Here is a 117,220-nt window from a genome sequence, read left to right as displayed (position 1 = left end):
TCTCTAGCCTCTCCTAGCCTCTCCTAGCCTCTCCCAGCCTCTCCCAGCCTCTCCCCCCCCTCCCCTCCTCTCCCTGGCTTCCCGCCCTCCCCTCAGGTATTTCTAGCCACGTCCATGCCCCCTCGGCTCCCCTCGGCTGCGCTCGGCTCCCCTCGGCCCCCCCTGCTGCACTCGGCTGCGCTCGGCTGCGCTCGGCTCCCCCCGGCCCGTGCTGCTCAGCGCGCCCGGCCGCGCTTCCTTTGCATAGCCCCGCCCCCCAGCGCCCCAGCGGCCACTCAGCTCTTGGGGCCAACCGGAGCGCCGCCCCCCGAGGGTGCGGCGGTGGCTCACCGGCTCGAGGCGCTCGCATACCCCTGACCTCGCGACGTGAAGAGAAACCTGAGGTCACGGGTTCGAGACGCAGCATGGGGGTGCAACGCCCTTCCTTTTGCACACCCATACTCTTGCTTACAATTCCTTCCTCTTTTCTTTCTGCTCTCTGGCGTGGGTTTTTTTGCGTTTTACTCCATTACGAGCAAGTCCCTTTCATCTGGTAGATCCTGGGGATCCTGGCTTCCTAGCAGAATCTTTCCTGTTGGCCCCTTAAGAGTTACTATCTTCAGAGACTTTACGACTGAAGCCTTCCAATTAACTTCCTCAGAAAAGAGATTAAACAAGGCATCATCCTTAAGAAGATGGATCCCAGTAACAAATCAAATACTGTTTCACCCGTGCTGCTCCTGGGAGCCAGGACCAGATGTTCCCTTCCAGGTTCAAGACCTTCCAGGTCTGGACGCGAGCTACTTTTCTAATTCCCTTTTGTAATTTCTTCAGTGACTTTCCTGTTGTCATCGATTTGAAGACAGCAGCTTGCATCATTTGGCTTTGTCCATAGGCACCTCCTCCTCGTGCTGGTAAGTAATCGAGGACCGTGAGACGTAGCATTATTGCAGCTCGCATCGCATCTGGGTGGCTTGATCAGCGAGCAAGTCAGGAACCTTGGCGGTTTGGTCGGTGACGGTTTCAAATACTGCCTGCCACCTTATGATTCGATTTAGGTTGCACATGCATCTTACCTGCCGAGCTCCTGCAACCACCTCCTTCGGCTTCCAAGCGGCTGGCCCATAACGTTGGGTGATTCTCTCTGGAGGCCGCTCATCTGTACCCCGTTTCTGGTTACTTCCGGAAGCTAGGGATGTATCTCCTGACCTCTTTTCTCTTTTAAGATCATCACGTCGTTGGATTTCCAATCCCTTACCTTCGAGTTCTGGTATCAGAAAGAATGGTGGCCTGAGAAGTCCAACATAACTAGTACCTGAGGATCTTAATGGGACACGGTGTCAAAGACCTTCCTGAAGTCCACGAAGACGATATCCACTGCTCTGCTTTCATCTGCCAGACTTGACATTTCATTACAGAAGTTTATCTGCATTCAGTCAGTCTCATTTCGCTTCATTTGGCAGATTGGTTTTTCGACAAGCAAATCCCAGATCTAAGCAAGCTGAAAGCAACAGTCCCCCTGTTCAGCATACTAGTTCTGTACTGACCTCGCGAGCCATAGGCATCCTGTTGAAGATATTCCATAACACAATTCCCACCACAACTTTGTCCCTGAGGTAGAAAACGACACCTTTGCCATAATCTTCTCCTTCCTCTGCAACGCGAGGCGTTGGTGAAGCACTCGGAGAAGTAGAAATTTCCGAAGCTTCTGCTTCGGTTTCACCTTCCGATCGGATACCTGTCCCTAATGTAAAGATGTCACGTCAAAGAACCAGTGCAGAAAAAGGCAGCAGCTCTCTACCTGCGGTGATAAAGGCAGGCTAAAGAGAAGGCTTCTCTAAGAGACTGAGGGGTGTTTTTCTTTGACTTGACGCCAGCAAAAGTTAGGATTCTTTAACACAATAACGAAGCAATCCTAACACAAAGCATAACGCTGACAACTCCTGGCTTCCGTCACCAAACACGCTGTAGACTCACCGAACGGTTTGGGTTGGAAGAGGCCTTCAAGATGGTTTGGGTTGGAAGAGGCCTTAATTCTGAACCCCTGCCACGGGCAAGGACACGAGATGCACTACATCAGGTTGCTCAAATTCCCATCCAGCCTGACCTTGAGCGCTTCCAGGGAGGGGGCATCCACAACTGCCTTGGACAACTTGGTCCCGTGCACTGAACTCGCCCCGTGCAGTATTGGCCAGGCTGAGCACAAACGGGGTGTGTGGAGGCTGCACCGTCCCCGCTTCATGCGGCTCGGAAAAGGTGCCTGCACAAACCAGCCTTTTTTGCCACAACTCTAACGTAATGCTGACTTGCGGAAAACAGACTCCACAGGCAGTAGGATTGTAAAGTGGGTATGTTTATTGGTTCGTAAGGTTTATTCAGCGCTGGGCAGCACGGGGGTAGGCCCACCAAAATCGTGCCTGCCTGACGGGGCAACTTGCCCTGGTTCTATGCAGCAAAGAGGTACACGTGCACAAAGTTTCCCAACGCGCCTATACACGTTCATAACCTAGCTCCGCTTCGTATTAAAATGAGCTCCAAGGAGTCATTTCCATGAGCTCCTCCTGGCTGCACTTGCGCACTGTCTCCTCTCCTGGTGGTGGTCTTCGGGGGGTCGTGGGGACGAAGGCCGATAACTCCTCGTCATCACCACCAGCTGACCCCCCCAGCTGCTCCTCGGCTCTTGCCCAAACCACAGGGTCGGTCTCAGCTGCTTTTTTGAGACCGGTTCCCCGGTTTTGTCAGGAAACGTCCTCTGTGAGGGGCCCCGAGACTCCTCGTTTCGGTTCATTTGCACAGCAGCAAGCAAAGACACTCAGCACCATCTATTTTCTAACGCCATGAAGCGAGCCCCCATTCTTCCCTTCCCGGCTTTACCAATCCCGATTGTTTCCTGTAGAGCTCACGAAGGCGATGGAGCAAGCCCCCCCTCTCCTAGCCTCTCCTAGCCTCTCCTAGCCTCTCCTAGCCTCTCCTAGCCTCTCCCAGCCTCTCCCAGCCTCTCCCCCCCCCTCCCCTCCTCTCCCTGGCTTCCCGCCCTCCCCTCAGGTATTTCTAGCCACGTCCATGCCCCCTCGGCTCCCCTCGGCTGCGCTCGGCTCCCCTCGGCCCCCCCTGCTGCACTCGGCTGCGCTCGGCTGCGCTCGGCTCCCCCCGGCCCGTGCTGCTCAGCGCGCCCGGCCGCGCTTCATTTGCATAGCCCCGCCCCCCAGCGCCCCAGCGGCCACTCAGCTCTTGGGGCCAACCGGAGCGCCGCCCCCCGAGGGTGCGGCGGTGGCTCACCGGCTCGAGGCGCTCGCATACCCCTGACCTCGCGACGTGAAGAGAAACCTGAGGTCACGGGTTCGAGACGCAGCATGGGGGTGCAACGCCCTTCCTTTTGCACACCCATACTCTTGCTTACAATTCCTTCCTCTTTTCTTTCTGCTCTCTGGCGTGGGTTTTTTTGCGTTTTACTCCATTACGAGCAAGTCCCTTTCATCTGGTAGATCCTGGGGATCCTGGCTTCCTAGCAGAATCTTTCCTGTTGGCCCCTTAAGAGTTACTATCTTCAGAGACTTTACGACTGAAGCCTTCCAATTAACTTCCTCAGAAAAGAGATTAAACAAGGCATCATCCTTAAGAAGATGGATCCCAGTAACAAATCAAATACTGTTTCACCCGTGCTGCTCCTGGGAGCCAGGACCAGATGTTCCCTTCCAGGTTCAAGACCTTCCAGGTCTGGACGCGAGCTACTTTTCTAATTCCCTTTTGTAATTTCTTCAGTGACTTTCCTGTTGTCATCGATTTGAAGACAGCAGCTTGCATCATTTGGCTTTGTCCATAGGCACCTCCTCCTCGTGCTGGTAAGTAATCGAGGACCGTGAGACGTAGCATTATTGCAGCTCGCATCGCATCTGGGTGGCTTGATCAGCGAGCAAGTCAGGAACCTTGGCGGTTTGGTCGGTGACGGTTTCAAATACTGCCTGCCACCTTATGATTCGATTTAGGTTGCACATGCATCTTACCTGCCGAGCTCCTGCAACCACCTCCTTCGGCTTCCAAGCGGCTGGCCCATAACGTTGGGTGATTCTCTCTGGAGGCCGCTCATCTGTACCCCGTTTCTGGTTACTTCCGGAAGCTAGGGATGTATCTCCTGACCTCTTTTCTCTTTTAAGATCATCACGTCGTTGGATTTCCAATCCCTTACCTTCGAGTTCTGGTATCAGAAAGAATGGTGGCCTGAGAAGTCCAACATAACTAGTACCTGAGGATCTTAATGGGACACGGTGTCAAAGACCTTCCTGAAGTCCACGAAGACGATATCCACTGCTCTGCTTTCATCTGCCAGACTTGACATTTCATTACAGAAGTTTATCTGCATTCAGTCAGTCTCATTTCGCTTCATTTGGCAGATTGGTTTTTCGACAAGCAAATCCCAGATCTAAGCAAGCTGAAAGCAACAGTCCCCCTGTTCAGCATACTAGTTCTGTACTGACCTCGCGAGCCATAGGCATCCTGTTGAAGATATTCCATAACACAATTCCCACCACAACTTTGTCCCTGAGGTAGAAAACGACACCTTTGCCATAATCTTCTCCTTCCTCTGCAACGCGAGGCGTTGGTGAAGCACTCGGAGAAGTAGAAATTTCCGAAGCTTCTGCTTCGGTTTCACCTTCCGATCGGATACCTGTCCCTAATGTAAAGATGTCACGTCAAAGAACCAGTGCAGAAAAAGGCAGCAGCTCTCTACCTGCGGTGATAAAGGCAGGCTAAAGAGAAGGCTTCTCTAAGAGACTGAGGGGTGTTTTTCTTTGACTTGACGCCAGCAAAAGTTAGGATTCTTTAACACAATAACGAAGCAATCCTAACACAAAGCATAACGCTGACAACTCCTGGCTTCCGTCACCAAACACGCTGTAGACTCACCGAACGGTTTGGGTTGGAAGAGGCCTTCAAGATGGTTTGGGTTGGAAGAGGCCTTAATTCTGAACCCCTGCCACGGGCAAGGACACGAGATGCACTACATCAGGTTGCTCAAATTCCCATCCAGCCTGACCTTGAGCGCTTCCAGGGAGGGGGCATCCACAACTGCCTTGGACAACTTGGTCCCGTGCACTGAACTCGCCCCGTGCAGTATTGGCCAGGCTGAGCACAAACGGGGTGTGTGGAGGCTGCACCGTCCCCGCTTCATGCGGCTCGGAAAAGGTGCCTGCACAAACCAGCCTTTTTTGCCACAACTCTAACGTAATGCTGACTTGCGGAAAACAGACTCCACAGGCAGTAGGATTGTAAAGTGGGTATGTTTATTGGTTCGTAAGGTTTATTCAGCGCTGGGCAGCACGGGGGTAGGCCCACCAAAATCGTGCCTGCCTGACGGGGCAACTTGCCCTGGTTCTATGCAGCAAAGAGGTACACGTGCACAAAGTTTCCCAACGCGCCTATACACGTTCATAACCTAGCTCCGCTTCGTATTAAAATGAGCTCCAAGGAGTCATTTCCATGAGCTCCTCCTGGCTGCACTTGCGCACTGTCTCCTCTCCTGGTGGTGGTCTTCGGGGGGTCGTGGGGACGAAGGCCGATAACTCCTCGTCATCACCACCAGCTGACCCCCCCAGCTGCTCCTCGGCTCTTGCCCAAACCACAGGGTCGGTCTCAGCTGCTTTTTTGAGACCGGTTCCCCGGTTTTGTCAGGAAACGTCCTCTGTGAGGGGCCCCGAGACTCCTCGTTTCGGTTCATTTGCACAGCAGCAAGCAAAGACACTCAGCACCATCTATTTTCTAACGCCATGAAGCGAGCCCCCATTCTTCCCTTCCCGGCTTTACCAATCCCGATTGTTTCCTGTAGAGCTCACGAAGGCGATGGAGCAAGCCCCCCCTCTCCTAGCCTCTCCTAGCCTCTCCTAGCCTCTCCTAGCCTCTCCTAGCCTCTCCCAGCCTCTCCCAGCCTCTCCCCCCCCTCCCCTCCTCTCCCTGGCTTCCCGCCCTCCCCTCAGGTATTTCTAGCCACGTCCATGCCCCCTCGGCTCCCCTCGGCTGCGCTCGGCTCCCCTCGGCCCCCCCTGCTGCACTCGGCTGCGCTCGGCTGCGCTCGGCTCCCCCCGGCCCGTGCTGCTCAGCGCGCCCGGCCGCGCTTCATCTGCATAGCCCCGCCCCCCAGCGCCCCAGCGGCCACTCAGCTCTTGGGGCCAACCGGAGCGCCGCCCCCCGAGGGTGCGGCGGTGGCTCACCGGCTCGAGGCGCTCGCATACCCCTGACCTCGCGACGTGAAGAGAAACCTGAGGTCACGGGTTCGAGACGCAGCATGGGGGTGCAACGCCCTTCCTTTTGCACACCCATACTCTTGCTTACAATTCCTTCCTCTTTTCTTTCTGCTCTCTGGCGTGGGTTTTTTTGCGTTTTACTCCATTACGAGCAAGTCCCTTTCATCTGGTAGATCCTGGGGATCCTGGCTTCCTAGCAGAATCTTTCCTGTTGGCCCCTTAAGAGTTACTATCTTCAGAGACTTTACGACTGAAGCCTTCCAATTAACTTCCTCAGAAAAGAGATTAAACAAGGCATCATCCTTAAGAAGATGGATCCCAGTAACAAATCAAATACTGTTTCACCCGTGCTGCTCCTGGGAGCCAGGACCAGATGTTCCCTTCCAGGTTCAAGACCTTCCAGGTCTGGACGCGAGCTACTTTTCTAATTCCCTTTTGTAATTTCTTCAGTGACTTTCCTGTTGTCATCGATTTGAAGACAGCAGCTTGCATCATTTGGCTTTGTCCATAGGCACCTCCTCCTCGTGCTGGTAAGTAATCGAGGACCGTGAGACGTAGCATTATTGCAGCTCGCATCGCATCTGGGTGGCTTGATCAGCGAGCAAGTCAGGAACCTTGGCGGTTTGGTCGGTGACGGTTTCAAATACTGCCTGCCACCTTATGATTCGATTTAGGTTGCACATGCATCTTACCTGCCGAGCTCCTGCAACCACCTCCTTCGGCTTCCAAGCGGCTGGCCCATAACGTTGGGTGATTCTCTCTGGAGGCCGCTCATCTGTACCCCGTTTCTGGTTACTTCCGGAAGCTAGGGATGTATCTCCTGACCTCTTTTCTCTTTTAAGATCATCACGTCGTTGGATTTCCAATCCCTTACCTTCGAGTTCTGGTATCAGAAAGAATGGTGGCCTGAGAAGTCCAACATAACTAGTACCTGAGGATCTTAATGGGACACGGTGTCAAAGACCTTCCTGAAGTCCACGAAGACGATATCCACTGCTCTGCTTTCATCTGCCAGACTTGACATTTCATTACAGAAGTTTATCTGCATTCAGTCAGTCTCATTTCGCTTCATTTGGCAGATTGGTTTTTCGACAAGCAAATCCCAGATCTAAGCAAGCTGAAAGCAACAGTCCCCCTGTTCAGCATACTAGTTCTGTACTGACCTCGCGAGCCATAGGCATCCTGTTGAAGATATTCCATAACACAATTCCCACCACAACTTTGTCCCTGAGGTAGAAAACGACACCTTTGCCATAATCTTCTCCTTCCTCTGCAACGCGAGGCGTTGGTGAAGCACTCGGAGAAGTAGAAATTTCCGAAGCTTCTGCTTCGGTTTCACCTTCCGATCGGATACCTGTCCCTAATGTAAAGATGTCACGTCAAAGAACCAGTGCAGAAAAAGGCAGCAGCTCTCTACCTGCGGTGATAAAGGCAGGCTAAAGAGAAGGCTTCTCTAAGAGACTGAGGGGTGTTTTTCTTTGACTTGACGCCAGCAAAAGTTAGGATTCTTTAACACAATAACGAAGCAATCCTAACACAAAGCATAACGCTGACAACTCCTGGCTTCCGTCACCAAACACGCTGTAGACTCACCGAACGGTTTGGGTTGGAAGAGGCCTTCAAGATGGTTTGGGTTGGAAGAGGCCTTAATTCTGAACCCCTGCCACGGGCAAGGACACGAGATGCACTACATCAGGTTGCTCAAATTCCCATCCAGCCTGACCTTGAGCGCTTCCAGGGAGGGGGCATCCACAACTGCCTTGGACAACTTGGTCCCGTGCACTGAACTCGCCCCGTGCAGTATTGGCCAGGCTGAGCACAAACGGGGTGTGTGGAGGCTGCACCGTCCCCGCTTCATGCGGCTCGGAAAAGGTGCCTGCACAAACCAGCCTTTTTTGCCACAACTCTAACGTAATGCTGACTTGCGGAAAACAGACTCCACAGGCAGTAGGATTGTAAAGTGGGTATGTTTATTGGTTCGTAAGGTTTATTCAGCGCTGGGCAGCACGGGGGTAGGCCCACCAAAATCGTGCCTGCCTGACGGGGCAACTTGCCCTGGTTCTATGCAGCAAAGAGGTACACGTGCACAAAGTTTCCCAACGCGCCTATACACGTTCATAACCTAGCTCCGCTTCGTATTAAAATGAGCTCCAAGGAGTCATTTCCATGAGCTCCTCCTGGCTGCACTTGCGCACTGTCTCCTCTCCTGGTGGTGGTCTTCGGGGGGTCGTGGGGACGAAGGCCGATAACTCCTCGTCATCACCACCAGCTGACCCCCCCAGCTGCTCCTCGGCTCTTGCCCAAACCACAGGGTCGGTCTCAGCTGCTTTTTTGAGACCGGTTCCCCGGTTTTGTCAGGAAACGTCCTCTGTGAGGGGCCCCGAGACTCCTCGTTTCGGTTCATTTGCACAGCAGCAAGCAAAGACACTCAGCACCATCTATTTTCTAACGCCATGAAGCGAGCCCCCATTCTTCCCTTCCCGGCTTTACCAATCCCGATTGTTTCCTGTAGAGCTCACGAAGGCGATGGAGCAAGCCCCCCCTCTCCTAGCCTCTCCTAGCCTCTCCTAGCCTCTCCTAGCCTCTCCTAGCCTCTCCTAGCCTCTCCCAGCCTCTCCCCCCCCTCCCCTCCTCTCCCTGGCTTCCCGCCCTCCCCTCAGGTATTTCTAGCCACGTCCATGCCCCCTCGGCTCCCCTCGGCTCCCCTCGGCTGCGCTCGGCTCCCCTCGGCCCCCCCTGCTGCACTCGGCTGCGCTCGGCTGCGCTCGGCTCCCCCCGGCCCGTGCTGCTCAGCGCGCCCGGCCGCGCTTCATTTGCATAGCCCCGCCCCCCAGCGCCCCAGCGGCCACTCAGCTCTTGGGGCCAACCGGAGCGCCGCCCCCCGAGGGTGCGGCGGTGGCTCACCGGCTCGAGGCGCTCGCATACCCCTGACCTCGCGACGTGAAGAGAAACCTGAGGTCACGGGTTCGAGACGCAGCATGGGGGTGCAACGCCCTTCCTTTTGCACACCCATACTCTTGCTTACAATTCCTTCCTCTTTTCTTTCTGCTCTCTGGCGTGGGTTTTTTTGCGTTTTACTCCATTACGAGCAAGTCCCTTTCATCTGGTAGATCCTGGGGATCCTGGCTTCCTAGCAGAATCTTTCCTGTTGGCCCCTTAAGAGTTACTATCTTCAGAGACTTTACGACTGAAGCCTTCCAATTAACTTCCTCAGAAAAGAGATTAAACAAGGCATCATCCTTAAGAAGATGGATCCCAGTAACAAATCAAATACTGTTTCACCCGTGCTGCTCCTGGGAGCCAGGACCAGATGTTCCCTTCCAGGTTCAAGACCTTCCAGGTCTGGACGCGAGCTACTTTTCTAATTCCCTTTTGTAATTTCTTCAGTGACTTTCCTGTTGTCATCGATTTGAAGACAGCAGCTTGCATCATTTGGCTTTGTCCATAGGCACCTCCTCCTCGTGCTGGTAAGTAATCGAGGACCGTGAGACGTAGCATTATTGCAGCTCGCATCGCATCTGGGTGGCTTGATCAGCGAGCAAGTCAGGAACCTTGGCGGTTTGGTCGGTGACGGTTTCAAATACTGCCTGCCACCTTATGATTCGATTTAGGTTGCACATGCATCTTACCTGCCGAGCTCCTGCAACCACCTCCTTCGGCTTCCAAGCGGCTGGCCCATAACGTTGGGTGATTCTCTCTGGAGGCCGCTCATCTGTACCCCGTTTCTGGTTACTTCCGGAAGCTAGGGATGTATCTCCTGACCTCTTTTCTCTTTTAAGATCATCACGTCGTTGGATTTCCAATCCCTTACCTTCGAGTTCTGGTATCAGAAAGAATGGTGGCCTGAGAAGTCCAACATAACTAGTACCTGAGGATCTTAATGGGACACGGTGTCAAAGACCTTCCTGAAGTCCACGAAGACGATATCCACTGCTCTGCTTTCATCTGCCAGACTTGACATTTCATTACAGAAGTTTATCTGCATTCAGTCAGTCTCATTTCGCTTCATTTGGCAGATTGGTTTTTCGACAAGCAAATCCCAGATCTAAGCAAGCTGAAAGCAACAGTCCCCCTGTTCAGCATACTAGTCCTGTACTGACCTCGCGAGCCATAGGCATCCTGTTGAAGATATTCCATAACACAATTCCCACCACAACTTTGTCCCTGAGGTAGAAAACGACACCTTTGCCATAATCTTCTCCTTCCTCTGCAACGCGAGGCGTTGGTGAAGCACTCGGAGAAGTAGAAATTTCCGAAGCTTCTGCTTCGGTTTCACCTTCCGATCGGATACCTGTCCCTAATGTAAAGATGTCACGTCAAAGAACCAGTGCAGAAAAAGGCAGCAGCTCTCTACCTGCGGTGATAAAGGCAGGCTAAAGAGAAGGCTTCTCTAAGAGACTGAGGGGTGTTTTTCTTTGACTTGACGCCAGCAAAAGTTAGGATTCTTTAACACAATAACGAAGCAATCCTAACACAAAGCATAACGCTGACAACTCCTGGCTTCCGTCACCAAACACGCTGTAGACTCACCGAACGGTTTGGGTTGGAAGAGGCCTTCAAGATGGTTTGGGTTGGAAGAGGCCTTAATTCTGAACCCCTGCCACGGGCAAGGACACGAGATGCACTACATCAGGTTGCTCAAATTCCCATCCAGCCTGACCTTGAGCGCTTCCAGGGAGGGGGCATCCACAACTGCCTTGGACAACTTGGTCCCGTGCACTGAACTCGCCCCGTGCAGTATTGGCCAGGCTGAGCACAAACGGGGTGTGTGGAGGCTGCACCGTCCCCGCTTCATGCGGCTCGGAAAAGGTGCCTGCACAAACCAGCCTTTTTTGCCACAACTCTAACGTAATGCTGACTTGCGGAAAACAGACTCCACAGGCAGTAGGATTGTAAAGTGGGTATGTTTATTGGTTCGTAAGGTTTATTCAGCGCTGGGCAGCACGGGGGTAGGCCCACCAAAATCGTGCCTGCCTGACGGGGCAACTTGCCCTGGTTCTATGCAGCAAAGAGGTACACGTGCACAAAGTTTCCCAACGCGCCTATACACGTTCATAACCTAGCTCCGCTTCGTATTAAAATGAGCTCCAAGGAGTCATTTCCATGAGCTCCTCCTGGCTGCACTTGCGCACTGTCTCCTCTCCTGGTGGTGGTCTTCGGGGGGGTCGTGGGGACGAAGGCCGATAACTCCTCGTCATCACCACCAGCTGACCCCCCCAGCTGCTCCTCGGCTCTTGCCCAAACCACAGGGTCGGTCTCAGCTGCTTTTTTGAGACCGGTTCCCCGGTTTTGTCAGGAAACGTCCTCTGTGAGGGGCCCCGAGACTCCTCGTTTCGGTTCATTTGCACAGCAGCAAGCAAAGACACTCAGCACCATCTATTTTCTAACGCCATGAAGCGAGCCCCCATTCTTCCCTTCCCGGCTTTACCAATCCCGATTGTTTCCTGTAGAGCTCACGAAGGCGATGGAGCAAGCCCCCCCTCTCCTAGCCTCTCCTAGCCTCTCCTAGCCTCTCCTAGCCTCTCCTAGCCTCTCCCAGCCTCTCCCAGCCTCTCCCCCCCTCCCCTCCTCTCCCTGGCTTCCCGCCCTCCCCTCAGGTATTTCTAGCCACGTCCATGCCCCCTCGGCTCCCCTCGGCTGCGCTCGGCTCCCCTCGGCCCCCCCTGCTGCACTCGGCTGCGCTCGGCTGCGCTCGGCTCCCCCCGGCCCGTGCTGCTCAGCGCGCCCGGCCGCGCTTCATCTGCATAGCCCCGCCCCCCAGCGCCCCAGCGGCCACTCAGCTCTTGGGGCCAACCGGAGCGCCGCCCCCCGAGGGTGCGGCGGTGGCTCACCGGCTCGAGGCGCTCGCATACCCCTGACCTCGCGACGTGAAGAGAAACCTGAGGTCACGGGTTCGAGACGCAGCATGGGGGTGCAACGCCCTTCCTTTTGCACACCCATACTCTTGCTTACAATTCCTTCCTCTTTTCTTTCTGCTCTCTGGCGTGGGTTTTTTTGCGTTTTACTCCATTACGAGCAAGTCCCTTTCATCTGGTAGATCCTGGGGATCCTGGCTTCCTAGCAGAATCTTTCCTGTTGGCCCCTTAAGAGTTACTATCTTCAGAGACTTTACGACTGAAGCCTTCCAATTAACTTCCTCAGAAAAGAGATTAAACAAGGCATCATCCTTAAGAAGATGGATCCCAGTAACAAATCAAATACTGTTTCACCCGTGCTGCTCCTGGGAGCCAGGACCAGATGTTCCCTTCCAGGTTCAAGACCTTCCAGGTCTGGACGCGAGCTACTTTTCTAATTCCCTTTTGTAATTTCTTCAGTGACTTTCCTGTTGTCATCGATTTGAAGACAGCAGCTTGCATCATTTGGCTTTGTCCATAGGCACCTCCTCCTCGTGCTGGTAAGTAATCGAGGACCGTGAGACGTAGCATTATTGCAGCTCGCATCGCATCTGGGTGGCTTGATCAGCGAGCAAGTCAGGAACCTTGGCGGTTTGGTCGGTGACGGTTTCAAATACTGCCTGCCACCTTATGATTCGATTTAGGTTGCACATGCATCTTACCTGCCGAGCTCCTGCAACCACCTCCTTCGGCTTCCAAGCGGCTGGCCCATAACGTTGGGTGATTCTCTCTGGAGGCCGCTCATCTGTACCCCGTTTCTGGTTACTTCCGGAAGCTAGGGATGTATCTCCTGACCTCTTTTCTCTTTTAAGATCATCACGTCGTTGGATTTCCAATCCCTTACCTTCGAGTTCTGGTATCAGAAAGAATGGTGGCCCTGAGAAGTCCAACATAACTAGTACCTGAGGATCTTAATGGGACACGGTGTCAAAGACCTTCCTGAAGTCCACGAAGACGATATCCACTGCTCTGCTTTCATCTGCCAGACTTGACATTTCATTACAGAAGTTTATCTGCATTCAGTCAGTCTCATTTCGCTTCATTTGGCAGATTGGTTTTTCGACAAGCAAATCCCAGATCTAAGCAAGCTGAAAGCAACAGTCCCCCTGTTCAGCATACTAGTTCTGTACTGACCTCGCGAGCCATAGGCATCCTGTTGAAGATATTCCATAACACAATTCCCACCACAACTTTGTCCCTGAGGTAGAAAACGACACCTTTGCCATAATCTTCTCCTTCCTCTGCAACGCGAGGCGTTGGTGAAGCACTCGGAGAAGTAGAAATTTCCGAAGCTTCTGCTTCGGTTTCACCTTCCGATCGGATACCTGTCCCTAATGTAAAGATGTCACGTCAAAGAACCAGTGCAGAAAAAGGCAGCAGCTCTCTACCTGCGGTGATAAAGGCAGGCTAAAGAGAAGGCTTCTCTAAGAGACTGAGGGGTGTTTTTCTTTGACTTGACGCCAGCAAAAGTTAGGATTCTTTAACACAATAACGAAGCAATCCTAACACAAAGCATAACGCTGACAACTCCTGGCTTCCGTCACCAAACACGCTGTAGACTCACCGAACGGTTTGGGTTGGAAGAGGCCTTCAAGATGGTTTGGGTTGGAAGAGGCCTTAATTCTGAACCCCTGCCACGGGCAAGGACACGAGATGCACTACATCAGGTTGCTCAAATTCCCATCCAGCCTGACCTTGAGCGCTTCCAGGGAGGGGGCATCCACAACTGCCTTGGACAACTTGGTCCCGTGCACTGAACTCGCCCCGTGCAGTATTGGCCAGGCTGAGCACAAACGGGGTGTGTGGAGGCTGCACCGTCCCCGCTTCATGCGGCTCGGAAAAGGTGCCTGCACAAACCAGCCTTTTTTGCCACAACTCTAACGTAATGCTGACTTGCGGAAAACAGACTCCACAGGCAGTAGGATTGTAAAGTGGGTATGTTTATTGGTTCGTAAGGTTTATTCAGCGCTGGGCAGCACGGGGGTAGGCCCACCAAAATCGTGCCTGCCTGACGGGGCAACTTGCCCTGGTTCTATGCAGCAAAGAGGTACACGTGCACAAAGTTTCCCAACGCGCCTATACACGTTCATAACCTAGCTCCGCTTCGTATTAAAATGAGCTCCAAGGAGTCATTTCCATGAGCTCCTCCTGGCTGCACTTGCGCACTGTCTCCTCTCCTGGTGGTGGTCTTCGGGGGGTCGTGGGGACGAAGGCCGATAACTCCTCGTCATCACCACCAGCTGACCCCCCCAGCTGCTCCTCGGCTCTTGCCCAAACCACAGGGTCGGTCTCAGCTGCTTTTTTGAGACCGGTTCCCCGGTTTTGTCAGGAAACGTCCTCTGTGAGGGGCCCCGAGACTCCTCGTTTCGGTTCATTTGCACAGCAGCAAGCAAAGACACTCAGCACCATCTATTTTCTAACGCCATGAAGCGAGCCCCCATTCTTCCCTTCCCGGCTTTACCAATCCCGATTGTTTCCTGTAGAGCTCACGAAGGCGATGGAGCAAGCCCCCCCTCTCCTAGCCTCTGCTAGCCTCTGCTAGCCTCTGCTAGCCTCTGCTAGCCTCTCCTAGCCTCTCCTAGCCTCTCCCAGCCTCTCCCAGCCTCTCCCCCCCCTCCCCTCCTCTCCCTGGCTTCCCGCCCTCCCCTCAGGTATTTCTAGCCACGTCCATGCCCCCTCGGCTCCCCTCGGCTGCGCTCGGCTCCCCTCGGCCCCCCCTGCTGCACTCGGCTGCGCTCGGCTGCGCTCGGCTCCCCCCGGCCCGTGCTGCTCAGCGCGCCCGGCCGCGCTTCATTTGCATAGCCCCGCCCCCCAGCGCCCCAGCGGCCACTCAGCTCTTGGGGCCAACCGGAGCGCCGCCCCCCGAGGGTGCGGCGGTGGCTCACCGGCTCGAGGCGCTCGCATACCCCTGACCTCGCGACGTGAAGAGAAACCTGAGGTCACGGGTTCGAGACGCAGCATGGGGGTGCAACGCCCTTCCTTTTGCACACCCATACTCTTGCTTACAATTCCTTCCTCTTTTCTTTCTGCTCTCTGGCGTGGGTTTTTTTGCGTTTTACTCCATTACGAGCAAGTCCCTTTCATCTGGTAGATCCTGGGGATCCTGGCTTCCTAGCAGAATCTTTCCTGTTGGCCCCTTAAGAGTTACTATCTTCAGAGACTTTACGACTGAAGCCTTCCAATTAACTTCCTCAGAAAAGAGATTAAACAAGGCATCATCCTTAAGAAGATGGATCCCAGTAACAAATCAAATACTGTTTCACCCGTGCTGCTCCTGGGAGCCAGGACCAGATGTTCCCTTCCAGGTTCAAGACCTTCCAGGTCTGGACGCGAGCTACTTTTCTAATTCCCTTTTGTAATTTCTTCAGTGACTTTCCTGTTGTCATCGATTTGAAGACAGCAGCTTGCATCATTTGGCTTTGTCCATAGGCACCTCCTCCTCGTGCTGGTAAGTAATCGAGGACCGTGAGACGTAGCATTATTGCAGCTCGCATCGCATCTGGGTGGCTTGATCAGCGAGCAAGTCAGGAACCTTGGCGGTTTGGTCGGTGACGGTTTCAAATACTGCCTGCCACCTTATGATTCGATTTAGGTTGCACATGCATCTTACCTGCCGAGCTCCTGCAACCACCTCCTTCGGCTTCCAAGCGGCTGGCCCATAACGTTGGGTGATTCTCTCTGGAGGCCGCTCATCTGTACCCCGTTTCTGGTTACTTCCGGAAGCTAGGGATGTATCTCCTGACCTCTTTTCTCTTTTAAGATCATCACGTCGTTGGATTTCCAATCCCTTACCTTCGAGTTCTGGTATCAGAAAGAATGGTGGCCCGAGAAGTCCAACATAACTAGTACCTGAGGATCTTAATGGGACACGGTGTCAAAGACCTTCCTGAAGTCCACGAAGACGATATCCACTGCTCTGCTTTCATCTGCCAGACTTGACATTTCATTACAGAAGTTTATCTGCATTCAGTCAGTCTCATTTCGCTTCATTTGGCAGATTGGTTTTTCGACAAGCAAATCCCAGATCTAAGCAAGCTGAAAGCAACAGTCCCCCTGTTCAGCATACTAGTTCTGTACTGACCTCGCGAGCCATAGGCATCCTGTTGAAGATATTCCATAACACAATTCCCACCACAACTTTGTCCCTGAGGTAGAAAACGACACCTTTGCCATAATCTTCTCCTTCCTCTGCAACGCGAGGCGTTGGTGAAGCACTCGGAGAAGTAGAAATTTCCGAAGCTTCTGCTTCGGTTTCACCTTCCGATCGGATACCTGTCCCTAATGTAAAGATGTCACGTCAAAGAACCAGTGCAGAAAAAGGCAGCAGCTCTCTACCTGCGGTGATAAAGGCAGGCTAAAGAGAAGGCTTCTCTAAGAGACTGAGGGGTGTTTTTCTTTGACTTGACGCCAGCAAAAGTTAGGATTCTTTAACACAATAACGAAGCAATCCTAACACAAAGCATAACGCTGACAACTCCTGGCTTCCGTCACCAAACACGCTGTAGACTCACCGAACGGTTTGGGTTGGAAGAGGCCTTCAAGATGGTTTGGGTTGGAAGAGGCCTTAATTCTGAACCCCTGCCACGGGCAAGGACACGAGATGCACTACATCAGGTTGCTCAAATTCCCATCCAGCCTGACCTTGAGCGCTTCCAGGGAGGGGGCATCCACAACTGCCTTGGACAACTTGGTCCCGTGCACTGAACTCGCCCCGTGCAGTATTGGCCAGGCTGAGCACAAACGGGGTGTGTGGAGGCTGCACCGTCCCCGCTTCATGCGGCTCGGAAAAGGTGCCTGCACAAACCAGCCTTTTTTGCCACAACTCTAACGTAATGCTGACTTGCGGAAAACAGACTCCACAGGCAGTAGGATTGTAAAGTGGGTATGTTTATTGGTTCGTAAGGTTTATTCAGCGCTGGGCAGCACGGGGGTAGGCCCACCAAAATCGTGCCTGCCTGACGGGGCAACTTGCCCTGGTTCTATGCAGCAAAGAGGTACACGTGCACAAAGTTTCCCAACGCGCCTATACACGTTCATAACCTAGCTCCGCTTCGTATTAAAATGAGCTCCAAGGAGTCATTTCCATGAGCTCCTCCTGGCTGCACTTGCGCACTGTCTCCTCTCCTGGTGGTGGTCTTCGGGGGGTCGTGGGGACGAAGGCCGATAACTCCTCGTCATCACCACCAGCTGACCCCCCCAGCTGCTCCTCGGCTCTTGCCCAAACCACAGGGTCGGTCTCAGCTGCTTTTTTGAGACCGGTTCCCCGGTTTTGTCAGGAAACGTCCTCTGTGAGGGGCCCCGAGACTCCTCGTTTCGGTTCATTTGCACAGCAGCAAGCAAAGACACTCAGCACCATCTATTTTCTAACGCCATGAAGCGAGCCCCCATTCTTCCCTTCCCGGCTTTACCAATCCCGATTGTTTCCTGTAGAGCTCACGAAGGCGATGGAGCAAGCCCCCCCTCTCCTAGCCTCTGCTAGCCTCTGCTAGCCTCTGCTAGCCTCTGCTAGCCTCTCCTAGCCTCTCCTAGCCTCTCCTAGCCTCTCCCAGCCTCTCCCAGCCTCTCCCCCCCCTCCCCTCCTCTCCCTGGCTTCCCGCCCTCCCCTCAGGTATTTCTAGCCACGTCCATGCCCCCTCGGCTCCCCTCGGCTGCGCTCGGCTCCCCTCGGCCCCCCCTGCTGCACTCGGCTGCGCTCGGCTGCGCTCGGCTCCCCCCGGCCCGTGCTGCTCAGCGCGCCCGGCCGCGCTTCATCTGCATAGCCCCGCCCCCCAGCGCCCCAGCGGCCACTCAGCTCTTGGGGCCAACCGGAGCGCCGCCCCCCGAGGGTGCGGCGGTGGCTCACCGGCTCGAGGCGCTCGCATACCCCTGACCTCGCGACGTGAAGAGAAACCTGAGGTCACGGGTTCGAGACGCAGCATGGGGGTGCAACGCCCTTCCTTTTGCACACCCATACTCTTGCTTACAATTCCTTCCTCTTTTCTTTCTGCTCTCTGGCGTGGGTTTTTTTGCGTTTTACTCCATTACGAGCAAGTCCCTTTCATCTGGTAGATCCTGGGGATCCTGGCTTCCTAGCAGAATCTTTCCTGTTGGCCCCTTAAGAGTTACTATCTTCAGAGACTTTACGACTGAAGCCTTCCAATTAACTTCCTCAGAAAAGAGATTAAACAAGGCATCATCCTTAAGAAGATGGATCCCAGTAACAAATCAAATACTGTTTCACCCGTGCTGCTCCTGGGAGCCAGGACCAGATGTTCCCTTCCAGGTTCAAGACCTTCCAGGTCTGGACGCGAGCTACTTTTCTAATTCCCTTTTGTAATTTCTTCAGTGACTTTCCTGTTGTCATCGATTTGAAGACAGCAGCTTGCATCATTTGGCTTTGTCCATAGGCACCTCCTCCTCGTGCTGGTAAGTAATCGAGGACCGTGAGACGTAGCATTATTGCAGCTCGCATCGCATCTGGGTGGCTTGATCAGCGAGCAAGTCAGGAACCTTGGCGGTTTGGTCGGTGACGGTTTCAAATACTGCCTGCCACCTTATGATTCGATTTAGGTTGCACATGCATCTTACCTGCCGAGCTCCTGCAACCACCTCCTTCGGCTTCCAAGCGGCTGGCCCATAACGTTGGGTGATTCTCTCTGGAGGCCGCTCATCTGTACCCCGTTTCTGGTTACTTCCGGAAGCTAGGGATGTATCTCCTGACCTCTTTTCTCTTTTAAGATCATCACGTCGTTGGATTTCCAATCCCTTACCTTCGAGTTCTGGTATCAGAAAGAATGGTGGCCCGAGAAGTCCAACATAACTAGTACCTGAGGATCTTAATGGGACACGGTGTCAAAGACCTTCCTGAAGTCCACGAAGACGATATCCACTGCTCTGCTTTCATCTGCCAGACTTGACATTTCATTACAGAAGTTTATCTGCATTCAGTCAGTCTCATTTCGCTTCATTTGGCAGATTGGTTTTTCGACAAGCAAATCCCAGATCTAAGCAAGCTGAAAGCAACAGTCCCCCTGTTCAGCATACTAGTTCTGTACTGACCTCGCGAGCCATAGGCATCCTGTTGAAGATATTCCATAACACAATTCCCACCACAACTTTGTCCCTGAGGTAGAAAACGACACCTTTGCCATAATCTTCTCCTTCCTCTGCAACGCGAGGCGTTGGTGAAGCACTCGGAGAAGTGGAAATTTCCGAAGCTTCTGCTTCGGTTTCACCTTCCGATCGGATACCTGTCCCTAATGTAAAGATGTCACGTCAAAGAACCAGTGCAGAAAAAGGCAGCAGCTCTCTACCTGCGGTGATAAAGGCAGGCTAAAGAGAAGGCTTCTCTAAGAGACTGAGGGGTGTTTTTCTTTGACTTGACGCCAGCAAAAGTTAGGATTCTTTAACACAATAACGAAGCAATCCTAACACAAAGCATAACGCTGACAACTCCTGGCTTCCGTCACCAAACACGCTGTAGACTCACCGAACGGTTTGGGTTGGAAGAGGCCTTCAAGATGGTTTGGGTTGGAAGAGGCCTTAATTCTGAACCCCTGCCACGGGCAAGGACACGAGATGCACTACATCAGGTTGCTCAAATTCCCATCCAGCCTGACCTTGAGCGCTTCCAGGGAGGGGGCATCCACAACTGCCTTGGACAACTTGGTCCCGTGCACTGAACTCGCCCCGTGCAGTATTGGCCAGGCTGAGCACAAACGGGGTGTGTGGAGGCTGCACCGTCCCCGCTTCATGCGGCTCGGAAAAGGTGCCTGCACAAACCAGCCTTTTTTGCCACAACTCTAACGTAATGCTGACTTGCGGAAAACAGACTCCACAGGCAGTAGGATTGTAAAGTGGGTATGTTTATTGGTTCGTAAGGTTTATTCAGCGCTGGGCAGCACGGGGGTAGGCCCACCAAAATCGTGCCTGCCTGACGGGGCAACTTGCCCTGGTTCTATGCAGCAAAGAGGTACACGTGCACAAAGTTTCCCAACGCGCCTATACACGTTCATAACCTAGCTCCGCTTCGTATTAAAATGAGCTCCAAGGAGTCATTTCCATGAGCTCCTCCTGGCTGCACTTGCGCACTGTCTCCTCTCCTGGTGGTGGTCTTCGGGGGGTCGTGGGGACGAAGGCCGATAACTCCTCGTCATCACCACCAGCTGACCCCCCCAGCTGCTCCTCGGCTCTTGCCCAAACCACAGGGTCGGTCTCAGCTGCTTTTTTGAGACCGGTTCCCCGGTTTTGTCAGGAAACGTCCTCTGTGAGGGGCCCCGAGACTCCTCGTTTCGGTTCATTTGCACAGCAGCAAGCAAAGACACTCAGCACCATCTATTTTCTAACGCCATGAAGCGAGCCCCCATTCTTCCCTTCCCGGCTTTACCAATCCCGATTGTTTCCTGTAGAGCTCACGAAGGCGATGGAGCAAGCCCCCCCTCTCCTAGCCTCTCCTAGCCTCTCCTAGCCTCTCCCAGCCTCTCCCAGCCTCTCCCCCCCCTCCCCTCCTCTCCCTGGCTTCCCGCCCTCCCCTCAGGTATTTCTAGCCACGTCCATGCCCCCTCGGCTCCCCTCGGCTGCGCTCGGCTCCCCTCGGCCCCCCCTGCTGCACTCGGCTGCGCTCGGCTGCGCTCGGCTCCCCCCGGCCCGTGCTGCTCAGCGCGCCCGGCCGCGCTTCATTTGCATAGCCCCGCCCCCCAGCGCCCCAGCGGCCACTCAGCTCTTGGGGCCAACCGGAGCGCCGCCCCCCGAGGGTGCGGCGGTGGCTCACCGGCTCGAGGCGCTCGCATACCCCTGACCTCGCGACGTGAAGAGAAACCTGAGGTCACGGGTTCGAGACGCAGCATGGGGGTGCAACGCCCTTCCTTTTGCACACCCATACTCTTGCTTACAATTCCTTCCTCTTTTCTTTCTGCTCTCTGGCGTGGGTTTTTTTGCGTTTTACTCCATTACGAGCAAGTCCCTTTCATCTGGTAGATCCTGGGGATCCTGGCTTCCTAGCAGAATCTTTCCTGTTGGCCCCTTAAGAGTTACTATCTTCAGAGACTTTACGACTGAAGCCTTCCAATTAACTTCCTCAGAAAAGAGATTAAACAAGGCATCATCCTTAAGAAGATGGATCCCAGTAACAAATCAAATACTGTTTCACCCGTGCTGCTCCTGGGAGCCAGGACCAGATGTTCCCTTCCAGGTTCAAGACCTTCCAGGTCTGGACGCGAGCTACTTTTCTAATTCCCTTTTGTAATTTCTTCAGTGACTTTCCTGTTGTCATCGATTTGAAGACAGCAGCTTGCATCATTTGGCTTTGTCCATAGGCACCTCCTCCTCGTGCTGGTAAGTAATCGAGGACCGTGAGACGTAGCATTATTGCAGCTCGCATCGCATCTGGGTGGCTTGATCAGCGAGCAAGTCAGGAACCTTGGCGGTTTGGTCGGTGACGGTTTCAAATACTGCCTGCCACCTTATGATTCGATTTAGGTTGCACATGTATCTTACCTGCCGAGCTCCTGCAACCACCTCCTTCGGCTTCCAAGCGGCTGGCCCATAACGTTGGGTGATTCTCTCTGGAGGCCGCTCATCTGTACCCCGTTTCTGGTTACTTCCGGAAGCTAGGGATGTATCTCCTGACCTCTTTTCTCTTTTAAGATCATCACGTCGTTGGATTTCCAATCCCTTACCTTCGAGTTCTGGTATCAGAAAGAATGGTGGCCTGAGAAGTCCAACATAACTAGTACCTTTGGAAGTAAGAGGAAGTGCTCTGCAAGCTTGACCCCCATGTAACTGTTATTTTAATGCATCAGCTCTCTTAGGGAATAAATCAGCTCAGTTATTTTTATCTGGTGCCTAGCAATAACACGTGTTCCCAGAACCCATAGGATGAAATGTCTTGGCACGATGATTTTACCAGGTATTGCTGCATCTCCAGTCCCCATTTTCAGAAGAGCAATTGATCTCTTAATTGCTATTGGCAATATTGGTAAGGTTTGTTGAGGACCAGTACTCCTCCAACATCACTATGCACCCAGATTGATTTATGCAGTTCCACTGTTGACAATAAATGGTGGCTTCTGGATTGCTGCTTCTTCTGTTAATCACTGAAGCTGTATTGGAAGTCCAGTTACGTGAGCTGTGTCCTAGGAATGCACTGTCAGCCTGATTACTCTTTATGCAATAAATGCTTTTTCCTGGATAACCTATTGCCCAAGGTGGCACATCAGGGTTGTCTCATGGCTCTGTTTTATTCACTTGCAATTTGCTTTGGTTGCTAACCAACCAGCTACTTAGGTGCCAAGAGAATGGAGAGCCATGGCCACATATTTTCCCCTTGTGGCCCTCTGCATACCCAGCAGTTAGTGAGGTTCTACACCTGACTTATTCTTGTCGGCTAAGGCACAGCATCAATTGTGGGACTCTTCGGGCAGTGAGTTGTCTGGTAAGTTGCTCTGAGTGCCAACGAAAAAGACAACACTCACTAAGATCACGTATGCCAACGTTTTCCCAAGTAGTCAGTATCTTTTTCCAGACAAGAACTACCCACCTCCACAGGAATGTGACTTCTCCTATTTACAGAATCAATTTGCCAGTTTCCCTCCAAAACCCATAGTTTGGACAATTTATTTCACCCCCTACTTCCAAACTGACCCAACATTGCATCCCACAATTTGGACAATCAGTTATTTGGACTGGCCCTTCTGTTGGATACTCAGTCCTTGTTAGCATTTCGAAGTAACAGGTCAGCTCTGTGCACCTTGATTTACACAGGATTATACCAAAATCAAGTAAGCAGATTATTCAAAAGACCAATACTCTCTCCTGAGGACACTAATTCAGTACAGGACAGTTCATTTGCCCAGCCAAACCCTGGCTGATACGAGCCAGGATGCCGTTGGCCTTCTCTGCCACCTGGGCACACTGCTGGCTCACGGTCAGGTGCGTATCAATTAACACCCCCAGGTCCTTTTCCTCTGCACAGCTTTCCAGCCACTCTGCCCCAAGCCTATAGCATTGCATGGGGTTGTTGTGGCTAAAGTGCAGGACCCAGCACTTAGCCATGTTGAACCTCATCCCATTCGCCTCTGCCCATCAACCTGACCTGTCCAGATCCCTCTGCAGGGCCTTCCTACCCTCCATCAGACCAACACTTCCCTCCCAACCTGGTTTCAGCTGCAAACTTTGCTCGTGGTTTGCTTGATCCCACCGTGTCACTGATAAAGATATTAAGCAGTACTGGTCCCAGGACTGGTGGAAATCATCTCCAGCTACACTCTGAAATGCTACCTCTCTGGCTCCACTCCCCTGTATGGTGCTGTAACCCATCTCTGCATCTCTTTTAACCTTTCAGGAACAGCTGAGATCTCAGTTTTATCAGAGAGCACCCCAACTCCCACACGGCAGCACGGGAGCTAACATGCTCCTGCTAGCACACCCTGGGTCTGGCATCACCAGTGAATGGTTCTCCCCACCCCCTCCAACCTGTTTTCTCCAAACCTGCACCGGTGTCCCTCTTCCAGCAGTCTCATAACAACTCCCAAGAGCACAGCCCTCCCCAAAGTTAGCCAGCAGTACTGAAAGATCTCCAGCCAGAACATGCTGCAAGAAAACAGGCACTTCTGCAGGCTTCTTTGTTGTTGGTAAGCGGGAAAAGCTTAGAGAGGCACACAGCACGCTCCCCTTTCAAAACCAGTAATGAACATGTGCAGGAAGAAGACATTTAAGTTACAAGAATCTGATTTTATTGGTGCAAACATTAGAATTCTAGGTGATGGGAAATATTAACAAGTGCTCAGAGCAAGTTCTCCAAGATGAAGGGGTACACACAGTCAGCAAGAACCTGCTGCCCTACTCCTATTGCAGCAATTAAATTCTGGAGCTCAGTCTTCGTGGATGTTGAAAAGCTTTGCTACTTCATTGAGATCAGCATGCTCCTCCCCATCTTTGATGATCTGGAAGAAGGAAGCTTGCATTAAAACCTGTATATGCTATAAAAAAAAAACAGCACTGCAAGCCCTACACAGTCACCCAGCCAATGCCACACATTTTAGATCCTCTCTAAAAGCCTCCTGGTGACAATATATTGTCTGTGACAATAACTGGAGAGTGATCTCCCTGTCCTTATCTTAACCCTTGAGCCATTTTTTCATTACATTTTCTCCCCCTCTCCCTTTGAGGAGGGGGAGTGAGAGAGCAGCTGTGTTGGAGTTTGGCTGCCCAGTAGGATAAAACCACCACCACCACATGACAACAGTATTTACTACAGCCAAATTGAAATGTAGCAATATCTGTCTACAACACAGACTTCACCAGCTTCTTTGTGAAGATCTTAATGGGACACGGTGTCAAAGACCTTCCTGAAGTCCACGAAGACGATATCCACTGCTCTGCTTTCATCTGCCAGACTTGACATTTCATTACAGAAGTTTATCTGCATTCAGTCAGTCTCATTTCGCTTCATTTGGCAGATTGGTTTTTTGACAAGCAAATCCCAGATCTAAGCAAGCTGAAAGCAACAGTCCCCCTGTTCAGCATACTAGTCCTGTACTAACCTTGCGAGCTATAGGCATCCTGTTGAAGATATTCCATAACACAATTCCCACCACAACTTTGTCCCTGAGGTAGAAAACGACACCTTTGCCATAATCTTCTCCTTCCTTTGGAACGCGAGGCGTTGGTGAAGCACTTGGAGAAGTGGGAACTTCTGAAGCTTCTGCTTCGGTTTCACTTTCCGATCGGATACCTGTCCCTAATGTAAAGATGTCACGTCAAAGAACCAGTGCAGAAAAAGGCAGCAGCTCTCTACCTGCGGTGATAAAGGCAGGCTAAAGAGAAGGCTTCTCTAAGAGACTGAGGGGTGTTTTTCTTTGACTTGACGCCAGCAAAAGTTAGGATTCTTTAACACAATAACGAAGCAATCCTAACACAAAGCATAACGCTGACAACTCCTGGCTTCCGTCACCAAACACGCTGTAGACTCACCGAACGGTTTGGGTTGGAAGAGGCCTTCAAGATGGTTTGGGTTGGAAGAGGCCTTAATTCTGAACCCCTGCCACGGGCAAGGACATGAGATGCACTACATCAGGTTGCTCAAATTCCCATCCAGCCTGACCTTGAGCGCTTCCAGGGAGAGGGCATCCACAACTGCCTTGGACAACTCTGTCCAGGTATCTAGCCATCATTGTAAGTAATTTATTCGTTCTATCATCTAAATCTACTCTCTCCTAGTTTAAAACTGTTACTTCTTTTTGTATCACTACACACCCTGGTAAAGAATCTCTTCCCCATCTTTCTTGTAGTCCCCCTTTAAGTAGCTTTCTGGGCTGCAGGCACACATTGCTAGCTCATGCCAAGTATTTCATCCACCAATACCCCCCTAAGTCCTTCTCCACATGGTTGCTCTCAATCCATGCATCACCCTATCTGTACTGATGTTTGGGATTGCCCCAACCCTTACAGGATCTTAGATTGGGACCTTGAACAGTCTCCTTCTTGCAGACTGTATATGCAAAATAAATATGCTTAGATTTGCACAATTTCTTTTGTGCGTATCCTGATAAGTTTATTTCTGTGGAGGAAATTAATCTTGACTGGGAAAATAAAGTGTTTAATCTGGTAAATTAGTTACATGATGTGGTCTTGATGAACACTGTTTTAATCATGTTTTAACATTAAAACCAGCATTCAAAGCTTGGTCTAGAAAAGAAGCTTACAGACGATGTGTCTTAGAGTGCTCTGCCATGAGATCAGACTGACTGTTGCCACTACACAGAACAAGACACAAAAACCTGCATGCACACAAACAGCTCCCAAGGAAGGCTGTACACCTACCTGATTGCTCCGTTGCAGATTTTGGTGTGTCCTTTGCTGTTGCTTTAGCAAAAACCCCTACTGTTGGTAAAGTACTGTCAACAAGTCCAATGGCTTCATACCCTACATCAGGGCCCAGATCGCTCCTAGGAATGAACCAAAAAAAAAAAAAAAAGTCATTTATAGGATTAGCATTACAAATGTAGGGCAAGTCTAACCCAAGCCCTAATGACAGTGTCATGCAGGAGGGATCATGGCACACACACTGACTAACACCACCTCTGATGCACATGTAGTGCGTTTATGTGGCAAGGTTTTGGTATGGGGTGGAGGGCATATGGGAGGCTTCTGTGAGAAGAATCCAGAAGCTGCCCAATGTTAGATAAGGGCCCCGCCGCTGGCCAGAGCTGAGCCAATAAGAGATGTTGTTTGCACCTCTGTGAGAGCATATTTAAGAAAGGGGAAAAAACTGCTGAGGAACAGCAGCTGGGAGAGAGAGGAGTGAGGATGAACCCTGCAGACCCCACGGTCCGTGAAGGAGTGGGAGGTGCTCCAGGCACCGGAGCAGAAGTCCCCTGTGGCCTGTGGTGAGGACCATGGTGGAGCAGGCTGTGCCCCTGCAGCCCGTGGAGGAGACCACAGTGGAGCAGGTGGATGTGGCCTAGAGGAGGCTGCGACCTGTGGAGAACCCCTGCTGGAGCAGATTCCAGGCTGGACCTGTAGCCCATGGAAAAGAGCGCACGCAAGGCGTTTTTGGTTTCTTTCCTTTGTTTCTCACTTCTCTAGCTTGTTAGTAATAATAGATCTTCCCATCTTCCTACTGTTTTGCCTGTTATAATAATTGTTGAGCGATCCTTATGTCAACCCTTAATCCCTTTTCATTGTATTTTCTCCCTCTTTCTCTTCGAGGAGGGGGAGTGAGAGCGGCTGTGGTGGAGCTTGGCTGCCCACCTGAGTAAAACCACCACAGCATACATCAGTGTGAAAGAAGTAATCAAGATAGAGCAAATCTAAGGTCACCAGTTTCAGAAGAAACCAGCTTAGCGAATAAAAACTTAAAAACTACTCCTTTGGAGGAAATTTAACTAATTCCAAGAGCTGTGTATCTTGACCCTTTAGAAAAATTAAACATCTGACCTCAGGATATGGATATGAACACTGGTAGACAGTTACTTGCCTGTAATTACTAGTTGTACTAAATTGTAATTAGTCATAAGTACTTGCAGAAGTCTTCCGTGTTGCTTGCTAAGTACTAATGTCACTTGAGACAAGGTCAAGGCAGAAGCAAGTATTCCTCCAGGTTCTACTTAAGGCCATTTGACTAAGTTTCTGGCACGTTTGTTTTATAACCACTAGACTTAGCACCACAGACAATTATTTAGTGCATATTTGAGAGAGTGCATTTAAAGAAGATTGAAGAGAACTGCATGTTGCTTTAACACCTCCTTGAACTGGGCACCAGCTGAATTTGAATGTGCTTATAGTAGTCGATTCAGCCGTAGTTTGGGACTTAGTAAGCACAGTCTGTCAAAAGTGTTCCCAACTATGCTGAGGACAAAGATGCATTACACAAAACAATATGGGTATCTCTGTATGTGCATTTCTAAATTACTGGTCATAAATCTCAAATACAGACTGGGGAGAATGAAAGAAATACCAATAACATGCCAGCCAACCGTACAAGGAACCCAGCTCAGCTGTAGCTTCACTGCAGTCAGAAAACAGAACGTTTACAAGGCATATCTTGTCATAGCTCCTACAACATGGCCAAATAAAAAATACCAAAAGAAGAACTGAACATTACCAGAACATGGACTGATGCCAGTAGGGCTTTGCAGCTCCCGTCATGTTTTCTCCAGCTAGTCTTCCACTCACAACAGCATGATCGTGGTGCTCTACACGTCTCCTACCTAGTTTGATATCATAGAAGCAGGCAGCATCCCCAGCCTTAAAGAGAGATTCATTCAGTGAGGACTGAACACAGACATCAAAAACTCAAACTAATGCACAGAAGAAAAAAGGCATTGGGAGGAGAACCAACTCAAATAATGAACTGAGTTTTCCTAACAACCCAACTCAGACCTGCTCCCGCTCCCCATGGCGCAGAAGCTCCACCTTCTCAACATTTTTCACTGATCTTCAGAAAATTAAGACAGTATCAAGTACGCGTTTTTCAGAGGAGCCAGAGTCATGACTCCCACCAAAAAGACTCTAAATACTCCCATGAAACAGCGTAATTTGTGCTACATTTTAATTTACCCCAACTCCTCTTACATATTCAAAAATATTCAAAAATATGCATTTATTACCACAGTAACAAAACATGCTGTAGTGCATGAACAGGCTCCAAGGCTGCTGGCAGGGTATGCACTACAAGTGGCCTCACTAACTTGCTGTTATTCACTTAATTGAGGTACGTCAGACCCCACAATTCTGTGTGTTTTGACTGCATCAGCTTAACTAGCAGACAGAAAACTCCTCCACATACTCACCACCCAGATATTGGAGCGTGCCTGCAGCTCTGCATTGACCCGGAATCCTCCAAAGTCAGAATCTACCTCCAGACCAGCAGATTTCGCTAATTCCACATTAGGCTCCAGCCCTACTGCAGCCACAATGTGATCAGTCTCCACCTGTTTGAGAATTTATAATTACTATTCTAATTCTCTCAGTGGCCTCTCTGCAAACTTACTCACCCTTTGCATTTAAATTTACCTTTCGGCCATCTTTTAGTTTAATCACCAGTCGATTTCCAGAGACAGAGACAGACTTGACCACGGCGTTAGGCATAACATTAACACCCTCTGGAAACAAACGTAAGAAATGTAATTACTTGCTCAGCAATAGTCTTCACGTGAAGCAGATGTCCTTAGTGCAAACTAAGATGGAGGCAGTGCAAGAACCAGCTTAGGAACCGAGAGGGAGACTACCTTATCTTTACTGAAGCACAAGGAGAAAGAAATCCAGACAATAAGTCAGAAAGAGCTAATTAAATGACAGTTGAAAGTATATCTCATATGATGGCAAAGTCACATCCAGAAGAACTCCCTAAGACAGGTTCTCAGGCCATAAGGATATTTAATTACCTACTGTTCTGTTACAGCCAGACCCAGAGGTTCTACGAGGAAAGCTTCCACAAGGAGAAGAAAGTAAATTGGACCCATCAGTTACTGGGTCCTGTAGCTTGCAGCCCCAGTTTCCCTCCTTCCTCTGTCCCCACTCTACTGATCAATCCAGAGGAACAGATTCTGCAGTACATATAGGAAATGGGGAAAAAAAAGGTGTCTCAGATCTTACAGATCAATTTAACACTACACTAAAGGTGAATGCATAAGGCATGGGGCTACACAATCCTTCTCTCAAACTGATTCTAGGCCAACTAGATTAGGCTGTAAGAAGGAAAATTACATGAGGCTTAGAGCAACTCAGAACTTGCAAGCTGTATTGGCAGTAGGGATCACTCTCTGTAGTGATATTCCAGGTGTATCACTGGCATCACCATGCATATTTGTTTGTCCTTGCCAGACGAACAACTAAGAAGTGAGAGCCCTGGCAGCTCTGTGCTACCCAAACTGCTCAAGGGCAAGCCTGAAACACAACTTGTTCTGTTCTGCACTTGGGCCACCTTGCAACAGACCCAGTTTTCCTGAGACTCCACAGGCTGAACAAGCAGAGATCTGTGTTGTACAAAGAAGAGTTACACAATAGCCACTGATCTAAGCATCACAGCTCAGCCACTTGCAGAGGAGGAGCACTAAGACACAGCTTTACCTCTTCTGACTTTCTCTGTGGTCCAGTTGCTCAGATATTCAGGCAAGATTTTGCCCATATTGCCATTTTCTGGAAACAGCTGAATCACCTCCAGGCCTCTGGTTCGCGCTGAGAGGAAAGCAAAGAGCAGACTTCTTACATCTCATCAATAAAGAGCAGTAGCACAGATTTCAGGACACAAGCTTCACTTTGCTTTACACAAGGAGCTTGGCAGAGGTCTCCAAAACTGGGAGTTCTGGCCCCCACATTTTCCACAGGAATCAAAAAGTGACCATCCACTTTGTCACATACACCTGAAAACTCTAGGATAACAGACAGCAAACTTCAAAGTAAAATGCTTAACATCTCGGTTTCTTATTGAAATCCTGCAGAAATTAACAGTAAAAGTTTATTCAGAAAGCTGTTGGCATTTGACAATTGAAAAAAAAAAGTTCAGTTTGAAGTAATTTTATGATGCCTTTTAGTATGAGAGCACAAATATATTACTTTTTACAGGGTGGAATGACTTCGCGACATGCACTGGTCTGCAAAGCTTACAGAAAGCCCAATTTACAAAAACATTTGTAGTCAGGGTCTGCTTGACAGCTAATGAGAGAATTGAAAACCAGGCCAGCCCATATAGCCAACAAAAGGCACGTGCATTAAGGTTATTTCAGACAAATCACAAATCCGTGTGAAAATTCAGCAGCTGGGGAATGAAAAGGAAGCTTAAAATATCAGGCTGCTTGCACTCAGTGTCTGTCACTTCTGTAAAGGTGTCAGATAAAGCAAGCTGCCTGCAGAGGCACACTTACCTCTTCTTCCCAGAGCACAGGCCAGCTCACTACCAAGAAAGCCACCACCAATAACTGTGATGGATTTGACTTGTCTTGAAATCTTCTCCAGACTTTTGAAGTCCTCGACCTGAAAGATGTATTCCCATTTCAAATATCCTCAAATAGGAAAGGCAGCAGGGTAAATTCTTCAGTTTCTCCCTTTGAAATAAGAGTAGCCCTCTCCTCAGCTTAGAAAATGGAAGAAGCACATCTCCCTTGTTCCTCTATCATACAAAGAAAAACAACCTCTGGCTTCCCAGTCTTGGTGCAAACTTTTCCCTGTCCAGACAGCCTCAGATTCCTGAGTTTCCCCCCCCAGCTGTCAAGAGAAAATTAGAAGGAAATTTCCAGACACAAATGATCTGAAGTACACGCAGTATTGTAAGCACACCACAGATCACAACACAACTTTCCTGTGCCACAGTTGATCAAACCAAACCTGACAACAACTAGACCACAGTGCAAGTCCAGCACAGAGCAGCAAGATTCCATGGGGCTCATAGGTACCTTAAAGGAGGCTGTAGTGAGGTGGGAGTTGGTCGATTCTCCCACGTGCCTGGTGACAGGACGAGGGGGAATGGGCTAAAGTTGCGCCAGGGGAGGTTTAGGTTGGATATTAGGAAGAACTTCTTTAATGAAAGGGTTGTGAGGCATTGGAATGGGCTGCCCAGGGAAGTGGTGGAGTCACCATCCCTAGAGGTCTTTAAAAGCTGTTTCGATGTTGAACTTAGTGATATGGTTTAGTGGAGGACTTGTTAGTGTTAGGTCAGAGTTTGGACTCTGTGATCTTGGAGGTCTCTTCCAACCTAGACGATTCTGTAATTCTTATTATTGATTCATTCCCTGAACTAGACTGAGGAGAAACCTGTATATCTGTTCTAAACCCCACATTTTCAAGAAACGTGGAGCTTGTCAAGAAAAAGAATCTCTACTGTGAAAACAGAAGTCCACCAACCAACTTCTGTGTCTTTTATTCACTTTCTCCCAAGGCACAGGATGAAGGTGAAGAAATGCCATGAAGAAGACACATGCATTAGTTTATAAGCTCATCAGAAAACTACCCAAGCCAATCCCAGAGCTAACACAAACACTCGACTTCATACTCCACTAAAAATTCAACATATGAGAGCAATTTCTGTTCCGTTTCAGACTAAAGGCTGACCTCTTACCCATATGATGCAGAAATACGGCATACACTTATTCAGGAGCGGTGTCAGGCTGGAGCACTAACCTAACTTACACCATCTGATCATTGTCCTGAAGGCACACGATGCTTACAGTCCAAACTGACTTGCAGTCTTAGATGAAAATCATAGATCTAATACTGCTCATGTGTTTAAAAATGCTTGGAAGGTACAACAAAGCCATAGAGGAAAGAGACTAAAACCAACACCATAACACAGCTCTCAGGCCTGAGGTAAGGGCGAAGGTGGTGTCTGAGACTCTTAACTTGTTCACCCACCCAGAGAAAGGAATACACAGCAAACACACTCCTGTTTTTATCAGCTGAGGGAAGCTGCTGCCATGGCAAGGCTGTCCTAGACCCAAAGCAGAAGAGTGAACAAGCTGAAAATCATGGTAGTGGTTTTAATTTCTTCAACCTCACCACAGGACTAGCAGAGACTGGAGCTTACCTTTCGGAAGAGTGTCAGCCTTTGCTGGACATCTTTTCCTGCTCTTTCAATGGCGGGCAGATTCCTTGGGGAACCACCTGAAGGGGAGGGTATAAATAGAAAGATAGACTAGTGACTGCTGGCCCTGTCACTGTTTATCTAGTCAATGCAGAGCTAACTTCAGTCTGGACTGTGATTTTCAAGCTGTTACAGTATGTTCTATTCGCTGTTGTGCTCCGGGTTTTTACCATGAAAGATTTCCTGTGCAAGCAGCAGGTGACCCAAGTAACACAGAAGAAAAATAAATAGAAATCCAATGCTATACACTTCGTTCCACTAACTGGAGACAGTCAGTCCCACTCCATAGGGCTGCAGAACTGCTAGGGGTAGATGCTAGAGCAGTGTTCTGCCAAGGTAAAAGTTGGTTCTCCTTGCTACTGCCACAGGCAGGATTTGAAAGTGTTGAGCTATACAGGAGTTCCTTTACCCAGCTGCTGGGGAAGTCACCTTTTCCTCCTTTCCTACCGATTTTCAGAGTAAAACTTTGAACGTCCCAGAGAATCTGGCTCATGCAAGGCAAGTGAAAAACCCCATGGCACATTTGTTGGTCTGACTGTCCTTCATGTGACTGCTCGGCAAAGAGTTTGATACGCATGGCAGGAACTTCCTTGCCAAGTAAATGTCACTGAAATAAAAAGCCAGACACAACACAGAGTAAGGAGGAGATGAGAACAAAACACACACAAAAAAACCTTACCGGTGGCAATCAAACATTTATCATAGGATATCTGGGAACCATCACTGAGTTTCACCATGTTGCCTCTAACATCCATATGCACAACCTGCAAAATTAAACAAGCAGGAGAGCTCAGGCTTCCACCCACTGTAATTCCATCCATTTGAGTTAAAATTGCACAGACTACTGATTAGAAAACTTGTAACATTCCCCCACCTTTAAGTGGCTACTATTTTTCTACTGGGAGGCAGAAAGGGGAGGGCGGGACAGGCAGGGAAGGGAGAAGACTGGAAGGAGAAATTCAAAGAGCTTCTTTTGGCAGCAATAACAGATCGGGCCGATCTTCCCAGGATCTGAATCTAGAAGTGATTCAGCAGTAAGAAGACTGAAATCACTGAAGTCTTATTTTAGCAATATACAGAAAATTGAGGAGACAAATATAGTAGAAGCCTCACCATGAATTCTTTTTCACCTTTCTGCTGCCTCTGTACAATGCTCATGCTCATGTTATGATCCACAACTCAGATGACACTCTACTCTCTTTACCTCTCCTTCTAGTTGATACATAGCCTAGTTCCAATTTTGCCATACCTTGTTTGTAAACTGTATAAATTCTCATCCCATGCACATACTCCAATCTCATCCTTCCTGCTTCAACTTCCCTCAGATCACTACTATTTTTCATAGCTTTTCCTGCTTTCAAGCTTCACACATGCTGTTCTTAAGATTAGGGTAGTCCCAGATTCACTGTATAAATTTTTCACATTTTTCATATTCACCTTCTCAGCCAACCCCCCACAAGGGTTTACAGCTGTTACTTTTAAGCTTAGACCATGGGTTTTGCTTGGGAAGAGCTGTATGATGATAGAACAACAGCTAGTGATGCACTCACCTTCTTGCCACAGAGAACTGCTACTCCACCATTTTCTACAAAAGGCAGATCGCGAGCAGGCACATAGAATGACGGCGGCTGGAAATATATGCTGAAAAAAGCTCAATTATCAAATGAGTTCCAGTTTCTCTCTGACACCAGCTATCTGGAAATTACCAATGATATGAAGACAACTCTGTGCACCTGTAACAAGCTCCAGAATTTATTTATTTTTAAAAACTAGCAGCTTCACACTGTTAAGTTCATGTATTTACTTCAGTATGGGTTTATATCATAAATGTCACAAGGATCCAGTGGGATCCTAGGTTTCTTGAGCTCTGCTCTGAACTGTGAAGCTATACCCTCACCTATACCACTAACTTATTTCACAGGATTTCTCCCAGCAGCATATGATTAAGGGAATCACAGCAAGTTTCAAGTGATGTTTAGCACTAAGCTAACACAACGTACTAAGCAGCACATAACTGCCACCTCTGGAACATCTCAGCATCTCTGAGAAGCCCCTTTCCACATGCCTGCAGCCTCTTATTGTGGAGTCTCTTGGACTCCACAACTCAGATGGTCCAATGCAAAATATCACACAGGTTCTGCCCACAACATGCAACGATCTGTTCCTTCTTCAGTCACTCTACTGACAACGAACACATCCATGCACAACCCAGGACTCTCTTCATCACAGGGAAACATGAAGTCTACTCAGTGATCTGTTTAAACAGCATTGCTGCTGTGTTCCTCAGAGCTCTCCAGTAGCTCTCTCACAAGAACGCTTTTATCCTCATAAACACTTTCATAAACACTCTTCTTCATCTTTGCTAAGTGACATACCTCCTCTCCTTGCCATTCCACTGTTTGAATCGCAGAGTCTCCGTCACATTTGGATCATCTGAGAACCACAGTTCTTTGGAAAGGGGTGGACGCATGTAGGGCAATGCAGGATCTTCAGACACAATCAGCACCTTTAATTGGTCATTAAACTTGTCAGTTGAACTGATGCAGGCAATGCCAACACACACAAGGGCTCCGAAGCAAGCATGGTATTCAGCCATCCACCCAACTCTGCTCTAGAACAGGGCATCTCTTACCCGGGCACCAGGGTCACGAGCCCGAATGGACCGGGCAGCAGCAAAAGCAGCAGTTCCTCCACCGATTAGCAGGAAAGGAACATGAGATGGGACCTCAGGGTGAGCTTCTGGAGCTGCAGGTGACATATTAGACATTTTACTACAAATACAACATGAAAAACTGCCCAGCAGCAAAGAACAGAGTACACCACCAGACATCTTTCACATACAAATTTCCTTTGTCAGACTGCCCTTCAAATACTTTCTCCTCCCTTCCCTTCCAGCCCAATATAGTTCCCATGAACCATGCTGCTGCTTCACTAAAAGCAGGCTCCCCACATAACTCAAACTGGCATATTTTATCAAACAGTTTTTCTAAGCTAGATCTGCACAGCTGAGCTCAATGACTACTGAGAGTTTTAGAACAGGCCAGCAGCACAGCTTACATCATTTAGCTCATCTGTTATAAATCTACTTTTTTCTGGTTTAAGAGTTTGGGAGGAGTAAGAACGATCTACATAGCAAGTTTGAATACTAACATTTGGACAGCCTGTTAAATGCTTATCCAGCAGACTCTCAAAGAGTTTCATTTTACTAACTGATCTATTTAAGAATGCTGCTTATGTTTGCACAGCTCAGTGAAGAGGCTGCAAAGTCAAGACCCCCAAAGTTTGTTTCTGGCATTGAACATGCAATTTCAGAAGCTTCAGATATCATCAGGACATTCTCTGTAGAGTATACTCAGGATAATGAAAACATGCTCAGCCTCTACTTTGGCCAAATATTGTACTAGAAATCCAACAGTCAGGTTTTATAGTAAATCTGTTGAGTTAGCAAGAGAGACAGCCAAAAAAAGTATTCAGGAGAAAAGACCTCAGAATTCTACATGACAGGGTTGCCATTCAAATCAGGAACCAATGTCAAAATTATTTGGGAAATACAATCTGCTGAGTGTTTGATCTAGCTACATTTCCTCAGCACCTTTATGGACATAAATCAAGACCAAAACTCTGCACTGGACAATCAGTTTATAAGAAAACAAAATTCTCAAAACCATACCAGAAATCCTAAGGTATATTATACTTTAATTGCATTCCAAAAGGAGTCCAGCTTTTGAATTCCTACCAGAATACCTTTCCCCTCACACACAGGTACTGTTTCTAAACAACATGCAGTTAAATTGTATGTAGGAATAAGTCAAACATTACCATTAAGACCTCACCTGCTGAGCCCTGAGAAGCAGCACCTGTATGTGAAAAAAAAAAAAGTCGACACTGACTTAATGCAACAAAACACAATCTAACAAGGATAACTTTAGGAAGCTGCAGTTCAGAGCTGATTCAAGACCACGTTATTAACAGACTCATCACCATAAAGGGGCAGAGACTCCAGAAACATTGACTTACAGACCTCTGCTTCAACACCTAACCTCTCACTCTCTTTTCCAGCCTCAGCCCTGATAAACATGCTTTATCCTCTTCTTCAGACCAAAGCAATTAATTTGCTGTCCTGTTTCCAGGATAATATGTTGGTTTCATAACCAAGTGACATAGAACATGCTATTTTTTACGACCTGAAGCCACTCTTACTATGAAATACACCGTTCTTTGGCCCAACAGCTTAGACAGGGCCACACAGTCTGCCAGGCATCAAGAGCTTCACTAATTGTCAAGATTCCTCCATTTATACATGGCCCAAGCATGGTACTCCTTGCAGCCCCAGCCTACTATGCATGGAACAGGGACATGGCACAGCACTGAGGGTTTAGTGTTGGCAGACCATACTGTTCCCTTGGAATGTCTTTGCCAGACCAGGTAAGGGTGAAAACCCAAAGCAGGACCTTTTCTCCTTTCATCATGAAAGGTGTAAACTGCAGAAAGAAACCCCGAGAGACACACTACTTTTATCTGTAGGGATGTGTGTAAGGATACTTCATCTGTAACATAGAAGTTATGCATCAGGGGAAGCTAGCACCACATTCCATGCTGAGAAGACAAGTGAATTCACAAAAAAACAAAACAAAACAAAACAAAACAAAAAAAAAAACCAAACACAAAAAAACAGAATGCACTAAGAAGCATCAATGCTGTGAAGGCACAATTTATGCTAATCTGTGGTCTGAGAAGGGCTCTGTTCTATTTGTTTTAGGAGTCTCAAGTTAAGAGCTTATGGAAAATAAATCTAAACACAGAAATAACAAGCTAGTACCCACCAGGAGATGATGCATTTTCTTGGGATCGTGCTGTTATTGTTGTGACACGGCTGGTGAAACGCTCTTTGTTTTCTCTTAACGTTTTGTACACCTAGAGATAGACAAGAAAACACCTTGTACGTGTTACAGCATCAAGGCATCATTCGGCTTCCCGCACCTGTAAACTTCTGTTTTGGATTATTAAATGTTGAAAAGTTTATTGTAAGGCAACTTTTCCCTTAAGAACTACATTATTTCAGAACAATAAATCTGTAAAATTATTTGTCAATGTCCCTTGAAATTATTTGAGGCCAGGGAGCACAAGGATGGCTTAACTGAAGTAAATAACTAACTTGGTATGGCATTAAGGTACCCTCCCTCCACCCGCTCACCCAATAAAAACACATTTATTTAAGCATCTTACATAAGCTCCTGCCCCTGTGACTGTTCCTCCTACAATTAAGTAGAACAGTAGGTTGCTGCCAGCTTTGCCAGGAACACCTGAAGACATTAGTGATCTAGAAGGGTATCTTAGATGATGACACTGCAAAACTGTAGGTGAAGACAGGCAATGAGAGAAAAGAGAGGGAAAGTGCTGAGTATTAAGAAGAACTCTTGATTAAACAGATCCTGGGAGAAAGAGAGTATGTTTTCAGTTACCTTGTCTGTCAAAAATGAAACAAAAAAGAAAAAAAAAAAGAAACATTGGTGCTACAGGTAGAAGTACATATACTTACAGTTTTGGACTCAGAAGATAAAGACCTCTTAATTATTTAATTCATCTTTCATGTTCAAAACAAAAGGTCTGGCTCAGATGAAGCACTGATTTTCCAGTGTGGACTAGGGGAAGGAGCTGGGAACACACGTCTCTCAAGACTATCTAATAATGTTTCCCTTATTACAAGTAACAAAGATTTTACTTTTTTAGCTTTTAGCAGATGATGAGTGGAGTTTAAATTAAATGTGTATATATATATATATATAGTGACAGGTCACAGCTGCCCATGGTTTCTGGCCCTTCTCCAGAATTTTTACCCCAACCTTCTTTCCAGCTAGACAATAACCACAGATGTTCACACCACTAAAATGCTGTTCTATTTCACAAAGAAGCTTTTCACACTCAGAGGTGTATCTCCTCCTGAATGACAGAGCAAAGCTTCTTCTCCTTTCAAGTCCATCAAGAAATTTAATTGGCTTCTTAATCAGTTTTTCCTACAGCTGCTGTCTTCAGCTCAGGCAAGACTGCTGCTGCTACTCAGTATGAGTTGGCAGATGGAAGAAGCACAAAAGGACAATAAGGGCACATGAAGGAATATTTAATAGGAAAACATACTTTTCCTCCATGCACTGTTTTGAAATTCTATTTATTTCTCAGAAGTCTTCTGCATGGGGAAATTTCATTAGGAGAAAAATCACAACTCAAACCTTTTAAATAAATATGATCTTCAAAGAGGAAAAAATCTTAACAAAGATTTGTATAATGTAATCTTAGGGCCTGTCCCCTTCTAGGTAATGCTTTCACTCTTCAGCTGTTGGGGAATGTGTTTTACTCTCTAGGTTAGGCTGGAAAGGTTTACTCTTTTGAATCTTTGAGTCAGACATAAACGTGTGCTTCTCAACACTGTGTTGATTTGGTATACCTACACAAGCTAAACACTAAAGTTCTGAATTGAAATCTGTCAAATAAAGGTTTGTTTTGGTATTAGCAGCATATACCATCAAATTCTCACCGAACCATATGCTACTGTCACATACAAGACAACAGACAGAGCTGTAGTTGGTAAAAATGTGTGCCTTTATAATTAATAAAAACAAAAAAACACCACCACCACCACCAAAAAAGTAAGTTAATTTCCAGATAGTTCAGTTAGCTCCCCTCTATCAAGTTGACCAAAGGAAGAAATAGCTAGAAAGATAAAAAGCTAAGGAAAGTTAGCTGAAATACAACAAGCACTTGATAGGAGAGCATAGCTTTTTTCTATGAACTACCTTTCTACTTACATATACACCCGCTCCTAACGTTGACAAGCCCATAATAAGGGCAAAAACAGAACTACTGCCTTTGCCCCCAGGCACATCAGAGCTAGCCACTTGTCTGCTCATCTGTAGTCCTATGGGCACATTCCAGCGCTGCAACAAGTTGCCTAAGGAATACAATTTATTAGACAAAAACATAAAAAGATTGTCAATACAGAATTGTGTTTTAAAATTAGAGCCTAAGTCATTTCTGAAAAATAGTAAATAAGCTATTTGTTTGAAAAGCACAGTATCATGCCACCGCAGTGATTTATTCTATGCCAGAACAGCTACAAGACTGCTCCAGGCACCTGTGGATACCACAAATACAAGCAAGATCAAAAACTACTACAAGCCAATTAATAGCAAGACCATCTGCAGTGAAGATCCACGGACTACCTCCTGCTGAAGGAGCCTTCCAGCCACGTATCACTGGGAGAGTACATCAGAGATATGTGCGTACTATGCATTTGCTTTTCTTACTCCCTGCTCTTCTGTCAGGAGCAGGTGCTGGTCTAAAGAATCATTTTCTCATATTCAGCCAGAACTTGCTGCAGTTTGTACCCATTGCCTCTTGTCCTCTTGCTGGGCTCCACTGAAAAGAGTCTGGCCCATCCTCTTGACACCCTCCCTTTGGGTATTTGCACACACTTACAAGATCCCCTCTGTCTTCTCCAAGCTAAACAGGCCCAGCTCTCTCAGCCTCTCCTCGCATGAGAGATGCTCCAGTCCCCTCATCATCTTCATAGCCCTCCACTGGACTTGCTCCAGGAGCTCCCTGTCCCTTTGGTACTGGGGAGCCCAGAACTGGACACAGGACTCCAGGTGCAGCCTCACCAGGGCTGGATGGATGGGCAGGATCCCCTCCCTCGGCCTGCTCACAGCACTCCTCTGAATGCACCCAGGAGACTGATGGCCACGAGGGCATAGTGCTGGCTCACGGTTAACGTGCTGTCCACCAAGACTCCCAGGTCCTTCCCCGCAGGGCTGCTTTCCAGCAGGTCAGCTCCCAAGCTGTACAGGTGCAGGGGGTTATTCTGCTGCAGGACTCAGCACTTGCCTTTGTTCAACTCCATGAAGTTCCTTGCTGCCCAAGGCTTCAGCCTGCCCAGGTCTCTCTGGCTGGCAGCACAGCCCACACCGTATCGGACACTCCTCCCAGTTCTGTGTCATCTGCAAACCAGCTGAGGGCGCGCTCAGCTCCACCGTCCAGGTCATTGATGGATAAGCTGAACAGGACTGGGCCCAGTACGGCCCCGCTGGGGGACACCGCTGGCTGCAGGCCTCCAGCCAGACTGAGCGCTGCTGATCACAGCCCTCCGAGCTCTGCCCTGCAGCCACTGCTCCAACACCAAGACACTAACATAGCCACGTTAGGACAAGCAGTAGGTACGGTTATACCAACAAAAAGTCAATTTGCCACCAGTTTTCTGAGGAACTACCACCAGGAGGAGGCTTTTGCTGATAGCAAAGGCATCCCAAACGAAGGGCAGCAGCAAGGGCTGCCAATCCAAATGCAGCCCAGTAAACCTTACAAGCAAGACAACAAGCACATCTACTTGAACAGCCACATACCGTTTTATTTTAGGCTGAAGTATGAGATTAAACTTCAGTATTTCAATTAGACCTTTACCAGCGTCACAGCGACGGCTGAGCACTGCTTTAACACTGCCGGTCAGCTGTGCCCGGGCTTCTCTGCAGAACACGTTCCCCCTGACACAGAAAGCAACTTCTGCCTGCTTCAGTGCTCGTAACACACAAACCCGCTTCATTTCCTCGCATATATCAGCGAGACAGAGCTGATTTGGAAGCCGTGAGCATCCAAATGGATGTGAGTAAACCAACCCCAGCTACACTACGGCTTCCTGGAACAGTCCTTGGGAACTAATGCACCTCAGCAGCTCCCTTGGGGCACGCCAGCCCCGCAGGCGCCGCTCGCAGCTCCAGCACCACATTTATTTTATTTTATTTTTTTCCCTGACAGGGCTCGCAGCGCCCACCTCGCGCCGCTTCCCCTGCCGCAACCCTTTATCTTCCCAACGCCTCCCAGCGCGGCAGCACCGAGCAGCTCTCCCCTCCCACCCCACCTTCCCGGAGCAGCCCCCTCACGCCTCAGCTCCCCCCGCTCACCTGCGGCGGGGCCGAGGGGCCGCAGCGGCCGCCGCGCCCCGAGGGCTGCCAGGCGGCAGCACAACATGGCGCCCGCCGCCTCGCCGCCAGCCGGCCCCGAGCAGCCGCCCCGACCCCCGCCGCCCCCACGGCGCACGCGCGGCCGCCCGGCTCCCCATTGGCCGCCGCCGCCTCCCCCCCTTCCCGCGCGCCCGCTCCGCGCCGCCGCCGCCATGTTGCGGCCGCTCCGCCGCCGCCTCAGCGTCCCGCAGCCGCCGCTCCGCCGCTCCTCCTCCGCCTCCGCCTCAGGGCCCGGCCACCGCTGCCGCCCCCTGCTGCTGTCGACGCCCATCTTCTACGCCAACGGGCCTCCGCACCTCGGGCACCTCTACTCCGCGCTGCTGGCCGACGCGCTGCACCGCCAGCGAGGGCTTCGCGGCGCCGGGCCCGGCCGCTTCTCCACAGGTGAGCCCCGGCCCTAACCTCCCGCTGCTGGGCGCTGCCGGCTCCTCACGGGGCTCCCCTGAGGTGCCCGGTCGCCGCGGCTCCCCCCCCCCCGCCTCCGTGTGTGTCCCCTCACGGCCCTGTGGCGTTTCAGGTACCGACGAGCACGGGCTGAAGATCCAGCAGGCCGCGGCTGCGGCAGGGACGTCGCCCCCGGAGCTCTGCGCCCGCGTTTCGGCTCTGTTCCGCCAGGCCTTGACCCAGGCAGCGGTCTCCTTCACGGATTTCATCCGCACCAGCGAGCCCCGCCACCAGCGAGCCGTGTGTCACTTCTGGGGTGCCCTGCAGGAGCGTGGGGCGCTCTACAAAGGGTCTTACGAGGGCTGGTACTGCACTCCAGATGAGTGCTTCCTGCCCGAAAGCCAGCTCGCCGAGCGTACAGACAGCCAGGGGCGCACGTACAAGGTGTCTTTGGAGACTGGCCATGAGGTAACCATAGCGCATCTGCATAAGCACTGTGTAACTGTCTAGGAAAATCTGGGGACGTTTAGTGCTTCCTGTGGGCTTTGTAATTCATGTCAGTTGAGATTTGCCTATGCCTCAAAGAATGTCTCTTTGCTGTGTCTTATAGCTGTGTATGGCTGCATAAGGGAGAGATGCCAATGGGATTCTAAACCCCAAGTGAATTTTAAATTTCAGCCATGTGGCAGGCATGTGGATTCACCTACTGCTGAGTTTCACAGGCCATTGGCTTGGAAACAATGTTTTAAAGCGGTGATGAAAGATGTTAGATGTGAGGAAGGATAAAGCTGTTTATAACTGAGCTGTTTGTTGGGTGCCCAGATTTTCAGATGACCTAGTTAGTGAGGCAGTTTCATTTGGCCTCTAGATATTTTTAATTAGTCATGTGTCATTACACGGGGTTTGGGCCTAAATTAAACACAATAAGAGTACCTGCCTGTGGTCTAGTCTCACAATTGAATGGTGCAGCCAGGAGTATGGGACCTAGAGTGTCTCTGCCACTGCAATTTCTATAAGGTATCAGGAACATGATTTAATACAATTGTGGCCGATAATCATGCTTCAGAGCTAAGCGGAGGTTATGCTCCTCTGATATTTGTACTAGATTGGGGCACGTGAGCATTGGTTCACACAGAAAGGAGTATGTTATGAAATAATCTCATTAGGCACCTAATGTAGTTGGAGCCACGGAGAACGAGCTTTCAGGCAAATAAATCATTCCGTAGATCTAAAATACAGGCAGCAGGCTTCCACACCCTGAGAACAAGCTCCCTGATGATCTCTTCATAGGTACAGGGAGCTTCAAAGGGATGGAGCCAGGTTATTCCAGTGGTACGTGACAGGAGGGTGGGAGAGAATGGTCATAGGCTGAAACCAGAGGTTCAGACTGGGTCTAAGGAGAAGTTTTACCCCATGAGGACAGTAGAACAGGCTGCCCGGGAAGGTTCTGTGACCTCCATCCGTGGAGGTTTTCAGGATGCACAGGTGACTTCTGGAAGTAGGAGGCTGAACTACCCCGTGCTCCTCAGACCAGGGCTGGATGGAAGACGACAGGGAATATCAGCTCTGTGCACGGTGCTACTCCTAGGCAGTGCTGAGAGCTGATACCCCAGAGTTGAAGAAGCTTATGGAAAATGATAAAGAATTCAGAATTTAAAAAAAAAAAAAAAAAAAAAAAGTTTGTGTAACTTGTTTATGATTTATGCAGGGAATAATATGTCTTTCGGGGTAACCTTTTAATCAAGTAAGCAAAGGTAGTAGCAGCTACAGACTGAAATTAGATAAACTGAAGTGCAACATACCACTAAGTGTAATTACTCCTTAGTCTCTCAACTTGAGGGGTGGTGTGTTCTTTACTGGTCATATTGAGAGTGAGGCACTTTCTAGCTCAGCCAAAAATTGTTGGATTCAGTGCTAGAAAATTAAACTCTCCTGCATGATGCTGTCTTATTTTAGAGCCTTAGTCAGCTTTAAAAACTAAGAATCCTGACCTTCCCACAGATCTCTTGAGTATCTTTACACAATTCACTTGTATCTTAGGTACCCACAAAGTTGTCATTGTTTCAGTTATGTTACATAATTTAAATCTGTGAGAGAAGAGCTGTCAGTACTTAGACATAATTATAGGCTAAAGTTGGCAACTAAAATGCATTAAATCTTAAATGGAGGAAAAAGAGTAGAAGCACCTAGGAGAAAAGCAAGAGCACCCACCAGGAATGTTATTTTGTCTTTTTATGATTTTCTCCCGTAATCACAAAACTACATTTCTAAGAAAGTGCATTCTTGTCTCCGTTGTTCTTGCCTGATGACACACGAAGGCGGCTTGTAGAAAGGTATTCCTTCCCTGGGGGCATGAGGATCCTTCAAAGCAGAATCCCGGGTGCCTCAGTTCTTGGGTGTTGCTCTGGGGAACCTCGGAGGTGGTGTCTTTGGAGAGGAGGTCCCTCTAGGCATAGAACTATACCAGGGCTTTACGTGGTAGGGAGCACACCCAAACACAAAGGGAGCATGTGATAAAATCCCCGCTGAGAGTGCTGTGTGCAAATTTTAAAACCATTTGCAGTGCATTTGGACTCTAATTCTTTTCTCTCCTGTTTTTTCAGGTGCACTGGACCAAAGAGGAGAATTACATGTTCAGGCTCTCTGCATTCCGGGACCCATTGCAGAAGTGGCTCCGTGACAACCCCCGTGCCGTTTTTCCCGACCCTTTCTACCAGCGTGTGCTTCACTGGCTGGGAGACGACTTGCCAGACTTGTCTGTCTCTCGTGAGAGAAGCCGGTTGCAGTGGGGTATCCCTGTCCCCGGTGACTCCACGCAAACCATTTATGTGTGGGTAGATGCTTTGGTGAACTACCTGAGTGTCGTGGGCTACCCTGAGACACATGGCGAGTGGTGGCCCGCTGCGCACCACGTCGTGGGCAAGGACATCCTCAAGTTCCATGCTGTCTACTGGCCAGCGCTGCTGATGGCAGCAGGGCTGCCACCCCCCGAGCAAATTCTTGTGCACTCCCACTGGACTGTCCGTGGGCAGAAGATGTCCAAAAGCCTGGGCAACGTGATCGACCCTTCCGCTTGCATTGGACAGTACACGGTAGATGGATTTCGGTACTTCCTGCTAAGGCAGGGTGTACCCGAGCGGGATTGTGACTATTATGATGAGAAGGTTGTTAAGGTACTGAATTCAGAACTGGCAGATGCGCTTGGGGGACTTCTGAATCGGTCAACAGCCCTTAGCATTAACCCCAGCAACACTTACCCTTATTTCTCAGAGTCTTGTTTCCCAAAGATCTTGGATTACAGGGAGACAAAAGCCTTGGGTAGGGCTTCTGCTGAAGACTATGAGTTTGTGGTGTCTGTGGCTTCTCTGCCGCTGCAGGTGGCTAGCTATTTTGAAGATTTCCAGATCTACAAGGCTTTAGAATGCATTGCCCTGTGTGTAAGGCAGACCAATGGTTTCTTCCAGAGACACAGGCCTTGGAAACTCAACAGAAATCACCCTGCAGAGAAGCTGTGGCTTGACACCATCATCCACGTTACGCTGGAATGCTTGCGGGTCTTTGGGACTCTCCTGCAGCCAGTGATCCCATGCACTGCAGACAAGTTGCTTTCCAGGCTGGCTGTTGAGCCAGAAGAGAGAGGTCTCTCAAATTTGACGTTTCTTCCACGTTACAATGGGAAGCCATGTCCCTTTGAGGGGAGACAGCTTGGACCTGACACTGGCGTCTTATTTCACAGACTCGAGAAGTCAAGTCAGCATCAGATAGAGAACAAGAGGCTATAGTCTCTCACAAATAGCTTTTGTAAATAACAGCCTCCAGGAATGCCCAGAAAATGTGATCTTTATTGGAGCATGTCCCTCCCATCTCTTGGTGGTAAAGCAAATTAGATAAAACAAAACTGAGCAAGGCTGCGCTGCCCCCCTCTGGTCCTTTGTAGGTGATTGCCAGAGGCATCTGCCTGAACTGGTGTGGTTGTACGCAGCTGGGCAGCTGAGCTCCACCACAACTCTGCTCTCACTCCCCCTTCTCAAAGGGAAATGGGGAGGAAATATGAAAAGGGCTCAAGGGTTGAGATAAGGAGATGGAGATCACTCAACAATTATCGTCACAGGCAAAACAGACTCAGCAGAGGGAGAAACTAAAAACGCCTTCCTCCCATCCACCCTCTTCTACCTCCCCCCAAATGGCACAGGGGAATGGGAGCTGTGGTCAGTCCCGAACACTTTGTCTATGCCACTCTCTCAGTCGCTCACTTTGTAGAATCACAGAATGGCCCTAGTTGGAAGGGACCTGAAAGATCATCTAATTCCAACCTCCCTGCCACAGGCAGGGGTGCCACTCACCAGGTCAGGTACGCCAATGCCCCGTCCAGCCTGACCTTGAACACTTCCAGGGATGGAGCATCCACAGCTTCTCTGGGCAACCTGTTCCAGTGCCTCACTAACCTTACCGTGAAGAATTTCCTCTTAATGTCTAATCTGAATCTATCCCCTTTTAGTTTAAGACCATTCCCCCTTGTCCTATAATTACCTGCCTGAGTAAAGAGTCCTTATCCATCCTTTTTATAGGACCCTGCTGAGTACTGAAAGGCCTCAGTGAGGTCTTGGAGCATTCTCCAGGCTGAACATCCCCAGCTCTCAGCCTTTCTTCATAGAAGAGGTGCTCCAACCCTCTGATTATCTTTGTAGCCCTCTGGACTCACTCTAACAGGTCGACATCTTTCTTGTGCTGGGGACACCATGCCTGGATGCAGTACTCCAGGTGGGGCCTCACAAGGGCCTCCTCCAGGCCACATCCACCTGCTCCACCGGGGGCTCCTCCACGGGCAGCAGCGTGGAGATCTGCTCCATGTGGGACCCATGGGCTGTAGGGGGACAGCCTGCTCCACCAGGGACCTCTCCACAGGCCTCGGGAACTGCTGCTGTGTGCCTGGAGCGCCTCCTGCTGCATTCACCTTGGTATTTGCAGGGCTGTTTCTCACTCCTCTCTCCCAGCTGCTGTGGTGCAGCAGGTTTTTTTTTTTTTTTTTTTTTTTTTTTTTCCCTTTCTTAAATCTGCTGTCACAGGGGCACACACAATGTCACATATTTGCTTGGCTCTGGGCAGCGGTGAGTCCATTTGGAGGTGACTGGAACTGGCTCTTAGCTGACATGGGGCAGTTTCTGGAGTCTTCTCCCAAAGGTTACTCCTGCAGCCCCCCCACTACCAAAGCCTTGCCATGTAAATCTAGTACAACAGGGAAGCAGACACACTCAAACTACCTGTATCAACTGGGCTGACAGCTAGGGAGGTTTCTGGGGTAACACCTTGGGGGTACACCTAAGCAGTGCAGTTGGTAGCAGAGAATAAACTGAAGGCACTGCCTAGGGTTTGAATATTGCTGCTTTGTTTCCTGGTGTACTTTAAGGGAAATGAAAATGGGTTGAGGCAAAATGCTTACCCCTTAAAACAGGGCGTGCTATGTGCACTGCCTTGAGGTTCTGTTAGAGAGCCCTTTTTCCTACGCATATCTTTACAAGGCAAATAACCTGGGACGCAAATGGCAGGAATGCCAGACCTCCTGCAGGAGTAGAGATGGCAAATGACAGCTAGAAACAACCCTTTACCTTAAGACCCTAAGGCTATTGGCAGATATGACCACCTAGTCCAGAAAGGGGTTATTTGGTCATGATCTCCCATTCAGACTGATGCTGTTACAGAGCTGTGATGCACATTTCCAGTAGCCATGTGCTGCTGAGAGCAGGCCAGTGTTCAGACTGAATCTGTAGGAGGATTAGTGTCCCTGAGAAAGGGCTCTTTCTGTGGGCACTCTCGGCAATGACTGTCTCTGCTCACACAGGGAGCTGATGTCTTGGTGTCCCCTTGACTTTGCCCTAGAGGTTTTTGGCTAGGCCAGGACTGAAATGTCTGGAGGTAATCAGAAATTATTTCCTGACAACACCTCTGGGGTGTACTCCAACTGTTGAGTCCATCAGCTGAATTTCCTTTATGGGCCAAAACCTTCGATCAGCTGATGTCTGCGTGAAATCTGTCCCAGCTTTTGGCTCCTTCACTTCTCACCAAGTACCTCTGCTGCAGCAGACTCGTGTCCTGGGCCAATTTTACCAGGCTCTGACCTCTCCTGGAGGTGTCTGGGCTGCGTTATGAGACAGCAGGTGTACCCTCCCTCTCCCCTCAGAGCACCGTGGGTGTCTGCAGACAGATCAGGGCAGGGCAGGGCTGCTTCCCCCTCGCATTGCTCTTGTGTTTTATTTTTTTGCACAGAGCATCCCAGCGCAGGCAGAGGAAACCGTGCAGGACAGGGAAAAGCGAGAACCCGTCCACATCGCCTCACGGGCTCGCCTCACGGGCTCGCCTCACGGGCTCGCCTCACGGGCTCGCCTCACGGGCTCGCCTCACGGGCTCGCCTCACGGGCTCGCCTCACGGGCTCGCCTCACGGGCTCGCCTCACGGGCTCGCCTCACGGGCTCGCCTCACGGGCTCGCCTCACGGGCTCGCCTCACGGGCTCGCCTCACGGGCTCGCCTCACGGGCTCGCCTCACGGGCTCGCCTCACGGGCTCGCCTCACGGGCTCGCCTCACGGGCTCGCCTCACGGGCTCGCCTCACGGGCTCGCCTCACGGGCTCGCCTCACGGGCTCGCCTCACGGGCTCGCCTCACGGGCTCGCCTCACGGGCTCGCCTCACGGGCTCCGCTCGGCGTCCGTGACGCGGGGCGGAGCCACCTCAGCGCTGGTGCTCGGTGCCGCCGCTCGGTGCCGCCGCCCCCCGGCCGCACCGACCACCTGATCCCGCTCCGCCCGCCGCAGCCGCAGCCTTTGTGTGAGGAGCGGGGCTGCGCGGGGCGGCCCCATGAGGCGGTGAGGGATGGCGGCGGCGGCGGGCGGCGGCGGCGGGCGGCCGCCGGGCCCCGACTCGTCGCTGGAGCCCTACGTGCAGACCCGCATCTTCAAGATCATCGTGATCGGCGACTCCAACGTGGGCAAGACGTGCCTGACCTTCCGCTTCTGCGGGGGCACCTTCCCCGACAAGACCGAGGCCACCATCGGCGTGGACTTCCGCGAGAAGACGGTGGAGATCGAGGGCGAGCGCATCAAGGTGGGCCGCGGCGGCACCCGCACCCGCACCGCACCCGCAGCGCACCCGCAGCCGGGGCTGGCGGCGGCCCCGCTCCCTGTCACGGGGCCGAATCTGTGCCTGCCGGACACCCCTCGGGGCTCTCCCGTTCCCATTCCGTCCTGAGGGAGGGCCACGGGAAGGTTTTCCCTCCCCGCGCTGTGGAGACGTCCTCCCAACACGCCGCTGCTGTTAATAAATAGCCACGTTGCTTTTTTTTTTTGCTATTTATATGCTGTTTGCTTGAGTCTGCAGGGGGGCTGAAACAATAGCTCGGAGCGAGACGCTGCAAGCATCTGGCGTAACGGGGTCCTCACAGCGCCAGGCCGGCCCCGGCTTCAGAGGCTCGACCACAGCAGCAAAGGGGTGAAGCTGTAGGGAGCTGGAGGAAGGAACTGTGTGCAGAAACCAGAGCACAGCTCACACAGAAACCACGAGAGCATATGGCTGTAGGCTGGCTAGAGGCTTGCTGGAAAGCCAGGAGCTTGCACTAGCTGGTTGCAGCGGGCCTGACAGCTCTGATGTTAATGCACAGGAATGTTAGCAGGCAATCGGAGGATGCAGTTTCAAGGGAACTAAAATAGAACTAATTTGCTGTATGTACACCAGCAACAGTAAAGAAATGCATTAGCTCAGAGCTGAGGAGATCCGCAGATCAACGAGCAGTGGGTAGAAAACAGCTTGGGAAGCGCAGTTTGCAGCAGATCTTGGCTTACCTGGTTAGGTAGATCAGCACAAGCAGCAGTCTATGTGAAAGACTGACTTCTGGAAGAAGCCCATACTGCTATATTTTGCAGACAGATGGAGAATCAAAAGTTGAGGGGCCAATCACAGTGAATGTAGAGCTAATGTTGGATGATAAGAACTTTAATTGTGCTTTTAAACTGACCACGATTTTTTTCCTCTCTTTAAGACGAAAGGTGTTCATTTCCCCCCTGTGCCTTGCCCAGCTCCATCCAGTGCCCCCTGTCTGTGTTACAAGCTATAGTGCAGGCTGGCATGAAGCTGTCCTATGGCCACTAGCTTGGAAATATTGCCATGCTTTCTACCTTTGGATATTACTTCTGCTCCAGCAAACAGGACTGGGAGGCAGGGCAGCAAATTGCCCTTCTCCTAGGACCGTGCATCCAAATGGGGAGGTGGGATCAGTTCCTTTAAGTTGCACTTGTTCCCAGCAAGCACCTTGGGGACAAGAGGCCTGGGGCTCCTGCTGCTGCTCTGCCCAGAACTAAACAGCCTGGGATAAAGTGGCATGGAGATGAATGAGAGGTATCTCTGTTGCCAACATTTTTTCTCTCTGAAAGATTGTGGGGCAGGCACTGTCACAATTCAGGGTGGTTCAGGTAAATCACAGTAATTTAGAAATTGCCAGCTTGCAGCTTACAGAAGTTCTTACAGAAGAGCAAGGTGCAGGTTGGAAGGGACCTCTGGAAGCCATCTGGTCCAATCCCCCTGCTGAAGGAAGACCACCCAGAGCAGGCTGCCCAGCACCATGTCCAGGTGGCTGTTTAAGATCTCTAAGGAGGGAGACTCTGTAACCTCTCTGGGCAACCTGCTCCAGTGCTCTGTCACCCACACAGTAAAGAAGTGCTTCCTGAGGTTTAGAAGGAACTTCTGCTGTTGCTGGGCAATGCTGAAAGAGCCAGGCTGCTTCTTTGCACCCTCTGTCCAGGTATTTATACATATTGATAAGATTGATTTATCACATTTATATATATACATATTTATAACACTGGTGAGATGTGCCCTGGGCCTTCTCTTCTCCATGCTGAACAGCCCCAGCTCTCTTAGTTTCTGATACAAGAGCTGTTCCAACCTCTTTATCATTTTGAAGGCCCTTTTCATTTCCATGTCTCTCTTGCACTGGGGAACTCAGAACTGGACATGGTACTCCAGATGCCACCCCAACAGTGCTGAACAGAGGGGAAGGATCACTTTCCTCAACCTGCTGGTGATACTTTGCCTGGCACACCGTTATCCTTCTTTGTGGCAAGGGCACGCTGTTGGCTCATGTTCAAGCTGGTGTCCACCTGTACACCCAGGTCCTTTTCTTCAAGGCTGCTTCCCAGCTGGGCAGCCCCCAGCATGTCCTGGGGTTGTTCCTCCCCATGAACAGGACTCTGCACCTCTCCTTGCTGAACTTCAGAGGGTTCCTGTCAGCCCGTTTCTCCAGCCTGTCCAGATCCCTCTGGAGGGCAGCACAGCCCTCTGGTGAATCAGCCCCACGCCCCACTTTCGTGTTGTTTGCAAATTTACTGAGGGTGCAGTCTGCCTCCTCACCCAGACCGTTAACAGAAATGTTGAGCGGGAATGGACACGGTTTTGACTGCTGGGGTACTACGTTCATTACTGGCCTCCACCTACACTTTGTACCACCGACTGCTACCCTCCAGGCCTGGATGATCAGCCAGTGTTTGATCCACCCCACTGCTCATCCAGACAGACTTCATCAGCTTCTCTGTGAGTATCTTATGGCAGACAAGTGTTGAAAGCTTTTGTTGAAAGCGCACGTAGGCAATATCCACTGCTCTTACCTTGTCTAGCAATGCCTCTAGGCCTGTTTGCCTGACTACCTGTTCACTGGGATGCTTTTTTTTGAATATTAGCCAGCTTTCTTGGGCCCATCTTCTGTCTTTCCTTTTCAAAATTCATCATTGTGGTCTGAAATTTTGCCCTACTCCTTCCTCTTGGGATCCTGAGTTCCACCATCTCATGGTCAATGAGATGGCTTCGACCATGACAGCCCTTCCTTGTTGGTATGACGCCCAGCAGAGCACCTCCTCGTCTCCTCTGCCACTTGGGTCAGGAATTTGCCACCAACGCTCTCCAGGAACCTCAACAGCTCTTTAATCCTAACCCTTAAGTTCTCATTTGGCTCTTTATCCATCCCCAGGCAGAGCACCACGTGGGAACATTGCTCTTTTCTTTGCCCTGCCTCTTCTGTACTGTTGCAATTCTGTCGGGTTCTTTTTTATGGCATAGGGTTAGGTGGGCCAATGTCCTGATCTGGTGCAAAAATGTTTCTGAAAAGGGAAGCATTTTGTGGCATTTGTTTTGGTGGTGGGGATGATGGTGAAGTGCATTAGGAAGAGGAGGGCTGTCTGGCAAGGCGTTTCAGTCAGGTAAGTCATCACGCAGGGATTTTTCTCACTTAGAGCACACACAATTAAAGGGCACTGTCAATTCTTTTGAATATAATGGACCATTTGCAATGACTGAGAAATGGGATATGCCATGTAGAGCCTAGCCCTTGTCTGAGAGTATTGAAAATGAAGGAAAGTGCTGATGTGATCGCTCTTACTAGATGAGCTAGGCTTACTGTTTGAATTACACAAGCATACACACTGTCATACACAGCCTTGGACACTGCCAGCATATGCCCCCAAACCTGTAACTCATCCAACAACCCTGCTTCATTTAGATAAGAACTTGCCCCTCTCAGTGTGCTGGCCTTGCCCGTGTCCTGGAGATGGCTCAGTGCTGTTGCTCCATGATGCACTGTCAAAGGTGGAACAGCAGGAAGCCCTCCTGCTTTCCGCAGCAAGTTAAACACACCGACGTACTCGTGAAGCAGCAAGCCCTGCCTCAGGGTGGGCACTCGGTGCTCTGTGAGCCTCCTTTCCGTGCGTGCCTCAAGAACACTGTGCTTTGCTTCCTAGGTGCAAGTGTGGGACACGGCTGGCCAGGAGAGGTTTCGGAAGAGCATGGTAGAGCACTACTATCGCAACGTGCATGCCGTCGTCTTCGTTTACGACGTCACGAAGATGACTTCCTTCACCAACCTCAAGATGTGGATCGAGGAGTGCAACGGGCACGCGGTGCCCCCCCTCGTCCCCAAGGTGCTGGTGGGGAACAAGTGTGACTTGAAGGACCTGATCCAGGTGCCGTCCAGCATGGCCCTGAAGTTCGCTGACGCTCACAACATGCTGTTGTTCGAGACCTCAGCCAAGGACCCTAAGGAGAGCCAGAACGTGGAGTCCATCTTCATGTGCCTGGCCTGCCGGCTCAAGGCGCAGAAATCGCTGCTCTACCGCGATGTGGAGAGGCGGCCGGGCCGGGGGCACCGCCTGGAGCTGACGCGCGACGCCAACGGTAAAAACGCCTGCCCGTGCTGAGCCGGGCGGCCCCGCCGCTGCTACCAATAAAGTCTGTGAGGCTGCACTGCGCCCCGCCTCTTGCTTTGCGCGGCCCGGTACGGCCCGGTGCGGCCCGGCCCGGCCCGGCCCGGTGCGGCCCGGCCCGGTACGGCCCGGCCCGGCCCGCGGGAGCGCGCATGCGCGGGGGTGGGCGGGCTCCCGCGCCCCGCCGCCGCCATGAAGTAGGTTGTGGGGATGATGGCGGGGGGAGGGAGGGAGGAAAGGGGACACGGGGGTAAGGCCGGGTGCTCCCGGTGTTCCCCCGTGCTCACCGTGCCCTCGCCCCCAGCCCGCTGACGAAGGTGAAGCTGATCAACGAGCTGAACGCGCGGGAGGCGGAGCTGGGCGTGCAGGAGGCGGTGTCGTGGCACGCCGAGTACAAGGACAGCGCCTGGGTCTTCGTCGGTACGGGCGGCGGAGGGGGGAAAGAGGGGGGGGGGGGCGGCTGTGGCCGCTCTCAGATCCCGGTCCCGGTCCCCATCCCGGTCCCTGATCCTGATCCCGGTCCCGGTGCCCGTCCCGGTGCCGCAGCGCCGCTGCTCTCCCCGCAGGTGGGCTGCCCTACGAGCTGACGGAGGGGGATGTGATCTGCGTGTTCTCACAGTAAGTGCCTCGGCCCCGGCCCCACAGCGATGGGGCCGTGCCCGTGCGGCTGCTCGGGGTGCTCACGGTGTGTTTCAGGTACGGGGAGGTGGTGAACATCAATCTGGTGCGGGACAAGAAGACCGGGAAGTCCAAAGGCTTCTGCTTCCTGTGCTATGAAGACCAGAGGAGCACCATTCTCGCTGTCGACAACTTCAATGGAATCAAGGTGAGTGAAGCTGCCTGCGATGCGGCTGCTTTTACTCCTGACGAGTGGTTTGAGCTGGCCCTGCGGTTCTCTGGTGTCCCACAGGGCGCAGGGAGTGGGTCCATAGCTTTGCTAACTACGTGACTCCTGTTGCAGATCAAAGGAAGGACAATCCGAGTGGACCACGTGGCCAACTATCGGCCTCCCAAGGACTCCGATGATTTAGATGAGGTCACAAAAACTCTCCACGCAAAAGGCTGTGGAGTTAAAACACCGCCTCATTCGTCGTCTGATTCTTTGTCAGAAGATGATGATGTGCCAGCAAAAAAGCAAAAAGGTGAAACATGTTCCTGCCAGTCTTTACTGTGGATGGGTGGGACTGCATGGGTCTCCAGGGCCCTTAGCTCATGGAAGCAGCATTAGTGGGAACAGCAGGAATAGGTGTCTGAAATGGCTTCTGGCCTGAAGTGGCTTCTGGCTTCCAGGTTGAGCTGATTTGGCGTGGTGATGTTGGCGTGGGGTGGGGGTGTTGGTTATTCTGAAATCAGCCTGGTGCTTGCAGCGTGCAGAGGAAGCTTCTGTCACTCACCTGGACTGTCTCTGTGACAGGCAGTTATGTTATCTGGGTTTGAGACCTGTCTTTACTGCATCCTATTCCCCTATCAATACAGTAGTTCAGTACTGTGCTGCACAGATTGAGGACACGGGATGGGGCCTTAGCATGGGGGAGAGGGTGGTATAAGTCAGGTAGAGTCCTAGTTTGAGAAAAGTGGGTTGGAGGAAAGAAAATAAGCACGAAACCAAGGCTGGAGACAAGATGTTGCGCAGAGCTGAAGAGATGTGCAAAAATGAGAGAGGCAAAGGGGAGTGAAGAGGGAAGAGAATCATTGTCAACTATGGAAATTCTCCAGATCCAGTGACATTCTTGTTGTGTGTACATTGCTTAGAAAACAGAATTTACAGTAGATGCTAAGCGTTGCAAAAATTGCTCAAAATCATGAGAGCAACCTAGCTGGAGATAACACAAGGTGACAAATGTTAAAGAAGGACTTAGGGTGACTCACATTGGAGAAGAAAAGTGTCAGGTTTGGCAGTAGAATAGGATATCTGGGGGGGTAAAGAGACTGTGAAGTATGAAGCTTGGGCCAAGGGTGGGAGGAACTCAAAATGGGAGTGGAGTTGGAAAGATGCTGTGGTGCTAGGTAGCAGAGCTTGAGGAGCTGAGCTAATGCTTGCAAGACTGTCTACCCCTAAAGATGAATCTTTTGTTTCAGATAAAGAGAAGAGTAGACAAGAAAGGCAAAAGCAGAGCTCACAGTCTGTGAAGAGGGCAGCATCTGCTGAGGAGGCACATCCTAAAATCAAGATTAAAAAGGAGAAGGAGGATCCTGCTTATGACCGATATGCCAGTGGGAGTCATCAGTCCTGGAATGGGTCTGAGAGGAAACATGCGAGCAGGATGCAACGAGAAGAGGAAGAGCAGAGGCATCAGAGGCAGTCGGAGAGAAGAGGAGAAAAGAGCTCCCAGGAACACAGGGGACAAAACAGTTTGCGGGAAGAGAGAGAAGAGACTGGCAGGAAGAGTGAAAGGCACAGCAGCAGGCGAGAAGAGTCCGAGGGGACCAGATCCAGGGACCAGCGGGAGAGTAGCACCAGAGAGCCCCATTCCAGGCACAGGGAGCGGGGTTCCACTAGAGATTCCAGCCACTACTGAGCTCTCATGTGAGCACCCCTTAGGGCTATGGCTGCTCCCCCTGAGACAGCTGTGCTCCTTGAGCCTGGACAAAAACCTGTGCAGGGCTTCCTGACACCTCTGTGTGGATACCCCAGCTGGTGCTTTCGCCTCCCACAGCTTCGACTTTGTTTCTCATTTCACTTCTCGGACAGGGGTCTCCTTGCTGTCTGTGCTGGCAGGCACCCTGCAGAGCAAAGGTGGTTGCTGAGGGTGGCAGGGTGCTGCTCTCCAAACTGCCCGGCACCATCCTGGTGGGAGCATCCCCTGTGTCTGCAGTGAGAGGCTGCTGGGTGCCTGCAAGCCTGACACGCTGCCTGTGTGTCCTGGGTGCACCCAGCGCATCTTCCTCGTGTGATGAACCCCAAGAGACGTGCTGTTGAGTTAGGGTGCTTTATTTTTGTGTTTATTTTTTTAAACTCTTCTTAATAAAACTGATCGTTAACCAGAAGAGAGAACTGAAGCAGCACTCTCATTTCCCGGTGTGCTTTGTTTTTTTTGTCGTACTGTGTTCAGGATGGGGGAAGGGGGGGGGTGCACGGCGGGGCCGCGGCCTCAGCCCGGTGCCGCCAGGGGGCGCCGGCCGCCGGCTGCGCGCGCCGCCCGTGCCGGGGCGGTTCCCGGTTCCCGTTCCGTGCCCGTTCCCGTTCCCGTTCCCGTCGCTGCTCCCGTTCCCGTTCCGCTCTCGGCTCCGGTTCCGGCGGCGGGGCGGCCCGCGGCCATGCCATGTCCGCGCTGAGCTGGAAACCCTTCGTGTACGGCGGGCTCGCCTCCATCGTGGCCGAGTTCGGTGAGGAGGGGTTCGGTGGCGGGTACCGGTACCGATCCCGCTCCCGGTTCGCTGACGGGCGCTCTCCCCGCAGGCACCTTCCCCGTGGACCTGACCAAGACGCGGCTGCAGGTGCAGGGGCAGAGCGCCGACGCCCGGTTCCGCGAGGTGCGCTACCGGGGCATGTTCCATGCCCTGTTCCGCATCTGCCGCGAGGAGGGCGGCCGCGCCCTCTACTCGGGGTAAGCGGCGGGGCCCGGGGCCGGGGGACACCGGGAAGGGGGCGTGGGGGCGAGCATCGGGGTACCGGGGCCTCTGGCGGGTTGGGGCCGCGGGGGGGTCACCGGCGTGTGGGGCCTGCGAGGGCAGCGTGCACGGCCCAGAGTCGTCTGGGTGGGAAGGGACCTCCAAGATCACCCCGTGCAGCCTGACCTAGCGCTAACCAGGCCTCTGCTAAACCACATCACGCAGTTCTACATCTACACGGCTTTTAAAGACCTCCAGGGATGGGGACTCCACCACTTCCCTGGGCAGCCCATCCCAATGCCTCACAACCCTCTCAGTAAAGAATTTCTTCCTAATATCCAACCTAAACCTCCCCTGGCTCAACTTTAGCCCATTCCCCCTCGTCCTGTCACCAGGCACATGGGAGAACAGACCAACCCCCACCTCGCTACAGCCTGCTTTGAGGTACCTGTAGAGAGCGATAAGGTCGCCCCTGAGCCTCCTCTTCTCCAGGCTGAACAAGCCCAGCTCTCTCAGCCGCTCCTCGTAGGACTTGTTCTCCAGGCCCCTCACCAGCTTTGTCGCCCTTCTCTGGACTCTTTCAAGCACCTCGATGTCCTTCTTGTAGCGAGGGGCCCAAAACTGAACACAGTACTCAAGGTGCAGCCTCACCAGAGGGGACAATCACTTCCCTAGCCCTGCTGGCCACACTGCTTCTTGTACAAGCCAGGATGCTGTTGGCCTTCGTGGCCACCTGAGCACACTGCTGAATTCGGTTCAGCCGGGTCTCGTTTGTTCCCCTGCTCAGGATCGCCCCGGCGCTGCTGAGACAGGCGTCCTACGGCACCATCAAGATCGGCATTTACCAGAGCCTGAAGCGGCTGTTCGTGGATCGCCTGGAAGGTCGGTGTCGGTGCAGGCAGGTCTCTTCCCGCAGGAGGTGCAGCACAGAGCTGTGCGCTTTCTGCTCTGTGTGGTCTGGCTCCTTCCTTCCTCTGCCACCTTTCCCAGCTACAAATTGTCAAAGAAATTGAGTTGTTTTCATCTTCTGCTGCGCCTTTTATTTGTATAATAACAGCAAGGACAGCTTTCAACATAGATTTGAGCCTCACTGTGCTTGGCACTGCCCACAGTCGCAGAAATGACCCTTAAGCCAAACACCTGCCCCTCCAGACAGACCTTTACTTTCCCCAGCGTTTATCTCTGTTTTGTGGTTTCAGAGCCCCCCACCCCAAAACAAAAACAAAAACAAAACAAACAAACAAACAACAAAAAACAACAACAACAACCCACCCTCTTCCTGTGTATGGCTCTACACCCATACACAAGGCTGCACACCCCTCCTCACTCGCTGTTGCAGCGTTTCCAGTTGTGAGTACTGTTGTTTGAATATTTGTCTTCCTACAGGCCTGGGGCAGCCAGTGGCCTGGTCTCCGCTGGAAAGTGCGGTGGTCAGTACCAGCAAAGGGCCATACCTTCTTCCAACATAACTATCACTCTAATACTGGGCCTGGAAGTCTGAGATTATTTTTTTCCTTTTCTGGGACTAATTGCATCTAACTTTCTCTGCCTGGGTCACCTATTCTCTGTTTTCTCAAGGCAGCCACATATTCAGAGTGTGGCCAGCTGGTGCTCCAGGTTAAAAGTAATTTGTATCAGGTTGCCTTCAGAAATGTTTAGCTGCCCCACTTTGTCTACCTCTGTCTTGCCGTTCTCTACTGTGAGAAATGTGTCACTGGGCACTGAAATCAGATAATTGTTTAGAATTTTCATGTGTAGAGGCATTTTCCTTTTCTGCTCAGCTAGAATCATCAGTCAGACCTGCTTCTCTCTGACAGCGTGTTGCTGTTTCAGCTTCTACTTTTTACCTCTGGCAGCTGAGGCAGTTGTGGGGACAGCTCTGCCTTGATCTGATTACAAGTTGCCAGTTTCTGCTTGTGCAGCTTCACCATGTGATTTGAGAGCTTACCTTTTCTGTTCTTTCCAGAGCTTCTTGCTTGTTCAGTACAATCTATACACCTTCCCTTTAGACCTTCAGAATCTGACATTCTTTTCTTGGTTGCAGATGAAACGTTGTTAATCAATGTAATCTGTGGAGTGGTTTCAGGGGTGATCTCCTCTGCGCTTGCCAATCCAACAGATGTGCTGAAGGTAAGAAGTATATGTGGCCAGAGACAGCTTCCTTGTTTTGCTGTGTGCTCCTGCCTTCCAGTGAAGATGCATCTTTCCCAGCTGCGGTGACATGTTCTCTAAGCCACTACTGGCATTATTTTTGCTAATTTGGGCTTGTTGAGAATGGGAGTAGAAGCCCAGAGCCGATAAAAAAGAGTAAAAAAAAAAAAAAAAAAAAAAAAAGGCAGCTCCTAAAAATCAAGAAATCTGTAAATCTTTAAGGGGTCCAGGCTGTGTTACCTTAACTGGGAAAGGTGAGTGGGGTGGCAGCCAGCCATCAGAACTTCTCAGCTCCATTCCCTTTGATGACTGTGCTTAGCTTTGCTGATACAGTTCAGCCCTACCTGTTGTGTAGAGAGTCTGGAGAACTTTCCCATACTTCCCCCTTGTGTGGTTCAACCTTCTCGGGCTGCCTTCAGAAGGGAAAGACCATGCCTGTCACTCTGTGTTGCTTGAATTTTTCACTGCCCTTCCACCCTGTTGCTGTCCCTCTGCTTGCCTGCCCTCATCTGCTGCATGGTTTGCAGGGAGAGATTGTGTGGGTAGTGGGAGAGCAGTGTCTGCTGTAAGTTTCCCCATTATTCCTTACCACCAGGAAGTCGTTGAGCTGCTGTCCTTGTCCCCCTTGTAGCAGACACTGATGCTATCCCACTGACTTGTGCATTTCTTTCAGATTCGAATGCAGGCTCAAGGCAGTTTATTCCAGGGTGGCATGATTGGCAGCTTCATCGATATCTACCAGCAGGAGGGTACCCGAGGCCTCTGGAGGGTGAGCACCACCTGATGGATAGTTGTGTTGAGGTTATTCTGCTCTTTAGACAAACACGCAAGAGGGGAAAATAGAATAGAGAAGAAATGGAGCCCTCTTTGTTGCTGGTGTGTGCTGCAGACAGGTTGCAGTGCAGAGACAGGTCCAGTTCAAATTGGATTCCACTGATCAAGCTAGTCTTGTTTCTCTCTGGTTTGGGACAACCACTAGGTAGATCATGGCTCATAATTTGGCACACTGAAGAGTTGTTCCTGGTTCCAGTGTCTGGGAAGCTTTGTCATGATAACATGGGTTTCCCTGAATTACTTGGGTGATGTTAGAGTTCCTGTGAAATGGCCAAGCTCTGCATTGCTGCTGTGTTCTCTGTGACCTGGTACTCAGTGGAATTGTAGGTGCTTTTACCTGTTTCCTGAGGGGGTGGTTGCTAGGTTATTTCCCAGATGGAACATAGCACTTACCTAAGCTCATGCTTTTTCTTTCCAGTAATTGTTTTGTCAGTTCCCAGATCAATGTCCTGCCACTGACAACCTTTGTAATACACGATCATCTCCTAAATCAACAGTGCTAGCAAAGCAAAATCTAGTTGCTGGCATGTAGCAAGGAGGACCTGGTCCTGGGAGGACTCCATCTGGTTTTCTAAACAGCTGCTGGTTTTGTGGTGCAGGATCTCTTTTGATGTTGAATCCCCTGGGTACTGTTGAGTGAGGGAAGATGAGTAAATTGTAGCCTAATTCCTGTGTGTTAGTGGCTGAGAGGAGAGAAGCAACATCTGGTTAATCTAGCTGGAGTAAAACTGTCACGGTGCAGGATGGAAGAATCCTTCTTAGCTTTGGAGTTAATGCTGGGAGACAGGGAGCTGGTCCACCTCAAAAGCTACAGCTGTGAGACAGGGTGAGGAGGATTCCGGGTAGATTTTCAGAGAAAGGCTCCTGACAGGGGAGTGGGAAGAGATATTACACTAGCTGCAGGCCTTCTGGCAGCAAACTGTGCTTGTGACTGATGTTTGTGCCCTGCAGGGTGTCGTCCCAACAGCCCAGAGAGCTGCCATCGTGGTTGGGGTGGAACTGCCAGTCTATGACATTACCAAGAAGCACTTAATTCTGTCAGGCCTGATGGGCGATACAATCTTTGCCCACTTCGTGTGAGTATTTGCTGCAGCTGCTGGACTCTCCAGGCTTGGCAGGGTGTGTGGAGCAGAGGAGCAAGCTGGGATTTGGAGTGAGATCTGTTTGTAGAGCCAAGTGCTCTGGAGCTGCCAAGAACAAGCTCAATACTTCTGAGAGATCTGGTGTGTTGATTGGAGCAGCTCAGGATGCCCAGCAAGTGTCCCTAGAGAGATCTCCCCAGAGAAAGGAACCTAATGAACCCTTTTGGTGAAGTTACAGCTTGAATTTAGCTCACTGAAGACCAGACATGCTGTTGCTCCATGTCTCTGCACTGGTACAAACCGGGCAGGAGTTTTGGTTGTGTAGCAATCAGTTAAAAGAGCTGCTCCAGTCCTAGGTGCTCATCTCGGCAGACAATGTCAGCTTGCAGCCATTGCTGCAAGAGTTTTGTGAAACAGAAGTTTGCAAAACTGACCAAGAGAACGCCCTGGGCAACCTGACCTAGTTTTAAAGTCAGCCCTGCTCTAAACAAGGGGTGGATTAGAGACCTCCCAAAATCTTTCTTCACCTACATTTTCCTATTATTCTTCTAGTGGACACTTTAGCTGGAGGTGCTGCAGTGCTTCTGTTGGGTTTGCCTGCTGTGGGCTGAAGGTGACAAGCACTAGACCATATGTGCAGGGAGGAGACTAGCAGCTGCATGCTCCCTCTTGCTGTCTTTGGTCTTCCTCCCTCCTTCCCTGCCATGAAGAAATGTTTGCTCTGGGGAGAAGGATGTGCACTTCCAAGAGGCTGCCTTCAGGTCTGTGTCACCTTGTCAGCACGAAGAAACCCTTGCTGGACTGCAGAATGCAGACCTGGCAATGGGCTCTGACAGGGACTTAATCAGACGAAACTGAGCTTTTACTTTCCTTAGCTCTCTGGGGTCTCAGAGTGGTGTGATTCCTTTTTCTGGGTGGGAACAGAGAGTACAGCTAATGTTTATTGCTAAATACCCATCATAACATTCAGTGAAAGATATTCTTGTGCTTCTGTCACGGCCTTTCTGAGCCAGATTGGCCATACTCAGCTACTCCTCTCTGATGTTTTGGTGTATGTATAGTTCCAGTTTTACGTGTGGGCTGGCTGGGGCCATTGCTTCCAACCCTGTGGACGTGGTGCGGACACGGATGATGAACCAGCGAGCAATTGTGGGCAGCGTGGAGCTCTATAAGGGCACTCTGGATGGTCTCGTGAAGGTAAGGAGGTAACAGGTGGGCAAATTCCTGTTTTTTAGAAGCTGGCCAAATTCAAGCTGTTGAAATATGGGCTGGATGAGCAGACAGTGAGGTGGATCAAACACTGGCTGATCATCCAGGCCTGGAGGGTAGCAGTCGGTGGTACAAAGTGTAGGTGGAGGCCAGTACTGAGCGTAGTACCCCAGCGGTCAAAACCGTGTCCATTCCCATTCAACATTTTTGTTAATGGTCTGGGTGAGGAGGCAGACTGCACCCTCAGTAAATTTGCAAACAACACGAAAGTGGGGCGTGGGGCTGATTCACCAGAGGGCTGTGCTGCCCTCCAGAGGGATCTGGACAGGCTGGAGAAATGGGCTGACAGGAACCCTCTGAAGGTCAGCAAGGAGAGGTGCAGAGTCCTGTTCATGGGGAGGAACAACCCCAGGACATGCTGGGGGCTGCCCAGCTGGGGAGCAGCCTTGAAGAAAAGGACCTGGGTGTACAGGTGGACACCAGCTTGAACGTGTGCTCAGTGACAGGATAAGAGGCAATGGGCACAAACTGGAACAAAAGAGGTTCCTTCTAAACATCAGGAAGGAATTCCATACTGTGTGGGTGATGAAGCACTGGCATATGTTTTTCAGAGGTTTTGGAGTCTCCTTCCTTGGAGGTCTTGAGCAGCCATCAACCTTCTCTGGGTGGTCTTGCTTGAGCAGGAGGATTGGACCAGATGGCCTCCAGACATCCCTATCAGACTCAGCTGTTCTATGATTTCCTACAAGATACACCACTGTTCTGAGCAGTTAGATTGCACTGTGAGAGAACAGACTTGTCAGTGTTCTAAACCAGAAAAGGGTCTAGAGTCACTTTCCTGGGATCTCCTTTGCCAGCTTGAGCATTCTTCCAGCCTTACGGGAGAAAGCTTTGTTAGTGAATGCTGTGGTTTAACCCGGCAGGCAGCTAAGCACCACACAACCATTTGCTCACACCCCTCCACCACAGTGGGATGGGGGAGAGAATAGAGAGGGGAGGGAAAAAAGTAAAAACTTGTGGGTTGAGTAGTGTCTCATAACTGATAACTCCTCTCTCTTCGCAGACATGGAAGAGCGAGGGATTCTTTGCACTCTATAAAGGCTTCTGGCCAAACTGGCTTCGGCTCGGTCCCTGGAACATCATTGTATCCTTCAGTGTGCTGCTGGGAGGCCATGAACATGGACAGGCAGGGGAGGACAAGCTGTAAGTAGAAGTTCAGAGCAGACACGCTGACGGTGTACCTCTTTGTCTTCCTCGCAGTAGCCCAAAGTGAACTCCCTGTTCTGCTTGGACAGATGTAAACCGATGTGGCTGCAGATGGTTCAAGTGCCAAAAAATGCCACTGTTGGCGACTGCTACTTCTAAAAACTCTGTAGGTGGTTAGTGCAGGGACTGCCAGTGCAGCAGCGTGGATACTTTCCTGTAAAGTAAGTGCTCTCAAGTGTTTGGCTTTAAACTTTCCATTTGGCTTGAGCTGCTAGAGGTGCAGCAGTTTCTGGATTGGCTCCCATTTTTTGGGGAAAGCCTGGTGAATTTCTGCCCTTAGGACAGGTGCTGATCTGCTCTGCAGAATCAGCACTTCCGGATTGCTGTAATGGTCCTTCTGGCCCTCTGAAATTGTGTATACAGCTTATTTTAAAGAATTCAAAATTTAGGAAGTCCCAGTCTGGGGTTAGAGTCGCCTCCCATTCTCAGTGGTTTTGGCAAGCCTGACCCAGCTTGCTTCTGGGTCAGTCTCTTCCCTCTTGGTAGCTCTCCTGCAGCTCTCTTCCACCTCTACAGATCACTTTATGCTGCCTGGAAGAGGGACTTTCCCACGGGCTTTCTGTGCTGATCTACCTGCCTTGCCTTGTCAGGTACGGCCTGGTTATGAGGGAGGTTCAGTGCAGCTGCTATATATATATTTGTCTGTCCCAATTCCTTAACTTTCTCTTCAGTTTTTTATCACATATGAGCAGTTGAAGCGACTTCCGTTCTGAGAGCTGGCTGCATTCCGTGGGTGTCATCTTCAAGACTTGCAGCAGTATTTTGCTGCAGCCTTCCTCTTCATTTCACCATCCCCGTCTTTTGATGTGTTGGTACATGTGGGTCTGGACTCTCCCCCTCCCCCAAATGCATGGTCCCTGGAGCATGTTCTGGCTGAAGTATAACTGAGAGGCTGATTGCAGGTACTGCATGTTGTTTTTTTTCACACAGAAGCAAGTATTAACTGTGTACAAGTGTCTGGGCCTGAAGCAATATCTTCTGTGAAGATCTGTGCATTCCAGTGGCCTTTTGATGCAGCTGTGGTTAGTTGTTTGGCTCATGTGCATTGTTCTGCCGTGCCTGTGGGGTGAGGCTGGAGGCTGGAAAAGGGGTGCTGTCATGTTTTCTTGCAGATCTGTAACCTCATTAAATTATTTATTGACTGGATGGTATGAGTTTGTGTTTGTGCAGACTTACAGTAGGTATATTTTCCAGAGCAGATGGTGTGTCTGCCTTTGGGGAGAACATGAAGTATTTTTTTCTGCACGATGTGTATCTTTTTTTTCCCCCAAATATATATTTTTTTCTTATCAATTTTTACGTTTTGTTGTAATATAAAAGTTTCTAAAACACAGTTTGTTACTGTCAGGAAATTGTTACCTTAGTTTTGCAAAACCTCAGTCTCTCATAACCTTATTGTTTATATTATTTTAAAGCAAAGTAAATTGATTTAAAACTGAACTCAGATGCCCCACTTTAAGATGATGGTCTAACATTTCCAGTGTGAAGCAGAACATCAGGTTATTTTCATCATTCTCTTCTGTGTTGTTTTGTTTTGTTTTGTTTTGTTTTAATGCATATGTCTGTGAAAGCAAACAGCTTAGGTTTTCCTATTTCCTTCCTTCTTTATGGGGAAGCTTTAGTTTGGATGAAGGTCTCTTGTGACATACAGCAATGCTTCCTGTTCACGAGCGCTGTAAACCGCGATTTTCTGTGCAAATTGCATAAGGGATGTTCAGCCGAACTGAGGGAATTGTTTGCTGTGGTTTTGCAAAGACCTAGGTGTACTGTACTAGCTGAATGCATAAGGAATTTGACTCCAGTAAACTCCTGAACTTAAATCATGCCATGAACAGAGTAGCAGCCTGTAGGTATTCCTACAGGGCCACAGCTCCTTCTCGTAGGGCTGGGAGGATTGTTTTCAGAGTTAAACCACAAGATACCAGAGACTGGGAACAGTGGATTGAAAGAAATGGACAACATGCATATGCTTCACCTTGCTTTACTCTTCAAGAGAATTTCTAAACATTACAAGTAAATAAATAGTTACGTGATGGATGAATATGAGTCCATTTGAGAGATGTAATTTAACTTCAGTTCCATATATTCTTTCGGTTTTCTTTGGTGTTCCTGTATCTTCAGTTCTGGAGCAGTTTCTTCTGTGCAACTCCATGCTATATTGCTGTTGTTAATTTTTGGACTGCTCATGTGACAGTTCTTTGCTATCGGCTGTTGCTAACCTGTTTTGTTCTTCAGGCTGCCACAAGGAGCTCCTCAGAAATGCATAAAGAATGTATCCATGGCCACTTTGTTGTTTGTATTTTTCAATGCGAGGTGCTGATGAGAGGCTCTTCTTTCCCCCATCTTTGGATCAGCTTCCCCACATGGCTTTGGAGATGCTCCTTCCACTTGCTTGAGTGGTCCTCAGCCCCTTGACCCCCTCAACCCCCAGTTAGTCAAACGTGTTGATACAGATCCTACAATTGCCTCAGGAAGCAGGGGTACCTGAGCTACCAGGGCCACAGCTGCCCCCCTCTGTGTTGGCCATGTTCATGCCCTGAAGGCGTTACCATCTCTGCCTTCAGTGGCTGTGCCATTCTGCAGTGTGCCTGTGTGCTGAGGCATCTTCCTAGAGCATTCAAGGTCATAACAGGGGCAGTGGGTGGTGGTGGGCTGTGGGGGCTATTCTGCAGCAGAAATGTGAACTGGCACTATGGGAAGGAGGAATTGCTGCCTGTGGTACCTGCTGGGCCAGCTGTGGTCTCACAACTTGAGGTCTGTGCTGCTAAGTGATGGTCTCGTGAAAACACCTGCTGAGTCCTGAAATGGGGTGGAGGAGCCCCTGCGGAGCAGGCTTGCCCTCTCACCAGGAGTTATGTATGGGACAGAGCAAAGATACGTCCACAGGGAGGGGGCAGCTCTGGTTTCTGTTTGTGCTTTGTCCCCAAGCTGTCCTGCCACTTCTCTCTCTAACTTCCTGCCTGCCTTGATCCCACGCTGTGGAATTTGGACCTTCCCCCCATCAGGACTAAGGCACCCCAAATGTTTCTTTATATGAGACTCCCCAAGGTCCAGGCCCACAAAGGCTGGGCAGGGGTAACAAGGTGGCTCTGAAGCACTCCTGCCACCCTATTGTCCACGGAATTACAGCACCATGCTGGGGACTGGCTGCACCTCTCAGCTCAAACCTACTGTTACCTCTTCCCAAGTGTCTAGCCCTCCCTCTCTGGGGTGACCCCAAGGGCTCTGGGGAAGGTGATCAAGGAAAGAAGTAACCACCATCTATACAAGGTGTCAGGAGGGGTCCTGCAGCCTGGTGGGAGAGAGGCTGGGGAGAATAAATTCACCTGGACAGGAAAAAAGAGGAGGCTCTAAGGACACCAAAGTTCTTCCCCATGGCTTTTTGTGCTGTGCAGACCCAGGATCTTCACAGGCCCATGGTTCTGTTCACAGTGGCCTCAATTTATGTTTGCTGCATCCTTCCTCCCTGCTGCAGTATCTACAACCTGCCCTGTACCATGCTCTGCCCTTGGCTGTGTCCTGCCCTTGGTTCTACTCTCAGCCTGTCCCCGGCAGCCTGCTCTCCTCAGATTACTATTTGACAGAGGAAGTCTTTACCCTTCCCTGTTTCCTCGCAGCTTTATTTTTTCCAGCTCACGTGGCAGGAGAGGTGGCTTGCGGCCCTTTGTGTAAAGGGATCAGTATTGTTTCCTTGGCCTCACGGGAAGAGGCTGCCCTCGGTCTGGCACTGACCCTGCGGAAAGGAAGGCCTGTGAGCTGTGCCACCTCTGCATCCCGTGAGGGTTGTACAGTTGTTACTGCTTGTTCTCCTTCGTTAGCGCTTGGGTCAAAGCAGGGCATCGTCTCTGCTCAGGTCTTTGGTGCTTGGCTGGAGGTGCCCACCTCCTGATGTGCCATCACAGCAGCACTTCTGGACAGGGAGGAGCGACCAGGGTACGATCCTAGTGCCAGAGTGGACTGTGGCCTCTGAGCAGGTCTCACGGTCATGCTGCAGGAGATGTTAGGAAGGCCAGTGACAGCATGGGCAGCCCTGGGGCAGGAGATGCTGAAGAAACCTGTGCAGGGGCTGCTGTGCTGCCAGTGGGGCAGGGAGCCAGGGGAGCATGAGTGGGCTGTTTGTGAGAGCAGCGTCAGCCTGGCCTTGCTTGGGCTTCCTGCCCAGGTGCTCTCTGCTCACCCTCCTGCTCCAGGGTTGTCTGGAAACGTGGCTGAAGGGGAGGGACCTGTGTGGGCACAGCGGGTGCCGTGAGTGCACCAGTCCCTTCCAGCAGGCTGCTGCACAGCAGAGCTCTGCTCCTCGGCCCGCGACACCACTGCACCTGGTGCTCTCACGGCACTACCTGGAGAGTGAGGGGCTGCGCCCGCTGCTGCCTGCTTGCTGAGCTGTACGTACCAAGAAGTACCAGGTGAGGGATGCTCTAGGATCGTGGTGGAGACACACAACCTTCAGGCTGTGCCCCACAGTGGACAGATATGGCTAGCTCGGCACTGGGAACCATCCTGGCTGTTCTGGCCTCACTCATCATCACTGCCAATGTACTGGTGGCCATCGTCCTTCTTCGCCTTATCCAGAAGAGTGGCTACAAGGGACACTATTTTGTCCTTAATCTCGCTGTCGCAGATGCCATGGTTGGCTTCACGGTCATGGGTCTGGTCACGGATGAGTTTTCTGAGCCCTTTTATCCACCTCAGATCTTCTGTGTCCTGCGAATGGCTTTTGTGACTTTCTCTTCTGCTGCTTCTATCCTGTCCCTGACTCTGGTTGCGTGTGACAGGCACTTGGCAATCAGAAAGCCTTTCCACTATCTCCAGTTGGTCACGGGCTTGAGGGTTGGGGTGCAGCTGGTGGGGCTCTGGCTGCTTGCCACTATCATTGGCTTCCTCCCAGTGTTTGCCCCAGTCTTTCAGAGGATCTCTGCCCAGGAAAAGTGTTCCTTCTTTGGAGTCTTCCAACCCACCTACATGCTCACTGTCTCCTGCATCGGCTTCTTTCCAGCACTGTTTCTCTTCATTTACCTCTACTGTGACATGTTGAAAATTGCCTCTGTGCATGTGCAGCATATCCGTGAAGTAGAACATGTGGGGCTGGCAGGGAGCTGCCCCCCACCCCACACCACTAGCGACATGAAGGCCTTGCGCACTGTGGCTATCCTCATCGGGTGCTTCGCGCTGTCCTGGTTGCCATTCTTCATCGCCAGCATCGTGCAAACTGTGTGTACCAACTGCTTAACCTACAAAGTCATTGAGAGCTACCTCTGGCTTCTGGGACTGTGCAACTCCCTCCTGAACCCCCTGCTCTACTCCTGCTGGCAGAAGGATGTGCGGCTTCAGTTCTCCCAGCTAGCTGCCGGTATAAAGAGGAGGGTCCTCCTTCACTTGGGCAATCGCCACCGTTTCCCCGGCAGAGGCACCAAATCCCTTCCTACCGTGTCCTGCTTGCGGCTCCAGGACTGACGTGGTAAGGAGTAGCAATCACTGGCTTTCTGGGTTATCTCCTCCGCCACAACCATGAACTTGGGGTCTGCCAGCTGTGGAGGAGATCCTGGACAGGGTGGGACAGGACTGGATGCTAATTCCCAGACATCAGCATGGCCAGCATGGCTGGTTTTGCAGCAGCTCCAGGGCAGCCCAAATTGCAGGTGCACAGCGCGTGTTAAATTTTGCTTGGAGAGCACTCAGCAAGAACAGCCTCGTGTCTGCTGGGACCAAGCCCTTGGCACCTACTCCATAGGTTGAGATCCTTCACCTTTTGCTGTCTAGGTTCCCCAGTCCATACCTGGGGTCCTTCTGCACTCCCCTCTGCCTGCAGAGTCAGCTGTCAGGGTCAGGTCCCCCGGCAGCTGGGGCAGGGCTGCTCTCACTGTGTTGGCTTTGTCACCCTTGGCCAGATGCAGTAGAGACTGGGAGATGTGTGCACATCTGTCCAGGACCACATGTGCTCCCAATCACTGCCCTACTTAAATCAAACTCAAAATCCTACAGATGCAGTCAGGGCTGTCGCCCAAACCTGTCCCCTGACTGCAATCAATCCTGCATTTGGGGAGGTGGCAGGCTCATCCCTCCCCCAGGCTGCACCCACCCCAGGCAGAGGTGAGGGGTATGGGCCTGGGGTCTCTGCTGTGGTGCAGGGGATGCAGTCAGGGCTCTGCTGTTCTTCAGCAGCAGCTGTACCTGCACCAGAGCAAGTGCTGAACAACCCCAGGCACTGCATGCCTGGGAGAACTGCAGGGTAGCACAGGTTGTGCTGTCACTGTTTGGCTTGAGCTGTAAAGTGAGTTAATGAGTAACCACCTGAATGCTGAGCTTTAACAAAGGAGCAGGAAGAAGACCTTGGAGACAGGGAAAAACCTGTGCAGAAGGGCTGCTTTGTCCCACCAAGGCTGTAGGATTGGTAATGGGACTGCAAAGGTCCCTCTATACTGACGCACAAGGTGGGTGCACACAGCGTTTGTTCATGTTGTCTCACACTGTGGTGATGGCCAGACTGCTGGCCCTGCCAGAGGCTATGGTAACATTTAATTGCTTTTTGTTAAATCACATCCATTTAATCCACATAGTAATAATTTTTCCCTTAAAACTGGTTTCTTAGCTAAGAACTCACTCTTCATCTGAAGATGAGGATGCTATACATAAAATAGCAGCTGCTTCTACCTCTGTCACTTGCCCTTCTAATAGATATGAAGGCTCAAGGCCATATCCTGTATGCGTGCAGAACCTGCCTTGGTTCTGAGGCCATCCCCATACCAGAGGAAGAGAAAAAAATAAAAGTGCTCTATTAAAAACAAACAAAAATCAGTGGGCACTCTGGCACTCATCTCTCTGCCTGGGAAAGGCCTGAGACCAAACAGCATTAATCAGATCCTGTGCCTGGCTGTGTGTTAGGGGAAGAACCTGAGATAACGCTCATGTAGGATAGACCTGGCTCTGTGTCTGTGAACTGGTGCCTTGCAGGTGGATTTAGTGGGTGGAACCAGTCTGACTCAGTTCTGGGGATCAGTGCATCATCTGTTTGCATGATGTGTTTGCTGCGTGAACTCCAACAGCTGTTGCTTTGCAAAGCTGACCTGTCCTTGCTAAGCATCTGACGATGCTGAAGCCATCCTCTGCCTCCCTCACGCGTGCTTCACATGCGAATACCCACTGTGAATGGAGATGCTTTGCAAGCAGGCCTCTTGCTGCTTTCCAAGCTTGCTGACTGCTGCATCCACTGCTGTTCTGCTGCCCACAGCGGGCCCAGCCACAGACAGGGTTTGTGCCTGGCACAGATCTGGAATGGGTGGCTCTCACGCTGGGTGCCCAGCAGCAGTACCCCTGGATGTGTGGGCCTGCAGCCACCAGGGAGCCCCTGTCTGCTGCTGGGATTACAAGCTCTGACCACCTCCTCAGTGCCAGAAATGCCGTTGAGACCCAGGGTGGTGGCTGGATGGGGAGATAATGCCCTTCTGCTGATTGTGGGGCTGGAGAATGTAGTCATGCTGGAAACAGAGCATCTAGCAGAGGATCCCTCGCTGTGCCCTGGCACTGACCTGCCTGTCCTCCCTCTTCTTGTGCCTGGGCTGGAGGTGATGCTCTCAGGAGACACCTCAGGACCTGACGGGGCTGTTTGTGGTGTGGAACAGTGCCTGCCTCTGCACAACCATCCAGGTTGGAAGAGACGTCCAAGACTGCATAGCCCAACCTCTGCCCTAACACTACCAAGCCCTGCACTGAACCACATCGCTATCCCGTGTCCCAGAGAGCGCCCGTCCCCAGCTCTGCCTCATGGTGACCGGGCACCGAGCCCTGGGCGTGCGGGGAGGCCGCGGGGTGAGGGGGGCCCGGCCGTGCTGCCCCAGCACCATGGGGAAGGAGGCGAGGAGCGGCTGCCCTGCCCGCTGTCCCCCCGCCTGGATGAAGCCCGTGCCTGCGCTATAAACAAACAAACAAATAAATAAATAAATAAGTTTATTAAGTTTATAAGTTTATTAATTAATTCAGTGGAGAACGAGGAGGAGGAGGAGGAGGAGGAGGAAGAGGGGAGGTGCCTCCATCCCCGCCCCTCCCGTGGCGCAGCCGCCATGGGGCCGGGCCGGGTCCCTCAGAGCCGCCCGCGGATTCCGCCGCTATCCCGGCGTGCCGTGCGCGCGCGGCCCCTCCCCGCCCCCTAGCGACGCGGCAGCCAATGGGAGGCCTGGGAGAGCCGCGCGGAGGGGCCGCGGCGCGGATGTTCGCTGAGGGTGGCCGCGGCGGGGCCGGGAGAGGGCCGGGGCCGGGAGCGGGGCCGGGAGCGGGATCTGGATCAGGATCAGGATCAGGATCGGGATCCGGATCCGGATCCGGATCCGGATCGGGGCCGGGAGGTGAGTAAATGCGGTCAGGGCCGGGCCCGGAGCGCGGAGCCGTGTCCCTGGCGGCCGGCGGGCGGCCTGCGCTGCGTCCGGGCTCGAGTCGGGCCTCGGGAGGTTCCCGGAGGCAGCCGGGGGGGCTGTGGGGGGCTTTAGGCCCGTGGGCGGCCGCCGAGCGCTCGGTCTCGGCCGGTTCGGGCGCGGCTGCGGGGCGCAAACGCGTCCCCAGCGGCACGGGGCGCCCCGCCCCACGCAGCGCCAGGAGGCCGGCATGTACAGCTGTGTACATGTACACAGACGGCTGCACACGTGTTGATTTGGTGCTTTATGCATTATACTCCAGCTTTATGCTTCTATGCTTCTTGCTGTCTTATTTGTTTTACTCCTATTTTGGTACATACCTCGAGGTCCATCTATTAGCAGAATACACTCAGATCATGCTGCACATAAATGCTTTTGTTCTTTAATGCCGTGTTTCTTACACGAACACGTCAGTCCTTGGATAGATTGCTCGTTACTCCACACGCTTCAGTCATTTTTTATCTCCCCTGTACTTGTGCAGCTGCAGTAGGTGAGCACCACGTTTTCCTGACCTGCAGAGCGTTGCTGCACAGCAGTGCAATGACAGGTAAAATGCGAAGGCGACCTGAGGTAGCTGTTTGTCCAGTAAACCTGAACTCCTTCCCTGCTACTCCAGCTTTTCATCACTTATCAGGGAGTATAATAATAAGATGAGCATAATGACTTTAAACTAAAAGTGGATAGGTTCAGATTAGGTATGAGAAGAAAAAAATACTGTGATGGTGATGAAGCCCTGGCACAGGTTGTCCAGAGGAGCTGTGGGTGCCCCATCTCTGGCAGTGCCCAAGGCCAGGCTGGATGGGGACTGGAGCAACCTGGGCTGGGGGAAGGGGGTTGGAACTGGGTGATCTTTAAGGTCCCTTCCATCCCAAGCCATTCAGTGATTCTATCTCCTGCCGTCTCTGGAAGCTGAGGAGTTGTTTCCTCTGTTTCTTGTTATTACATTTGGGGCACTCCGTGATATCTAACTGCAAAGCTCTCTGTGTTAAGTTGTTGAAAGCTCCGTCTGAGCCACTGTAAGGTCAGGTTTCTTAGCTTAAGGTCATGTTTTTGGTATCAGTGACTTCAGCTCGTAGAAGGGGTGAAGTTCAATCTCCAAGTAATTTCAAAGATAAGGTGTTGCTAGAGAGGCATTCTGAATACCTTCCAAAGATGGTGTGAGATTTCTCACCTAATCCCCAACTTTTCTGCTGACATTCTTCCAGTGCCAACGTGTTCATCCCAAAGCAGTGTTCTCCTACAACACCCAGCTGCTCTGCTCTCAGCTGAGACTGCAGTTCTGGTCCTCGTGCTGGTGCTATAGCTGTCCCGTGGCCTCTGGTCTGCTTTTATCTCTCTGCGGATGCCTTGTTTGGGGAGCAGCAGCCATCCCTATAGGCCAGGTTTGTGCAGGATTTGTGATGCTCCTGGCTGCTGGCTCTGCTGGAAGCTGAGTGGCTGTTCTCCTGCAGAAGGGAAAGCTCTGGGGAGATGTTACAGCAGCCTTCCAGTACCTAACGGGGGGCTACAAGAAAGCTGGAGAGGCACTCTATCAAGGATTGTGGCAGCAGGACAAGAGGTTATGGCTTTAAACTAAAAGAGGGCAAGTGTAGGTTAGGTATAAGGAAGACATTCTATGCTGTGAGTGTGGTGAGGCACTGGAACAGGTTGCTCAGAGAAGCTGTGGATGCCCCATCCCTGGAGGTGCTCAGGGGCAGGCTGGATGGGGCTTTGGCAGCCTGGGTTGGTGGGAGGTGTCCCTGCACCCCCTGCAGCGGGTTGGGGCTGGCTGGTGTGTAAGGTCCCTTCCAACCCAAACTATTCTGAGTGTGAATTTTCCAGGGGAATTCACTCTCCTGCTCCACCCCAGTAGGTTGGTGTCAGAGGGTCAGTTATTCCTGCATCCCTTCACTTGTAGAAACACATTTCATCTGCTTGTGTGTATAATTCTGCAGAGGTGATAGAAATGTAAAACTGCTCTTGACAGGGATGAGTCTCTGAGCCTTTCACAGTGGCATTTTAGATCGTACAAGTGTGAGTTTGTGCGTTTGTGCAAAGGTGCACGTATTCATTTCCCGAAATACTGGGAGTGAGGTTGGCAGGGTGGCTTCTGGAGAGCTTTGTATCCCAGCTGGACGATGAGCTGTCTGGGATTAGGCGTGTTCCTCTCCGTGGGCTGCAGCTACACGCTGCACACCTCCGCTTCCAGAGTATGTCTGCACATTGCCTGGAAGTGCAGGTGTCAGCGTGGAACAACTTCTGGATGCTGTGTCACGGGAAAAGTGGTTTGGCAGAGCGATGTGGGCGTCCTAAAAATACTCCTTGCTGTGAAATATTTGGAAATTTGTCGTGGTGAAGCCATGTAAGCTTTGTGAGGACTGTTGAGGGCTTGCCACAGGGAAGCAAAGAACAGGCAATGCTGGATGTACATGTGTAGGTATGTCGTGTTTCCCTTTCTCTGTTTATAACAGGAAACAGAAAGCACGTCACACACAACTTGATCAAGTCTCCATGTTTTTGCTGCTGTGTTGGCAGTGGTTTGTGAATACGTGCCACTTGAAAACACTGCAGGTGGACCTTTAGTGTTACGAATGTTGTGTCTTTGGAGGCAAAGAAGAGACTAAGTCCTTACATCTCCTTTTTTACAATGCCCTGCTAGAATAAGCTTGCCTGAAGTTATTTCTTTTCCACTACAAGCTTCCAGAATCCAGAAGTGGGCTGTGTGCCTTTTATCTTCAAGGATTACCAGGACTTAATCTTTTGTGCAAAGGCAACTAACTTCAGGCATGCAGATGGGGTTCGTTTAGCTGCATGCCAGTGCCTAGAGCATTGATGTATGAAATCCCTCACGGATTCAGATTTATTACTGCTAATCAGTTCTCCAGCTGCTCTTTCACCTCCTTGCCCCACGCCCAAGAATCAGCCCATTGGTGTCAGTCACTGGAGACTGATGGTGACACATGCGGCTGCAGTTTGTAAACTGTCCTAACCTGTGCTCTTGATGCCTGAGCTGTCGTTGCCTGCTGGTGGGGAAGTGCAGCGCTGGTTTTACTGACCCACCTTCCTTTCGTGCTCAGTGGCTTTTGTGGGGCTGTACTAAGACAGGAGCCTTGTGTGGGAGCTGAACCATCCGCCTTTCAAACAAACAGATAAGCAAACTGGAAGGGGCAGGAGAACTGGCTGAAACACTGAAGTATTATCAATATCTTGCCATGTTCCTCGTGCAGTATGCAGGTACCGTGTGCGTTTCGTGGCATTCTCTTGAGTGTGCGTTTCTCTGAGGCTGTCTGGATGAGAGTCGTTAGAATAAAGGATTATGTGGAATTGACAGGAGTAACTATCAAAAGCATGTTGGTCTCTTCAGTGTGCTTAGGCAGCTTCTCTATCAAATGTGTGTCTGCTAAACTAATTGTTATAAAGCTCCAGCTGTTCACACAGGAGTACAGCAGAAAAGAGTGCACAACAGTAGATTTTAAACCTGGGAACTATTTCAGAAAGCAAATGTTTGGTGTTGAAATGTGACTTCAAAGCCTTGGTATCTTGATTCTCTCCTTTCCTTTTCTTGTTGTTTTCTTTTCTCTGTGTTTTCTAATTGGTTACTGTCGGTGTTCCGTACTTTTTCTTCCCAAATTTATTTCTTTAGACGTGAAAACAAGTAGTATGTAAGCAGACGGGAGTTTGTATTCTGCAGTTCTGTTTGTTTCTGGGTAAGAAAAGGGACCACTGCCCAGGTTGAGAAATACGTACTTCCAACATTTGCCAATGTTGGCAAAAGGTAGGTCCGTATTTATAGCAAAGCCTGCGTCAGCCCATTTCTGTTCTTCCTTCTTTATGCTGAGGCAAGTGGGAAGCTTGGTGAATGGTATAAACCATGTGGACTTTCTAAGTGTGTGATTAAAATGCTTTTAGGTATATGAAAGTGTCAGGGTACTTGTTACTACTTTTTTTTGAGTTACAGGGGATGGATTTGTGCACCTGCTTTTCGTTAACTAGTTGGATGTCAAGACATTGGAGCGCCTAAACGGTGGTAGCATGAGGTTGCTGCTAGGGCGTGCGCCCTGGGTGAACTGCTCTGCCTCTAAAGCAGTGCTAGGCTTGTGCACAGAGCTTGTGCTGTCATTTAATCAAATGTTAGCGAATCCAGCAGGTAAGATTTTTGCACAAATGTTAAGTGGAAGCCCCGTTGAGGTACTGTTTTAAGGAATACAGTTTTAAAGCACACCCAGCTGTGCGCAGTCGCGTTTTGGGTAGAATTGTTGCTGGCATTTCCAGCTGTCAGTAATAAGAATGATCTGTAAAACAATGCTTTTCAGTTCAAACGAAGTTGGTTCTCTCTTTTTTTGCTGGTCATTAAGACCAATGGCCAAGTTCTGTTAGCAGGAGCGACTGGTTGGAAAATGAAATCTTGTCGAGGGGCTGGCATGAGACCCAGTGAGGATAGATCATTCCGTTCATTTATGCCTGGAACATCATGATCTTCCCTATCTCTATTCAGGCTCCTTCTAAACGTGTGCTGGGAGAGCTGCAGCTTCCATCTGTGCATGTATTTGTGTCTGATGGGATACGGATCAGAGCTAAAGCTCAATGTTAGTTCACAGACAGTATAACAGGGAATTGTTCCTGAAAGTGGCTGCTGGGCATGGCATTCACCAGTTGTAGGGTGAAAATTTTGGTATAACGAGGTTTTCCCATAATGCGTAATTCCATTATGTGAGCAACAGAGAAATGGACTCCGAGGCACACTGAAAATCTTCTCCCTGGCTTGGTTTGTTCTGGGAACAGAACCCATGCTGCAGGAGCGCAGCGGCAATGTGCTCACTGTGCTGCTTCTGTTCTCAGTAATGCTGCCTCTGTTGCCTCTTGGCCTCTGCCTTTCTTCGTCTTGGGCAAGCAAGTGACAGCTTTCCCAAGCTGGAAACTTGGGAACTTCTCAATATTTAGCGTGTTGTAACAGCAATACTGTGGGCAGGGAGGCTGCAGTAGGACAAGGGAGATGATCGTCCCCCTGCACTCAGCCCTGGTGAGGTTGCACCTCGAGTGCTGCGTTCAGCTTTGGGCCCCTCAGTACCACAAGGACGCTGAGGTGCTGGAGTGTGTCCAGAGAAGGGCTACGAAGCTGGTGAAGGGTCTAGAGAACAAGTCGAGGAATGGTTGAGAGAACTGGGGCTGTGTAGTCTGGAGGAGTCTCAGGGGAGCCCGTATTGCTCTCTCCAACTGCCTCAGAGGAGGTAGGAGTGGGGCGTGGGGGTCAGTCTCTGCTCCAAAGCAACAAGTGATGGGATAAGAGGAAAAAGGTGCGCCAGGGGAGGTTTAGGTTGGATATTAGGAAAAAAAAAAATCTCAGAAAGGGTTGTGAAGAGCCGGGACAGGCTGCCCAGGGAAGTAGCTGAGTCACCATCCCTGGAGGTATTCAGAAGCCCTGTAGATATGGTGCACAGGGACGTGGTGCAGGGGTAGACTTGACAGAGCTAGAATAAAGCTTGGCTACGATGATCTTAGAGGCCTTTCCCAACCTCAGTGATTCTGTGACTCATCAGCTCCCGGCTTCTTCAGCTTCTGAATATTTCTGGCATGTGGGATTCTTGTTGGAGTCTATTGAAACAGGACAGTGGGCTTCTCTTCCAGAGCACTTGGACCATGTGGCAAGTAAGTTGTAAATGCAAAGGGTTAGCTTTCAAACCAAGGAAGTCCTTTCTTTCTATTTTCATCTTTTGAAGAGGTTTAGGCTATGCGGAAGAGCACATACAATGAGAAGGGCAGCTCCAAAACAGTTCTGACATTGAGAAATAATTTGTTTGGCATAAAGCAATTAACTGGAGTGAGTTTTACGACAAGAGTGCAAACTTACAGTAATATTTTCAGACACAAAGCATGATTTGAAGCCATAATGTTTTCGCTCTTTAAATCTTAGCTTCTAATTCACAGTAAGGAATCTTTGCTGCCTCAGCACTGCCTCAAAGTGCATCCTATGCCTGTGAAATACCAGTTGAAAAAAGGTTATAGAGAAGTCAGTCTCTTGTGCTGGAAATCTCTGAGCTATGTACTAGTTCTGGGTTTTATTCCTACTCTTGTCCCCTCGTTGTACTGGTATCGCTGTTTTATGATTGTTCTGTAAGACGTGTCAGCTGTTGTATGGCTTGAGGTTAAAAACAAACCAAAATCCTCCAGCGGGGGGAAAATGAGGATTTTAAACCTGACCTCTTCACTGATTTACTCCCAGTGTGGTCTCACAAATATTGCAGTGGCGTGACCTCAGCCATGGCTTGATGAGGCGGTGAATCTGGAGCTGAATTCCTGGTACCAGTGCCCCCTTAATCATGCCCTGTGGGGTTATCGCTGAGCATTAATCTGACACCATGAATTTGTGCTAGTGCAAAAAATGCTGCTGCATTCACGTCTGGGGATCATGTGTTGCATCTGTTACGGATCATATCAGATTATATTTAATGGGGAGCCCATAAATAATATTTTTTTTGGGAGTGGGCTATTCGTGTGATGTCTGGAGCAAGTCCATGGTCCGTTCTCCAAGGACCGTGGTGTCTCTGGTTGTCCTTATAATGCTTTTGTTGTGTTGTGCCCACGTTGCTCACAGCCAGCGCCTGGACCTTGATATTTGGAAATGTGTTTCGTTAGGTGATGCTGAGCTGGGTGCATCCTCATCTTTTAGACAGTCATTGAGTTCAAACTGAACTTCGTTTGCTTCCCCCTTCCTCCCAAAAAGCATACAAACAAAAAAACAAACAAAACCCACCTCCATTGAACTTGAATTCGTGTTACTGTTGCCTTTAGTCTCCCACCTACCCTTCGTACAGGGGTAGCCTGCTTGTGAAGGTGGGTTTAGGTCATTTTGTGAGCATGAGGTAGCCTGTGATAACCAGGGATGAGCGACCTCATTCCTAACATCTTCCAGTGGCATGGGATGGTGTTTTGTTTGCTTGTTTTGTGTCGTGTCTGTCTTCCCCCTTACAGAGACCACAGTGCTGTGGTGCCTGGTGCTAGCTGCTGGAGGCTTGCCCTTCACCAGGAGAGAGGGGTTTCATTCTGTCAGTTCCTGCCTTCCTCTCCTTCCCTGCTTCAGACCCTCTCTGCTTTGGCACGGGCTACTAAGGAGCTCTGAGCTCTCCCTGCTTCTCTGGCCACAGCTGTTGGAAGCTGCTTCCTGCCCGGTGGTATGAGTGAGCAGGTCAGTTTAGCTTCATATTGGTGTCTTATTCCATCTTCCAGTTTTGAGTGAATTCCCAAATTGTGAATCCCTTTGTCTTCACATTGGGAACACCGGAAAGTTCAGCCATCATCTGTGTCTGCCTGAGCATTTATGTGATGCTGTCTGGCAATGGCTAAGCAATAGCCTCAGTTGCTGTGGTCTTTTTAAACATCTGGCAGTTCTGCACTTGATCCAACTAAAACCTAGTGCTCAGGACTGAATGGGATACCTTGTTAGTGCCTTACAGCTTGGGTTTTAGAAAAATTGTTTAGGAGATGGTGCTGGGAACCTAATGCTGCCACAGGAGGTTTCCTCTTGGGGGGAGGGAAACCCCAATCTGTAGTATGATGGAAAAGACTGGGGTAATGCTTACGGTTGGTGTGGCGTACCTGGGGTGTTGTGTCCAGCTCTGCGAGGCACTTGTGGATGTAGTAGAGTGAGCCCAGTGAAAGGCCGTTAGATGGGATCGTAGATGTTAGTGAGATATGAGAACTGGGGTTGTTTAACCTGGAGAAGAGGCTTGGGGTGGGGAAGATATCTCTTATCTCTTGATAAAAAGGTAATATCTCATTTATCTCTTATCTCTTGATGAGAGAGGTAAATTTCACAGTTGCTCTTTTTATTTTCTATTTCTTTCCTGTGCACGGCCTCTCTATTTTTAACCTGCTGCATTCGTGATTTGTTTTCCTGAAGCCTTGTGACCTCCATGATATTTTGACTTTGGAGTATTGAAGAAACAGCATTGTAGGCATCTCGCATAGTCGTGCGTGACTATTGTTGGCTGCTGCCAGCTGAACAGTGCTTGTTTTCTTGGCTGCTTCTTGCATTCTCACCTTTCAGTAGCTAAGAGAAGAGCCCCCTTAGACTCTCTGTACCCACTCTCTTGTCTATTTACAGCCATACACAGCAACTGTATTTATTAGCAAGTTCTTGGAAGTGGAATCCTCTAGAATAGAAGTCACGGCGCTGCCTGCAGCTTGCAGTGTGTCCAGGGAAAGGTTCGTATAAATGAAGCTGTTGCCATGTTTCAGCCTATCAGTGCACTGAGGCAGCATAATTGTCATCTTTGATACTCTTGCAGTTTTGCTGGGTTCTCCCAGGAACATATGGCTTAGCAGAAATGCAGCTATTTTTATCACTTCATGTTAGTCCAGATTTTTTTTTCGCATTGCCTCTGTGTTCACGGTGAGTTTGCTGAGATGAAGATAAATAAAACTGAATATTTTAGTGTCCCTTCAGTCTTGCATCCCTGCAAGTGCTAGATGAAACAAAAGGTGGAACAATGAACTCAGAGCTCAGTTAAGGGCAGTATACCTCTCTAAAACTTGCTGTGATTGTTTACAAAATACTTTTGTACCTTTTTTATTTTTTTGAGAAAAAGGCCATGGTAAAGAGGCAGAAAGGGTTAGGGACACATTCTTTAGGCACATAAATGACACATAGTTGACCATCACATCATTTTTCCATAACAGATCTGTGGAGAGCGATAATTGAAGCTCAGAATTACTCTGGAATGGTTGTAATGCCTTGAACTAGGAAACACACTGCAAGCTGCAAAGCAATATTTCTTCAATCACCTTTGGTTCAAATTTGCATAATTAGCTTTTCTTCATGTATATAGTGGCTGGATGTGGTTTGTCTTTTTGTTCTGTTTCCTGATATCCCCTAGAGGGCTGTAGATGTTGCTGAGTTGATGAGGTATCCGTCCATACTGGAGGGTAGACGTCTTAGAAGTATGCACATAAATAACTGCATTGATGTTGGTGTCCTGTCCTGAACTGGGTGCTGTCCTGCTGTCCTCTGGATCTGGCGTTTGCGTGCTCCGGGTGTGCAGGTGGAAGCTTGAGTGGGCAGAGAAACTGAAGCAGAGCCCTCTGTATGTGCAGCCTGATCTGAAGTAGCTGGTTGCCTGTTGGGGCTGTGTGAGCACAGGTGGAGGACTTCAGCTGCGAGTCCCTGAAGCGCTTGGACATCTGTGGTGGATGGGGGGAAATGTACAAGCTGTCCCGCCAGCGAGCGTTTACTTTCCTTCTGGCAGCTTTTGTTCTGCTTGATCATATTACTCTTCCTTAACTGTTGCTTCTTCTTCACGTGTAGCGTGGTAAACACAGCATTGGGTATTTCTTGGGAAAGCCAGACTCAGCACTGAAATAACTTGTCCTGCCTGGAAACAGGGATGTTTGTGAGTGAGGAAAAACTCAAAACTTTCAGGAAGCACAACAAACATGGTGCTGAGTGATCAGCAAAGTAATTTTTAAGTAATATTCAGACTATTTGTTTCTTGGTATTTCAGAACGTGCTTTATGGCTAGAGAATATTTAAGAAGTTACCCTATTTTTAACACCTTATTCTGGTCTTTATGGGTCTGTTCGGGCCTTGACATCTCCTTCAGTTGGGAACCATCCTGGAAAGCTGGGTAGCGTCCTCCAAGGATCATGGCGTAACTCCGCTTGTAAGGTGGATGATGGGCAGCTCAGTCTAAAACTGGCATCGTGTGCTATCAGAGTTTGTGTTTACAGTAAATTTTGTGTGTGGATCTAAGCCTGCCACGGTTCCATACTATGTGCTGTGTCAAGCATGTCTTAAATAGCTGTACAGCTTTTGCTCAGTACCCTCTCACTGCAAAGTAGAAGAGGAGGCATCAGTTCCCCTGATGGAGCTTTTAGGGTGGAGTGGAGGTTAGAGCAAGGGAAGCAGATGGGAGTTTTCTGTGGCACAGAAGCAGGCGAAGGAGGTCTCAATTGTTCACACCATCTTAACTGTTCTGGTTTTATATCTTACGGGGCCTGTAGGGTACCAGTTGTATCTGGGACTGGGCATTATCTTTTATTACTGTGATCCCGAAGCATCACAAACCATAACAACTGTATCTGAATGTGTTTTTGTCTTTCAGGCTTAAACCATCTGTCCTTTGATTCTGCCAGCAACAGCAAATCTTTGCAGTTCAGCAGCACGAGTGGTGCACGGGTGTTGGAAAGCCCAACTGAGAATGGAAATGATCCGGGCAAGAAGAGGAAGAGAACAAACATTCCTCCAGGTGAGCTATGTAGCAGCTCAATATTTGGCAATGGACAAGACATCTGCTTAAGTGCAGACCAAAACCAGCTGCTGTGCTAAGACGTCAATGCAGAAATTGTTCTGCATTGGATAGACGGAAATAAAGTTGTGGTCTGGTGCTGTTTGCAGTCAGACCAGTGTTTGTGTTTCCATTCTTACATGGCTTTGAATCAGTCATCTTTAGTATTTCTGTGTAAAAATGAAAGCAGTTTTGTATTTTTTAAAAACCATTGTGGAATCACTATACCTGTCCCAATAGATTTTTTTTTTTTTTCTAATTCAACAATATCTCAGTATTAAAATCATGACTATAATGAAAAGTAGTAACTTAGAAGGCAGAACAGTCTGAATGAATGGAGACATTCATGGTTAAGAGAATGTAATAAAACCAAACTTGTTGAAGCTATTATTGTCTATTTAACACTTTCCCTTGTCTGTTTTGCCCTAAGACATCTCTTTTCAGCCAAAGTAAGGCTCCTTTTCCTTTTCAGAGTTATTAAAGAAGATAGCTTTCTCATCTTCTTGGAGACATTTTCTCCAATTGTAGAACAAGACATAGCTTTAATTTCAGTTTTGCAGTGCATAGTGTGATGTGTTATAAAATCATTACCTGCCTCTATTACCAAGAAGCTACGAACATCAGGAGTTCTTTGGAGGTGTGAGAGCCTGATTGTTCTGCTTTCGAGTTCAGTTAACATATTGATGGCATGTGAGTGTCTTTCACTCCAAATGTACCTTGCAGTTGCACACCTCTCCCAGGTGTGTTACATGCAGCAAGTGTGAGACCTGTCTAGCGTGACAAAAAGAGAACTGGAGGGAATTTGCTTTTTCCCTCTGAAAAGGAGGTGATGGCTTCCACTTTTGTGCTATCAAATATATCTCAGGTGAAGTGAGACTTTGGTCAATTTGCAAGTACAGGTAATGTAAATGTAGCCAGTAGGACTGTCCCCTGTCCAAAAGCAGTCCTAAAGGACTGGCTCAAGTGGGTAGCATCAGGAATTTTTGTTCTTTTCATTATATCTCTGGACCTTTTGCCTGTAAAGAAAGAAGGACTTCTGGGTGATGTGAAGACTGGAGGCCCTCTTGGACATAGTGATCACTAATTAATAGAGTTTTTGATCCTTGGAAAAGTGAGGAGGAGGCTTAGCAAAGCTGTCACCTTGGACTTCCAGAGGGCTGACTTTGGCCTCTTTAGGAGACTGGTTGGCAGAGGCCCTTCTTCTCGCAGATAACTAGTGACAGCACTAGAGGGGATGGCCTCAAGTTGCGCCAGGGGAGGTTCGGGTTGGAAATTTGGAGACATTTCTTCTCAGAAAGAGCAGTCAGGCATTGGAATGGGTTGCCCAGGGAGGTGATGGAGTCACTTTATTGGATGTGGAGGGAAACAGGGTGACAAGACATGAGGCAAAGGCTGAGGTACTTATTGCCTTCTTTGCCTCGGTCTTTAGCAGCAAGACCAGTTGTTCTCTGTGTACTCAGCCCCCTGAGCTGGTAGATAGGGACAGGGAGCAGAATAAAGTCCTCATAATCCATGAGGAAATGGTTAGTGAACTAGTACAATAAACTTTTCTGTGCAAACAGAAAGAAAAGCATTTTGTCTTGGTGGTGGTACGTGGAAGTAATCAGCTAAAGGCATGGTTGACCCCACTAAATCACTGCACATCTGAGTACTTAACATGAAGCCAGATATTTGTATAATGCTAATGGTTCCACCCGGTTCCCCAGGTAACTTTGCTAGATGTTGAGTAAATAACAGTGGAACTGCTGCTGCCAGAAACATTGTTCTCTGCTTCATTTCTCCTTTTAGAAGGGAAGATATGTCTTCAAATGGGAGTGGAAATATTCTCTGCTTGAGCAGACTGGCAATCTCCAAATTCAGTGCGATTATGGCAGTTTATGCCTGCTGAACATTTGTCCCTTCTTCATAAATTCTTATTTTTAATCAGTGTTCCTTCAAGGTCCCTTAGAGCTGTGCACTGTAACAGACAAAACATAATTTATGTGCTTTTGGAAGTCAGTTCTTCCATAGACTTGCTTCCCTGAAATGTCATCTACTTGATTTTTTTTTCAGTTGGCCCGTTTCTATATGTTAGGGTCAAATCTATTTTTGTATGCTGATACCTCACAGCCTTCTTGAGTAACATATGTCCAGCAGAAAATTTAAGATATGCACTGAGCTCTTCACCACCTTTTTTCTCTCAGCAGATAGTGGCAGAAATCTAAGCCTAGACTCCATTCCGATGGGTTTGCCAATGTCAGACCCAACTGCCTGGGCCACTGCGATGAACAATCTAGGGATGGCTCCCATGGGAATGACAGGACAGCCCCTCCTGCCTGGTACGTGAGTTATCCAGACTGTGTCCACCTTTTCGTTCAAACAAGTCTTTGGGAATAACCTGTTTCACTTTAGTTAATGTTTTTTATATGCAGTAGGCATTTAATGCATTTCAAACACAGCTTATAATGTCTACAAGTGATTTATTCAAAGGTCAGTGTTTTAAAACTGATGCTTTTATGTCTTTTTCTCCTGCTCATGTACATGTGCCAAGTAAAAGTCAGTAGAAGTCTGTACTGGGAGTGTATACAAGTTTGAGGCCAGTTTCCCATTCCCTGATGTAAGAATGGGGAAGGCTTTTGGTGTTCTGAGTAGTGTTCATCCTGATCCTTTTGAGAGAAGACTTTGGGATCAGGAGTTCTGCAGCCAGCACAAATGACTGAGAATGTTTTAGAAGGAGCACAATGTTTTTTCTGATCTGATTGCAAGAGCAGAATGCTCTGGTGAATGTGGATCAGTTCTCAAGCCTGATGATAGTTTGAGGTTTAGACCAGTCATATTTGTAGTATCTATATAAAAATAAAAAGAAGAGAGAGACAGTGGAAGCTTGAAATGCTGTGGACCATCTTTGTTTAAAGCCAGGAGAGATTAAAGTTTCAGGTGACAGTAAGCAAAAAAAATGGCTAAAAATGCTTAAGAACTTACTAGCTTAATACTGTTTCTACGGATGAAGTAAAGCACGTAGCTGGGAGATGCTTTGACAGGATTGCAGTATCTAAAATGAATATACAGCATCTTTCATGACATCCAGGTAAAGCCAGTCTTTGTATTAAAGGTTATCAGTTTTCACCAAACAAAACAGCACCTTCCAGGCCTGTTTCTGAACTTGTTAGACTCCTTGAAGACTTTTTTCCTCCTTTTTTATTTTTTCTTACAAATGGAGCCTGACTCTTCTGATTTTGCTTCTTAAGCCTCTCAGGTGCTGGTCTGTAGCCACAGGCTTAGCTTCTTAACAGGAAAAGCAGACCTCTAGGCAAGATGGCAAGTTGTCCAGCATTTGAATATTGCTGGTTGAGCAATAAACAGTGGGGGTCACCACAGATCCAAAGACCACAGGTTCTGTTTCCCTCTGTGTACACAATTTCTACCTTTCTTTACAGTGTGGTTATTCACTACCCCGCCAGTTCTTTTGCTTCTGATAATCCTATCAATTCACACTTTTTAGGAAGCTGTAGGTCTAGCTTAATCAGAGAAACACCCGTCCTAGATTTCTTCTCCTTCGGATTCCTCAGGCTCCTCTGCTACTGTGTTCCTCCATTAAGGATTTTCTCAGATTGGCATCAATGTCCATTACTGTCAACTGACCTTGAAGGAATAACAAATTACCAGGACAATAGGAGACTGCATGCTCACATTGGTATGAAAAAATTATGAAAAAATTAATTTAGATTAAAATTAATTTAGAGGCTTACAAAAGCAGTAGCAGCGAATTTACTTGTCTGTTCTGGATATGTGGCAGGTAGCCCAGAGTAGGGCTAGGAGGAAGAGCCACCGTCCTTGCCAAGGATGGTGAGCAGGTGGCTGAAGCACACCATGTTTTGCACCTTTTGCTGCCAGCTAGTGTGATTTCCCTGCAATAGCATTGTGAACCTTGCTTCCCAAAGACGGAAGACTTGGCTGTCATCAGTTCTGATGTTTAACGATACTTACACTCTATTCCTGTTTTTTTTTTCTTCGATCCGTGTCTATTTTCTGCTGGCCAGCAGTGAAATACTCTTGATCTCATAGGTGTACGTATGCCAAACTGTGCAGAGATGACAAGCAGGACCTTTAGATTCTAACACATGGGCATTTCAGCAGCCTGCATTTTGCAGCAGATCACTGCTGCTCCCTATCCCCCATCCTCCCTCCTGCCTCAGCAGTGTGAGCTGTGGCCATTCCTCCTCCTTGCAGATGCTTTTTATGGTTAGTAGTGGGCAAGGGCCAGATTCTCCCTGCTGATGTTTCGGAGTACAGCTCCAAGAAAATAATGAGTTTCTTTGCCATTTCAACAATGATTTCTGTGGGAAGATACCAAAGCTGTGTTTATCATAGCACAAGCTGTGAAGAAGTGATGGGCTGTGGGCGTGTGCCAAAATGGCATGGCTTCATCTGTGCTTCTTAGAGGGGTACCTCAGGACCTGCTCTGTTACCTGTACCATGGGCAGGGTGTGGTTGGGATAGGCAGTATTTGTGAGAATGGCTTAAAACTTCACAGCTGGGATTGAGTTTGCTGGCGTAGGTGTCACTTCTCTCCTTTTTGGCAACAAGCATCCCATTGTAAACCTTTGAAATCTGAAAGAAGTATTGCTACTCCAAGCCTGTGAGCCAAACCCCAGCACAAAGAACGCTTGCGTGGAGGATTGCAGTAGAAGAAGCAAATCCTACCCCACGATAGCAGACATACAGGTATGTCATTGATCATTCAGCCCCAGCCTAACCCTAGATCTCTGAAAGTCGTACCTTGCAATCTATTTCCTCTGTAAACTAATAACCAGTGTATGTTTCAGGGGAGTTGTGTGGCACCAGCATATGTGCTGATCCTTTTTTTAGACAAGTGAAAATACTGTTTAAAATAGCTGCAAACAGTGCTGTCTGCCTGGTCTTTTCAGCAGCATAATTTCTCAAATCTACATGGAAGTTTAAATACTAAAATTCTGTAACTTCAATGTCACACATTGCAAGCCAGGTATCACAGATTAGATACCTCATCGTTAAGTGATTGTGAATAAACCAGTGTATCTCATAAGGATAAAATTCACATGTATCTTTAAATGCATTTTTTCCACAACTGGCTTCAGGAAAATTTATTTTCCCTTCTCTGAAAAGTCTGTTTCATGGCAGAGGATTTGCTTCATGGCAGAGGATTTGGGGTTGTGCTATGACACTGTTCATGTGTGGTGTGAAATGGTGATGCTTGTACTGCGAACAAAACAATGTACATAAACTGTGTAGAAATGCAGCCCCAGATAAAATATTTTAAAATACAAAGGAAAATAAAATTCAGCTACCAAACTCAGACATCCCATTTGTACGCTAAAAGCTGTCTTGCATTCAGATTATTGTTCAGCCAAAGCTTTTTCTAAGTAGTATTTGCAAAGAGAAGAATACAAAGCTGCTTGCCTGCCTAATGGATACGAATAGAATCTGAAACGATGCCAGCTTAGGATCAAAGGAGAGTGCTGCCTTGCACCACTCAGTTCTGCCTATTTGTAATTTTCATCTGTGCCTGGCAAAACAAATCTTATCTGCCTACATCTGAAAAAAGCAGCCAGATTCAGAGGTTCCGTAGTGCTCAGGATAATATATTCGGTGGTAGTGTTTTGTGGTATTTTGGGGATTGCCTAGATCCTCAGAGTTTCTTCTGCTACAGAGAGAGGAATGCTGGTAGACAGTAGAGAAGATGATGTGCACCTGCAAGAGGAAATTATTCGTGAGATTTCAACCTGATAGTACCAGCTGGCCCTGGTGGTGTCAGTTGTCTTTACAGTTTAGCTGCTGACATTCTCAAACTCGTGAGCTTTCTTTCTAAGGAATTTATGTATATGGTTTCTATTTTTGTTGCATGCAAGTATTGCCTCCCCAGGATTCACAGCTTCAGAACAGATAAAATACCTCTTGTTTGATAATTCTCTTTAGCTTTAGTTAGCATTGGAAGTTAAATGTAAGAGCAAAGTCAGAATAAAATGCTACTTATTCAGATATAGTCAGAATACTAAATAAAGCCTAGAAACAAGTTAAGCAGAGTAAAATGTGTGTTACCATCGCAGGTTACACTTAATGGTAAAGTATTTCCTTAAATGCTCCTGTGCCTTTTACCCAGATTTCTTCTGGCACATTCTTAGCTGCTGAAATTCCTACACTTGTCTAGTGCACCATGTCACAAGCTGTCTGCACTACTTAGCTACTTAATAAAATTGAGCTGAGTTTGCTTTTACACTGTTTCCATACATCATAGATTTTTTTACATGGGCAATATAATACTTACTGGGAAAGGCTTTGATGCTAGATAAGAGATGGTATCTATGGAGTAGAAAGGGAAATAGTTTATTTAACTGAGAAAGTCTATTTGGCTGAGGCAATTGACATAGTTGTTTTTTTTTTATTTTTTCTAAGGGTATAAATGTAATTTTCTGCTGAATTATATGAATTATATCCCTCTGTGTTGTTGTTTATTCGGTTAATTTTCACTGATGCATGTGGGTGGAGTACTTAATTTGCTGTCTGAATGAACAATTGCTGTATAAGTCCAAAACTGACTCCCTAATTCTCTCCCCTGTTTAGATTTTGATCCTGCTCTTGGGATGATGACTGGAATCCCTCCAATCAACCCCATGATGCCAGGCTTGGGGATAGTCCCTCCTCCCATTCCTCCAGATATGCCTGCTGTGAAGGAGATCATTCACTGCAAAAGCTGCACTCTCTTCCCACCTAACCCACGTAAGTGTCTATTTATGTTTTATCTTCTTTCTGTCTGTATATGAATATGTGTGTATAAAAATATGTATATAAAAATGTGAGAATATGAGAGAAGAGCCCTTGCACTGCCTGGACGTAGCTGCTGTGGGGTGAGTCACCATGCTCAAAAGCATGATGCTGGAAAACAGGTGACAGAGCTGCAGGAAAAATCTGCTTTTGTCCTTGAGTGTTTGTAATTTCAATAAATAGTGTTTACAGTTCAGTTAGATTAATAAGGATTGGGATGGAAAATATTTCAGTCCCCAGAACTGGAAACTACACAGCTGAATAGTGGTGGGACATAAGTGCCAGCAGCAATATTAATACCTCTTGTCTGCTGGGGAAAGTGTTGCTTGGCCTTATCCCATGCTTGCAGCCATATGCCTCTGGGGGAGCGTTGCTGTTGCAATTTTTTTCTGCCACATGCTGGTGCACGTGCATTAGTGTGAAGACATGCTCATGTGCTCTGTCTCCCGATCCTGAAAAATCTAAATAACAGGTGATTTCTGATCTCAGTGGTTTTGTCTCACGGAATTAAAGGAATGTTTCCTCATTTTTTTAGGGTTCAGAAAAAAAGTCATTGATGCTAATGCTATGGTTGTTTTGCTTTCCACAACTATGTAGTGGCTGATTCAGAAAACAAAGCTCGTTTGACAAATAATGTTCAGTGTGGACTGCATGCTGCAGCAGAAACTCAAGAGCAGCCTTAACCAGAACTGCAGTTACCCAGCTGTGTTCCACATGAGCATGGTGGGAGCCTGAGATAGTGAGCTCTAGGTGGTGTTCTGCAGGAATCTGCCTTCTAATGCACAGTAGACCTTAAATCCCCATAATGCTTACCATCTGGGCTCTATTGGCTATCTTCCTCATCAGAAGAAAATGAGGAGCAGACTTCCCTTTTTTCCCCTGAGATTTATTACAGGGCTATCACGATTGTGGATTCCATCTGGATAACTTGAAATTGTTCTTGAACCTGACTGAACATCTAATGACAGCTTTCAGCACTTCTTAGTGGAGGCTACCATGTTGGCATGTACTATAATGGGTGTATCAGATTCCTCTTCCTATTAGTGTTGCTCCTGAGGAAGGAGCTTTCCTACCTGACTTCTTTCTGTGGTCCTTATTCTGTAGTGGGAATCAAAGAATGTTCCTGCTGGGAACATGTCATTCTCGTTTTCTGAGTTCTAACCTAAATCACATAGATAATTACATAAACATCACTTTTATAGGTGGTATCGATCTGTGTGTGCAGGTGTAGCTCGAGTAGGTAAGTGTGAAATGTGTACAGCTGCAGTACAGAGTTTATATGTAGTTTAGTTTTGCCAAATGATGGTGTGAAGCTAGTTCCTGGTCTGCTAATTAGTAATAAAGTGTTGTAGCCATGAGAATCTATTAGACCTTTTAAGAGTGCTAAGTCCAGCAGACAGCTGGGTGGTAACCTGGAGCTGGTCAGTATCCTGCCAAATACCACAGTGAGACCTGTTGCTGCTCTGGGGAGAGTGGGCTTACATTCTTTGCCAGAAAGCAACCTCAGAGACCATGTCTTCATGTAAAAATAAAATGCAGGTCTGCATCTTTCTGAGTGTTTTGGTGGCCTCTCTTTCTGGGGTCTAGGTTGCAATCTTACCTATTCAAACATTTTTCCTCTGCTAAAGCTAGTTATCACATGAGGGAGGATATCATAACGAGCAGACCACTTTCTTCAAGCTTCTGTAATTAATATTTCTTGAGTTTGGCTTGCATTCCTGCTTGTAGGCTTTATAATGCTTCCTTTTGTTGTATATGTAATGAAAAACACGAACTGTGCAAGCTGCTCTCAGAGTGCATCATGTACATCTTGCCATAATTTTGTATTGGGCCTACATCACATCTAAGCAACACTGTTGAGGCTGTTACATACTCAGGAGGGACCTTCTCAATACTGGGTACTCCTGTTAGACATGGAGCAAGGTTTGGTATGTTCCATGGAAGTGCACAGCACACTTGGACACCTAGGAGACTGGGAGGACAAGGCTGTACTTACAAAAGGCACACTGGGCAAATGTTCCTCAACACCTTAACTGTATTAATTACACCAGTGATCAGCTCTGTCTCCTCACTGGAAAGAACATATGAACTCCATGGGGATGTTTTATTCTCCTTTGATCTTTTTGACTGGTGCTGGGGCCTTGGTCACTCCTTGTTACGTGACCATCTGCAATACAATTAGTATTTGACTTGAAAAATCAGAAATATGTGACCTAAAGTGATTAACGTCGTCCATAGAGCACTGCTGAGCTGTGGCACTGCAGTGCTGTATTCTTACTCTGAGCAGACCAGTAGCAGTGGGAGGCTGTTGGCAGTTGAGCAAGGACATAGTTCTTGGCCAAATCAAGATTCAGGAATGCATCTCACGTTTGCAGGAGCCTGTACCTGCTGTCAGCAAAGTTCATGTCAAGATGTAACAGTTGCTTTTGAATCCTCCTTACTTGTAGCCAGCTTAGCAGGAGCAGAGGTTGCAGATCTACTACAGCATTATCAGTAGGATGCTGCTTGTACTGCTTCATTTATCACTTCACTAAACTGACTCTGATTTCAACAGGAAGGTGCTATTGCAGAGGGAGGGGGCAGGCCTTAGAAGTCTTAGTTTTCCCTTCAAAGAAAATAGGAAAAATGCTGAACACTCAGTAGTGTAGCCATTTTGATGTGCTTGCCATGAGACTGGATTTCCCACACAAGGTACTTATTTGCAAGATGTGTGAAATGAGTTAACAGCTTTTAATGGCCCCTTTGTCACCCTGTGGTTGGAATGGGGCACCTCCACTTGGTTCACGTTACTGGAGTTGACAGGAGCTGCACATGATCACGTTCTCTTTTTCTGCTTTCTGCGGTGGGTACCAACATATGGCAGAGCCTGGCGTGAGCCCTCATGTTAATGCAAGCAACTTGGCAGCAAGCACTCCTCCAGTCTTCCTGAGATTGCTGTGTGCCAGGTAGCCAGAGCTTTGCCTGCAAGCAGGGCTTTGCTTGCCTTGTTTTCAGAGAAGGTGCCAGATCCTGTGAGCTGTGCTTACTGCCAGGCCAGCAGCGAGTGAGAAGGACACCCAGTAAAGCATCAACAATAAATTTTCAAGTAGAAAAATAAACAAAAGTTATGAACTGGGAGAGAGAAGTATGAAGTGCAATCTCAGGCATACTTCTCCCCTGAGCCTGTGTAGCTCAGCCACAGTGTTGGGGCCCTGCAGAAGTCTGTGGGGCTGTTTCAGGTAGGAGGGCTTTGAAATTCTTGATTGGAAAGAGAGGAATTTACCTAGTCTTTTCAGAAAAATGATGTTCCCTGGAAATATGATGCTAACTATGTGGAGAAGATGCAGATTTTTTTTTAGCTGCATGTCACTATATAATTCACAAGAAGGTGCCACCAGATGGCACCCAAATCTGATGGGCTCCCAGGATTGAGAGTCTGTGATGTTCCCGTGCCCAGCATTTTAAGTAAAACTCTGGTAATGCCTAGTCTTGTGATATATCAATTAGTATACCATTCCCTCAAAACAAAGAACAAAAAAAAAAGAAAACTAATATCTAACTGTCCTGGAAACAGCTTTTTATTTGTAAGTAATGCAGAAAGTGGTGTTCAAGGATCATCCTACTGTGGAAGGATGAAAAGCTGACAGCTCCCTCACTGTCTGGGCAGTGCCTGTCTGTAAGAGACCACAGCAGGGTAATTAAGCACAGCACGGATTATCTTACCTATCCCAAGCATACCCGTCCCTTAGCACACTGGCCTCAGTCCAGTACCATACATGTTATTCAACCAATAGATCATCGAATGTTGTTCAAGGCTCTAGTCTTGCATCTCTGCATCCAGTGAAAGATACCTAAATAAAAATAATATCGGATTTGGGGATCACAGTGTGGGTAACTGAAGGTTGTTTCAAAACAATCCGCAGCGCTTTGCAAGGCTTTCCCTGACTGCAGAAATCCTGCCAGCACACTCTCAGGGCACAGACTTTACAGCCTGCAGTACAGCTTTAGAATCCTCTGTATATGTTTTCTACTTACTCTGTATGTTTGGACAGTCCCTGAAGCTGTGTTTGTGTAACACCTCCTGTGATAACTTTTTGAGGTCCTAGCTGCTGCTCAAGTTTTATGATAGGAACCAGTGAGCCTTAGGCAAAGTGTTTGGAGAGCTTCACACTCCTGAGATCGTTTGTTTGGAAACAGGATGGTAAATGTGTTTGCTCTTGTGGAGCACCTCAGCAATGCTTGTACAACTCTTTGTTAATCAAGTCAAATACAACTAATCATACATGTGCTAGTATGGTTTGCGAGTATTTGCTAATCATACATTTGAAGGAATCCAGGACCCCTGTTAGGGCACATGGGCAAATGAATAGAAAGTGTTCTGACAAACCTAACCTGGCCTCTTTTCTTTCTGTTTGTGTTTTCAGATCTGCCCCCTCCAGCAACAAGAGAGAGGCCCCCAGGCTGTAAGACGGTGTTTGTTGGAGGACTGCCAGAAAATGGGACTGAGCAGATCATTATGGAAGTGTTTGAACAGTGTGGAGAAGTCATAGCTATTCGGAAGAGTAAGAAGAATTTCTGTCATATCCGCTTTGCTGAGGAATTCATGGTGGACAAAGCACTTTATCTTTCTGGTAGGTGTATTTTTGTCTTATCCGGTTGGCTTTCTGGGCTGCAAGTGCACGTTGCCAGCTCATGTTGATCTTGTCAACCAACACCCCCAGGTTCTTCTCATCAGGGCTGCTCTCAATCCATTCTCCACCCAGCCTGTGTTTGGGCTTGGGATTGCCCAAATTTTTTTGGTTCACCTCCCTGTCTATCTAGCCCATATTTTAACAGCCTCTCTCTGAGAATCACCTCCAGAGTTCCACTTCCAGAGTCACTCTGTGCACTAAGCTCTTCAATAAACTCTTCTGTTCAGGGACTTGCTGGCCTTGTGGGAGTTGCAGGTGGGTCCTGCTAGGTTTATGGAGCCTGAGATACTGCCCTGTGCGAGCCACCTGTCTTACCTGAACGCTGTTGTCATCACCACCAGGCTATCGCATCAGGCTGGGCTCCAGCACTGACAAGAAGGACACTGGGCGCCTGCATGTGGATTTTGCACAGGCTCGGGATGACCTGTATGAGTGGGAATGTAAGCAGCGGATGCTGGCAAGAGAGGAGCGCCATCGTAGGAGGCTGGAAGAGGAACGCTTCTGTCCGCCCTCCCCGCCTCCTGTCGTCCATTACTCTGACCACGAGTGCAGCATCATTGCTGAGAAACTAAAAGGTAGGTGGTTCCGTGGGCATGCATGTGTCTGCACGGGTACTGAGGTAGGGAGTTGTATTCTCCAGTGGTATTCTTACTGAACTGAGGTGGTGGTGTAGTTTTGTAACTTTCCTCGTGCTTCACATTGTATGTTAAAAGTTTACACAAAGAACAGCTGGTGGTGATTACTTATAATATTAAGGAAATAGAAAATATAGGGGGAAAAATGCTGTTGGACTGTTATAGAGATGGATTTAAAAATCTCATCACTTATATTCTGGAAGAGGTGGCATAGACTTCCCTTTTTTGACCCTGTAACAGCTAATACAAGGATGTGTGCTGCTGGACTTTTTTTGTTTTAATATCAAGAATACATCTCTTTCTCCCCATCTGCAGTTGTGACAGCTGCCACATTTGTTGTGTATTTCTTTATCATCTACCCTCATCTAATTTACTGGCTCTATGATGATCCTGATTTTTTAGTGTTTAATATAAATTAATTAACTGCCTGGGCGGAAGTTTTTATTTGTTGGTCTTTACTAGAATATGAATTTTGGCAGTGAGACAGGATGGATAATACTTTTTTTTTTTTTGCTTTCCCAAGAAAGACCATTCAAACTGAGCCCTCAGGCTGCACACAAGCTGCTCAGTGTTGCCTGTGGCTTCTGAGTATAAACAGAAGATTCTTATAAGCCTTATTGCACCAGTGCGTCTCCTGTGCCTAGCTCTCAGCTCTGTGCCATGAGCTGCTCTCCCAGCTATCTCTTTTTCAGAATTGTCTTTTTGTAAAAACAAAGGTATATTTTACTACAATGGTTTCTTCCAAAATTTATTTATGTTAAAATGACTGGCCTAAGTCCCAAGACCTTTTATGAAGCCTAAACCAAATCTGTAGCCTGACTCTTCCAGTGAGAGAATATTTGCTGTCATGAAAGAATATGTCTAAATAGGCATATGGAGTTTTCCAGTAGGTTGTTAGCAGTTAATTTTCTCCTCTTTTTGTGCCTCGAAAGACAGTTTGCTGTCAGCTTGGTATTAGACTTGCATTCCTTTGTGTAGTCTTGTGTTTGGATAATACTGTGCTTTCAAGAATCCAGATTTGCCACTATAAGACGACCTTTGAAAGAGAGTAGTTCAGTGACATCAGGGCAAGGATCTGAAATCTATACAGGCAAACTTGCACTTCCATGGTCTAAAGATGTCCTTTCTTGCTGCAGATGACACAAAGTTCTCAGAAGCTGTACAGACCTTGCTAACCTGGATAGAGCGTGGAGAAGTGAACAGAAGGACTGCGAACAACTTCTACTCTATGATTCAGTCGGCCAACAGCCACATTCGCAGACTGGTAAATGAGAAGGCAGCTCATGAGAAGGAGATGGAAGAAGCTAAAGAGAAATTCAAACTTGCTCTCTCAGGGATTCTGGTTCAGTGTGAGTAGTATTTTTGCACTGAATGTTGGTTGTCTGTTGTTGTAGAGAAGACACTTAATTTCTAGAGTCTGGTGAGGTCATACTGAAAAAGTTCCAGGAAAAAGAAATGGCAATCCTTTTTACTCAGCTACAGTTAATTTATAAGCATATGTCATTAACTAATCAGAACTTTGTTGTGGAACTTTTCATTGACGTCAGAGTCCACATCCTGGGGGAGGAGAGCATGAATTCCTAATTTTTTTCCTCTTTTAATTATAGTCTATTAGAAATTCTATCATCTTTTCAACATTGCACTTCTGTATACAGACAAGGTAAGTTCCTGGTAATCTGATGCCTCAGCGAAATGTACAGGATTTATTCACCAAAGGTAGGATGCAGTAGAGTGTTCTCAACACTCTGTTCTCAGTCACAATGTAAGAAGTTAGTCTAAACGTGTTGCAGAGTAGAATTTTGAACCTGGGTCTTTCAAGTCCCAGTACTTTATTAAATCATGAAATCAAGGAAGAGTCATTGGGTCTGTTCCAGAATGTGATTTATAACAGTTCCTCAAATCACTCATTGCCTCTTACACATCCCTTCTTTAAGTAAGTCTGATTATTTTAAGAGTACTTTTTCCATAACTGTACTAAGTCTCCTTGAGCCCCTTGGCTAGCATATGAACAGTATTAATTTTGGTTTTATATTCAGTAATTTTGGCTGTTACTTATCTGACACTTGATTTTTATTTTATTTTTTTTTTTTAATTCTGTAAAAAATATGGGCATGTGGTCCAGAAGACAATACAGTAAGCACTGCACAGTAAGTAGTAATAGACAGCAGCATGCAACTCATCTCTACAAAACAGCTAGTGGTATCTGAGACACTTTCAGATTTATTAGTTAATCTAAATAGCAGAGAGATAATTTTATTTCATTAGAGTTATGCCTACTACAAGATTACATTTGTGGGGGGAAAAAAACAGCTAGGTGTGCTTTCTGCTGTTGGGTGAATTCTCATCCTAAGAGAGGCACTTCATATTTCCAAAATACCTCTGCAACTTTTTTAGAAAAATATTTTAGAAGGAAACCTAAGGAAACAAAATATTTTAGGAGGAAACCTAAGGAAACAAAAAAGTTGATGGCTGATGGATTGGATGCAGTGCTCAGGCTGGTGCAGTGTTCTTTAGGACTGGACCCCTTGGGCGAAAGAACATCCAAAGTGCTAGCTTTCACAGTTGTGAGAGGAAATGTTAGAGAGCGCATGCTACCTAGGTGTATCTGTTGCACTCACAAGCAGTGTTGCTCAGTGTGTTTGAGTGTTTTGTTTTTTTTCAGTGCAACATCTGCCTTCATTTTTTCCACTTGAGTGCAGATGAAGTTTTCCCAGTTGATCGTGGCCTGGTGAAGTCCATACTTTCCTTTCCAGGCACAGAGTCCTGAGCATGGCTTCAGCACAGTACAGTGTTATGACAAAAGGTTAGCCAAACCACCTGCCTGATTCCACTCTTTTACTCCTTTACTCCTTTGTTCGCCCTCTCTGGATGATATTCTGGCCTGATTTGACTGCTGATTTGATACTACAGTCGAGCAGATAGTGGCCGTGTACCATTCTGCCTCCAAACAAAAGGCTTGGGACCATTTCACGAAAGCTCAGCGTAAGAACATCAGCGTGTGGTGCAAACAAGCAGAGGTTGGTAATTTTCTATTGTGTTAGATTCTGCAGCCAGTCTCTTTCATGTCAGGATATTGATTTTATGTTTGCACAATGCTCACATGGGTAATGACGTCTTAATTCACAGTGTAAGATGGGAATTACTCAGTCGTCTCTTGTGTTGCAGGTAATAAATTTGCTCATTGTACTTCTGATACTAGAAGCAATATATTGATCTGTATGCCAATTGCAGTTGTGCACAATAATAATAAATATAGATCTGTTTTCTACTGTTTTTAATGTTAAAGCAAGAAGTATTTCTAGAGAGATACTAAAGAAAACAAGTATCATCACTGAGATCAGCTTTTTTCATGTTTTTCTTGAAAGATTTGAGAGATTGAAATAATTGCAGCTGGACAGTCTTGAAAACTCGAGGCAAGTTGTTCTCATATTCATATATTTATGTCATGCAGCAACATTGTTAGTGAAAAAAGGATTTAAAAATGGTGGCAAGGGTGGGGATAATGGAAGAAGGAATGTTATTCAAACTGCTGTTCCTGCAAGAGGAAGAATAGTCTTCAGTCCCTTATTTGATCTTCTGTGATTCAGATACAACATCAGAAAAAATAAACCTAAGATAAAGAAAGATTGTCTCTGCAAAGTGATGATTTTGTCAGATATTTTTCCTGGAGTCTGAGATGAAATATGTGCTGCCTTCTGTCACCTGTGTAGTAGGGATGTCCCGTTGCTTGGCTGCACCTGGCAGTGGAGCACATCTTGATGCTCTGTGTCCGGCCTGAGGAAGGCTGGAGGAGATTGTTATGCTCCTGGGAATGTGGAGGGCTTCCAAGAAGAACAGAAGAGCCCCATGGTAGGTTAGAGCTCTTCTTCCATAGAATCTCATTTTTGTGTTCCTTCCTAAGAAAGGTTAATGCTCAAAGTGGTAACCGAAGTGTTGTCACCTTGGGGTATGAATAGTTTTAAAAGAAAAAGCAAGAAGTTGTATTTTTCTTGCTCATTAACCTTTTTAAGTTGGATGAGGCTTGAATCAGTTTTTACTTCTGGCAGCACACAGATGTCTTCTAAGTGGCAGGAAAAAGCAAAGGACAACAAAACAAAAACCTGCTATGAAAATTACCTGCCTTTTAAAGTAACCCTGCTGTGTTTAGATAGTAATTTTTTATTCACTGTGAAAACGCCAGCAATTTAGAGATGATGTTGTCATTTATGTTTCGAAAATTTGGCAAAGCATATGCTTTCTCTTCTCAGCATAACCTTAAGATGATTTACAGCCCAGTTGGTTTCCAGTGTTCTCCAAACCGAGCTGAGAAGAATATCAGCCTGAATGCATGAGGTAGCGTCCTTGGCTGAGGGACTTGGGAATTGGATGTTTAGCACTATTGTCTAAGTGTTCCCATGACAGATGTGTAAATAGGTGATGGTGTCTTGTCTCCATACACTGCTGAGTAGTCAGGTTTGGGTGAGAAATCCTAGTCTGCTTGATGGCTTTGGATTTTCTTCTTTCTTTGTTTTGGTTTTGTTGCTTGGAAAACAAAGGTTGCTGACTGCTGGACCTCATTGCATGACTTCTCAGTGCCCTGTGCAGTCATTGGTGGATTTATCCTCTTGAGATGGGGATAGGAGAGGTAGTGGATGAAGAAGCGTTTGCCTGATGTTGCCCAATAATTCTCTGGAAGACCAGATGTTTTGACTGCCTGTTGTGGATCAGACTCAGTATTTCTAGCAGTATTTTCTCAATATTTCTAGTTTGTCTGTATAGATCAGGTAGAACTGAAAGTCTGGAGACACTTCATGACACCCACCCCGGTGCAGGCCGTGGTAAAAGATGTGCATTTTGAAGTGTTTGTTTATTCACAGTAAAAAGAACTCAAATATATAAGCAGTAAAATAGCAATTAAAGAGGAAGGATAGCTTTTTAACCACAGCTTCTTGTTCAGTTGGTCTTTCAGTGTGACGTTGAAATCCTGTTCTGCAATGTTGTGGTGTCTGTCGCAGAGGTCTCTTCTGGTGGAGCACCAAGCCAGAGAGCACATAAATTCTACTCAGATCCCAGGAGCATGTCAGTCTAGGCATGTAGCTTTCTGCAGGACACTTGTGCACTTTGGATCATGCTGATTGTTGTAGAACAGAACTCATATGTTGATTTCTTTCAGGCATTTGAAGGTTAGGCTGTACTAAAGTCCTCTGTGTGGTTAGAGCACCCCAGTGCTATGTAGAGTGTTCGGAGGGATATGGAAGGAACGACTTCCATCATCACTTCTTTACTGATAATGTTCAGAACAGGAAAGAAATGGCACACAAATATTTTAAATATTTTTTAAAATACTCCGTTTTTTGTATTAAAAAGCTACAGTATTAAATGAGTTTGCTGATCATGTTAGGTAGCTACAACTCCACAAGAACACCATAGTTACCAGCCATGACCTGTGATAGCTCCAGAGCTGTTCTGTAGCTTATCACCAGATCCTCATGAAGTCTTAAACCCGTCTAAGACCTGTGTGGATCTGCCTGGCCTTGTTTCAGCATAAAGCAAAACAGCTTTGATTAAACCACCTCTGAAAATGTTACTCTGTGTTTTCAGTCTTAACTGTATTAAGATCACATCTTTTTTTAACTAAGCCTGTAATAATGAGCGTCTAAGGGGAAAGCTTTTATTTTCTAAAGGACGATAATTTCTGTGAAAGATGTGTGTTTACTCTAGGGCATGTGAAAGAAGTAGATGAGTGTATACTTTCATATAGGACAGATTTTGCAGGGTTGCTTTGGTGAAATGGTGCTTAATCCAGCACTCTCAGGTGCAAGTGCAAAGCACTTGTGACATACATCATCCTTATTTTCTAGTGAAGTCAAATTTAATATTTAATAACCATTGATATTCCAATTTATATATAATATTACCAACAGAAGAAGTGCATCAAGTATCTGATTAAACCTCTCTACACATATCCCATCTGCGCATGCATAAATAAACGATAGATCTGAGCTAAGAACATGATTTGTCTGCCAAGCAGAAACATGATGAAGTTTTCTATTTGGGTTCTGTTTATTTCTGTTAGGAACATTCCTATGACTTCTAAGATTTGTCTTCCACACTACTCACGCACTGTGGGTAGTACAGAATTAGTGACACAATATCTTCTCTGTACATTCTCCTTACAAGACTATAACACTGTAGAAATTGTATACTAAAGGACAATTGTTTGGGGATGTGGACATATCCATCACCTTGCTGCTCTTCACTCATCATCATATGGGATGTTGGAGAATAAATTATGATAATTTTCAGTAAGGTCGAGCAATCATTTATTTATTTATGTGGATAGAGATCAGGAAATTCATAACAATGAGACTGATCAGTGGAAAAGACCAGAGCCTTTATTTGCTTGGAGGTTAAGCAGCAACTGTGTAACAATTCCTTGGTTATTAAAAGGAGTGTATTAAAGAATGTAGCTCACTGAACAGACTAAGTTTTTGTAGGAGAGAGGCTCTTTAAAAGGAAGTGCACTTAACCAACCTGTGTTTGAGCAATGGGATTGGGCTTGATTCTTTTCCCCTGCTTGGCACCAGGGAAACCACAGTTGCACTGCTCTGTCTGGCTTTGCCCCCCTCTCTTGTCTCCAGCCACCCATATGAGAAAGATGACAGTGAATCAGTGGCAGCCCAGCAGGTATCTGCCAGGATGTTAAAGGAGCTGGGCTTTTGTAACCTGGGGAAGAAGAAGCTGAAGGGCCACCACCAGCAGCTTTCCACTATTTAAAGTGGAATGGCCTGAAGCTGCAACAACGGACAGTTCAGGATGGATATCAGGAGACAGTTCTTCACCCAGAGGTGGTCGGGGACTGGGACAGGCTCCCCGGGGAAGTGAGTGGTCCTGGCACTGAGCCTGCTGGAGTTCATGAAGCATTTGGACAACACTTGATCTGGGATTGCAGGGAGCACTTCTTTGAACAGGGCAGGGATTAATTTAGATACTTTGGGAGGGACTGTTTACAGCATAAATCTTCCTGTGATTCTGTGTTTTTCTGATGTATTGAGTTCCTTATTACAAACTGAGAAAACAAGTTTATTCCAAAAAAGCCAGAAGTCATCTTTCACCGTAAAGATCTTTTAACATCAAACTTAAATTTGTTCTAGGCAAAGTTGACAAGTTGGTGGTAACTGTTTATCCAGAAGTCATTTGTGACGGTGGGGTAGGTATGTGCAGGCCGCCTTTCAGGATAGCTGCAACCTGAGAAAAATCTAAATATCTGTAGAGCTGGATAATATCCCACTTTGGTAAAAACAAAAAACAAACAAAAACAAACAAACAAACAAACAAAAACTGGTGATTGATCCTCCACAATGACTGTTTTCCTGGGAATTTTGCATCTGTGAACCTCCCCATGAGACTGCACTTCTGAGACTTCCTTTCCAAATCCCACTTAGTCAATCTTTTCTTAGCAGATGTAAAGGAGGAGCTAATGTTTTGTTTTATACCAAAAAAAAGATAGTTGGAGAGTCTTGATTCAGGTTATGCCTCCTCTTTGAGCCCTAGCACTTCTGTTTTGTGCTTGCCTGAGATTGCTTACCGTGACTGGGGTGGGAGTGCTCTCTCCATTTGGAGTGGTCTTTTGTTCCAAGGTAAGTTCTCCTAGTGCGAAGAAGCAGTGAGACCAGTGGTGAGGCCTCTTGCAGAGACACTTGCTACTAGGCTCAGCTTTCTTTCCCTTATCAGGGTCTTTTCTTGAAGGAAGGTGGACCCCTAATATGCATCTTCTTGCTACAGCTTTTGTTGGAATTAATCCTGTGGGTGATAGCATCAGAGGAAAGCCCAGGGCAGGCAGCAGGTGTTTTGGAACTGCAGCCAGCCCTGTCCCTCCTGCTTTAGTCTGCCTTGTTCTTACCCTCTTCCCAATTCAGTCTCCAGGGTATCCACACACCCAAACTGAAAGGATGTGCATTTCACCTGTTGGCTGAGCTTGGTTGAGGTGTGTTTGGTGCTAGCAAGCAGAGTTTTTGAAAGCTTCAGGCCGTTAGAGTAAAATCTGCAAAGAGCTGAACATTGATTTTATTTCAAAAGTAGGTCTTCTGTGTCTTTTCTCCTACAGCTGTTTCTGGGATGTGTAATCTGAGTGAAGTTTGGGTAAACTGACATCAGGTAGGGAGACTTGGCCAGCTGTGCTAGCCTCTAGTGAGTATTTTTGGCACCTCTGTTGTCTTGAATACTGGCCATCGCTTTCTGAATATCTCTTGTGCTGCCTTTGTGCAGGGGGGTAAGTCTGGCTAAGTATTTCCATGTATTGCCAACAGGGCAGTGTGGGTCTGTGCAGTTCTCTCCAGCCTGAGTAGGGGACAGAGCTGAGGGATGGGTGAGTTTGGCTGGCTCTGCCTGGACAAGGTGAAAGGCATGGAAAGGACCCGTGAGCAGGAGCTGGGGTCTCTCAGAGGACACTGTCGCAGTTCCTTTCTGATCCCTAAGGTGGAACAAGGCTGCGACAGAGGAGAGAGGATCTCAGCAACTGCAGGGGGAGTCACTGTGGTGCAGGCTGAGCCCTGGTAGTTGGCACAGATGCAGAAGGGGGAGAAGCTTCGAAGCTCACCAGGGTTGATATGAGTTAGGAGGTGGCTGGGCAGTGTCTGGCCTCTATCTGTGTACTTGCAATTCCCTCGTCTAACTGGCACGATCTCCATCTCAGGTAGGTTTTGTTGTAGCCACCCGGCTGTGTGGAGCAGGCACGCAGCACAGAGGAACAGAGTGAGGCAGTGCTGTGGATCACAGCTATGATCACACTGCAGCATGGCAAGGTTCATGGCACCGGGCACCGTGCAGGCCAGTGCTCAGGAAGGTGCAGAGTACGTTGTATGGCAGGAGAAAGAAATGCCAGGGAGGTGTGTCAGGTTGCATACTATGTATGTGAGGAGGGGATGTCACTAGTTGCAGGAGAGTTGTACAGATGTCAAGCAGGGCATGTGGGGAACAAAGTTCAGCAAGAAAGAACCCTGCAGACAAGGCAAGTTGCCTGCTCTGGGGTGAAGAATAGAAGGAAGATGGAGGAATCAGTAATGCCAGTAGTGCCGACAGATTGACTCATGCTAGACATCGTTCTAGATTTAGTAGTCAGTGCCAAAAATTTCTATCGTTTCCCTTTTCTTGTATCATGGAGTTGCAGTTTGCAGACTTAGATTTCAGCATTTCTGTATCCATCTGGTTGGTTCCTTATAATCTGTATTGAAAAAAACCTGCTTTCTGAACCTTAGGAAATCCGTAACATTCATAATGATGAACTAATGGGTATTCGAAGAGAGGAGGAAATGGAAATGTCTGATGAAGAAATAGAAGATCCATCAGAGATGAAAGAAACAGAAGAATCAGGTAAAATCACTTTTTGCAGCTCTTACGTAAAATACGTCTCTTCAGTGGAGTCTTTTATTAGCCCCACTCAGATCTGACTGTTTATCTGCTGCTGAGGTTTAAAATTTTGTGTACAGTCTAATACACGTTCTGCCTTGTATTAACCTTGTTAAACTTGTGTGTATTCATGCAAATTCTGAAGGACAAAGAAAAGGTCATAACACTGTGCCAGGACTTTAGAAGAAACTAAGAAACCTGCTGCAGACAAGCGTGGTACTGATGGACTTCAATATTTAAGCAGTGGGTTTTTTTAGCTATTTATGTTGGTATCAGATGCTTTACCTTGGCTATTACTGTTGTTCTTCCAAATCCCTGATGTCTTTTTGAATTTGCTGCTATATGTTCTGTTGTAGCAAACACTACAATCATAGATATAAAACATACAAAATGCTCTTCCTTTTGCATTTGAAGGTTATGTTATGAGAGAGAGCAGAGGGCTGTTTCTCCCAGCCAGCTGTTATTTTACATCATTTATCGTGGCTCCATTTGGTGCCTGGCTTCTCATTCATTCCTTTCACGTAGATTTTGCATTGTCGTAATGCTCGAAATACCTGTCACTTCTTGATTGTTTCTTGTCATATCCTACTTAGTTGAGGTGAAGCAGCAAGGTAACGGCTGCAGATATGTACGTGAAATATTAGAATATTTGATATTTTCTACTAAGGAGTTGTTCTTTGTCCAGAGCAGCTTCTTTCCTAAAGAGACATCAGGAACAGTGGTTGCGATAAATTTATTTTGTTTATTTGGGTTTGTAACTGGTAGCTGTGAGCCACAGAGCTGTCTACACACTGTGGGGAGAACACATCATGACTTCTTGTTCCCAACTCTGCTTTGTCCTCCAGCACTGGTGTCACAGGTGGAAGCCCTAAAAGAAGAAAATGACAGCCTGCGCTGGCAGCTGGATGCCTACCGGAATGAGGTGGAACTGCTGAAGCAGGAGCATGGCAAAGCAAGCAGGGATGAAGACACAACCAAAGAGCAGCAGCTGAAACTTCTCCAGCAGGCTCTGCAAGGAATGCAGCAGGTGGGCCTAGCTTTTTCTATAGCTGTGGCCTTGCTAGAAAGGCAAAGGGGCTGTCATGCAAAGCATGGGCACAAACAAAAGCATTTTGTTAATTTCAGTGGTAAATGAGAGCAACTTTCTGTCATTTCTGGTATTGCCAAAAAATAAAACAAAAATCTCAAAACAGTGATTCAATATGAGCTGATAAGAGTTGCATGAAAACAATTCATAGTTATGGATTCCTTGTGTGCTGTTTGCTTGACCACATTGTGACTTTTGAAATACTGAGTCTGTGCCTACCTTCCCTTGTAACCCTGTAAATCCTGCCTGCAAGCACGAACAACACGGGGAAATCCAAAGCTTGGTTTATTGCCATTTCTAAAGTTTACTGGATTTTCATTCTCTCAGAAACCGTAGGACGTGTTGTTCTTTGCTGTTTTCCTTATCTAAGTATCAAGTGTTTTGGGTCCCTATACACCTTAACAGTTTTGTCTCACGTATTAAGCCAGACAGATAACCAAAACACAGAGTTCAGCTAATAGTTCAGTTAAGCACGTTATTAAAATTAGAACTTGAAGAGATATTGTGAAGGTTGTGATTGTTTACTGGATGCACCTGTGGTAGGAACTAATTGCATTGGCATTTGTAACATTGGAGGTGGCAGAAGCTTTCTTTGGTCACTGTCAGCTATCCATGTGGGAGGAAATGGCAGGGGCTGCAGGACATAATAGATTTTCCTTTGTGCAAGTGTCAGGGAATTAAGGCTTCTCTAGGTACCACTGCCAGGATAAGTAATCATTCTGGAAGAGCACTCTGGAGGATCTACCCTGAGGAAAAAAGATGTTTGTTGTAAATATTAGCAAATAGTGTTTTATTACAAATAATTTTATATTTTTTTTTTTTTCTAGATGAGATAGTACTTTTCTGAGCTTGAAAGAAAGGATTAACTGAAATACCTATGTCTGTATCCTGGTTTGACCTTGGAAGGCTGCTAACCTAAAGACTTAGGCATATTAGTGTTTAATCTTCTCTCATCCTGGTGCCATGATCGTGCCCATCTCTGAAAGGCCCAGTGGTAGTAGCAGTTTTCTGAGAATCATTTTCTTCTAGCTCTGTTGGGGAATCAATCATTTTTTTTCCTCTGTTGCCCCTATCAGATTCTTGGTTTGTTCAGTAAGGTCTTTGTACTCATGTGCGTTCAATACAGACACATTCGAGACTACAAGTTTGTTCTCAGAGCAGACCATTGTATCCACAACCACAGCCTGGTTATCCTTGATAGGAAAATCATTCTGCTCATCTCTGAGATGCGGTTTGTGATTCACTACACCATCTTTCTTCTTAGCTTTGCGTGTCAAGGGAGTGCACGATGTGTTGTGGCAGCTGCTGCAAGCATGCTGAACTGCTGGACTGATGTCGAGTGTGGGAGCACTCATCACATTTTTCTGCTATGCTGAATTGTGCAAATAATAGCACAAATTTTATTAACAATCATGCTTTTTGTGTATGCTAATAAGCAAAGAAATTGCTTGGGTATAGAAAAGATTTCTTCTTTTTGTGTACCTAACCTTTTAATTGTTACAAATATGATCTGTCAGGTCTGCATGGAAGAGTGTTTATTCATTTTATATTCTTTAAATAATAGGAGGTGAAAGGCTATGAACTGTGTTTAACTTTTCTTTTCCAGCATCTTTTGAAAGTACAAGATGAATACAAAAAGAGAGAAGCTGAGCTAGAAAAAGTGAGAGAAGACAAACTAAAGATAGAAACATTGCTAGAAACCCTTAAGGAGCAGGTATGTGACTTCCCAGTCCTTCCTTATTCTCAGTAGTAAATGCAGTCCTTGGATTTCATGGCCTATGGCAGGTGCAGGGAAAAGCAGAGTGTAGGAGATGCCTAGACCTGGCTTAGAAGCAGTCTTTAGAAAGCTGGAAAAACTTTCTGCTTAATTGGAGGTTGCGTATTAGTAGTGAACTTGCTGATTGATCCATAAAATAGCGAGAGAATCAACAGAAGCAACTATATAAACAAAAGACTGACTTTCATTTTGTAGGGTACAGTGGTATTGTAGCTGAAATGTTTTTTTATGCAAACTAAATTTTAAAAGATAAGAAAAAAACCTCAATTATCAAACATCAATATTAGAGACATGTTTTGATCTGACCTTCATAAAACACCAATGAATTTAAAGTTTTTGTCAGTGTTATAATATTCTTATACTTGCTGCATTTATTCTGAACATAAATGCATACTGTTTATTCTCAGGTATGATCCATTCTGTATTTTGTGGGCCCACATGTGAATCTAACCTTTTTGGATCCTCTCCTCTGTAGCATGGACTCAATTATATGTGTACCTACAGAATAGATGAGAAACATTCCAAGGCACTTCTCGTTAAGGACCGTAGAGCCAAGTGCTAGGTCCTTCCTCTGAATTTCTATCTTTTGCCCCACCATTCGGTGCCATGAGCTAGGGAATATAATAAGTACTTGTCTTTCCATTAATTAAAACAGAGTTTGAATACCAGTAACCTTCAGTGCAGGAGCTTTGGTGACTTTTTGTATCAAAGAACAAAAATAACAGACTGTCATCAGTAATCTTTCCTTTTTCTTAAACTCTGTGTAGCAAAGCACAGTAGACGAAGAGGACAAGGAGAGAGATGCTATTGATGGCCAAGGGAATGTAAGTCTAAGTTTCTTTTCTGCTGCTTTAGTCAGAGTATTTTACTGAGGGAAGTAGTGACACCTCATTGTAAATTGAGCAATCGTTTAGCATTTGATTTCTTCTGAAGTGTACAAGCATAGTACATATGGACTGTCTATGTATGTACAAATGAAACAAGTTAAACTATCCATAGCAGCTTCTAGATGGAAGAGCAGTAGGTATTTCCAATGCTCTGGTGTAGAAATGGGCTTTTGTGTGCAAGGTAATTTTTTGCATTGTCTTTTCAACTAGTCTTTCCAAGAGAAAGGAGGCCATGCATTTTCAGTATGACATTACTGGCTGAATTACGGTTCCTATATCAATCGGAAGCTAGCTTTGTTTCCACAAAGTGCACACCATTACTTTCTCCTGCAGAAGCAAATTATAGCCTGTTTAGGCTAGGACTGCGCAGTTTCAGTTCTGTGTAATTCACAATTGCTCTAGAGTAAGAAGCTAATCAAATCCGAGGAGCCATTTAATTCTATCTTTGTTATTGGCTCATGTCCAGTTCATTTTACTAGTGACTGAAGGCTATTTCCAATTATAGCTGCCTGTATCTCTCAGACCACTGGAATTCAGGCTATAATTTAGGAATAAAAGTCAGTCATGCTTTTAGTGCAAAAAACAAGTATTTGCTTCATGTGTAGTCTTACATTTATTTGGGGGATAATAAATTATGCAAAATTCTGTTTGATTCCAGTACCACAAACTCAAGTCAAGGACAGTCTGATCCCAAATCCTTTGCATCCAATAGGCGCTTGCTTAATCATACTGCCACTGTTAAGGCATTTGAAAAATGAACATCTGTGTCTCAATTAGTCACTGCAAGACTTCCTTTCTAGTCTTTTTGTTTGACTGGTTGAGGAGTTTGTTTGTTTTTGTGTTTTTAAGGCTCTTGCAGAGTAGACATCATACCAGTGAAACAGGGACAATGAAAGTGCATGTTATGGCATCTTACTTTTACTTTATGGGCTTTAATCTAGTTTGGTAGCTCAGACATGCAGTTTCCAACAGCAAAATGAACATCAGTGTGTTTTGTTGGAAGCATTTTGCGGAATAAACAATAGATAAAGCAATGCAGTGACTCACAGAAACAGGAAGACAAAAATACAAACACCGTCAAGTCTTACTGAGCTGCTGTAAGAGTGTGTAAGAGTGACTGCTGTGCTGTCAGTGTTTGAAATGGGTCCTCTGTGTTTGTTTTTTTTCTTCAGGAGAGCAGTATGTCCAGAGTTTGTGCGTGCAGTCAGGAGAAGGAAGGTCCAGTTGAGAAGACACTGAACAATAGTCCTGTGAAATCTGAACGAGAAGCTCTTTTAGTTGGTAAGGCCTTTTGATGGACTTGGTGACAATGTTAGAGACCGGGACTGAATGGGAGTTGCTTCAAATGGCCTCACAGCTTCCGCTGGCCACCTTTTGTTCCTTGGGTTATGCCAGTAGAGGTGGGAGTTCTCACAGCCTTTAGTCTTGGTGGTGCTCAGGGTTTCACTTGGTGCATTGCTCACATGGAAATCTTGTGCCATGCACTTTTCAGTCACGACCACGGTTATTATTGAAAAATAACCTAATAACCTAACACTGCATGCTACAAATTTTCAACCAAAAGCCAGTAGCTGAAAAAAATTTTTGAAGCACTGAGTGGGAGGAAAAGAAGTTCTCTTCTTGATGGGACAAGATAGCTTCTTTCTTGTCACTCATCCTAGTTCTCTTTGGCCATCCCTCCACATATGATTTGAGAACAACAAAAAATCATTTACTGATATTCAGATGGGTCTGTTTGTGCCAGATCATGGTCTGATGTCTGCACAGAAAAAAAGGGGACTTTCAGGAAAAGATCATAGGCACTACCTTTTACTTCAGATGATGGTCAGAACTACAAGTTAGTATTTTGGATTTACAGTTCTGCCTGTGAGCTGGAAAAGAGTCTCTGTGGGACAGGTTACAAACTTGTGCTGCTCTGTTTAACTGAATGCTGCAGGACTTGTGAGATGGGACACACATATCACTGCTTGATCTCTCCATTTGCCTTTTCCTGCTCCTTGAAGTGATACATCTGGAGCACAGCTTTCCCTCTTCTTTAGCCTTGAATCCCCACATTTATGATAACCTCTTGCTGAATTTTGACAAGGATCATCATGGGGCACGTTACCATTACTCAACAGGCATTGAGAGCAGTGAGGTCTGTTTTAAGTGCTAACCAATTGCATCAATTAGCTGTTGTTTCCTTTGCAGCCTATGGGCCAAACTTCACTGTATTTAAAAGCAAAAATGCCTGATAAGATCCCTGTGTTCTGTACTAGCAGTGGCAGGGAGCTGGGGTTCCTAACTAACTCTTCTCAAGAGAATGATGTTTGTGGTGTTCCTTTTTTCCAGGAATAATTTCAACGTTTCTTCATGTGCACCCATTTGGAGCAAGCATAGAGTACATCTGTTCCTACCTGCAGCGCCTGGACAGCAAAGTAGGTGTACCAATGTCTCCATTTCCCCGAGCAAGCCTAGGCAGCACGTTTGTGTTCTGAGTGTGTAATTTCATTCCTGGGTATGATGCTGGTTGGGAGTGAGGACTGTAAGAGCTCGTGTCCATTACCTGGAATAATTTGTTGGAAGAGGACAAGGGTAGGGGGTGAATTTCTTCATAGCTTCTGGCTTAGCCCTTATAATTATCCCAGCTTAATGTTAACCTAAATACGGAGCTGAAGGTGATGTTATTGTTAATGTTTGTGTGTGATCCTGCTCGTAAGTCAAGAAAACCCTTTGACACTAAGTGTATTTTGCAACAGTGAATCCCATGTTTAAAATCTGCATCTGAAATGTATTTGTGTTTATTCTGTTTGTTTACTGCCTTTGTTTCCCTTATCCCTACGACTTCCAAGATAAAAGAGAAAATAACTTGCCCCGTTCATACTGTTCATTATACTGCTATGCCACTGTATATATTCTATCTAAATTGAACAGACTTAATGTCTTCGTGTCTCTGTGCAAAGTTTTTCCATGTTTCTGATCACGTGGCTCTTCATCAACCCTTTTCTGTCTCTATTTTGACACTAGAAGTGAAGTCATTTTTAGGAGGATGCTGTTCCTTAAATTCTGAGAGCATAAGGATTGAACCACAGCCCCTGGTACAGAGGTCTGTGCTAAGTGGAGGGATCAAGTTCTTGGTGCAGAGCTCAAAAATGGCAATAACAAGATGAGCACTTGTGCGTTTTCCTTAGTACAAGGAGAAGCTGCTCTTTCCTGCATTGTTTCTGTATATTGCTGGCTTCAGACTCCTTATCAGAGTAAATGGGTAGGGACTGACCTCCCCATTAAAGGGGTTGACCTGACCTCATGGCAGCCTGCAGCCTTCACGAGGAGAGCGGAAGGGCAGGCACTGAGCTCTGCTCTCTGGGGACAGCGACAGGACCCAAGGGAACAGCATGGAGCTGGGACGGGGAGGGTCAGGCTGGGGGTTAGGGAAAGGTTCTGCACCCAGAGGGTGGTCGGGCACTGAGACAGGCTGCCCAGGGACGTGGTCATGGCACCGAGGCTGCTGGAGTTCATGAAGTGTTTGGTCAACACTCTCAGACATAGGGTCTGATTTTTGGGTGGTCCTATGTGGGACCAGGAGTAAAACTCTGATTCTTGTGGGTCCCTTCCTGCTCAGGATATTCTGTTACTGCGTAAAAAGTTTTGAAGGTTCTTGCAAATTGCATCTTGCTATTCTACTCTACTGATATACTTTGATCGTCTTCCTTAAAGTGCTCCATGAACAGGATAGTTACCAACAGGGGAATCATCTCTTGTGCCTGGAACTTTCTCAGGCTGCTTTTGTTTATAACTTAGTGCTTAATTTTCCCCATTCTAAGAAAGAGATCAGGCTCACTCCATCCCTTTAATGACATACATAATAGTTCATCTTCTTGTGCAAGTTCTGAATTTGTCTGAGAGGCAAACAGCTACCTTTATTTTCCTTTGGAGCTCCTAAAGGAATGCTGCCATGTATTTCATCAGACTTCTGACATTTCCTGTTTGTGATTTAAAATGTAGGACAGTGCTTCACTTCATTGGAAATTTCTGCTTAGCAGAATTTCTGCTTAGCTTAGCAGAAAACTACAGTGAAAAGCGCATCCTTTAGTCTCTGCAATGCTCTCAGTCCTTTTTATTGCTTGCTGATGCTTGGGTAACCTGCTAACTTCAACAGGATTTGTGTGTGTGATCTCTTAGAAGGTCTTCCCATTTCTTCTTCAGGGTACATCTTAATGTTCTTGTCTTCATTACTGTGAAAGCTAGGTAGTAGTTGTGGTTTTTGTTTTTAAAGTCTACCTGGTTTTGGCTTGAGGTTGGGCAGGTCTAAAGAGAGCACCTCCCCACTTCTGGGCAACACCTGTTTTGTTTTTTTTGAAGCCGTCAGCAAGGAATAAAGGAATATCTTTCCCCTGTTCACTGCCTATCAGTCTCACCAAGTAAGCCACCAGGTTAGCAGACAGTGCAGAGGTTAAAAGGGCAGTTTGGAGCCTTGAAATAATCCCAACAGAACTTCTCCAATACTACAGTGAGCACTGCAAGTGCTGATGAATAAAATAGATGATGGCTATCTTGGGGTGTCTCCTATCTGCTCCATGTTTTAGGTTGAACTTCTTCTTTACCAAACCCACTGTCAGCCTGAGCTTGTGCTTTTTCTTTGTCTTAAAACTTTAAAACTGTCATTTCTACCTGATTGGAAAACAGAATGATGACAGAAGTGCACCTCCCAAACACAAACCCATCTTGCAAAGCAGGTGCTCTTGATCTTTATCACATGTCAAAGAGTTTTCATGCACTCGCACACTAATGAAGCCTTAAAAGTGAATATACATTCTGCTACTTCGTTTTCTCAGTGGTAAATGGTAGCCTGCCCTCTTGAAAATAAAGAACTTTTCGGCCTAGCTGAGTCCTACCTGAAAACTGTGATTCTTGCTGGCATACGGTGAAAACGACTGAGTCAAAAGAACTTCTTTGAGAGGGTCAGAGTCAAACATGACTTTGAAGGACGGTAGGAGAAATGACTCAAGATTATCTGTTGGAAAATCCAGTTATGCATTGTATTAGACAGCATGAAGTGGGATCAGACTTGACATTACAGAATTGTTGCACTGAAACCACTGTGTTGGAGGTGGAAATGAAGCAGCAGCAGGAGGCATTGCTGAAGTGTGTGGTCCATACACACCAAGCTTGAAGCACAGCCCCTGAAAACTGACAGTACTGCAACAGTAGGACTACAAACTATGCAAGCTCTAAAGGGAATTAAAACCAAAAACAGTTACTGCGGTAGATCAGCAGAATATGTAAAAAGATGTCACATTCCCTGCAGTCTTGGAAAATACCCACATTTTCATCCAAAAATGTATCCTAATGTTTCACCTATCCAACAGGAGGATGAGGTTATTGTGCAGAGGTAGTTCTGAACATGTGTCAGAGCAGTCTCAAACACACAACAGAAACAAACTTGAATTGTTATTAATACAATAAATAAATTTTTAATGGTTCTGCTGCAGTAAGAAAACAGGTGCAGGCAATTGGACATAAGGTGGACACAGCCTTTGCAGTTTTTATATATCCTGAAACTTGCAGCATTTTACAGGTTTTTTTTTACTTGCTGAACTTTAATTGTATCTAGTAAATGCCAGAACAGTCAAATTTGTTAATCAAAAGTCTCCATAAGTTCCCAATTTCCCCGATTTCTGTATGCACTAGCTGAGAACTCTTTCTCAAAGCAGTGGTAGGAGTATTTACTGTTCAGTTACATAAATGCTTGGGAGTTTTTAATCCATTATCTTGCATTTAACAGTGAAAAACACTGGACGTTCTTTTTACCCTTTATTTATTTTTTAGTATTATAGCTGCAGCCATCTCACCCTGAAGTGTGACAGTAGCACAACTCATGCCATCCCAAAGATGTCACCATTAGTATTTGGACAAGAGATCTAGGGAAATCCTAGATGTTCCTTAGCAATTAAATGTTCTTGAGTTCGATTGTAACCAGTCATTTCAGGGCTTCTGTAACCAAAAGTATCCTCTTTTTTTAGTGAAATTTTCCTTTTGTTTTCACAGATTTGCACCACCGAAGTGGAAGTTCTCATGACCAGACTTCAAACTACGTTCAAACAGGAGCTGAGTGGGGTTGGGGCCAGTTTAGAGAAAAAATGGAAGTTTTGTGGTTTTGATGGGTTGAAAACAACTTGAGCTTCAGTTGAACTGACTTAACACTGAAAGCAACAGCAGGATGTGTGTGTCAAGAAAACTTAGGATGCCTCTTACCTCTGTTTATGACGATTATCTTGCACGCATGGGATAATATATAAGTGAAATTTTAAGTCCAGAGAAGCTCTAGAAGAAACTTGAGCTGCTGGAGCTTCTTTGATCAGATATTTTGTTAAGAAGCAAAGTGCTGTTTGATACATTTTGTGTACAAAGTTCATCTGATATTTTTAAGCCCATTGTGTTGACCACATTTTTTGCCAATGTTGTATGTGCTGTGTGTGCCTAAATCTCTCATCCTGTACCTTCTTTTTACTGGTAGGAACAGCCATAGACTGTCCACTAAAGCACCAACAAAAAAAAAAATAACTTTCTGGTTTCTAGAACCACCCAGAGGGAAAAAAATGACATCTTTTTTAGACATTTATATGACAAAAAATGAGGTATGTTTAAACAGAAGACGACTTAGTTGGCTCAGAGTCGCTATGAGCCTAAGTCAGATCTTTTTCAATGCTCTTTTCTCTACTGAAGATTTAACTGTTAAGCTAATGTGAAGGCAGTGTCACTAGGAGTGTGATTATGGTGGTTTCTCTGAGGGTTTGTGCATTGCAGAACCAGTCTGTAAATAATTTTCGATGTAGGAGGTGTATTGAATTTTCTACTGATCTGGGTAGAACAAAGGGCCTACGTCAGACCTGTATTTTTCTAACAGCTTACCATCAAATTTCTCCATCTGCTTCGTTTTTGAGACTGAGCTTCAGAAGGTGCTAGAAAACAGCACAGACTTTTCTCCTCCTGAATCTTCCCCAAGGCTGTACCTCACATTCTCAGTAAACATCAGCCTCCCCAGCCCTCTGCAGAAGGTTGGTAAGATATAGGGTAAAATGCTTTAAAAAAAACAAACAAAAAATCTAAAACCAACCAAACAAACAAAACCGTACTCTGTCATCAGAGAGAGCTCTGGCAGTGGATGCCTCCTGGAGCTTTCGAACCTAGTGAGAGATCTGCATGTTGGCACAGGCAGCAGAAATGGGTGGAACAAACCTTTCTGTTGGGACCAGGCTTCCCATGGGGGGTGAGGGGGGAAACTATCTGCTCACTTTTGTTCCTGACACTGAAGGACTGCTACACTGGAAGCATATGAAAATCCTTTTTAATAACTCTATTTGTGTCACTACAGGTGAACATTGTATTTTTAAGGAATAAACATTTTTAATGTTCAAATCTTGGCTTTGTTGCTTTTTTTTTTTTCCTTCACCCAACTTGCATTGTCTGCTATAGGAAAGGGAGTGCTCCATCATTAAAATGAAAGGTTTGAGGCCAAGCCCTCTGAACATGGGGCTTCACTGTCCTTGCAGACATCTGCTCTTCAGCTTCTGCCCCATAGTATAGCTAGACGCCAGGCTTCTTGCTGTGCACATCCTGGTCTGCTCTTGAAAAGATCAAGAGTCACTTTTTGTCACCTACCAATCATCTGGACAGGGACAGCTTTAGGTGTGAGGAAAGCTCCCAGCTTCTGGAAAGTTTCAAGTGTTGACTTTCAGAGGTGCTGGGATTTGAATCCTGCTTCCCCTATGCTGAGCTAGGCTCTTGTCCTCAAAAAAAGCAGACCTTGCAGACTAGGCACAGCTGTAGTGACTAGGAGGCAGGGTAGAAGCCTGCTGCTGGTGGCTGAAGTAATCCAGGAGCAGAGAGATTTGGGGTCAAATCTGGGCTGACACAGAACTTGTTAGAGAACTCGAATCTGCATGCAGGACTTGGTTTCACCTACAGCAAAATTCAGGCAGGATGCCAGAGCTTGAACTGGTTACAGGATTTTAAAATGAAGAGTAACAAATGTGACAAAGGTCAGCACTTAATGCTTATATTGGGGGGCAAGTGAAAACTGCGGTCCAGAAAAGGGTGGCAGAAGGCAGGTTTAGGAACTGTCTGGGCAGCTAGATTCCACTGGAGCAAGAAGGTAAATCAACCCAAATTATGAGTACTTTTACAGCCTCTCCTGCCACTAATACTAGGAGTCCTGAAATAACCCTTGCTGGTGCAGCAATGGCGTAAATATTAATTTTAACTGTCTGTGCTTCTCAGTTACCAGTGACTAGTAAAGAGGATTTGAGCCAGCAGGAAGGTATGCAGATCTTTCCTGGACGATTTGCAGAAAAGGACTTTTAGGGTTTGTGTAATCTGTGAAGAAGAGTTCATGGCTGTGTAGACTCCTGCTTCTACATCAGCACTTGAGACCTCAGTCCTCAGCAACTGCAAATGTGGTTTTCCTATGGGTTCCATTTAGGCAGCTCCTGCTGCTTTCTGCAGTTCTGCCTTTTAATCCCTTAATTCTTTCTGGGAATTACTTTCTGTTACTTTTAATTTGGGGTTGTGATTAGAACTGGATTAGGTTATTTCTGGTGAACGCTTTTGGCAGGGTTGTAGCTATGATGCTACAAAGCATCATATGATGGTACAAAGCATCGCAGCTCCAACCACAGGCTGAGATCTGAGCAGTACATCATACCTCTATCGTCAGGAGCCTTTGGAAAAAAAAAAAAAAAAAGAAGAAGATGCACCCCCTGGGACTGGCACAAAAGTAGTGCATTGCATTGCATTGCACTGTATCAGCTGACGTCCTGCACTTAAGGACATTTATATTCTGTGGGATTCTTTTTCCTGTTACCATATCTACACCAAAAGCCTGTGGTGCTGATGGGGCTCTGTGTTTTCCAGCAGCGCAGTGCTTGTGCAGCCAGGTTTGGTGCAGCAGAGCACCAGTGCTCATAAAGACGAGACTCCACAAAGGGGCAAACAGCAGTCCAAGAGGGTTCTCGTGCAATGGATGCCTGTTTTGGAGGTAGCTGCAAGCTTGGCTGTGATTCAAAGAGTAACTGCTGCTAGGAGGGAAGCAGTTCAGCTGCTGGCAGCTGGTGCCCTGCCTGCTGTATCACAAGACGCCGAGCCCCGCTGGGCAGCTGGAAATGGCAGAGCCAGGTCCCAGATAAACAGGAGGCATCTAGTTTAAAAAGGAGCCTGAGGATAACCTAGGCATTCCTGGAGAAAGATGCTCTGGAGATACAAGAGCTGGTCTAGGACTGGGTGTGTGATCATGCGTTGACTTGTGAAGTTTCAATTTCAGGTCTCGCCGTGCACGCTTTGTGGCTTGTTGTAGGTAGGTAAGGTTCTCTGGGACCTGTAAGCACCACGTACAACACGTCGTACAAAACGCCAGCTGTGCACCTGTGCTGTCAGGCCCCTGAGCTCTGTAATGCCAAAGCTTTGCACAGGATTTTGGTGGCCCCTCAGGTCCCTCATGGGTACGGAGGGCAGCCACGTGCCTGGCCCAGCCTGCCCGTGCCAAGCGGCACTGAGAGACGTGGTCATTTCTAAGAGAAGGTGATGGACCAGGTCAGAGCATGGAGAACCAAGATAAAACCACAGACCAGCACCTAAGCAGCAAATTTCCCTTTCAGGTTTAATCTGCCAGAACAGCTACTGCTTTTGTGGCTGTCCTAGTTATTGACAGATAAGGGTAGGGAAAGCATGGGGACAGGGGATTGAGCAACGATCCTCTCTGCCAAGGAATAAACACTGTCAGGCGTGGGAAGTGCTGTTGCTTCCCATCTAACCCTGCCCTCTATCTCAACACAATGTTTCTGGCTCTCATTCCTCTTGGCAGAAAATTCATTTTCTCACCACCCTTCTCCTCCCCTTGGCTGCATTTAGATTTTCTTCCCCATCACTTCTCATCCTCACTGCATTCAGGGAAGGTTCCCTCACCCTTTGGAAGGGGCTGTGCAGGACACGGTGAAGACGTTGCTTTAAAATTCATCATCTCGAAGGAAAAGAAAGCGAGCCTGGGCTGTCACTGATCATGCTGTGAGAAGAAAATGAGAAAGGTAAATGCAAGTCCTTCCTTCCAGCTGGAAAGAGGGCAACTTTACTTCTGAAAATGGGGGAGAAAATGCAGCTCTCTGGGACTAGAAGGGGCAGCTAAGCTTAGCTTTTCCCATGAAATTGTTTAAATAAGACCTACTCCTAAAAATAAGCATGGAAAGTCATTGCAGAGAGGAAGTGCAATGTTAGCATTCCCAATGAAAAACTTTTTATTTCTGTTTTAGGATTAATCCAATTCCTTTTATGGCATCCACCTCTGAAAGAGGATTTGTAGTACTCTGGCTTTTCCCCAGCTGTGTATGAGCATTGGGTGTTCCCAATCTAGCTTGCTCCTGTGAGCACAAACATGAAGTAATTGAAAGAAGTAATGCCAGGTGTTTTGGCATTA

At 47.8% G+C, this 117,220-nt stretch overlaps 7 protein-coding genes across 9 annotated transcripts; 6 read left to right on the top strand and 1 right to left on the bottom strand.

The window, feature by feature from the left end:
* Nucleotides 1-23,800: 23,800 nt before the first annotated feature.
* AIFM1 (apoptosis inducing factor mitochondria associated 1) lies at nt 23,801-41,229 on the bottom strand. Of its 2 annotated transcripts, none has more exons than XM_032196151.1 (17): nt 41,117-41,229; nt 38,972-39,114; nt 36,992-37,082; nt 36,002-36,025; nt 34,801-34,913; nt 34,544-34,674; nt 33,719-33,809; nt 32,848-32,932; nt 32,112-32,188; nt 30,457-30,565; nt 29,663-29,770; nt 28,607-28,695; nt 28,384-28,524; nt 27,696-27,838; nt 25,913-26,037; nt 24,634-24,830; nt 23,801-24,033 (listed from the first exon to the last, which is right to left on the bottom strand). In XM_032196151.1, exons 1-17 carry the CDS (start codon nt 41,181-41,183, stop codon nt 23,962-23,964), a joined length of 1,806 nt encoding a protein of 601 aa, XP_032052042.1. In that variant the 5' UTR covers nt 41,184-41,229; the 3' UTR covers nt 23,801-23,961. The 2 variants fall into 2 exon arrangements, with proteins under 2 accessions (XP_032052042.1, XP_032052043.1); XM_032196152.1 differs by lacking the exon at nt 38,972-39,114 and adding an exon at nt 37,395-37,522.
* MARS2 (methionyl-tRNA synthetase 2, mitochondrial) lies at nt 41,182-45,578 on the top strand. The gene is made up of 4 exons (XM_032196404.1): nt 41,182-41,265; nt 41,368-41,560; nt 41,694-42,028; nt 44,164-45,578. Exons 1-4 carry the CDS (start codon nt 41,182-41,184, stop codon nt 45,340-45,342), a joined length of 1,791 nt encoding a protein of 596 aa, XP_032052295.1. The 3' UTR covers nt 45,343-45,578.
* A 2,771-nt stretch (nt 45,579-48,349) lies between these two features.
* Nucleotides 48,350-52,835, top strand: RAB33A (RAB33A, member RAS oncogene family). The gene is made up of 2 exons (XM_032196491.1): nt 48,350-48,656; nt 52,334-52,835. The coding sequence occupies exons 1-2, from the start codon at nt 48,426-48,428 to the stop codon at nt 52,787-52,789; spliced, it is 687 nt and encodes a 228-aa protein (XP_032052382.1). The 5' UTR covers nt 48,350-48,425; the 3' UTR covers nt 52,790-52,835.
* Nucleotides 52,836-52,980: 145 nt separating this feature from the next.
* On the top strand, nt 52,981-55,807 carry RBMX2 (RNA binding motif protein X-linked 2). Its single transcript, XM_032196490.1, has 6 exons — nt 52,981-52,992; nt 53,100-53,215; nt 53,362-53,413; nt 53,492-53,621; nt 53,757-53,937; nt 54,875-55,807. The coding sequence occupies exons 1-6, from the start codon at nt 52,988-52,990 to the stop codon at nt 55,312-55,314; spliced, it is 924 nt and encodes a 307-aa protein (XP_032052381.1). The 5' UTR covers nt 52,981-52,987; the 3' UTR covers nt 55,315-55,807.
* Nucleotides 55,808-55,984: 177 nt separating this feature from the next.
* SLC25A14 (solute carrier family 25 member 14) lies at nt 55,985-65,170 on the top strand. Its single transcript, XM_032196343.1, has 9 exons — nt 55,985-56,122; nt 56,196-56,343; nt 57,135-57,229; nt 58,392-58,477; nt 59,172-59,267; nt 60,284-60,408; nt 61,476-61,611; nt 62,687-62,767; nt 63,561-65,170. The coding sequence occupies exons 1-9, from the start codon at nt 56,059-56,061 to the stop codon at nt 63,600-63,602; spliced, it is 873 nt and encodes a 290-aa protein (XP_032052234.1). The 5' UTR covers nt 55,985-56,058; the 3' UTR covers nt 63,603-65,170.
* Nucleotides 65,171-67,362: 2,192 nt separating this feature from the next.
* GPR119 (G protein-coupled receptor 119) lies at nt 67,363-68,343 on the top strand. The gene has a single exon (XM_032196554.1). It carries the CDS (start codon nt 67,363-67,365, stop codon nt 68,341-68,343), a length of 981 nt encoding a protein of 326 aa, XP_032052445.1.
* Nucleotides 68,344-71,183: 2,840 nt separating this feature from the next.
* Nucleotides 71,184-114,174, top strand: ENOX2 (ecto-NOX disulfide-thiol exchanger 2). Of its 2 annotated transcripts, XM_032196223.1 has the most exons (15): nt 71,184-71,228; nt 81,371-81,514; nt 83,737-83,871; nt 88,133-88,288; nt 92,737-92,943; nt 93,345-93,578; nt 94,775-94,987; nt 96,549-96,655; nt 102,875-102,989; nt 103,871-104,052; nt 105,719-105,826; nt 106,657-106,713; nt 107,949-108,057; nt 109,108-109,193; nt 112,804-114,174. In XM_032196223.1, the coding sequence occupies exons 3-15, from the start codon at nt 83,775-83,777 to the stop codon at nt 112,933-112,935; spliced, it is 1,803 nt and encodes a 600-aa protein (XP_032052114.1). In that variant the 5' UTR covers nt 71,184-71,228; nt 81,371-81,514; nt 83,737-83,774; the 3' UTR covers nt 112,936-114,174. The 2 variants fall into 2 exon arrangements, with proteins under 2 accessions (XP_032052114.1, XP_032052113.1); XM_032196222.1 differs by lacking the exon at nt 71,184-71,228 and having other exon boundaries at nt 81,456-81,514; nt 83,740-83,871.
* Nucleotides 114,175-117,220: the final 3,046 nt, after the last annotated feature.

Source organism: Aythya fuligula, chromosome 13 (genome assembly GCF_009819795.1).
Source record: "Aythya fuligula isolate bAytFul2 chromosome 13, bAytFul2.pri, whole genome shotgun sequence".
Taxonomy (NCBI): domain Eukaryota; kingdom Metazoa; phylum Chordata; class Aves; order Anseriformes; family Anatidae; genus Aythya; species Aythya fuligula.
This window is presented reverse-complemented; position numbering and strand designations above follow the sequence as displayed.

Coding starts and splice junctions, on each gene's coding strand:
- MARS2 (XM_032196404.1), top strand. CDS start 41,182: ATGGCGCCCGCCGCCTCGCCGCCAGCCGGCCCCGAGCAGCCGCCCCGA. Junction 41,266..41,367: donor GGCGCACGCGCGGCCGCCCG/GCTCCCCATTGG, acceptor AGCGTCCCGCAG/CCGCCGCTCCGCCGCTCCTC. Junction 42,029..44,163: donor CTTTGGAGACTGGCCATGAG/GTAACCATAGCG, acceptor CTGTTTTTTCAG/GTGCACTGGACCAAAGAGGA.
- AIFM1 (XM_032196151.1), bottom strand. CDS start 41,183: ATGTTGTGCTGCCGCCTGGCAGCCCTCGGGGCGCGGCGGCCGCTGCGG. Junction 39,115..41,116: donor GCCCCTCGGCCCCGCCGCAG/GTGAGCGGGGGG, acceptor TGTATTCCTTAG/GCAACTTGTTGCAGCGCTGG. Junction 26,038..27,695: donor TGGCATCAGTCCATGTTCTG/GTAATGTTCAGT, acceptor GTTCATTCCTAG/GAGCGATCTGGGCCCTGATG.
- RAB33A (XM_032196491.1), top strand. CDS start 48,426: ATGGCGGCGGCGGCGGGCGGCGGCGGCGGGCGGCCGCCGGGCCCCGAC. Junction 48,657..52,333: donor TCGAGGGCGAGCGCATCAAG/GTGGGCCGCGGC, acceptor TTTGCTTCCTAG/GTGCAAGTGTGGGACACGGC.
- RBMX2 (XM_032196490.1), top strand. Junction 53,216..53,361: donor CAGCGCCTGGGTCTTCGTCG/GTACGGGCGGCG, acceptor CTCTCCCCGCAG/GTGGGCTGCCCTACGAGCTG. Junction 53,622..53,756: donor ACAACTTCAATGGAATCAAG/GTGAGTGAAGCT, acceptor CTCCTGTTGCAG/ATCAAAGGAAGGACAATCCG.
- SLC25A14 (XM_032196343.1), top strand. CDS start 56,059: ATGTCCGCGCTGAGCTGGAAACCCTTCGTGTACGGCGGGCTCGCCTCC. Junction 60,409..61,475: donor ACAATCTTTGCCCACTTCGT/GTGAGTATTTGC, acceptor GTGTATGTATAG/TTCCAGTTTTACGTGTGGGC. Junction 61,612..62,686: donor CTCTGGATGGTCTCGTGAAG/GTAAGGAGGTAA, acceptor CTCTCTTCGCAG/ACATGGAAGAGCGAGGGATT.
- GPR119 (XM_032196554.1), top strand. CDS start 67,363: ATGGCTAGCTCGGCACTGGGAACCATCCTGGCTGTTCTGGCCTCACTC.
- ENOX2 (XM_032196223.1), top strand. CDS start 83,775: ATGGGTTTGCCAATGTCAGACCCAACTGCCTGGGCCACTGCGATGAAC. Junction 94,988..96,548: donor CTCAGGGATTCTGGTTCAGT/GTGAGTAGTATT, acceptor TTGATACTACAG/TCGAGCAGATAGTGGCCGTG. Junction 108,058..109,107: donor ACGAGAAGCTCTTTTAGTTG/GTAAGGCCTTTT, acceptor CCTTTTTTCCAG/GAATAATTTCAACGTTTCTT.